This window comes from Pseudorasbora parva, chromosome 21 (genome assembly GCF_024679245.1).
Source record: "Pseudorasbora parva isolate DD20220531a chromosome 21, ASM2467924v1, whole genome shotgun sequence".
Taxonomy (NCBI): Eukaryota; Metazoa; Chordata; class Actinopteri; order Cypriniformes; family Gobionidae; genus Pseudorasbora; species Pseudorasbora parva.
In genome coordinates this window covers 37,063,693-37,196,288 of record NC_090192.1, presented here as the reverse complement: position 1 = coordinate 37,196,288, position 132,596 = coordinate 37,063,693, and the positions used below count along the sequence as shown (strand labels likewise).

The 132,596-nt window shown below is 37.3% G+C and overlaps 2 protein-coding genes and 1 long non-coding RNA gene across 6 annotated transcripts; 1 reads left to right on the top strand and 2 right to left on the bottom strand.

Annotated features, from left to right (window-relative positions):
- Positions 1 to 5,763: 5,763 nt before the first annotated feature.
- Positions 5,764 to 9,245, bottom strand: LOC137056528 (clarin-3). The gene is made up of 3 exons (XM_067430656.1): positions 8,943 to 9,245; positions 7,641 to 7,826; positions 5,764 to 6,144 (listed from the first exon to the last, which is right to left on the bottom strand). Exons 1-3 carry the CDS (start codon positions 9,175 to 9,177, stop codon positions 5,873 to 5,875), a joined length of 693 nt encoding a protein of 230 aa, XP_067286757.1. The 5' UTR covers positions 9,178 to 9,245; the 3' UTR covers positions 5,764 to 5,872.
- Positions 9,246 to 10,981: 1,736 nt separating this feature from the next.
- On the top strand, positions 10,982 to 112,900 carry ptprea (protein tyrosine phosphatase receptor type Ea). 4 transcript variants are annotated; one of them, XM_067430654.1, is made up of 22 exons: positions 10,982 to 11,129; positions 64,368 to 64,756; positions 83,080 to 83,148; positions 86,490 to 86,580; positions 86,929 to 87,002; positions 90,530 to 90,616; positions 92,141 to 92,277; positions 94,558 to 94,648; positions 96,220 to 96,296; positions 97,100 to 97,136; positions 97,233 to 97,330; positions 99,261 to 99,380; positions 99,625 to 99,788; positions 103,420 to 103,555; positions 103,711 to 103,860; positions 104,158 to 104,251; positions 106,551 to 106,627; positions 107,512 to 107,646; positions 107,754 to 107,879; positions 108,030 to 108,181; positions 110,502 to 110,637; positions 111,980 to 112,900. In XM_067430654.1, exons 3-22 carry the CDS (start codon positions 83,085 to 83,087, stop codon positions 112,052 to 112,054), a joined length of 2,121 nt encoding a protein of 706 aa, XP_067286755.1. In that variant the 5' UTR covers positions 10,982 to 11,129; positions 64,368 to 64,756; positions 83,080 to 83,084; the 3' UTR covers positions 112,055 to 112,900. The 4 variants fall into 4 exon arrangements, with proteins under 4 accessions (XP_067286755.1, XP_067286752.1, XP_067286753.1 ...); XM_067430651.1 differs by lacking the exon at positions 90,530 to 90,616 and having other exon boundaries at positions 10,983 to 11,129; XM_067430652.1 differs by lacking the exons at positions 10,982 to 11,129; positions 90,530 to 90,616 and adding an exon at positions 53,229 to 53,494.
- On the bottom strand, positions 53,691 to 56,146 carry LOC137055880 (uncharacterized). The gene is made up of 4 exons (XR_010900108.1): positions 56,051 to 56,146; positions 55,857 to 55,972; positions 55,627 to 55,721; positions 53,691 to 54,649 (listed from the first exon to the last, which is right to left on the bottom strand). It is a non-coding gene; the product is annotated as an uncharacterized lncRNA (long non-coding RNA).
- Positions 112,901 to 132,596: the final 19,696 nt, after the last annotated feature.

The window sequence follows — 132,596 nt, the reverse complement described above, 5'->3', positions numbered from 1 at the left end:
TAACATATGATAATCTAATATATATTATATATAATATAATGTATATGCATATAATATGTTTCTATTTGAGGTTAATATGACCACAGGAGAAGCATTTTGTATAAAAATACAAAAAAACAAAAACAAATTGGCAATAAAAATTCGCTATAGTCTTTACACCAAAGTGGAGAATTTTAACATGTGAATTTATTGCAATCCATTTTTAAATCTGAGCAAGTTTAGAACTCAATTAGTAAAAAATAGTAAAGTCATTTAGTATAATCTTCATGACTTCAATGTTAAATATGCTTTTTAAGCAATTAGATCACTAAAAAATGACAGAAAATAAAAATGATTTTGATAATGTCAGCCGATAGCTTCAGACTGTTTATGTCAAAAGGTCTAGTGTAGAGCAGGTGAAAACGTGTTGAATCAGGTCGAGTTCAGAGCGAGGTTGAGTTTGACTGTGCCTTCAGCTCAAATTTCTAATGATTTGGAGGAAGAGATTTAGTCAAAATTCCCTGAAAGGCTCTTTACATATCTGACACATGGAATAGCTGCACATGGAAGAAGGATTTTACTGTCTACGCACATATTTATATTCATTCATTCAGCAGAAGAAAATTATACAATAGTGCTATCACACCAAATTTCAGTTGAGCATTATAACAGAACAACACTGAAGTGCTGAACATTAGATATTAACACAAAAATATTAAGTGCAATATGGTTGGCTAGTTAAAATCACCCAGAAAAGAAGTTTTCAGCTGTTTTTTGAAAATGTCATTGGATTCCACTATTGGATGAAAGGTTAGACGTTAATTCTCACACAGGGAAAGTAAATGCATTTGTAGTAAGCAACCGTGTATCTCGTTGTCCCAGCTAACAAACGATCTCAGAAATTTAGCTATAATGAACAAACATTGATAGTTCGCCCAAAAATGTAATTCATTTCCTCCCCCTTAAGTTGTTCTCAACCTGCACAGTTCTTTCTTCTGTTGAACATAAAGGAAGATATTTTGAAGAGAGTTGGTAATCAAACAGTTGCTGGGCTCCATTGACTTCCATATAAACAATAAATAAATCAATGGGGACCAACTGTTAGACATTAATGCAGGTTTAGAACATGATGGTGACTAAATGATGACATATTACATTTTTTTATATTATTATTTTTAGTGAATTTATCTAAATTTGATAATTCTATTATACTATTGTCTGTTTAAATTAACCTGGTCTTTAATAGGTAATGTTATCAAAAGCTGAAGCACAAAATCGTTATTTATACATCGTTCATGGAGCATTTATTTCTGAAATATTTTAGTTTTTTACATTTTTTTACTTTTTTTAACATTCAAAACTAACATTCCCATAATGTTTGAAGAACAATAAAAGGGGATGTTTAAAGGTGCACTATGCAGCTTTTGTCCACTGGAGGGCGCCTATGCAAAACAAATGCGTAGTTTGATGACGCAAAGTGTGAGCGCAGCATCTTGGGAGATGTGGTCTTCTCATCACAGCCGGTGAAAAATAGGACTCGGGCAGAAATCACGTTCATGCATGCGGTTATTAACGTTACTGTAGTATGAAGCAGAGCAGGACCGAGTGTTGTGGACCTGAGCAAAGCTGCTGGAGCGATTGTTAAACAAATACCCGCCTTGCGAATACCGGGACTTTTATTATGACGGGACGGGACTCATTTGCCGGGCGCCTGCACAGATCCGCTCTTCCAGTTATGATTTTGAGGTAATGGAGCTCTGTTTATCATATTAGATACATTTAAGTGTGTTTAAGTTATGACGTTACTCCGTGCGTTCACTTGTTCACACTGCTAAGAGTAAAGCGCTCCTGCCAAATAAAAGCCGAAATTGAGGGTAACGCAGATATGACGCAATTGACAGGCGACTCTCTCAAATGCAATGCTGCAACGTCCCGGTCCTTAGTTAAAATAGCAATTTTCTCACAATTTACAAATAGTTGGAAACATCTGGGATATTGTAGGGTACTCAACTGAACAAAATATATAAAACTGGCCTAGTGGTTTTTGGATATTTTACTGCAAAAATACTACATAGTTCACCTTTAATGAATCTTCCCATAGTCATTTTCTTTAAAGCATTTTTTTTTTAACTGGAGGTTTTTAACATTAAGAGAACATTTAGAAATAAAGTTTTCATAACTTAATGGAAAGATTAGCAAAACATTGCTATTGTGTTAATATTGTATAATACAATTCTACTTGAGCACAATAACAATAGTTTGTCTGAGATGAAGTGTTCTACTGAAATCACGAGTTTCCACCTTACAGGGCGGGAGATTTTCTGGCTGACTGGCTGATTTTCAGCCGCAGGAAAAAAATGCTGAATGTGATTTCATAAGTACATGTTCCTGGATCAACATCTTTGTTGGTTTGAGGGACAAGTTTACAGTTTATGTGAAGTGTAGGCTTACAACACGGGTTAGGTGCTTCTACATCAGTGTTATTCACCTAACGTTTTAGAGATTTAAGACGGAAGTTATGAGTAGTGTTTGGTTTATTAGTAGGGATAGGGTTAGGACTACATTTTCGGACTGGAATGCTGGAATGATATAAACACACAGTCCTGCTGCCCCCTGCTGGCTGAAACCCAGCTCACACCCCTGCATGTCTTATCAAATAATGCACAAAGTCCAAGGGCCAAAGGTTCAGCTCATGCAATAATTATGGAGAATGACATCACAACATGACTCACAATGACCTGACATTCCTGTAAAAGGATATAATCTCTTATATCATAATTGGAGCCATTAGGTTTTATGAATCAGTTTTTGAATGCCATATACTTTTTAAAAGACAATTATTTTTTTAGAGAGCAGCACTTTTCCCCCCTGTTGTGGTCCTACTTGGTTATTGATTAGTAAAGCACACAGACATTATCACCTGGTTTCACAGACAAGCCTTAAACCTAGTCCCAGACTAAAATGCAAGTGTGTCAAACTAAAAGTCTTAAAATAACTCTTACCTTACCTTTACTTGTCTTAATATGCACATACTAATGTCTTTTTTTCTAAGGCATGTTAATAAAAGCTACTTAAGGGTGCAGTGTGTACATTTTAGCGGCATCTTGCAGTGAGATTGCAAACTGCAACCGGACACCGGTCACCACTTCCCTTTTCGAAGCACATAGAGAAGCTATGGTGGCTGACACAGGACAAAGATGTCGTCGTCTGAGACAGCAGACAGTAGCTAGTGCTCTGTAGAGAAGTTTGTCCGTTTAGGGCTACTGTAGAAACATGCTGCCGCAAAATAGCAACTTCATTTTAAGGAGACTTGCGGTGTGTGTAGATGGAAATGGCTCATTCTAAGGTAATACAAACATAACGGTTCATTATGTGATGTCTTTATGCACCACTGAAAACTTAGTTACGGATATTATATTGCATTTCTGTTTATAGATCCTCATAAATACTACACACTGTACCTTTGAATCAAATGCCTTAATTGAATTAAAGGCCTACTATACTGGCTTAATCTAAGCCCTGTCTGAATCCAGGCCTATGTGTTTTAGGTTAAGAACTGAACACAAAATTCAAACAAAATTCACTCTAAAAAGATTTATTATTGTAATATGATAATATTTACAGAATATTTGATTAATATATTATACAACAGAATTGTAGTATATTGGCAGTTTGAAGCCAATAGCTGATGCATAGTGTATGCACTAAATATATTCACATCTATAAAATATGGAAGACATTTTTTTTAAGGTTAAAGGAACTGATGTAAGTAAAATTTATCTTTGTTTTCTTAAGTTACACATCATGTAAAGGTGTTTAAGTTCATAGTAGAAAAGCTAGACGAGTAAATGACATTTAAAAATGTTTTTAAACATAAGTGCAATGAAATATATGCAGTGGCCTGTACAAATATTTAAACACTCAAGTCACACTTAAAGGTGGGATAGGTAGGACTGATCTAAAACACTTTTGTCCAAATTTGTTTAAACTTTCTTTATATGTCAATACATAATTAAAATGTAAGTACTCTGAAAAGTAGAGTATAAAAATCGAGTGACTCTAGACTTTTTAATCTGCAATAAACGCCGCTCATTATTTTCGTTCGGGACGAAACAAATGATTGGCTTGGGCGACTGTCACTCTCTCTCGCTACCATGGCGACCACCGCTTTCGCTACAGGATCCGCCCACATGCGCGCGCTCGTTTGATTTGAGCAGTTCAAGAGGCAAGAAACCTAGGCGAAATAATGGCAGAGAAAGAGCATTCAAACTTCACAGTGCAGGGTTTTACAGTCAGCGAAGGCAAACAATGCAAAAAAGGAAGACAGTACGAGAAAAGGCAATGCACAGAAAGTCTTTGGATAAACAAAGAAATCAAACGCGAGTAAATATCTGCGTGGCTTTTCAACAATGGTGAGAACTGAGGGACCTGAAAAACGACTCATTGCTGGCTGTATTTCTGCTGGACAGGTAATCTTTCATTTTGATTATACATTTTTTTGGTTTATGTTTTCATGAAGCATGTATCAAGAGCACATGAAGCTGCCTAATATAGCTAATAACATTACTTAGCATAAAGTTACAATGTTATGCACTTAGCCATTAGTAGATATGATAAATACTCATTATGCTTAGCTCAAGTTGATCGCTGTTGTGTTGAATTTCGCAAAATTTAACTTTAGATAACAAAATGCACGTGTAAAGGCTAGTACACCGCATCCAGGAACTTTTTTTAGAACTAAATTAGCTTTAGCTACTGCTAATCAACAATGCTTTCATCATGGAAACTCTTACATGCAAAACACAGTATATGTTATGAATCTTACACGAAATTCATCTTCATCACAGTATAACTGATGTTATTGGAAAAACATGATGCTACCCGTTTTCTTTGCCTTATAAATATAACTAGCTCGTTACCAAATCAAACAAAAATATATTTTAAACTCTACCAGTATCGGTATTCTAGCTTGATAGTGAGTACTAAAAGACATCTTATTTGTTTATATTCATACTGATAAAGTTCGATTTTTTATTACATGTGATTCTGATATTATGTGACTACATGCACACTGCTCTTCCGGCTGATTGGTCGCTGAGGCACGTTCATGTATTTTGGGGGCGTGGCTTTGGAAAGAGCCCAGAAGGGAGAAGGTGGAGTGAATGGAAATAATAAGCTGTCTTTAAAACAGTCGTGAGAGGTCTACAGACACTCCTTTTTTATACTTTCTTTTTCAGAGTACTTACATTTTAATTATGTATTGATATATAAAGAAAGTTTAAACAAATTTGGAAAAAAAGTTTTTTAACCAATTCATACCTATCCTACCTTTAAAACATGGATCAGATAAAACATGAAAACAAATGGCATTAAACACAAAAAGCACAGGCCTATGAAATGCTGTTATCTAATGCAAAGACAATTTTAGTGTGATTTAAGAATACAAACACTTTTAGGCCTTAGTGTATGTATAGCCTATAACTAATACAATATTGTGTCATGGCAAACACAGATAAGTTCAGAACTGCAATTCACTTCAACGTGATTCACCCCAAAATAATAGGCTCAATTCAGCTCAGGTCTGAAAATCATCACCCGTAAAGACCCATTCACACCAAGAATGATAACTATAACGACTATATTGCGATACAGTTCTGTTTATTATAAGCACAGGCTGCAGTTTTGTCATCTGCTGCTTTAAATGCTTGAGCTCTTCAACTTTGATTATTCATCGGCTGGAAGAAATATCGTTGTGAGTCCATTTCGTTGTTCCGTTATCGTTACAGTTGTGTCTGTTATTTAGGAGGATTTTTTTTAAACGGCATCTTAATGGTATAGTAATCCTTTTTGGTGTGAACGAGCCTTTAAACTGTTTTTTTTCTGTGTTTTCTCTTCAGTACATCATGATCTCTTTCGGCGCATCCTCCGTTGGCTTCTCCTGCTCTTTGCGGCGTGTGTATGCGGCGTGGACGTACAAATAGACCACGAGGATGGCGACCATATTGAGGCAGATGTACGGTATCAGAAGGAAAAAACCCACCTGTAGGCTAATTTTTACATCTTTCAACAACACGTTGGCCACATCAGCTTTCACCAGCGTCTCGAACATCTTGCCAAGGTAGGCGTTCGCCACATACAGAATCAGCGCCAAGCTGGCCGTACATACTGGAGATGAGACACATAAAACCACTTTTATTATCATTTAAACATATCGTTTTAGATATCTACACTTTAAAAAAATCTTGGGTTACTTTTACTTTTTCATTTTTGTGTAAACCAGATCCTGGGTCAGAAGTATCAACCCAGTGTTTGGGTAGTTTTTCTGTTACTCAGACCCTGGGGTCAGATGTAACATCCCAGTGTTTGGGTAATTTTTCTGTTACCCAGATCATGGGTCAGACGTAACAACTCAGTGTTTGGGTAGTTTTAGTGTAACCCAGACCCTGGGTCGGATGTAACAACCCAGTGTTATGGGTAGTTTTAGTCTTACCCAGACCCTGGGTCAGCCATAACAACCCAGTGAGTTATTTATCGCTGGCTTTTTGCAAGCTCTTTAGGTGAGAGCAGCAGTGCAGCTCTGTCTTCTGTAAAATACAGGTTTGTGTACATTTTATTTTACCTATACATACATTATTGTGCTGTATATCATTTAATTTTATGCAAAGCAACTTTAGGGGCAAGATGTGAGTGACCTAAACAAGTGTCTGTCTTGATGAATCAATGCCTTGCATAAAATTGTATGATTTTATAAATAAAAAAAAATACAGATTATAAATACTTCTCAGAACTGTACACTGATTGTTAATGGACTAGTTATGGAGCCAGTCGGGAGTATATTTCCCGAGCATATTTCGGGAGTGAAACGCAGGGTGGCGGTCTAAAGTTAGAAGTTCCCCGCTGAACACGATACAAGATCCAGCACCATTATAGTGGAAATGGGACAACAGAGACTGGTCGATTACACTTGAATTACTTCTAAATGTTTAATTTTTACTTCTTGTAATATTTGTTAAACAAGTTTTAAGGTCGGCAATATGAATTAAAAACTGTTAATATGCTACACTGTGATCAAAAATAAAGGAATTATCATGCAAGCCAACGGCTTTGTAAAGTATTTTGAAATAGTTTAGAGGATTTAAGTTATTCCATACATATTCATTCATGTATGAAGTGAAGAAAAAACCCAGAATATTACAGTAAAAATTTATCAACAATACTGGTTAAATTATGTTGAATTTAAAGGCTTAATATTATTTAAACAGATAACTTATAAAACAAATCACCGCATTCATGAAGGGCAAAATTAGCTGTATGGAACAAAACCATAATTTGTACCAGGCTGTAAAAATATATATTTTTTTCTGCTGTAAAACTGAGAATTTTTGTCACCTGTCTCTGGTGGCTAGTTGATGAATTGCAGTTTAAGCCACATTCGTGTTGGATTCTAGAGAGCGAATGAAAGGTTGCCACATGGTTCTGTCCTATATTTATCCAGCCCTGGGTTAAAAGCACCCCAAATTGGGTTGTTTTTAAGTGTAAACATCTAAACGTAAATTGAAGAGTAAATATGTGAGATTTTGCACTATTTCTAATTAACTGCAAGCAAAATAGTGTTAGAGATTCTGATTTCTTGGTTTGTGACATGGCGTATGTTTTCTCACCACTAAGTCCACTGCATGTGTATAGCCCTATTGGTCCCATGTAGGTCTGATATGGGTTACTGAAGCTGTTATAGAGTGACACCAGAATACTGCCTGCAGACCCCAGAAGAGCCAGGCCCAACATGATGACAACCAGAGCGTGCAGGATGATCGGAACTCCTGCTAATTTCCCCAGACGTTCAAAAACTGAGAAAGAAGAGAAAAAGACAGGAAAATGAGAATTTACCAAACATTGATCTTAAAGAAAGTTAAGGGGGTCGCACACCGGACGCGGCGCTCGGCGGCGCGCCACGTCTTTAAAATTCGAACACATTGTTTTCAATGAGTGTACGCACACCGGTGGCGGCATTCGGCGCCTGTCCGCGGCGACTCAGGAAGTTGTTCTAAATCCTGCCGCGCCACAGAGCGCCATTTCAAGGCTTTATATTAAAAGTATATTATCGTTAAGGTATACTGATTTCACCCTTTGCTACAAGACACATTTGTTTTACATTCTGAGTTCAACAGCTTGAATAAAGTCTAAACATATTTTGGGGAAATGTATAATAAACGTAGCCTTTTAAAATGTGCGCGTCCTGTGTGCGATACCTGAGATGCTGCGTGGCGCGCCGCCGAGCTCCGCGTCCGGTGTGCGACCCCCTTTACATAACATTTGATGAATTCCAGTAAGTATAAAATTCTCACACTGCAAAAAATGCTTTTCTTACTTAGTTTGTCTTGTTTCTAGTTAAAATATCAAAACATTCTTACATTAAGAAACATCTACTAGACAAGTAAAAGTAATTGTCTTGGGAAAAACAAATAACTCAATATAACTCAAATAAGCAAAATAATCTGCCAATAGGGCAAAAAAAATAATCTAGTTTTCTGTTTGAATTAAGATTATTTTGCTTAACCCATTGGCAGATTATTTTGCTTATTTAAAAGCAAAAACTCACTTAATTTTGAGTTATTTTTTCCAAAACAAGACAATTACTTTTACTTGTCTAGTAAATACTTGTTTTAAGAATTTGTAGATGTTCAGACTAGAAACAAGACAGAAATTCTAAGTAAGAAAAGCATTTTTTGCAGTGCATGTGATTTATATGGAATGGCGGTTCTAATTTCTGAAAATTCCAAAGGTCATTTTAGCCCATCATTTCAAATGTGCAAGACTTTTAGTTCACCCAAAAATGTAAATGTTTCCATCTTTTACTCAAGCGTAATTTGTCTATTGCGTTTATCTTATGTGATAGATTGACACTTAAAAATTGTGTGATTTTAGCATGCAGACATTCAATCGAAACCTTGTTTGAAGCTCACCAGGCACTTTTGCTCCTAGCTTGGAAATCCTAGGGCAGGAGATTTTGGTTTCCGTGCCGTTGAAAAGGCCGATTTTCAGATGGGAGGATCCATTGAACTGTTCACTGTCGATCGGTGCGCAGGCCATTTCTGCTTTGGCCCAATCCGTCGACATCCCATAACCCAATAAAACCACTCCTGCTGCACATATAAAAGAAGTTGACAAGAAATGCAGTAGTTTCTCCACGGACGGCATTGTAACTGTGGTCTTTTTCTAGGTCCTTGGCTGAGAAATGGTTTAGCTTGTCAAGCAGACCCTTTGATTCCTGATGCTTTGTGGCTGGAAAATGGGAGAACATGAGGTGAGGTGTTGGTGGGTAATAAATGGTGTTGTATAGCTTGCACTTTGTCACTGATCTGAAACCAGTAGCCAGGTGTTTCCTTGTAATGGCTAAAGGTTTGGACTGAGGTGGGGAGAGCTGATCACAGATAAGCTCATAATGAAGCTCATCACATGGAGGGCAATAAAGTCATAAAGTAATCGTCTGTCCAGTCACGGACCGGTGCTCGTGTTGTCATGGCATTTATATTGGAGCTCACAACATCATAAAGAGAGTGACGTGGGTTTGATCAGAAAGAAAAGATCAAGAAATCATACTCTGACAGTACAGAAGTCCTGCTTTACTGCTGTGGACCCTTGTGATTTTATCATGGCACATGAATGGGATGGACTTGGGTCTAACATTTATGATCCTTACAGTAATATTAAGTATGACAGTTATGCAGTAATATTCATATATCTAAGAGAGAACAATATTCTCATTGTTTTTAAACAAATGTTTCAAACAGTGTTTAAACAGTCATATCTAAATTAGTTACATAGCATACTCCTCGTCAGGTGAGAAAACATGTTTATATTATATAAATGTTGTGTCTATATTTAGATTTACTGCAATGCATTAAAAGATGTCCAAAGTCCGTTCTCCTGTGATACCATATCACCATCGATATTAAAACACACCCACATATAAAACACACACTCACACACACACACACACACATAGTAGGATCAGAAAGTGTGTGGAATATAGTATTTTATACACAACCTGTAAAATAAAATAAAATATAGAAAAAAAATCATTAATTTTACTCTTAAACCAGCAGATGGCGCCTGTTGTCTTTCATTCAATCTGAGGAAGCAGCGTTGTCAAGGTATAGATTAAAAATATTCATAAATAAGATTAGATAACCATTAGATTTATTTATAGCTTTAATTGTTTTTAATTATTTTGCATAATTAATTCTACAATTTTTCTTATAGCATGTTGATGGACTTTAGTAATAATTGTACTATTTCTGCCAGTTCTTCTATTCACTGTGTAGTTTCAGTTAATACAGTGCAATTATTCAAGTATTTGTCTAGACTCTGTTGAAGGAACGCCAGAGCTCTTTGCGCGGAGCAGAATGGACCAATCACAGTCGTTTGTGATTACTGGATGAGGTTACCCAATTAGTTTTTTTCATAGGCCTATGGAATTACGGATATTTCGAAATATCAGAAACACACCGACCGAAGGAGAGCTCAACTTTACATCAGATGTTAGAGATACTAAAATTAGATAGCCAAAGTATTAGAATCAGAGACTGGAGAATCATACCTTGAACTAGAGGCGGAACTTAAGTCAGAAACACAGGTAAAGGCGGAAATAAAATTATATTTAAATGATATATAATCATTTGTTTTCTCACACGAAAAGCGTTTTACTGAACTGACACCCGAGATTAAAGTAGCCTAGAGACAGAACTAAAACCAGAGCTTACTTTTTGACTAGTTATGCTACATACATTTTTATTGTGATATATAGGCTATATTAGAGCAGGGGTTCAATAAAGAACATTTTTGAGCCACTGCGCGCCCCCTAGAGGCAGAACCCACATGTGCCATATGAACACCAGCATGTCGGGCTGAGGATGCGCTTTGGACTCACGCTTGTTCGTACGATTTCAGAAATGGTCGCTAGGCGGCTCTGAGCACACGGAGAACTATTGAGAAACGGTTGAACCCCTGACAGAGGAGTAAATCTGCAGATCAACACAAATCCTCCTGTTTCCTCCAGCAGCCGCGGTCAGCTTTCACCCAGCCGCCCGGCGCGTTCTGCGCTCCCGACTCCCGGCGAGCTTGAAACTGCGTTCGTGTTGGACTTTACGGTAAGAAAACGACGAGGGGTATTTAATCTGAATCTGAAGGGTTTTAACTGCAATAGTAAATGTGGTACATGTGTAGGAATGTTGTTTTTTTCAGTACGCTGGAGCGCGTAAAGGAACTGTGCGCTCCGGTGCGTTTGATACACCCACAAATACTCGCATGCAGCCAACACTTGAGATCGGGTTGTTTTCTCTAACGTGTTTTGTTCATATTTATCCATGCATTTCCATGTCTGGTCCATGCTGCTCATGATCAACAGAGGATGATGGAGCGCGTTGGCTGTGTTGGGAACCCGAGTGATCTGTAGGTTATCCATAATGTGGGTTAGTGGAACGAGCTGTAGGCAGTGATGAGATAGGGAGTTTTAGGAAAGGCTCTTTAGGGGGACTCACTGCAGATCTGCAAAGTGAGCAAGCGGAGGAGAGGAATGGCATGCATGCGGTCCTCTGGAGCGTAGGTGTCTTATAGAGGCACAACCAGAGACATAATTAGAACCAAAGTATTAGTGAAAAGTGCTTCTCAGTCTGTTTGACATAACTCTAGTTGTTGTTGAGATGTTCACGTTTTAAGATAAGTATTAACTGACCCATTTACATTATGAGTGTGGTTTAGGGACAAGCACGTTGTCAGCTCTTTTAATGAATCACTTTAATTAATAGTCAGTCTGGTAACTGCAACCATGTTCGTCATGGCATATTGTTGTGAAAAGTATATAATAGAAAACAGAATATCAGATCAGTATAATTTAGTACAAGTCAAATCTCACATGCATGAGTGAAATGGCATGTTATGGCTGCAGTTTGGAATATTTTTTTTTCTCATGGAGGCAACAATCGCTGATGATAAACTTGAGTACTGTGCTTTAGAGTTGGTTAGAACAATGTTTCCCTTTGAAAAGAAGAAAATCATCTCAAGGATTATATTTGGATTCTTATCTAACATTCCTCAAGATAAAGGCACTTTCTGTCAACATGTGCCGTTTTTGTACAAAACAGAAGTCTCAACAGATGCTTGATTCCTCCTGAAGTAGTTCAGATCTGTTTATGTATTCCAATTGTTTAAAAGGATTATTTGGAGTTTAATACAATTCAGTATCTGGAAGTCACTTACAGCTGATGTCTATGAGACAAAAGTACAATAGAGATTTATGTGAAGGCATTTTTGTGACAGAAATTTTCTGTGGTCTTCTGCATACTACATATGATGTTCGTAGTTTTACTTTTTTCTAGTTTATATTCTAGTTTTTAACCTAGATAGAATATAAAAAGATGCACTATTGGTTCCCTTCTAAGAGAAATCACAGAATCTATTTTAACTGGCAAGTGATTAATTTAATAATGTAGTAGTTTAAAATGTGTATGGGATACAGAGCATCCCTGTTGTGTTTTGTGTTCTCATCTGTGTTATTTCTTTTAGTATTCTCTTTGAAGCCTTTTTTTTTTTTTTTGCTTGTGTGTAACAGTAGGAGCTAATTTGTCCAAAACCATTGCAGTTTAGTGGGAGAAGCGATTATTTGTTGTGCGCTCGTTAGATCTGTCAGGGTCAGAAGAAAGGCCTGCTGCTTTGTGTAAAGTGCAGAGCAAAACGATCAGGAAGAGCAGGAATAAAGGCTCATTAGCAGGACTGAAGTTTGTTTGCTTTTGTATTTGAGAGAATTAAGCTGTCTAAATAACGTAAATGGGAATCTCGTACTCCAACAGAATTTATGGCAATGCACTGTTTAGCTGTGTCTGTGTTTCTCTTTAAAATTCTTAGTGTACAAAGCTTGCACTTAGTGTTTAATTGTGTATTAATAAGAGAATGATATAAAATGCGTCTTGACTTTGTTGGCTCTGAGTTTGTCTCCTGACGCACAGGAGAGAGCAGACGGAAGATCCAGCACATTGTTTGGGCATGTATTCATTTACTGGAACGCTCGGCTATTCTCGTATGTTCAAATGCAGGAAAGTGAAGAAAGGCAGACAGGCAACTTCCTGTGAGGCAAACCCAAAACCTCTTCGTACTCTCTCTTTCTTCCTCGGCCTCTCTCTCTTGTCTGGTTCTGTCATTTGGCTTTATTTATGTAAAACAATACAAATGTCCATTTTGCACTCCTTTTGCAGTTCCTTTACAAGCATTTTGTTACAGTGAAACACTGCATTCTGAGTTTTACTGTTAAGTCATTAACCATTTTATCTTTAAAAATAAATTGGGATGCCACAGTTTGCAAATAGAAAACCCTTAAGCCTTTGTTCTTGAGAAATGTATACATGTTTGAGCAAAGCATGGGGCTTTGAAAAAATGTTTAAATGTTTTTCATTTAATACAGACTTTGATTTTGGACTCAAAAAATTGGTTATATTAATCATTGAAATTATGATATTCACTTTATTATTTATATAGCACAATAAAAAATGTAATTTGTTTGTTCATTATTAGGATACTAAAGCTAAAAGGCACCAGTTTGTACCTTAGGGTTCTGCTCCAGTGACAGCGATAAGTCTATGTAAAAGTAAATGTAAATAATTTGAGGTATTATTCATGTCTGTGGTTTAAATAGGGCAGGAATTGTCAAAGCTTTATCCTTAGTGTAAAGGGTTTGTTTAAATCCCTAACCTTAAAGGGATTTCTCATTCAAAATTCTGTCATCATCTACTCACATCGTTCCAAACCAGTAAGACTTTCGGGACACAAATAAAGATATTTTGAATAAAATCTGAGAGCTTTCTGTCCCTCCATTGACAGACTATGCAACTACCACTTTGACCCTTCAAAAAGTTCATAAAGAGATTGTAAAACTAATTCATATAATTTGAGCGGTTTAGTCCAAATTTTCTGGAGACTCGATCGATTTATATGATGAACAGATTTAATTTAAAGGTGTCATGAACTGGCGTCTTTTCTTTTTTTTTATACTGTTGTCTGAGGTCAACTAATGATGTTCACGCATTTTTTTGCATTCAAAAACATCATAACTAATAAGTAATAGGCTATTTTCTACACTGGTTATGAGGCTGTCTTCTTAATGCTGGGTTTTGATGGGCGTGCCGCATTGGAGGATTGGATAAGATTTGCATATTTAATGAGCTTCAGGTCCGCTGTCATATCTATGCCCCAGGGTCAGTTCACATGAAGGGAGAGATTATTTTGAAAGCGACAACTGCAAAGATTATCTCGACCGCAGGGCTTGTAAACATATTTATCAAGCAAACACAATGATTTATTTCTCATCCACCCTTGCTTGATTGGAATATTATATCTGTATTACATGGCCCGCAGGATCAGTCGATATAAGCGCGAATACTTGCGAACACACACACACACACGTGCACAACCAGATCAAGAAATCATTTCTGCCGACGGGCGTACGTTTTGGTAGCACGTCTGGAAAACACACAGCCCCTGGACTACTATTACTACATATAAAAAATATGTTTTACTCACGTAAGTTTGTTGCACCATTCCTGTCGGATCCAATATAGAAGGCACAACATTGTGTCTGCAAATCCAGCATTTGAGACTCGTTTACAAGCGATTCCGCAGTGAAATGAAGCAAACACACAAACGTTCTTCCCTACGTGAGCTGGAACTTCATTAAAAATAAATGAAGTTTCACACGTTCCTAATATTATGATCCAAAGGAAGCTTATGCAGCGACTGTGTTCTTCCACAATATCTTTATTGCTGCTGGCTAGTGATCCGAACAGCTCCATGAGTTGGTGGGCGGGGCAACCGGATTAGACACGCTGTGGAGTCGTGTTTCATTGCACGATGGCGTAAGGATGAAGTACACCATCGTTTTCTGGACCTGGTGTCAATAAAAGCTTTTCTTTTGACTAAAAAGGACGTTTTCAGCTCTGAAACTTACAGGATAATCTTATATTACCATGACTTTTTATATATAAAAAGCTCGAGGGAAAGTAGATTTCTCAATTCATCACCCCTTTAAACATTTGTTTACATATAAACATTGATCTCTTCATTTGTGTTCTGAAGATGAACGGAAGTCTTACAGGTTTGGAACGACATGAGGGTGAGTGATTATTGACAGATTTTTATAACTAACCCTTTAACTAATAAACTTGTGAACAGTAGTAATACCGCCAGCCAGTGAAATATGAAGTACGAAGACTCTTCTGATAGACGCATCTGGTGCCCATCCACTCCTGCGACACTAGAAAGAGCTTCAGGAAATGGTTTGAGTTGTAATGGGTTTATGGAGGAGGGCGAGGACTGTGTGTTTGACAGGGCGTGGCAGCATCTGCTGAGCAGTCCCTGGGTTGCGTTCAACACGTGCTTGCCTACGAGATTCCTGTTACTCAGCTGTGCAAACACGACCTCACGGCTCTACCTGCTGCTCGTGTGTGTATATTCTCCACACGTCCCTCGCACCGAGGCCTGTGCTATGAGCCTGTCCTGACTTGCAAGTGGATAAGATGCACGCGTCCTATGTACCCGAGGACACACTCAGATTCTTGGAATATTTGAGGTGTGGATTCAGCAGTGATTTAAGCGGTTAGTGGGTGACTATGTAAATCTATGAGGACTGGTTTGTCTTTGTACTGTTATGATGGGAATCTGTAACCTGTTTGTCTCAAGTCTTTGAGAAGAACCGGTGTGAACACACACGTCCCAGAGGACAAGTTTATTGCTCCGAGGTTGCTTTTTTATAGCTTTCATTCTGGTTCATTCATGAACTTTCAGTTTTGTTATTCAGTTATTCATTCATCTTTCAGCGTGGTCTCAAATGTTTCTACTTAAATGACTTATGAGAAGTTATTTAAATTAAAGTCATATGTGAATAAGACATTCACTGACGTAATGTGGGTCGCAGCTCAGATCATTTGGTATTTGGCCAATCGGAGTTTGAGAAATCCTTGATATCTTTTGATCCTCTGTAGGAGATGGATGAGAATGAGTGTGTTTACATGCACAATATTTGACAATGTTGCGATTAAACTTGCATAAAACTAATGCGTTTAAGCTCATAATTGTAGTAAGCTTAGTTGCTTTAAACAATGAGATTAATCTCAATAAATAGACATGTAAAAACCTTAATCGCATTACTGCTCCGACTAAAGTGCACATGTTTTCGGACGTTCATGCATAATGTGTGTTGTTCACACAACTTCATGAATAAACTCTGAAATTATTTTTTAGCTCTATTCTGAATTGCTGAAATCTGTCAACGCAACTTGCTGTGCAGTGTTTGCTTTTTTATCTTCATCCAAAGATGGTGTGAAGAGCACAACATTTCTATACTTATCACGAAGCAGGTTTGCATTTGACTTAAGTGGGTTAAAACAGTGGCTAGTAACAACTACTGTGTGTGAGTTCATCATTTGTGCTATGCATTGGGGTATACACAGAGTGGCGGTAAAAATAACCACAATTCTTAGCGAATAATGAAAGAATAATGAAAATTGCATGTGAATGGGAATGAAGTGCTTGTATCATGTAAACATACTGCGATTAAGTCCTTACTCTGATTATTTTAAGAATCACATTATTGGTGCACATGTAAACGTAGTCATTGCTTGTGTCTTTTTCTCAAGCAGAAGTCTCCATTTACTCTCCATGCACTCTCATGGAGAAACAACTGAGATTTTAAAGGTATCCCAGTTCTCTCCGATAGCTTTCAAAAATAGCATTGTGCAGAATTGAACAGGAACAGGCGTGTGCGATTCTCTTGGGTTGCGTCTGGTGGAGAGCTGAATGGACAGGAAGCAGATCTGGATTGAATTTGAGCTGTCAGGGGAAGAGCCAATGATGTCATATCATTGCCAGCTGCCCAGAAATATGAGGGGCAATATGCATTTCCCAGCACATATCTTCACCCTTTTACTGCTTAATCACCCCAGCAAAAAGGCTTGAGTTGGTTGTAGGGCTTTTAACAGTTAAGGCTAATTCATCCAACAATTCATCTACTCACCATTATGTCGTTTTAAAACTGTGAGACATTCGTTCTTCAAAACACAAATATTTTTATGAAATCTAGATTTCTGTCCCTTCATTGACAGTTTACACACCTACCACTTTGACACTTCAAGCAATCCAAACAATCCATATGAACTGACCGTTTTAGTCCAAACTTTCTGAAGAGACACGATCGCTTTATTTTGACTTTAGGCTCACATATTCACATATTCACCTCATTGGTTCTTGTGGAAGCACAACATGCTGCATAAAGGCAGAATGAACCTCATTGATTTTTGTGGAAACTCAAACGTTCTGCGTAACAGAAGAATGAACCTCTTTGGTTCTCGCACGTCAAGCAAACATGCTTTAGCTTCCGTTTACCACAACTGATGTGTCCACTGATGAATGTTTATGAATAAAAGCCTAAATTCAATCAGTTCGTCATATAAAGTGATCGTCTCTTCAGAAAATTCTGACTAAACTGTTCAATTCATATGGATTAGATTGTAGATTAAGCTCTGTTTCCACTTAAATTACCTGGAACAATTTGTCCCAGGAACTTTTTCCCCTCAGACCTTTTGCTGTTTGCGTTTTGATCACAGTCGACCTTGAAGATTAGTCCGGCGACGTAGGACTGCGCACGGCTTTCCAATTCCCGCTGGATTTCGTCCTCCACATATGTGCAATAAAGCCTAAACCTCGTCGTTGGTCCATCTGTCATATTTTTTAAACTTTATTGTTGATTCAAATAGTAAACAACTCTTAGACTTTTACAAATTGTGATTCAAATAAAATGCTGCTTGAAGTCAAACAATCAGTATGTTCAGCACCCAAGTCCCACCCCCGAATGTTCCTGAACTTTGAAAAAGTAATACCTTGCGAGCAGGGCCGCTTTGAGGGGGACATATTTACCCGAAACTTCATTTAGACGCTGTTCCTTGTGGTTGAAACACACTGTGTAGTGTACCACCCCAAAGTCCCTGGTTTCTAGGGAACGTTCCTGTTGTTGAAACATGGCTATTGTAGATCACTGCTTCAGAAGTCTGTATGAAATAATTTTCATGAAGTCCATTTGTGTGTAAACAGTCGTTGCCTGAAAGGGCAGCAAGGCAATTATTCAGCAGCCTAAGCTTTCAGAATCGGCCATTATCTCTTTTGATCAATTTAATGCATCCTTGCTGATTAAAACTATTAATTTCTCTCACAAAAATATCTTACTGACTCAAACTAACTTTCTGTTTAATGGATTTAGCAAAATCTGGTTGGCACATTTCTACCATCACGTCGTGGGCTATAGCATCACCAGGATTGATTTCCTGATGAATCCGAGCAGGAAACAGTTTCTCAGGCCTGAGACATGTAACGTCTGTTTGTGAGTAGACAGAGTCTCACTGTGAGGATCAACACAGCCTTGATGACCTCTCTCAGAAGCCAAAGAGAGAGACAGAGCTGCAGGCTAGTTCACTTTTGAAATGTGATCGTAGGATGATCTCACGGCTTTGATGAAACGTCTGCTTCATTTGTGTGTGTGTCTGACTGTACATATTTGCCCCAGTTCCTCTGAGAGTAGTATTTGGATGAGGGACCATGTGTGAGTGCATGCAGGGTGGAGTGCACTATGACATCTCTCTGGTAATGTTTTTGTATTGTGAGAACCTGAAAGCAAATGTCACACGCCCCTCCCAGAGAGACTGTTGTTTTGGTGTGAACCCCCACAGTTCACACTAGCCTGTATGCTCACACACTAGTTTGTATGAACGTGCATGAGATTCCAGCGCAATAGCACATTCTGTTGACACTGCAGTCAAGATGTGAAATGATATTTAAAGAAATAGACCTTATTCAGAGCAGCACCATGTCTGAAAGCGAGGCTGTGAGGGATAGACTTGCCGTGTTTTTAATGGCATCCGCTGTAAAAAAATGTCCACAGCTCATGTTGTCTGGAGTGTTTGGTCTATTGACATTTCTGGAAAATATATTTTTGCAGTGTTTTCGTCAACAGAGCAATTCACAAAGTACAAGCTACTGAAGAGATGAATGTTTGTCACTCAAGATGGCTCTGCTTTGAATAAGAGGTCTATAGTTCACCAATAAATATATAGTCAAAATTTGCTTGCATGTCGTTCTAAACCTGTACGACTCTGGTACAAAAATAGAGTTAATGTTTTGAAATATGTCCAAATTGCTCTTTTCCTGTACAGCGGACATTGACCAGAGGCTGTCAAGCTAGAAAAAAGGGCAATAAAGCTCCATAAAAGCACCATAAAATAATAAAAGTAATCTACATTTACACTAGTATCAGTCAAAAGTTTTGGAACATTTTCAATTTATTGCTGTTTTTGAAAGAAGTCACTTTATACTCACTAAGGCTGCACTTATTTGATTAAAAATACTTAAAACGCAGTAAAATTGTGAAATATTATTTCATTTTTAAATAACTTTTTTTCTATTGGATTATATTTTAAAATGTAATTTATTCCTGTGATCAAAGCTGAATTTTCATCATCATTACTCCAGTCTTCAGTGTCACATGATCCTTCAGAAATCATTCTAATATGGTGATTTGTTGCTCAAGAAACATTTATTTTTTATTATCAGTGCTGAAAAGTGTGGGATAAAAATGCTTTCTTTTAAATAAATGAATACCTTTATTCATCAAGGAAGCATTAAATTGAATTGATCAAAAGTGATCTAAATACATTTTATAATGTTACAAAAGATTTCCATTTAAAAAAATGCTGTTCTTTTCAACTTCCTATTCATCAAAGTATCCTGGAAAAACTGTGTGTGTGTGTGTGTGTGTGTGTGTGTGTGTGTGTGTGTGTGTGTGTGTGTGTGTGTGTGTGTGTGTGTGTGTTTATATATACAGTATAATCCACCAGAAAAGATTTCTTTGAAGGTGATCCATTTGCAGGCAGCGCTTTTGATTTGCTTCTGTCAGTAAATTCTGGATTAATCCGCTCATGTGCTGAAACTGTTAGACAAATCACCCGCCCTCTGCACATCCCAGCCATTAAGTGACAGTTCAGCGGTGCTAAACATAAAGATTTGATGTCTTAATATAAATCATTCACATGTGGAATGTTTCTATGCCATACTTTGATGTGATTTAATTGCACTTTAACATCTAGCCGTGCACTAATGCAGCATGTGCTGGATTTGAATGCTAGAGCCAAGCACGGTCACGGCCATGCTTTTCCCAGCAAGCAAGCCGTAACTTAAATTAGAGCATTCTTTGTCTTTTTGCAGATTAGTCATGTATGTCAAGGTACAGTCACAGACAACATGCTGTACGGAGTAAAGGTGCCTCTCCTGAGTGGTTTAATTCCAGTCTCCTGGGTCTGTTTTTTGGCTCTCAGAGGCAGCGGGTTAGACGTGCCGCCACTGCTTTCAGCGTGTTATCATACAAGCATTGAGCTTCTAAAGCGCTGTAGCTTTCAGAGCGATACAAAGAAGTTTTGTTCTAGAGCATTGAGCGATACACTCAACGAGGTCTTCGTGAAAACCCTTTTTGCATCTGACTGCATGTTCTCAGTGTGTTTAGTCTGGGGAGGGAGAAAGAGCCATGTATCCCTAATACTTGCCCTAAGGCGGTTTTAATGTGATGTATTACATATGACTGTGTTCATATCTACTCTAATAACTCACAGTTCAAAGGACAACTCTTTCAGTGTTTCACCCTGTCAAAACCGCTAAGAGCAAAAAGCCTCTGTACTGACCCCAGGGCAAGTAAAAAGCATCTTACTTTTAGCTCCTTTTTGAAGTTAACATATATCAAAATCGACCCTGCTTGCTTTCTAAAGTGCTTCTGGTCTTTTTGTGCATGGTCTTGTCTGTGCATGTTATTTTAAAGTGTAATTGTTTGTCTTTGAAAGCATTCATTAAATTGTGTACATGCGCCACCTTTGACAACTTCCTCAATAGTAGCGTGGCCTTGCTAATTCAGCAGAACAGGGCTGTTTAAAGGGAACCTATTTTGCAAAATTCACTTTTACATGGTGTTTGAACATAACTGTGTACAGAACTGCCCTATAATGGTAAAAATCCACCAACTCCTTTTTTTTGTATCCCAATAAATCATGAGGAGTGTCTCAATATAAACCATTTGCAGTTTCTGTTGCACAAGCCTTGCCCATGACTTCTGATGGACTCCTCCCTATTAGCATAGACCCTGCCCTCAGTTAGCTGTACACAGTCCGCCATGTTAATTCTGGCAGTCCGCCAGAGCATTTAACAGCAGCATTAAGTAAGAAATGTATACTTATGAAAGCCACTGAAGTTATTCAGTCAAGAGCAGTGAGTGATTTTCTGTTTTTCTTTTGTTGTTTGATTCATATTATCAGCACAGCAGTAGGTACTGTATATTACACTGATGTCACTTCTAGTATACGCAATTTGTTTACTTGCTGTTTACATTCACAGACCAACTGTGTTTATGTGAACTGTGTGTTTTTGACATTATATTTAATGTATCTGATAGTTTAAGTGCAGTAAGAAGTGAAAGAAGTTAGTTTAATTCTATGGGATGCTCCATCTGTGTGCGTGCTTCGGATGTGTCGGTGATACCCATATTAAGTTTAGACTGATATGGCTTTAAACTGCATGCAGATAATAAACTTTTATCATGATGATGAAGAACTGCAATGTCACGTGTGTGTGTGTGTGTGTGTGTGTGTGTGTGTGTGTGTGTGTGTGTGAGCCTGTTTATGTGGTTTATGAGGACACAAATTTGTATAACTACATGGGTATTACACTGGTATTACACTATAAATGTGGTTTATGAGGACTTATCAAATGTCCTCATAATTCAAATGGCCTTTAAAACATACTAAATTATGTTTTTTTGAGAAAGTAAAAATGCAGAATGTTTCCTGTGATGGGTAGGTTTAGGGGTAGAAAATACAGTTTGTACGGTATAAAAACCATTACGCCTATGGAGAGTCCCTGTAAACCACATAGACCAACGTGTGTGTGTGTGTGTGTGTGTGTGTGTGTGTGTGTGTGTGTGTGTGTGTGTGTGTGTGTGTGTGTGTGTGTGTGTGTGTGTGTGTGTTTGCGATAGAAATATTAATAAATGTTTTGTTTTTTGGCAGCGTATCAGAGGCGTGAGCTGTAAAGGCTCCACCTTCTTTTGAATAGGGGGCAGGGAGCAGCCGCTCATTTTCCATGACCACTTTCAGTGGATAACTAAGCAATTTAATGGATAAATCTTAATCTAGTCTTTCCCTAGATTTCATTCTTGTTATTCGTAAAATAAGTTGTGCATGCAGTTATATGTTGACTTAATATGCAGCATGTATCATAATTACAGAGTTCTCAGTAGATTGTCTTGTAATTCATTGTGTGTTCACAAAAAATTGTCGTACCTCCAAGAGTAATGCTCTGAGCCATAATGGACTGGCATTGACCCGATCAGCTTACTTTCTCCTTCTGTCTATGAAGTCAAGCTGTGTGGGCATTCAGCCTTTAAACGATTAGTCATTTACATAGTTGTCGGAATTAGCAACTCTTGTGTCCTCCCTGAAGTGCTGTTTGTCTTCTCTATTGTGCTAATCGTTATCATAGCGGTTCAGTTTCAGAAAAATAACTTGGCTTTAACTTGTAAAACTGAAGTTTTTGAATTGTGCTGTTAAATAGTGATCAGACCGTTATGTTAATCATTTTGGGTTCTGCTGAATAGTTTAGCAATTATTTTGGATGTAGTTAATGGCTTGTATTTTTATATGAGGCTTGTGGTACAAACTTAACAGATTTTTGATTGATTGTGCAGCTTCTCAAGCTTATTCAGCTCAGTCTATTAGCCTGACAGGCGATACAATGGTCAGACATATTGAGAGGGGGATCAAGCAAGATCTAGTGACCAAGAACATCCTAGAAATGACATTGAAACCACCCAGAACTCCTTGGCCATTTCCAAAACTCACATTTAGTCTGATTTACTGTCTTGAATTGTGGCAATCATCAGTGTATTCAAGTACTTATTGGTAGCTTTTTTATATTTATACTCACAGTGATCGGCCTTCCTGAGAAAAACTTGTAAATGAGGTCAGAAAATGTGTTGTGTTAGCCTGACAAGCCAGATCCACATCAAGATGTTCGGTCTGGAAACTGGCAGGGCTCAATCCGAGGGGCGGGATAAACGGTTGTCTTTCAAACTCCCTCTGCATGCGATAGGATAGCGCTACAACCAACCAGAGCAACGAAGGTGAAGCGGAGCTAGGTGACAGATTAAACATTCGCCGTATCCGGTCGGCAAAACTGCGAACACATCTTCCCTTTTTAAGAATGACTTCAGTGCCGTTCTTTGTTCTTTTCTCAGAGAAAAGCTTAACTCCAAGTCTTCGAGTGTTGCGGTCAAAGCTGATTCGAAAGACCGCCGTTCGCCAGTTTCTGTGTTTACTAGGAACACGCAAGCGCAACTCGGCCTTCCTTATGTTAAGCCCCACCCACCGACTCTATACATGATGTGATTGGTCTGACCAGAGTTTGGTTTTTACAGCTCAAGTGTATTGAGAGTTGCTAGACGATACTCGCGCGCAGATTAGATTTGCTGCCGCTAGGGTGCGTCTAGATTTCTAGGCTAGTGTTATGTTGTATGTGAGAAAAATATAGCATGCTAAACACGCGTTCACTAAAAAGACAATGAGCAGTGCAATAAAGAACAAATCCTTAAGGCTTCAGGCTCAGTTCTTCACATTTTTTTATAGGATATGAAAAATGTTTCTCTCAGTGATGTGCAAACTGAGTGCAAAAACAAGCCAATCCCTCATCGGCCCGTCCTGCACGAGCCTCGGTGTGCTATGGGGAAATATAATCATAAATAATAATGATAATGTATTCAGTCTCTCTGTATCTTGGATGGGAAGATTGGGGCCTGCAAGATAATATATATATATATATATATATATATATATATATATATATATATATATATATATATATATATATATATATATATATATATATATATATATATATATATATATATATATATATATATATATATATATATATATATACCAAACATTTGAACACTGAAGCTGTAGCTGTAAGATTCCTAAGCATTGGTAACAGTATGCTTCTGCTGCTCAGCCGATATCTCTAAACATCTAAATATAAACATTTGTACAGTAAACATGATCCCTCCCTTCGGTATGATAATGACATGTGATTTTTCTGTGGGGATGTTTTTCCTCTTTCAGTTCTGGTTTACACTGAGAGATGGTGTTTCAAGTTTCTAAACTAAGGAAGCTGTGGGCTGCATCTTTTTTACTAATATTTTCATAGCAATGTGACCTTGTGCTGATTAATCGCCTACTGGCAATGGCCAATCTGTTGTGCTGATCTAGCCAGATTTGCATCCACATTTTTATGGGGATACTTTTTGGTTTTAAATTAAAAATGGATGGAAAACGCCAAGATGCAGATGAATTTCTAAAATATGCATAAACAACTTTCATTTGCAAATATTTGCACCAGTTTTCGTGGAAGTTTTCGCTACTATTTTCTTCTCTTGAACAAGGAAATAATTTAATTTGCTTATAAAATATTTCAATAATTTTTGACTTACATGTATGAATTTGGCAGGAAATTTTATATGAAGTAAGCTTTCTTTTCAGTTCATGCAATTCCTGGGAATCAAACCCATGACCTTGGCATTTCTAGCAACATGCTCAACATGTTTGAGAGTTGCAGGAATGTGTTTGCTGGAATTTTCTATAGAAAATTGCATTTGTGCATTTATCAAGTTCATAGCTAAAAAATGCAATCAAATTAGCTGTATTAAAGTGATTCCAGACCACCTAAGAGTTGTTGTTTCTGAAGAGCATCTGACTCAACTGTGTTACTCATGATCATGTTGGATTTGAGTCTAGATTTAGTGTGGGTCTAGACACAACAGTGAGCTAGTCAGCAGTCTGCCCTGTCCAAGGCTCTCAGGAGGGGGTTACATACTTTTAGTTGTCACATTTCCACAAATCCACCTCATTACCATCACATTTAGCAGGGGTTCTGCTTACCACTTAGTCACATAGCCTTATGGAACAGTTCCTACTGTTTTTCTTGAGTCATTGTGTGGTAATTCTCCTATCAATACAAGGGCTTTTTTGTTGCTGTTGGCAGGATTTGCTATTAAACTTGACCCTGCTATGCCTGTCATTTCCTGAAGCAAGATGGCTAGGAAAACCATAGGGTGTGTCTGCTCGGGCCCCCCTAAAGCACCCACCGTTACTTTTAAAAACAGTATGGGCGTAATTTTCAGCTCGCTATGAGCCAAACTAAATGAGCCCACACAAGCAGAGCTAGTCTTGCTTATTGTTCCTCGTCTCAGAGTTGAACTGATTGAAGTCGTGGCTGCTGTTAATTTCAGCACAATCTTGTTCCCCGGCGATCCTCTGCGAGATGAAACGCGGGGACCCAAGGGTGCGGCTGGCAGATCTTATTCCCATTGGGATAAAGAGGAATTTTTAGAATGACTTTCATTTGAATGAGCTCGAAATGGCATGACTCTGAAGTCGCGTGTAGAAGACTCAGTAGGGCGGCCTAGGGTTTCAGGGTTGAGGTTAATTATTTGAAAATACCAAAACACAAGTATACAACTTATTTCTGTCTTTCTTATAGTCTTGGTTGCCATGTAAAGATTCCCAAAGCATTGATGCTATGTGTTTTGAATCTCTCCGCAGAGAAATATAAGCTCAAACTCACCACAGAAGAAAGTGAAACCTCTTATCAGATAGAAGAACTTTAGAAAAGGTCCAGTTTCAGAGGGATTTGTGAAAAATGGTCAAGACGTTTATTGTAGATAATATAGGTAGGTATATAGATTATTTGATATTATCACTTTTAATGTTTTGCACCTTTTAAAGGCTTTGGGATGCTAAAAGAAAAGTCAAATAACTGACCTAACAACTAAAAAAAAGACTCTTCACTCTCATGTTCTCACTATTGAGAGCTCTAATAGATTAACTCAAGGGAGGGATACTTGCAGTAACTAAACTTGCTTTTGTTCAAATGTTAGTAATCCTGTTCCAGGGTTGTTTCATCTGCATGAAGTTTAGTCAAGCATCTGTTTATGCAGCAGATATCGATCTGGTCTAGGATACACACTCGGCATCTTAACTGGCACACAAAGTTTGTGTGGAGGGAAAGAATCATATTTTATTTGTGTTCTTAAGAAAACACCCCAGTTGGTGGTTGTAGTGATATTTTGAAGAAATTCTTAGTGATTTCATTCCTCTGTGCTTCAGTGAGCCAGACAAGTTCAAGATCAGTGCTCCATCTAGACTGCGTTTGCACACACCCCAACCACAAAGCATGGTTTTGAGGCATTTGTGGCTTAATGGTTAGATACTCGGATTTGTAACCCAAAGGTCACGGGTTCAATTCTCGGTACAGGCAGAAAATGTAGGTGAGGGGAAGTGAATGAACAGCGCTCTCTTCCACTCTCATTACCCTTGAGCAAGGCATCTAACCCCCAATCGCTCCTTGTGTGCTGCTGGTAAAATACTCTCTGGAAGGCTAAAATGCAGAGCACAATTACAGGTCCTTCTAAAAAAATTGCATATTGGGATAAAAGTTAATTATTTTCCATAATGTAATGATAGATATTAAACTTTCATATATTTTAGTTTCATTGCACACCAACTGAAATATTTCAGGCCTTTTATTGTTTTAATACTGATGATTTTGGCATACAGCTCATGAAAACTCAAAATTCAAGAATCTCAAAAAATTAGCATATTTCATCCGACCAATAAAACAAAAGTGTTTTTAATACAAAAAAAGTCAACCTTCAAATAATTATGTTCAGTTATGCACTCAATACTTGGCGAATCCTTTTGCAGAAATGACTGCTTCAATGCGGCATGGCATGGAGGCGATCAGCCTGTGGCACTGCTGAGGTGTTATGGAGGCCCAAGATGCTTCGATAGTGGCCTTAAGCTCATCCAGAGTGTTGGGTCTTGCGTCTCTCAACTTTCTCTTCACAATATCCCACAGATTCTCAGGTCAGGAGAGTTGGCAGGCCAATTGAGCACAGTAATACCATGGTCAGTAAACCGTTTACCAGTGGTTTTGGCACTTTGAGCAGGTGCCAGGTCGTGCTGCATCTCCATAAAGCTTTTCAGCAGATGGAAGCATGAAGTGCTCCAAAATCTCCTGATAGCTAGCTGCATTGACCCTGCCCTTGATAAAACACAGTGGACCAACACCAGCAGCTGACATGGCACCCCAGACCATCACTGACTGTGGGTACTTGACACTGGATTTCAGGCATTTTGGCATTTCCTTCTCCCCAGTCTTCCTCCAGACTCTGGCACCTTGATTTCCAAATGACATGCAAAATTTGCTTTCATCCGAAAAAAGTACTTTGGACCACTGAGCAACGGTCCAGTGCTGCTTCTCTGTATCCCAGGTCAGGCGCTTCTGCCGCTGTTTCTGGTTCAAAAGTGGCTTGACCTGGGGAATGCGGCACCTGTAGCTCTGGATTTTTCTACTCCAGACTCAGTCCACTGCTTCCGCAGGTCCCCCAAGGTCTGGAATTGGTCCTTCTCCACAATCTTCCTCAGGTTCCGGTCACCTCTTCTCGTTGTGCAGTGTTTTTTGTCACACTTTTTCCTTCCCACAGACTTCCCACTGAGGTGCCTTGATAAAGCACTCTGGGAACAGCGTATTCGTTCAGAAATTTCTCTCTGTGTCTTACCCTCTCGCTTGAGGGTGTCAATGATGGCCTTCTGGACCGCAGTCAGGTCGGCAGTCTTACCCATGATTGCGGTTTTGAGTAATGAACCAGACTGGAAGTTTTTAAAAGCCTCAGGAATCCTTTGTAGGTGTTTAGAGTTAATTAGTTGATTGAGATGATTAGGTTAATAGCTCGTTTAGAAAACCTTTTCATGATATGCTAATTTTTTGAGAATTTTGGGTTTTCATGATCTGTTTGAATCAGTATTAAAACAATAAAAGACCTGAAATATTTCAGTTGGTGTGCAATGAATCTAAAATATATGAAAGTTTAATTTTTATCATTACATTATGGAAAATAATGAACTTTTATCACAATATGCACATTTTTTGAAAAGGACCTGTACACCATACTTGGATACATACATGTCACCTTGCTTACTTACTCACTTAAACATTTTTATAATTGTGGTTTCATGCAGGAAGTGTAATCCCCTTAGCAAGTGTGACTTAGACAACAGTCCTTGCCACACATCCCTGGAACATGCTACACATTTTCTTGCATGAAAAGTTAACTTTAAACATGTTTAGAAAACAAAACCTTTGAGGCCGAATGAACTAGGGATGTGCAATTTTTAATATATATAATATCACATAAGAAGGAGTGCATTATGGTTCTATATTAACATGGCTGTGATTACCTGTGACCTGCTGGGCTTGAAATTAAATTATTTTCTCACCAGCCACTGTGATAATGGTTGTCAGAAGTTAAATTTTGACATTAATACCCTGGGGATTGCCATATTACGGAGCCCCTAAAGGGACGTGGTGGAGGAATTTTTTTAGGTGGGGAGATATTTTTTTTCTCTAAACCTTTTGCGTTCCCTCGCAAAACTTTGCGTTCCCACGGTATATATACGGCAGCAGGTATATTAGGCTGCTGTCACTTTAAGACCTGACACACGGATCTATTAGACTGTTGCGCATACATTTTATTTCTCAACTGTTAATGTTCACTTAAAATATAACTGACTGTGTTTATGTGAATGCTCACCAAGACTGGCATTTTGACATCATTTTGTGTGTATTTGGCTGTTTAAGCACAATAAGCAGTGAAAAAGAACTCAATATATAGTTCTGAGAGGTGGCTTTATGGAATGAGTAAAATTATGCGCAATACGTGCAATCCCACGCAATTCAAGCCCTGTAACACCAAAATATTCACTTAAAGCAAATTAAACTGAGCGAGTGGAGGCGGGTTTGTGTGCTCGTGAATGGCAGCCCAAATTTTTAAGACCAAAAAAGTGCATCCATCATTATAAAAGTAATCCACATGGCTCAGGGGGGTTAATAAAGGCCTTGTGAAGTGAATCAATGGGTTTGCATATAAAAAATATCCTATTTAAAACTTTATAAAGTAAAAGGTCAAGCTTCTGGCGGACCACCTTTCATATTCAACTTAGAAGCGAGAAGCGTAACTGTTGCAACGATGATGTCGGACGTAGCGTAAGCGTTTTGAATTATGAGACGCGTTACACTTTCTTCGTAAGTTGAATATGGAAGGCGGTCTGACAGGTACTAGATATTTGCTGTTGCTGTCGAGTGTCCGTTCCTAAAATAAATTTACATAGAACATACTAAACGATCAGAGAATATGTTCCTTTTGATGAATACATGCAAACCTTTTGGTCTGCAGAATTGATCATTAGTCATTAGGAAGTGATGAACTGTACTTGCATGGGCATTTTTAAAACCTCTGCAAAATTGATGACGACCAATTGATGATTCATCACCTCGTCTTTTGGTTCTGCCATATGGTGTGTTAAATTAGACACAAATTCAGGTTTTCAGGTAACACTTGACCTTGATTTGCATTATATTTCATTACATATCCAATATCTCTGATGGATTCTGCTTTTAAGTATTAATATACACAGAGAGCTATATGTAAACCATTTATAGGTTATTTCTCCCAGAAAGTGCAAACACTAGCTGAATTATTAGAAGCTACACAAATATTAATAGTATGAAATGTCTCTTTTCATTAATGCAGAAATAATATTGCATCCAGTACATACCAACCAACTTTTAAAAATGGAACGATCCCTTTAATGTTTAATTTAGTCTATACTCATGAAATCTGAATGCAGCATTTACCAATCAATGCTGTTTGTGACTGGATGAGTATCCACGTTTTATGAACAATACAGACTCAATAGTGTAGTATCCATGTTTTATCTATGTTTTATTCCATTGACCCTGTAGATCTTAAATTGTGTGCAACTCCTCACAGACTCTGGATAGAGAGAATATTTTCCAGTTGCTGCTCTCAGAAGAATTCACTTACAGCAACATTCAACTTGTGACCTTTTGAAGCGCGATGGATTTGAAATGATTTTCTGTCATCTCGACACAGGCCGGTAGATCAGTCTGCCCTGGGGAGCGGAAGCGGTTGATGTCCTTTCGGCCCCTTCTTAAACGTATACACATTACACACACAAAATAACAGCTCTGCAGTGTGTGTCACTATTTGTTTATATCCGGAATATGAAGCAGGAAAAGAGTGCGGTCCAGAAAGGGTGGTTCCATGCTCACTATCACATTACATCAGAGTCTGTTTCTTATAACGAACGACCCAAAGGGCAAGAACTCAGATAAGAGCACCATCCGCCTCCTGCCCAGGTCATCGGAAGATAACTGTTTTCAAACATGATTGAGTGCTTTGTTGTTTTTGTGCAATATAATACTGTATGTCTTGTTTTTTTTCATATTGCTGGAGTCCTGTCGTGCCCTGCCTTGGTAAATGACTTGCAGATATTGCAATTAACCGAAATGGCATTTCACTGTTGTGTGCTAAATGGATTGCCTTTAACAGGCCGTAAAATGAATTTAAAGACGCTGATGTGAAACTACTTGAACTTCATTTTTAATTAATCATGACATGACTTTATTTCATTGTTGCACTGAAATATTTGTAGGTTACTGTGGCATTGATTACACAAAGCTTTAAAATGTATGAAATGCATACAATGTTGCAAAACCCAGTGAGCCCACGTAGGCATCTGCTTTGTAAGATAGTTGCTTAGGTGACTGATTGTAATCTAGTTGCATGTAGGAGATTGTAATGGTTTAGACCTTAAAAATACTATTTATATACATAACGCTTTATCTAGACTTTAGCCAGTCTTTCTGGAATTTGCCTCTGGCTCTTATACAGTGTTTAACATGAGATATAATTGGTATTGAGTATATCAAACTGGCAGTCTTTGCTCTTATTAATCTATTACTTGTTCCAGAGCGCGCTCTCAGAAAAAAAGGTACGGTTCTGTCACTGGGGCGGTATCCTAAGGTAAAATAAAAGTGAAAAGGTACATCTTTGTAGCTTACTCACCCCTATATGGTACATATTAGTACCTTAAAAGGTACATATCAGTACTTTAAGAGTGTGAATTAGTACCTTAAAGGTACATAGTTGTACCTTTTCGGTTTTGTAACTCCACACGGAGACGCGTTTAGCTGTATACGTATACATTTTGTACCGTATCAGCGTTTCGTCCACACGGATCTGGCGTTTTAGAAGCATGCATCCGATATATTTCTCAAAACCGGGTCCCAAAGCGGATAAATCTGAAAACGATCATCTTCCGTTTTCGTGTGTACAGCGAATCCGTATATTTTCTGAAACGGTGATGTCATCACACTACGTCCAGCACGGTGAAAGAGGTAAGGGATACAACTACGGGCACTGGGCATGCGCACATCAATATCGCGTAATTTAATTAAAGTATCTGCATACCTGTAAGGGTATGTTTTGGGTTGGGGTAGGTGTAGGCATTAATAAAACACATCTGTTAAGTTGCAAATTTATTTATTGTTATTTTATTGTGAGATTTTGCCTCACCTCCGACCACTGCTCATAGACACTGCTATACCCCTGCCTAGCCACAACTCTTCTTCTCCGTTTTTAGTGTATTTCTGTGGCAGAATTACAGCGCCACACACTGGCCTGGCATGCAAACTACATAGTTTTTAGTCCGTTTTTGTAATCTCGTGTGGACGCAGATATTTCTTGAAACGAGGAAAAAAAAGATCGGATTCGGAAAGCGCTGGCTTCGTGTGGACAGGGCCTTAGGGAGCAGCAATGTACCTTTTTTTCTGACAGTGCAATTTCATAACTTTCTATTTTATTTTAATTTAACTTAAATCCTGTACTAACTGCTGCTTTTGACTGAATTGTTTGCTATATCTGGTTTTGGAGTCACTGTTCAGTATGTTTACGGTACAGCTTTGTTTACTGAGCAAACTATGACTCTGTCTTTAAATACACACAGAAAAATAGGGTGTCAAAATTGTACCTTTAGCTTGTCGCTGGGGCAGTACCCTTAAAAGCACATCTTTGTACCTTTTTTACTCCTAAAAGGTGCATATTAGTACCTTTGAGTACAAATGTGTACCTTAAGGTACTACTATGAACCTTTTTGTGGTAAAAATGGTACAACGTTGTTCTTTTAAGGGTACTGCCCCAGCGACAAGCTGTTGTACCCCTAAAGGTACAATTTTGACACCCTATTTTTCTGTGTGTACAAAAGCCTGTGTCAATACCGCTGGAACACACCATTCAAGGGATGGTTCATCCAAAAATGAAAATTTTAGTTGAATGTTGGTTATCACACTGTTGACGGTAGCAATGACTTCTATAAGAAAATACTATGAAAGTCAATATGTGCCGTCAACAGTCTGGTTATCAACATTCTTTAAAATATGTTCTGTCATGTGTTCAACAGAAGAAAGAAACTCCTACAGGTTTGGAACAACTTGAGTTGAGTAAATGATGACAAAATGTTAATTTCTTGCTGAACTATCCCTTTCATTCTATTGTGCTCCGACCTTCAGTGAAGTCTGTGAAGTTTAATGGAGACTCGCTTGAGCATTTATGCAAAATAAAAAATAAAAACACATGAATTTCTATTTTCTAACATTTACAAGTAAGATGTAAGTTATGAACCAAGGAAAACCTCACCTGCAAGGAAAACCACACCTGCACCTAAACTGTACACTTATGAGTGAGATTGAAGCTATTAAAGGGGTACTTCAGCACTGGGAAGATGAATCAGTATTTAAACTGGGTCAATAATGTAGTAGATATGTGAAATTATATTTAAATTTGGTGCTTTCTAGACTGAGAAAAGACAAAGAAAATGTATTTTTGTCTCGTGGGGATGAAAGACAACAATTCCCAGAATGCTTCGCTGCCATACGAGGCCACTCCCAAAGCCGCCAGTACTGAATCACTTTCATTTTCCCACCGCAACCGCTGTCATTTTTATAAAATCAGTTCAGTTAGAGAACAGACACTACAATTAAAAACTGAACGTGTCTGTTCATTATAATGTGATTTAGCCGCTAAGGGAGGCTCACAGCACAAACGCTGAAGGAGTCAGATTATATTCATCGTGATGAATGAGCTGAATGAACTCTCATGATGAGAGCTGAGGTAAATGCGACCGCGCTCGCAGCAGTCATTCACAGCGTGTGTTCAGTGTGGCGCGTTTTCAGTTCATGCCTTTGGAAGCTTAACTTTCATAGGAATTAATTTGAGAAGTTGAAACACTTTGCTCCTCCGCACCGTTTACATGAACGCCTGCAGCTCCCCAAGCTGAGCTGTGAGTGTGATCTCCCACACCCCAAGCATGGGTTGAAAACATGCAGAAATAGCTTCCTCTGCTGGCTGTAGTCTTTAGCCTCTGGCCAAAAATTCCTCCGATGACTTAATTGAGGGGGCAAGCACGATCATTCGAATATACCCCAGGGTTTCTACTGATAGAAAGCCGTATGCTAATCGCTGAAGTAACCCTTTAATATAATAGGTACTGTACCCATTTTTTTCTCCAAACAAATGTGCACCATACACCCCTAATATATGTATGGATGGATGGATGACATTTTTTTCTCCGAATTGCGAGATATAAGTCATTGTCAGAATTGGGAGATATAAAGTCAGAACTGCTTGGTATAAAGTCACAATTGCATGACACAGTGTCAATTGTGTTTTAGAGAGTTATAAACTCCCAATTCAGACTTTTTATCTCACAATTGTGACTTTATATCATGCAATTCTGACATTTCTCAGAATTGCTGTAAAGTCAGAATTGTGAGATATAAACTCTCAAATCTGAAAAAGAAAAGAAAAGAATTGTGAGATAAAATGTCACAAATACCTTTTTTATTTTTTGTTCTGTGGTGGAAACAAGCTTCCGTAGTTTTCAGGTTAGAGTAGTAAGAGAAAAATTGTATTACTTCCTTTGTTGACATTTGCAATTTTACCAAAACATGTAGAAACAGATTATGGCATGGTTTGGCTTTTCTGAAAAAGACTTTTTTTTAAATGACTGTTACGAGTAAGAGGGACTTTTGAATGTCTTTTTTGTAACTGAGCAAAAACACTGAAGAGCTGAAACACCATTATTACACTGTTTTTGAATACCCAAGATTTCCAAAATCTACGGCAATCCCAGAGTTGCGTTTTTTTTCCTAATGAACAAATAATGATCAAATGACAGAGATGAGGAATTATGAAATCAGCATAGAGTTAATTGCATCTTGTGTTTCAGTGTGTGAGAGCAGAAAGGCTGATGGCTGTAAAAGTGTGTTCTATATAATGATCTGTTTCCTGCTCTCTGAGATGAATGCTGGGAGGAGAGAATGCAATTAAAATCCCCTACTAATGAAACTTGTTCTTGCAGCATTCAACAGATTTTAATTGGCTGTGCTCGTGCAGTTCTGATAAGAAATGTAGATTTTCCTCTCACAAAATAAGCTTGAAATGAAGGCTGCACATTGACAAGTTGTCCAATGAGATGATGGATAAGCAATGAGATAGAATGATAAACAGGAATATAGCAATATATCCATGTTTATTGATTTTTTATTTATTTATAGAAATGCCACACAGCACTGTGTGTATTTGTTTTATTCTGTCTCTGAGGATTATTTTGGCTGCTGGCAATGTGACACACTGTAACAATGGGTTAGTCAGCCTTAATTCAATAAAGATGAAGTTGTGGTTTGTAATGAAGAGAAATAGCATTAGACTGACTTTACCTGCCCCGGACCGAAACAATGTGTGTGGGCGTGTGTCACTGTTTTATACAGTTTGGGTTTTATTACTGTATAATTTCCCTCTTAAACATTGTAGTCATGTTTGCTCCTGAGGGAGATTTTACAATCACTTTATTCTAGCCGAGACATTACGGAAGAAGCTAGATAAATTGCACTATTTATTTTTATTTTTTTATTTTATTCTCGAATTTTCCCATAAATGGCTTGCTGTTATCACAATTAACCAAATGGCGTTGTTGTGTGCTGTTTGGATTCCCTTATATATTCTAAAATTGAATTAAAATATGCCCTTATTAAAGAAGTATTTAATTTTACATTAATTTCAGCATGCCTTTGGCTAAATGGCAGAATTAAAGACAAGGCATTGAGTCGTGCTTGTGTTTGCAGAACATTGGAATAAAGAGACAAATGCTTCACGTCCTTTGTTTACATTTGAACAGAACAGCTCCTGATTGGCTAATTGTTGATTGTGATGTCATAACTCACATAATTCTGTGTGATTTGGTAGGATTGGATGGATAAATGACCTCTGTGTTTAGCCTGCATCTCCTCTAATCTCTGTCGATTCTGTCAGGAATGAGAGCTCTATTGTTTCTGGCTGCTCCTGTCAGAGCAGAGCAACAAAAATCATCATTGTTTCTGCCACTTTCCCGTAGCTGTCATCAGAACAGGCTCTGAGTCTGGATTTCCATAATCCCACTGCTGAATTAATGAACGCCTAATCCATTTCTGCCCCACACACGAGAGAGAAGGAGACCTCTGTGTTTTTTCTTAGCATTGTTGATCAAGGAGAGCTGACAGTTCATTGGGAGTCAGTCACTGGGAATATAATCTGGTCTGATCTGACTTATTCCACTGGGAATCAGCCTTCCAGGCTTTCATTTTAATTTTTATGATGTTTACATCTGTAAATTCTGCAGGCATCAGAAACATGAATTTGCTGCGTTTAGTGCCCAGGGTTCAGGGAATGTCCTGTGGATCCTAGTGAGAGTTTTTCTGCTGCCGGAGCACGCCTCTGTTTGCTGTTATATGGCTGTTCTTTGCACAGCATGATAAACCATGATCTCTCACACGCACGCACACACACACGCGCGCGCTTTTATGTTGCAGCCATAAATGTATATGGCGTTGTTTTTTTTGTTGTTTTTGTTTTGCTTAGCTTAGCTGTCTGAGCATTGGATTTCATAAAGCATGTCAAAAATATGGGGTTTTCACCTGATTATCTGATTATAAAACAATTCAGTTGTGTTTTAAAATGAGGAGGCAAAGTCCTCACATTGATTTATAATAATAATAATAATAATAGTAAAAAAAAAAAAATATATATATATATATATATATATATATATATATATATATATATATATATATATATATATATATATATATATATATATATATATATATATATATAAAAGGGCCGGGACTTTAACGCGTTAATTATTTGCGCAAAAAAATTAATAACAAAATTTTAACCCTTTAACCACACTTATTTTTGCACCGCGGAACGTTTTTCAATGAATGAGTTTCGACGGACCGATTATACTGGAACACCAACTAGCGCTCCGGAGTCACGACAACAACAAACCATAGTGAACATAAACGAAGAAGCGGATGAGACCACTTTGCTTGGCGCCGTGGATGGGACATTTTGTTTTAAAAAACGAAAGGATGGAAGCATCGACAAGAGCACGGTTGTGTGCAAGCTATACAACAAGGAATTAGCGTATCTCCGCAGCACATCGAGCCTCAAATATCACAAATATGCTTTTGCTACACTTTATGGCAATCATTGCACTGGTCTGCTGGACTGAAATAAATAAACAATATTTTGTTGATTAAGCTTATGTATTCAGTCATTATTCAATGGTATGCTAAAAATCCATGTGAAAAATTACTTCTCATTGTTCTCAGGTCAAATATTTATATGCAATTAAAATGCGATTAATTTCGATTAATTAATTACAAAGCCTCTAATTAATTAGATTAATATTTTTAATCGAGTCCCAGCCCTAATATATATATATATATATATATATATATATATATATATATATATATATATATATATATATATATATATATATATATATATATATAAATGTTATTAATTTTTGTTATGCAAATGCAGCACCAAATCATTATTAATTAAAGCTGGAGTCCATAACTTGCGCTGTAGCAATTAATAAACAGAACTGCATGTGTCTTGTGGAAGAACATTGGAGCCTGAGCTACTTCTCTCTGTTTATGTCTATGGCGAGTCATGACTAGGTCACAGGGACTGTGCTCCTTCGCAGCGGTTCCTACCAGACAGGTCTGAAATAATCCCAATATAAATACTTATTATAAGTGTACCATAATGATTATATAATTATATATATTTTGTATTTCTTTCTTGAACACAAAAAATAGTTATGGACAGCAGCTTTAAGTGCTTTACACCACTGCATCCGATGCTTTGCATTGTACTTGGTGATGTAAGGCTTGGATGAGCTGCTCAGCCATGGAAACCCATTCCATGAGGCTTTCTACGCACTGATCTTGAGCTAATCTGAAGGCCACACGAAGTTTGGAGGTCTGTAGATGTTGACTTCTGCACTGTGACCCTTAGCATGCGCTGACCCCACTCTGTGACTTTACGCGGCCTACCACCTCATGGCAGAGTTGCTGTTGTTCCCAATTGCTTCCACTTTGTTATAATACCACTAAAAGTAGACTGTGGAATATTTAGTATTGAGATTTTTTTTTCACGGTCCCACGTTTGAGTTCACTGAGCTCCGGAGAGCGAACCCATTCTTTCACAAATGTTTGTAGAAGCGTCTGCAAGTCTGAGTAATACTGAATTCAGTGATTTGGAGGGGCGTCCCAAATACTTTTTGACCAAAAAAATCAATAAATCCATATTCATCTTTTAATATTTTTAAATGTGACAAGGACATTTGTTAAATTCACGCAAATAATATCAGTGTTTTTGCAATAATGTGTGTGTTTACAGCTTAAGTAAATCTAGTTGCATCAGTACTTCACTCATGAAGTCTAAACTAAAAGAGAGAGAGAGAGAGACTTCTGATCCCACATGCAAATTGCTTTTTTAGGATTATCCAGTGAAACATTCCCGCTCAAGAAATCTCAGTATTCAGTATGCTGCGTAGCTCTTAGGGTTTACTAGAGTTGATGTAAACGTGAAACGCAATGAAATCAGCCGAACACCTCGAGCATATAATAAACATGCAGACGAGCTGCTGAAGAAGCCAATTACCTCATGTTTCGATTCACTGCTTGCATTTGCATGCGGGGCTGCTTCACTGCACACAGGCTAGATTTCACATCGCTGCAGATGAGTGTTTGACTGAACGGCGCTTTATCAGCAAGATCAGACAAAGTTCTGCAGGATCCGATGGAGGAAGTGTATTTCCAGGATGAAGGAAATATGAACAAAACAAAAACAAACCCGCAGACTAAAGGAAAACCTTTCCCCACTTTAAGAATCGAAAATCAGGACAAATGTTTTGGATTAAATCATTCAAATATATTATATCCTGATCTTGTTGTTGTTTGCAAAAATGGGCCATCAGAAGTTTATTTTTCTTTGCTTTTTGTTTTAGTGATAATACATAATAATAATAATAATAATAGTAATAACAATAAATAATAGATTTTACTTATACTGTCAGATGATACAACAGGCAAAAAAACAAAACAAAAAACAATAGATGCATGGAAGGAGTACTGAAGTGGTTAAAAATAGGATATTAGAGGACAATAATTACGGTCTGACATTTGTGTTGCTATGCTGCGAGCGAACTCGTCTAGGTCAGGACCCGTGCAGAGAAGTGTGTACAGGTCTGTTCCCAGGGGAAACTGTCTCCATGCCAACCAGCTGACCACGAGATTACCGCTGAATAATCACAGACCCCAGATCAGATCAGACGAGGCGATCGAGAGGTGTGAGCAATCATGATGCAACCATGCACAAAGATGTAACGCTGATGGTTGTGATGAGGCATGTTTGTAGAGGCATGTGTGCACACGCATACTATGTCCTAGCGTACACCCCTGAGGAACACCTTTTTAAGGACATTTTCCAAGGGATATCTGAGAACTCCCACACTTAAAGGAACAGCTATTGTAAAAAATGAAAGTTGGCATTATTTAGGGATCCTCATGCTTTTCATATCCTTTCCTTTCTTTATCTACTGTGTTTTTGAAAAAAACAGTGTTAGTATTATTTATATAGTAATATCGTCTTTATTCATATTTTGAATCTGTTTTGTTATATTTCTGTGTATCTTTGTATTTTTATTTCAATTTGAATAATTTTAGTACTTGATCTTAAAAGCTTTTAAGTTTATCATCTAATTTAATTTCAGCTTTATTTCAATTTCTGAACGTGTTTTTAATAGTTGTAGTTTTGATTAACAATTACAACACTGCTTCAAACTTGCAATTCTTTATACCAAACAAGAACCAGTAGCACATCATCAAACCTGGCACTTTGACTATGCTGAAAAGTAATTTTTTTGGTGAACTGTTGCTTTAATAGACAGTTCATCTTTTTTTGCTGTGGTGAGCTTCAAGGCTGCATTGTCTCGTGTTTTTGGCAGGTTGGATTCACTTCTCTGCTGTCTTGCTTTTTTCTGGCAGCTAACACTTCCAGCTGCACCAGGAAAGACAGTTTTTTATATAAAGAAAAAGCAAAACTCAACAGAATAATTCAACTGGTTAATCACAGCACCTTCACATTGACTTTTTTTATGGACACATTGAGTTTTTTTATGGTGTGACTGGTGTAGATTTGCATAAATTTATATAATTTGCACACATTGACTTTGTTTATGGACACATTGAGTTTTTTTATGGTTTAACGGGTGTAGATTTGCATAAATGTATATAATTTGCACACATGCTCAAGTTTGTCATAATGTAGTAATTCTCTGTCTCTTCTTTTGAGTAGTTAACCCAAAAATATTCAATCACCCTTATTCCGAATCATTCCAAACCTGTATTATCCTGGATGCCAGCCGAATTTAGCCCCGCCCACAACATTTTTAGCTCGGGCAGTTCGGTCTGGCCTTGCTCCATAGAGGAGTAATTATCTCCGAACAGAAACTGTTCGGGCCAATGAAATCATCAGGGCGGCCTTTAGACGATGAGGGACAGATGAAAAACAGTAACTAATCATCACGTCATCAAAGGAGCTTGGATTATATTTTTTCGAATCCTAAACGGAGAGCTTGTTTGTATCTGCATTCACCTTCACAATTTCTCTCAGAAATGATGATCATGTTGGGTAAGTACTCTGTGAAATCCGTTAACATTGGGACGTATAACAGGCGATCTATTCGTGATCAAACTATTTGCGTTGCAGATCTAAGCAGTTCAGTCATTTGTTGGACTACTACACAATAATAGAAAGACGTGTTTTATTGCTATTATCTCATCACATTTGAAGCGCCGCTAATGTAAATTGGTAGAGGAACAATTTATATTTTATGCATTGGGAATTTGGGATACACATAGCTGCCTGCTGGGGTGGCAATGGTCTTTCTTTTAGGGTGGCAGTTGAAAACCCCCCTGCCACTGTCATATTTTCTTACATTTTTATTCCACATGTTGAGGTGACGCAGCCGGATCTCATGAAAAATCTGTATAAATAGTACGAGTGTGCAATGTCGTGGAATGTATACGCCAAAACTCATTTTGGCGTGCATATGATACGCTGTTTTATGCGTGCATATGATACGCATTTTATGGTGTATTATACATACGAACTCTAGTATTATACATGCTCAAAACACACTTTTACATAAAATAACATTTACTTGCTCTTGATTTAGCCTATATGCAAATCATGCTGGGAACTAACAAGCCCCACCCAGTTTCAGTTAATGCATGTAACATGTCATTCATGTAACACAACACAAACAGATTACGTTTGACTTCAATTCGACTTATATTTAAGTGGATTGAACACAATCAAATTAAGTTTGGACAAAATGTATAGCAATTGTGTTGATTTAGCTCATTTTAACTGCTACTTGAAAAAGCAGCACATCTTAAAGGGTTCATGACATGTTTTTTTTTTATTTTATGTTCCTTGTTGTTCACTTGTAATGTCATTTTTTTTTGCAGAATCCCCCCCAAAACAGTACTTTTAACCCTCATTCTGACCCTCTGTCTGTATTTAAAGGGTTACTTCAGCGATTAGCATATGGCTTTGTATCAGTAGAAACCCTGGAGTATATTCAAATGATTGTGCTTTCCCCCCTCATATCTCCCTAAGACAAGAGATTTATGCATTTTATTTCTGGAAAAATTCCTCCTATGATGCAAATTGACGATTTTTGCATCATAGGAGGAATGTTTGCCTAAAGGCTAAAGACTACAGCCAGCAGAGGGCGCCATTTCCGCATGTTTTGAATGCATGTTCATGCATGTTCTGCATGAATCTGCGCATGGGGGATGGGAGATTACACTCAGCTTGCAGGGAGAGCTCAGCTCAGCTACAGGCACTCATTTAAACGGAGCTATGGTGTGCATGCAATGTAAGTCTTTTAACTTCTCAAATTAATTTCTATGAAAGTTAAGCTTGTAAAGGCATGAACTGAAACGCGCCAGATCGAACTCACGTTGTGAATGTATGCCGCGAGTGTAGTCGCGATTACCTCAGCTCTCATCACTCCTGCAGTTAGTGCTCAGAGCTGTGATACTCGCGCGGTGACTCACTCATTATATTGAACAGACACGTTCAGTTTTTAATTGTAGTGTCTTCTCTAACTCAGTCACTGTAATCAAGTTGGTGGCTTTGGGAATGGCCTCACAGGGCAGCGAAGCATTCTGGGAATTGTAGTCTTTCATCCCCATGGGACAAAAATACATTTTCTGTCTTTTCTCAGTCTAGAAGACACCAAATTCAAAAATAATTTCACATTTCTACTGCATTGATGACCCAGTTTAAATACAGATTCATCTTCCCAGTGCTGAAGTACCCCTTTAAGGGGTGGCTCATATAAGGCTTGACACTAAACACCCTTTTTTATGATTGGCTAATGTCATTCATTGCACAGAAACACTATCAACACCCATCCACAGCACAGTGTTTTAAAAACACTGTCCACATGAAACCGTCCTTTTCTGACAGAACATTATGAAATAATTTACTTGTGGTTTGTGATGCAGTTGCTATCAGATCCAATACAGCTGCTGCTTCATCTTTTAACAAAAGTTTATTTGCATACTCTCCATTATACTGTGCCTTTTTTACAATATAAAATGCTCCGAACAAACATAATCCTCCGATGCGATCCGGGAAGCCATTCAAATAAAGCATCCACTTGTTTCCAATGCTGGGATCTTTCTGTAGTCTGTAACAAGCTTTTTAAACTGGCCAAGTCAAAGCAAACGCTCTTTCACTCTTCCATTTGTCCTGTTTTTGACAGACTTAAGTGCGTGGAGTATATAAGAAACTCAATGCGCATCTGTATACTGTATGCAGTGTAGACAGCGTGAGTTATTATAATAAGTTCTATTTGCTTTTGACACAGCGCTCACGTATAGGCAAGGTAATGCCTGTGGGCCGGGCCTGTGGTGTGATGATGAATAGTTATTCGTCAATGTCTTGCTCTGGAGGCAGTCATATGCAAATGTAGTTGCCTGTGTGACACCACAGATCCCGCAATATCAAAACGAGCTGTTTTTGGTGCTTGATTAAATAAATGCTTTGTTCATACCGAGGAGGACGTTTTAAGCCATGACATTTTTAGTTTTAATGATTCAAAGGCTTCTTATATGTCAAAAGATCAAGGCAAATTTGATTCCTCATGTCAAGACTTTTTTAAATAATGACTTTGCATTTACAGTTTGCTTACTGATTGTAGCTGTGGAAAATAATGTGTTGTTTTTGTGTTTTATAAATGCCTTGCAGTAAATCATCACATGGTCACAATCATCATAGGGTCCAGACGCAGCTGCGGCAACCGCACGGGTTCCATGTTGAGTCTTTGACATGTGATTATGTGTAAAGCATGGCTGGTATTATCTCTGAGAGCTTTAGATGACTCGCTCTCATTTGAGTGAACAGATTCTTGGATCAGGAAAAAGACCCACGTTCTAGTCCACCTTAGTTTTGTATCTTGACCAATGTGTTTAAACTGTCTGAAAGTTTAATTTCAAATTAGTAGTTTTTTCAAGCAACTCATTTTATATTCTCTTCTGTTTAACCACAAATGCTAGCTTGCTCACAGGAAGTGATGTCATGAGTCTCTTTTCCTTCCGTTTTTGAGCTTGGCGTATTCTGAGTCAGCTTTAAACAATGACTCAGTGTGAAAGATTAGGAACCAGAGGAAGTTCCTCTGGTCTGCTGATCTGAGAAAAGGCTTTCACTCCCCCCTGTAAGGGTTGTAGCGTCGAGGACTTTTCTCTAGTGTGTCCTGGCAGTTTTAACCCTCCGACTTTCTTTTCCAAAACCAAATGTCCAAAGTCTACATTGACAGCAGCCACCTTGTGAGGCAGCATCATAGAGCCTCAAGTAACTGATTTGAAGCGCACTGCATCACGTGAAGCCTCAAACACTCGCAGTGTCTGACAGCAGTGTTTTGCAGATGATGCTAAGTATCACAATACTCAAATGCTAATGTTTTAACCAGGAGCCCACAACAACAACAAAAAATGTTTGCAGTGCTGGGTTTGCTGTCACTGTGAAGGACACGTGATGCTGCTGTATTTTTGAATCCAGCATAAGGTACTGCCTTCTTTTCCGACCAGACTTTGCACCGCAAGTGTGCATTTTATGCCGCAAAATTGTTTCAAAAGGTCGCTCACAAAATTGTGTACGTTTTTATTCTGGGTCTGATTCTTGCCAGCTGATAAAAGGCTCACAGAGTTGCTCTGGATGTATATACAGTTAGACATTATAAAACCGTGATAAGGAAGTGTGCTGCTTCTGAGTGAAATCAACTTGTGGTTATGTGGTTTACAAACAGCAAGTGTTTCAGATAAGGTGTCTAAAAAAGCAGTTGTGGGTTCCTGCTTTTATCAGGCATCATTTCTTGTTGGTTCCTGTGCCAAAACAGTTCTTTTTTATCTACATACTATCTATAAGTTCTGCTATTTTTTTTTTTTTTCTGCACAACTTGAAATAATAATAATGCCTAATATCAAATATGCTGAGAGTCGGCATCGGCTGTTAACTCTCGCACGTGAAGCTTATTGGTAAATGAAGCATTCGACTGAACATTGCTAGTGGCACGCCGGCTTTTCAGTGTGTGTTTGTAATAATACGGTCCCCCAGGAGATCATGCAGCACTGCTCTAAATGCAGCAATTAAAACATCGGTTTGCTTTTAAAGCATCTTAGCGGCCCTTGGAAGGGGTTTGGAGGTGCCTTTGTGTCTCAGATCTGAGACCGTATCTGAAGATCTATGTGAAACTGTTTCAGGCACCTGTATTCCCTGCTTTCTTTTTAGTCCATCAGTCCTTTTTAAAGATGACTCAGTTTCCTTTATGCTATTCATTTTATTCATCATTGTTTTCGTCGCTGTCAAAACAAGATCTGATTGTGAAGTGGTGACCTGCAGGTCTACTCTCAAAGAAATGCAAGGATGAGAGAAATATAGTCTGTGTCCTGCTTATGATGGCGATATGCCAGTGATGGTAAGCAATTTTTGTGCTAGTAAAGAAACAGAAAGTGATTTAATGTGAATAGAGAGAGACTGTATGTCACAGAATCTGTCAGGTTTTGTGGATAATGTGGACAATAGTAGATAAATTGACTCCACTGCTACTTTATTTACCCCCGTTAAAATCATATATTACATTTATTATTTGACTATATGTATTATCAAAGTTCACTTTTTTTCTAAATGAAACTTTAATCAGGAAGTTATAAAATGTTCGAAAAAGTCTTAAATGAATATATTTGATAATTAATTTGAGCTATTTATTAGTTAAGATTAGTTTATTAGTTATTTATTAGTTAAGACATTTCTATAGGGAATATAACATTTTATTTTATTATTTTATTTTATTCTATTCTATTATTTATTATTTTAATCATGACTCTACCCTACTATTTTATTATATAATTTTATTTTATTTTAAAAAGTCAAACATAAATATATTAAATAATTAATTTTAGTCATTCAAAATATTTCTATAGGGAATATTAATTTTTGTAATGATGTTACTCTATTCTATTTTTTGTCTATTTTTACTTTTTTCTATTTATTTTATTCTATTTTTAATCTCTACTGTAGTCTTTTATTATTTTATTTAACTTTTTAATTGTATCATTTTATTTAATGCTTAGAAGGCAGACCAAAACATGGCGAGTCTAATGTTAATTTTATATTCACTTTGCCTGAGGTTGTTTACCATCTCGTAGTGTCTGACTGTCTCTTACAGAAAGTAAATTGAAGCATCTTATTATTACACCTGTGCTCTCCTTCATGTTTTCGTGTCTGTTTTTGCTCAGCCTGGTTTCCATGGCTGGTGAGTTTTAGGTTCCTAGTAAATACATTAATCAAAATGAAACCTGTCACAGTATTTTTTTTCACATCCACCTCCTTCTCCTTATCTTTTTGCACGTCACGTGTCAAGGTGAAAAGCTTCTGCTCACAACATTAAAATTCTGTGTAATTTAATGGAAGAAATATTAGAGAATATGTTGCAAATTCTAACTTGAAGCATGTACATTTCTGTGTGTATACTTTCAACACACTGGCCAAGCTCTAACTTTCACATTTTGCAGAGTTGCATAAAGTATATTTCTGGTCTATAAGTGTAAAACTTCAGCGTGAAAAAAAAAAGCCATCTCTAGCATTGTGGCCGCAACATTTGCATGGACAAGAACCTTTTTTTTTTTGTTGGAAACTATACAAATAATTTTTTTATCATTATTTTGCAACAGTATTCATGTGGAGCATCAGGGTTTTTCTCGAATACTAACAGTATCTGAAGTGTTCAGAGAAAAAAAATCATTTTTCATCTTCCTCACTTGATAACGGTAGATCTTCCATTTAAATGTGAGTTCTCGAGTCAGCAATAGTGTGTGTGCTGATAAAACCCTTCAGCTGGAGCATGTTTGACATGACTGAACAGGATTGACTGATAAAGGCAGAGAATCGAGAGGAGGAAGGAAAAAAGAAACCAGAGGGTTGTGTTGGTTTTTTGACTTTTCTTGTTCTGTGGTCTGTGACCAGAGCAAAAGCATTAGACTTGTATCATGTGCATGTGAAAGCAGCGTATGTTTATTTTGGCGCTTATACACTATTAACAGGTTACACTATTCACACCATCCGTGAGAGCGGAGCTGGACTGCATCACAGAAACGAATATGAAGCAATATAAAATAATGGACTGCACTTAATGTCAAGTACTTTTTATTGAATGAATGTGACTGTATCCAGATATACGCTTCAATTTGGGCTTTATATAAAGATTCATTGCATGTGGATGCAAATGTGGTTTCACTTCTCAAGTAAATTATATTATTCATAATTCCTTATGGTGCACTCCTGATAGCTGTTTTATAATTTGTAGCTGATATTAAAGGTAATGCTCAGTGTAGTAACCTTAAGTAAGCTCGTTGATAGATTAAACATTCGCCGTATCCGGCCGGCAAAACTGCGAACACATCTTCCCTTCTTAAGAATGACTTCAGTGCCGTTCTTTGTTCTTTTCTCAGAGAAAAGCTTAACTCCAAGTCTTCCAGAGTCGTGGTCAAAGCTGATTCGAAAGACCGCCGTTCGCCAGCTTCTGTGTTTACTAGAAGCACGCAAACGCAACTCGGTCGTCGTCATTATGACCCCACCCACTGACTCTATACACGATGTGATTGGCCCGACAAGAGTTTGGCGTTTACAGCTCAGAAGGGTATTGAGAGTTGCTAGACGACACTCGCGGGCAGATTAGATTTGCTGCCGCTAGGGTGCGTCTAGATTTCTAGGCTAACTGAACGCATCTCCAGAGAGGAATCCTTTTATTTATTTTATTTTATGTTTGTGTGTTGCCCATGTGTGTGTAACAAGCAGAGTGTGTGCATGTTTTGCACCCACCGATAGATGCATAGTACTAAAGCGCCCTTTAACCAGTTAACCCCCCACCGGATGTTTTACACAAACTATTCAATCAACTATCACAAACTATACATCACTTGAAAGCTAAAACGGGTTAAAGAGAAAAGGGTTAAATGAAATGCTAAAGCACTAAACATTAGCATAATAAACGCGGTACTTATGAAGCTAGAAATATGACAAAATTATCTGAATTTGAATTGTATAAATCTGAATTATTGACAAGTGTAATCTAACAAAATTAAATATGTTGCATTTTACATAGAACTGAATTAGAATATTTAAATGTTGAAAATAAAACATTTGAAATTGTACAGACATGTATTTTCAAACAGCAGATATTTTGTTGTGAATGAATAGACTGGAAAATTTAAAATACAGATTTAAGATTTCAGATGAAGAAGAAATTCAGATCTTACAGAAAGTAGTCCAGAGGTCATCATCAGGGAAGAGTAAAGGATGCCAGAAAAGATGAACGGAGCACCATCTGATCATTTCATTTCCTATTTGTAATGGAATAAAGAGAATATCGAACAGCCCTTTTATACTTTTTTGTTTAGTTTAAATTAATGCACGGAAAATTTTATATCGGCTAGATTTCTCATTTTTCATGCGTGGTTTTACAAAACGCTGATTAGTGAAGAAAATCTCCGCATTTGACGTCAATATTTATGACTATGACAGAATTTATGCACTAAAACCAAGGCATTGCAATTGCATAAATTAATATTAAAGTTTAAAATAATAATACATACTATATATATATATATATATATATATATATATATATATATATATATATATATATATATATTAGTGTTGTCAAAAATATCGATATTTCGATATATATCGATACTGGAATATCTGAAACGATACAATTCTCAGTTTTTACAGTATCGATACCAGCTGCGCTCTCCTCTCCGACCGAAAGCGAGTTGACACACACCGGCATATTCTCCCTCAGCCCGGTTAACCTCTGAGCACGACGAACACGCGTTCTGCTGGACTTTTTCCTCATTCCTCATGTGTGATCGGTTTGAATTTCGCGCGGGATTGCTCATAAATTAATTCTACTAATCCCCGCAGATTTCGTGCTCACATCTGAAGCGCACACACACAGCCTACCGTAATAAAGCCGCCTCTGACATGATACACGTGCAAACATTTGCTTCTTTTTCCAACTTATTATTGGTCAAATACACTCAAAGAATTATCAGTGCACACCTGGAAGAGTATTAACGTAACCACAGTTGCAAACAGTTCAGGAAGAACGAGTAACAGGAACAGTGTTTAGGATCCATGCGTCCGTTAGTCTTAAAGGGACCGCAGTCATTTGTTATTCAAACTTCAAAAAGACAAACGATCAACTGCTCTTGACTGATCAACTTGTGTAACTTTAATAGTTTCATCTGTACGCTATTGAATTTTTTTACAAAGAACATTATCCAATGTTGTTTTAAATGTAATTACTTTGCATTTTTTTTAATTCAGTTTCTTATCTGAATGTTAGACCTACCTGAAAAAATAAAGCAGTCTATTTAATTTGTATCTTCTATTCTATTGCATTTATTTGTGCTATTGTTTGTAATCTGTTTATTTGTTCTTATTTTATTACTGTTTACTCGTCTTTTAAAATTCAATTCACCATTCGAAATCAAGCTTCCTTGTGCTGTGTGTAAGCTATTGCAACACAATTATGTTACCCCATTGTAAAAAATAGCAAAAATTTGAGAATTTTAATAGTAATTGATCAATAATTGTTCAAATCAAAACGATGCCCAACCCTAAGGAACATGCTGGCCACATGAATTTTTAGTAAAAAATAACAATGAATAATAACAAGTTCTGTTGTCATATTAAGCATCTTATCTTTTTTTTCTTTTCTTTTCTTTTTTTTTCTTTTTCTTTTTTTACTGTGGTATCGATTTAGTATCGATATATCGATATTTTAGTCTGGTATCGTATCGAAGTCATAATTTTGGTATCGTGACAACACATATATATATATATATATATATATATAATATCAAACATCCTCCCTCACATCTCCCACTCCCTCTCTCATTTCCATCAATAGGGGTGAGGGGGAGATGTGAGGGAAGATGTTTCGGCCGGGACTTTTTACTGCACCAAGTCGAAGTACTCTCAGAAGTGCTATTCCACCATACATTATAGTTCTCCTTTTTAATCCGATTAGAAAAGCGCCACGTTTTATTTTATGCCACCAAACATCGTTCAGCTATTGGTGTAACTGTATTTAAATAGGGAACACGTGGAGGTGTTTGGTCGCTTCTAACTTGATCTCTGTTTGGTACCATAGTGAATGAACTGGGCTTAGTGGGCTAAGCTAAACGCTATCAGATCGTCACCGCGCGTCAGAGAGATTAAGTGCACACACTCATAGAGAGGTATGTATCAACTTGTTTTAGTTAAGGGAGTAACATAGTTTGATATAGAAAGCGGTGAAGTATCCCTTTAAATCATGTTAGTTTAAAAATCCTAAAAAAGCTGACCAGCTGGTTTCATTTACTCAAGCCAATTTTATTTACATTTGCTGTTTGCCAAGGCTCATTTTGGCCCCTATATGTTTGTGAAAAGGAGTGTGTGTGCATTTTTGTTTGAGTACTTACCTTCGTAAATGAATCACAGGTGACAGGTGTGTGTGTGTGTGTGTGTGTGTGTGTGTGTGTGTGTGTGTGTGTGTGTGTGTGTGTGTGTGTGTGTGTGTGTGTGTTTTCTCTCACAATTTTGCCAAGGCTCATTTTGGCCCCTATATGTTTGTGAAAAGGAGTGTGTGTGCATTTTTGTTTGTGTACTTACATTCGTAAATGAATCACAGGTGACAGGTGTGTGTGTTCTCTCACAATTTGCCAAGGATATCTATTTTTAGCTTCAGCCAAAATACAAAACTGCTCGGCAGAAGGCAGGAGGCAGAGCGCAGGTGATTAATGAGACCCTGCGGTTTTACCTCCCTCACCTCAGTTACACTCTCACACACTGCAGCAAAGCCTTTAAGAAATCATACGTATGCTAGGCAAGCACACTTTTAAAGGGACAGGCCACTTATAAATTAAAATAATCCTTTACCCACACTCATGTTATTCCAAACCTGCATGACAGTCTTTTTTTTCCTTTTTTTAAAATGAAAACTTGAAAGAACATCTCAAGCTATTTTTTTTATTTTTATTTTTATTTAATTTTTTTGTGCGTTCAACGGAGAAAAAGAAAGTTACACAGGTTTGGAACGACGACACAAGGGTAAGTAAAGGTTGACTGAATTCTAACGTTTGGCTGAACCTTTCTTTAAATCAGAAAACATCCTGGCTTTCAGAACAGATGTGGGATGCTCTCTCAAAGAGAATCGGCTCTGTGGCTCTGACTCAGAGATTGGACCGTAACCAGAGTCCAAAACCCCCACGCGGACCGGGCTAGCCCAGGTGCAGTGGACACAATGCAGGCCTTTCTTCCACTGGGGCTGTTTATGTGCAGCATCTGAGAGGAAGAAAGCAGAGGAAGAGAGAGCGATCGCAGGAAGTGAGCTGAAGGAGAAGTGTTCAGGGACTCTGGAGGGGATTGCAGTATTGACCAGCTATAGATGGACAAGGCTTAAGGTTTTTGCCAATGCCCTGCAATAGTGCACTGCATTATTTATTTAATAAAAATAAATTATATATATGGTTTATATTTAATATAGTATTCTTTAATATATATTATTTGAACTTCAGTCTTCAGTACTGAAGTTCGAGTTGGACTTTGATTGTTTGACTGTTTAGTTTAGTCTTAAAGGCTCATCTCGCATCAGATCCGCGTCTCTTTCCCAGCCATTGCCATAGATCGCATCGCTGTCACATAATATTCTCTAATACCCGTCTGCCTCCCGACGGCCGACGCAGAATCCTGGCTTTGTCTGTCCTGCTGTCTTCCATCTATGATACACGATGAGAACACAGCCGTATCATCAACGCACGCTGCGGCCCAGAGATATGCTTTTATAACCTAATACTGCGCTGACAGGAAACAGATGCCCGCTCAGAGAGGGAAGCGCACACCAGGAAAAGAAAATACAGTTAAGTGGAAAGAAAACAGAAGAGAGTGAGAGAAGACGGTTTTCTATTGGACATTTAGGTTATCTTGATTTGTGTGTCAGTGCGTTCATTCTGCTTGGTTTGTGGTAATTTGGTAATCAGATATGCATGTTATTTCGAAGTGGGAAATCAGGCTATTAATGATTAAAGTTTTGCCCTTATTTATGACAGACAGTTAAAATCAGGGCACTGAATCCAGGCCGTCCTTCGTTTCTTTTGGCTAGGAAAAAGACACGCGATTAGAAGCGATATTTCAAGCGCTACCAATGGGGAATTGATAAACCACGTGTTGGCAGCTTTCTGTGTGCTGAAGACAGTTTCAATCGCCACAGTGCCTCTTACTCGAGCTGTTTTATATGCTGTCCACAGACAATCATTTAACTCGTCGCTCGGTTTGAGAACATTTCATGTGTACAGTAATGCACAAACTATATTAAACGGGGCAAGCGTTCTGTAATAGCAAATAATTCCAAATAATATTCACTGAATGCATTTTTTTGCATTATTATTATTATTTTATGCATATTTAATTTTTATGCATATTTAATTTTATATAGCATTTATTTTATTTATTAATTAATGAATTATTATTATTTTAAAGCATTTTTATGTCTTTCTTTGTCCTCGCTGAAGTACTTACATTTAATTCTGCTGTACAAAAATGCGATGTAAAGTCCTTTAGATGAGGGTCTGCTTTTCGAGGCAGATGAACTATGTAGGAAACGCCCTTGTATTTTTTGTTTTTATCTGTAATGCTTTATGCTAGTTAAATTAAAGTAGTCTAAAGGTGATATTTTCATAAATGATGTCCTGAATTATAACATACATGTTGTGAAACGCATCTTATTATGAGGAAATTAGCCCTGATTTTCTTAGTTTGTGAGTGAACTTTTTTTCTTTGTAATTTATCTGATAAATAATCGCATTAATCACCCAAATAGTTGATTTAATAGACAGCAGTCATTTATTAAGAATAGCTAGTTTAGTTCTGCGAGGATTGATAAGATTAGATATAATTTCGCACGGGCAAGGTAAGTCGTAATAAGATGAGTCTCAACATGCAGGGGCTGTTTTCAGGAGGAACAACAACCAGGAATAATTGAATTAAAAACATTCATATGAAACAGCTCTTGTGAATATGAGTGAGTCACATAAGGAGCGGCTATTGATAAATCCATTCTGAATCACTGTTAAACCCAAATGCGCGGGTCACGCACATGTGCACGTTACATGACTAAACTTTCATTCAAAGAGGCTTTGTGGAGTATTTACAGGACCGTTCCTGTAATCCTGGTAAAATGTAGCCGCGTTTTGCTCGGATATCTCGCATGCTAATGGAGGTTTTAAATATAAACCCTGATCTCAGTGCTAGAAGACTGTCTGGCAGAACACACGCTGCTAATTAGTGCGATTTTTGCCCAGGGACTCACTCAGCGCCTTTAAAGCACACGGGTACAGATACAGTGGAAGTGAAACTGCCCTGGCTCATGGATTTGTCTGGAAAAAAAAGCAGCAGTAGTTCTTCTTTGATTCAGGGATGTGTAGCATCTCAGGAGAGGCTAAAGGTGATTGGATGAGACGGGTCACACAGAGCAGTGTGGGTCTCAGCAGTATTATGCATTCATGAAATAGCAGCGCAAATGGCCTTTGCACATTTAATAGCTCTTCAAATCTTTCTTTTCTGACTGTATAATGTATTAGTGGTGCTTGTGAAGACAGGAATCACTATTATTATTGCTCATATTTTGCATTGGTGATTTGAACAAACCCCTGACCCATCGACTCTGGTGTTTAATAACTCATGTGCTATTATCATTCAAAGCTTGTTTGTTTGGACGATACTCACCCGGCCATTTTTGAATGCTATTTTATTCGTTTATTTAAAACATTTATTTATTTATTTATTTTATTTTATTGATTTACATTTATGCAATTGGCAGATGCTTTTATCCAAAGCGACTTACATTGCATTCAAAGTACACATTTTACATCTTTGTCAATTCTTTTAATTTAATTTGCACTTATTTTTGTGGTATTTGTCATTTTTAAAGCTTCCCAGCCACACATTTATTTCACATCTCTTCTATTTCTTTTTTCTTTTTGCTGATGCACTTGCATTTAATTCCGCTCTGCAAAAACGTGAAATTTGAGCTGTAAAGTTGGCCTGTGAAGTGAGGTGCCACTTTTCTAGGCCGATAAACAGGGTTTACACCATAAAAAGGATGCGAACGAAGCTGACAACTTGCATCTGCCTTTACGAACGATCCGCTCCAGTGGTGTGCTCCACGCTCAGGACGTTAGACCTATTTTGCTGTCACATCTAGAGACCGAGAGTCTGTTATCATCCAGCTGAAGCTGAAATCGGTCCCGCGGAACCCCAGCACGAGAGACACTCACTGTGGAGAGCATCAGATGTGACCCGCTGGAGGAGATCAGATATTATTCTCTGCTCATCAAGGGAGTTCACGGGCAGGACATCGGCCGTCAGAGATCCCGTCCTTTCATCTGCTCTTTAAAGGTTACACAGACATTTTTCTGCTCACCAGGGACGACACAGACACACCGAGAGGCTCAGAGACGTGTGTTTATTGATGTTACGCCGATTTCCATGGAGTTTTTTGGAAGTATTATATTAGTGCTGCCTTTGAGTCATGATATGAAACACTGTAAAAAAAAAAAAGTTGAGTTAACTTAAAAAAATAAAGCAACCAGCTGCAAAGCATTTTTGAGTTTACTCAACTTCAGTGGTTGAAGTTATGCCAAATCATTTTTGAAAGTTCACTAAACTTATTTGATTAAGTTAATTATACTTTACTCAGTAAGTCCATCTAACTACCAGTCCAACTCAAAGAAACAAGTTAGCCCAACTTCAGAGGTCTTGAAGTTCAGTAAACTCAAAAATGCTTTGCAGCTGGTTGCTTTATTTTTTTAAGTTAACTCAACTTTGTACTTTTTGTAAGTTGGTTCAACTTTGAAACCAAAAAGTTGGTTCAACTTTTTCAACTTACCAGTCCAACTCAAAGAAACAAGTTAGCACAACTTCAGAGGTCTTGGAGTTCAGTAAACTCAAAAATGCTTTGCAGCTGGTTGCTTTATTTTTTTAAGTTAACTCAACGTTGTACTTTTTGTAAGTTGGTTCAACTTTCTTCAAATATCTAACCCAGATACTTGTGTACCCACCACATTAAGAATCCAAATACAGCCAGAACAAACCACACTGAAAATACAACACAATACAAAATACATTGCCATCATTACAGAAAAATTTTATTGACAATTCTGCAAAACAGCATTTTCTGTCTCCAATAGGTACATTAAAAGGTGATGAACTTCTACTCCACTCTTCAATATTTATAAACAAAAAAAGATTATGCACTAAATTAGAGTACAAACTGAAATAAATAAATAAATGCTCAACCTTATGATTATCCATAAAGACTGCAGCAATTTTTTTAAGGACCAGACTCTTGCTGAGCACTGGGGGTCAAGAACATTAAACACTTTTGAAAAAAATATTTAGTAACAATTGCAGCAAAGGTATTGCACATTACCTGGTCCAATCTGCTCTTAGTACTACAGAGGGGCACCTTATATTTGGGTTTGAGTGGATGGTGGCATCATTTTCAAAGATGGTTAAGATCCTCATCTTCTCCCTTTATCCTGGCTCTATGTCCTGCAATAGAAATAAGCATAAAATTAGGGATTTTCCAGTGGACCACAGTGTGTTCAGTGTGTTCCTAAACATGCTCATGTAACTTTATTTGAAAAGTAAAGGTGGCCCTGATTATAAAGGGTTAGTTCCTCACAAAAATGAAAATTAGACCATGATTTAATCACCCTCAAGCCATCCTAGGTGTATATAACTTTCTTTGTGTCAGAGTTATATCAGAGTTATATATTAAAAAGCGCATTTTTACCTACCCATCCATCAGCTATTCTATCCATCATATAACTGCCCCACACACAAGCGCATGTTGACTTGCATACCGTTGGAAGCTAGATATTTTAGTCTATACAGTTTTAAGTATGGATATTTTTCTTACACAAACACGCTACTTCGCTTGAATGAATGAATGATACACTTTTATGATGGATAGATGCACTTTTATGGACTTCAAAACAGAAACCACCATTCAATGCCATTATAAAGCTTTGAAGAGCCATGATATTTTTTATTTAACTCTGCGTATATGAAGAATGTCCAATACACCTGACTTCAGGGTGAACAAACCATGGGCTAATTTTCATTTTTAGTTGAACTAACCTTTTAAGCTTGTTCAAATTCAGCCATTGAACTAAAACTGATAAACATATTATATTTCCCAAGCCCAAACACTGCCACACCTGAACCTGTGCTGTTAGAAGCCATTTCAGCATTGATGTAATTACAATGCTGATTCAACAACAACTTGTTGAATTTGTGCTCTCAGATGAAATCAAACTGATCACTGAGAAAGATTCAAATATGATTTTTCAATTTAGTATTTTTTACCATGACTTTGTACCCTGCTTTCGTCTCTTTACTCTGCCTTTTGGCTGACAGAGAGCAAATGATAAGTTTGTATACCTAAAAGGACCTGATAAACAGGTGAACAGGTGAAGTATTTCAGGCATGAGTGTATATGCTGATGATGACACACATCATCTTACCAGGCAAGTCTTCAGGATGTTTCCAAACTTTTCTCTTATAAACAAAGGTCCCTCTGAAAGTTGTGGCCTTTCTTTGAGCAAGTACAATGGAGTGACTGAAAGACAGAAAAAACAAATATGGAACAAGTTATATCCAAGTTATATCCTAAGAGAGGCATGGGACTTAGCTTGACAGAGAGATGACACCATTCAACCTTTAATCAAACATATATCACATGCTAAACAATTACCTGATGTTCATGTTGGTCTAGTAAGAACTTCATCTCATCTCCATTCTCTGTACAACTAGATGTGTGTTCATCCAATGAAGGGAAAAGGTGCTCTCCTGTAATACTCAGCACAGACCCTGAAAAAAACAAAAACATTGTTATAACAGTAAAAATTAAGTGTACACTTCATTTAGATCTAAAAATAATAAACTCACCTGATCTTTCAAAAAGTCACATTTTTTGCACATCTGCCAGATTTTTGTCAATGCATCACTGATGTTTGATGTTGTTGCTTTTTTTTTCTTTTTTTCTAAACAGGACAAATACAAAAACAAACACAAAAGCAGTTACAGTGTGTTAATTTAACGCGTAGCATTACAGAAATGGAATAATACAATGTGAAAACAACCCAATGCATAGTCTTCACTGTATTAATTAAATATAAATGTATTTATAAAGATACAAAAGAGCATTAAGTGATTTTGTCTTGTTGTTTGAGTAACAACAAGACAGCAGGTACATAGATTGCTGTCCCCTTAAGAGCTAAGGCACATATCTAATACATCCTACTAAAAAACCTTGGATTCACTAAATTATTTATGTTCACTTAAGACATAACCTACTGTGTTTACGGTAATGCTACCCACTGTGAGCTTTTTGACAAAATAGACCTGATAAACAGGTGAACAGGTGAAGTATTTCAGGCATGAGTGTATATGCTGATGATGACACACATCATCTTACCAGGCAAGTCTTCAGGATGTTTCCAAACTTTTCTCTCATAAACAAAGGTCCCTCTGAAAGTTGTGGCCTTTCTTTGAGCAAGTACAATAGAGTGTATGTGACTGAAAGACAGAAAAAACAAATATGGAACAAGTTATATCCAAGTTATATCCAAAGAGAGGCATGGGACTTAGCTTGACAGAGCGATGACACCATTCAACCTTTAATCAAACATATATCACATGCTAAACAATTACCTGATGTTCAAGTTGTAAGAACTTCATCTCATCTCCATTCTCTGTACAACTAGATGTGTGTTCATCCAACGAAGGGAAAAGGTGCTCTCCTGTAATACTCAGCACAGACCCTGAAATCTGCACATCTGCCAGATTTTTGTCAATGCATCACTGATGTTTGATGTTGGTGCTTTTTCTTTTCTTTTCTAAACAGGACAAATACAAAAACAAACGCAAAAGCAGTTACAGTATGTTAATTTATCATGTAGCATTACAGAAATGGAATAATAAAAAGATATTACAACCCAATGCAGTCTTCACTGTATTAATTAAATATAAATGTATTTATAAAGATACAAAAGAGCATTAAGTGATGTTGTCTTGTTGTTTGAGTAACAATATATACACAAGACGGCAGGTACTTAGATTGCTTTCACTTTAAGAGCTAAAGCACATATCAAATACATCCTACTAAAACATCTTGGATTCACTAAATTATTTATGTTCAATTAAGACATAACCTACTGTGTTTAAGGTAATGCTACCCACTGTGAGCTTTTTGACAAAATTGGGTATATGTTTCACTATCAAATTGCAATAAACACAAAAGATTAGCACTTACATGCTGTCTTTAACATTTTTAACATCATGCACGTCCTTCTTATTCTTTTCTCGTTCAAGCATGTTTCCTCACACTTGTCTAAGTTGTCAATAACGTTGAAGCTGTAACTTTTGGCGCGCGTTAATCAAAACAAAACGGTGTGCATGCGTCTTGCGGAAGAACATTGTAGTCGGAGCTACTTCTCTCTGTTTATGTCTATGAGGACGAGTCACGCCGAAAGTATTGTGCTACTCCGCATCGACGCCGACTGAGCTAAAATAGTCCCAAAATAAACATGTATTATAGGTGTAGCGTAATGATTCAAAATAAGACAAAAACACGGTTTAAAAAATGGATTCATAAAGTACTTGCTCATTGTATCTATTTCGTAAATTTTGAACATAAAAAAAGTTTATTACAAAGTGAAGCTTTAAATAGACGTTACTGTGCTACGTGTACAATCTCTAGCAAAATAGGCCTACATTTTATATAGTCTCCATTAAAAATATAGTCCATCCAGCCATACTCTAGCTGTATATGTTGATATATACCTTCAAATGTTAACAGATTGCTAACAGGATCACCGAACATAACAGATAACAAACAAGATAACTAATCACCACATGCTTTAGTATGAGTTTAGTCTTTTAACATTTAACAAACAAGGTGTGCCATATATGTAGCTTAAATTATTCATAAAGCTTAAAGAAAACTTACCTCAACCAGATGAAATCCAGTCCCTTCCAAAGCGTGGTTGAAGGAGGAAACCCCGTGCAAGATACAGCGCTGACATTCTGCGCATGCGCGATGACGGGAAGTTATGAATAAATTAAAACATTACGTTTTCTCAACTTACTTGTTTGTGTTCAGTGGACGACATATTAGTAAACTTGCAGTGAAATCGTCCTTATAAGTAAACTCAACATTGTGGTCAAAAATTTGTCCACTCAACTTAAAATCTGAAACTGAGTCAACAATTTGCAAGTTGGATTTTTTACAGTGAAGAAAAGATGTTGATGCGTGTATAAATATAATATATAATATGTATCAAACTAAAAATATAAATGACAGATTTTGAGCTTTAAGCTTTTAAGATCTAATATTGATTTAGAATGATTTTACACTGGGAACTGTTGTAATCTGCTTGTTATCACGGTCATTCTTGGCAGTTTTTGAAATATAAATGCATGATGCATTCATTGTGAAGTTGCATGGAACGGAAATTGCTATTGTTTTGTGTTCTCTAGTGTAAGGTATATCCTAGTAAAGTGGCTTCTTGAACTAGAACAAATGTAGGATGGGACTTGAGTTTGTTGCCCTGCTGTCCTTGTGTTGGTGCACACTTCAGCAGAGATAAATGTCTTTGAGAGCGAGGACACGCTTATGTTTTTAATGAAAGATAATGAGATTATGAGAATTGTCACTTGCGATTCCATGGTAAATTTTAAGGCACTTCTAATGATATGTGGCCACATTACCCACTATTCCATGAATGTGTGAACTTGGTAACCCCACTCGGTTGCTAGACTAGAGGTTCACCAGCTTGAAGATTTTGTGTACTTTCCCAGGTAGACAAATTGTATTGCCACCCCTGCCTGACACCCCCTCCTCCTCCTCCTCCTCCTCCTCCTTGTGTCTATCAAGTGTCTTTCCTTTTTTTCGCTCTTTATCCAATCCGTCCTCCCACTCCATTCGATCTCTCCCTCTCATTTAAATTCATGTATGGCATCGTCTAGAGGGGCTGCTGGGATTACATTACACACAGAAGTCATCTCTGCGTTCAGGCTCCGGGCTTTGCGGTGTGTGGCGATGCCGAAAGCTGTTTAAATTTTAAAAAAGCCATCTGTATCTGATGGACTGTCAGGCGGCTGCTGAATTTGAACAAAATACTGGATGGCGTCTGTTGGTGAAATATCAGGAGCTGTTAAATGTATTCGCTGCCATTGGAAACAGCAACAATGAGCTCGAGAGAAACGAGGCGTGAAGTTGAATTCCTGTGTAAATTGTGCATTTGAAATGGTTGTGTTTAACAGGACTCGTTCTGAGAGAGCATTAAGTTAAGAGGAGACGTCATAGTGGCACTGGGTATTAGTGACGCTATTGCTCAAACTTCAACAAACCCGTGCTTTAGTGCATAACTCGCCCCGCGTTATTTGTGCTAAAAACATGAATGATTCCTCAAATCCTAAGCATACTGTATGTGACCCTTGGACCACAAAACCAGTGATCAGTCTCACGGGTATATTTGTGGCAATAGCCAACAATACACTGATAAAAACAACTTGTAAGATTTACTTGATAAAATCTTTGTAACAATTTGCACTCAGTTTTTCTAAGTAAAATTTACTGCTGCGATATCAAGTACAACTTACTTGCCAATATCAAGTAAAATGTACTTAACTATAAATGTAACATTTGCAAAGACATTAAGTAAATGTTACTTAATTATATTTAACTTAGCATGTTGTATTTATTAAAGGTAATCAAGTAAATTTTATAAATCTGTATTATTTACTCTTATGAAGTAATTAAGTAGATTTTATAATGTTTGTCCATTTGACATTTTGAATTACTTAGTTGAATTAATTTATATTACTCACTATTATTATGTAAATGTTGCTATTTTAAACCAAATAAATGTAATAATTTTCTCTGCATCAAATACATTTATCACAAATCACACATAAATACAATAAAGTTGAACAGTTTATTATGTCAAAATTTACAATTAACCATTAAATCAGTAATGTTCACATCAACTGATTAAGTAGTTAAGGTACATTCATTATAATTTACAATAACTGTAGAATTAACCATGTATGGTTCAACTAAACATCAGCAGCCAACAGTGGCATAACTAACATTAAAGGGTTAGTTCAGCCAAATATGAAATGTATCACATTTGAGTCCAAAAATAACAAAAACTACGACTTTATTCAGCATTGTCTTCTCTTCCGTGTTTGTGTTCAATCCTCAAATAAAGATTCAAACGGTGAAAAGAAGCCAATGCTGAATAAAGTCATAGTTTTTGTTATTTTTGGACCCAAATGTATTTTGGATGCTTCAAGAGACTCTAATTAACCCACTGATGTCTCATATGGACTACTTTGATGATGTTTTTATTCCCTTTCTGGACATGGACAGTATAGTGTGCATACACTTGCATACGCTCTCGGACTAAATATAAAATATCTTAAACTGTGTGTTAAGATGAACGGAGGTCTTACGGGTGTGGAGCGACATTAGGGAGAGGAGTTAATGACAGACATTTCATTTTAGGCTGAACTGAACTAACTTAACCCTTTAATGACGAGCACATGCATAGTCCAGCTGAAACAGAATGGTCACTTTTCCTTAATGCTCATTCATCGACTGGATCCTCTCGATCAGCTCCATGGACGACCATCTTAAGGATATGTTCAGCAGCAACACTGCGACTGTCCTCCTGCATACAGTTTGTAAGAAAGAAAGAACACAATTCCATTTAAGAAATAGAATTACATTTAACATTACATTTTATTTTCATTAAAAAGGTGACCGGACCTTCATGTCGTTAGCTCACTAAAATAGAATTGCTGACATTCATGCACTTGTTGCTAACGTTATACATCAATGCTTATTTGGTATCAGAGTTCACCTGCCATCCAAACTTTCCTTCTTTAGTGCAGAGTGCAGACTAACTTATGCTTTGATAAAATAATTGCTGTGAAATTTTCAGTGGATATAAAAACAACTTAGACACTTTAAAAAAATGCTAACATTAGCTAGAGGACACACACACAGGCAGCCAGCACTTAATCACGGCCAGCTAACATTAAATTATTTTGAAGTTAACCAGACAGGGTGACTTTTTCTACAAGAACGTGGCTAACTACATTTAATCCCCTCTATCTTTGACTAAACACCAGTCTCAACTTTATAGAAGTGGATAATGCTTTAGCTTTAGCTACCGTTATTGTGATTAAAACTCACTTTTAGTCAATTTTAAACCGTAACGTATATGCAATAATCAAACCATCAAAACGAAGTACATCGTTATCACAAATCTAAAATAGAAAAGTCAGAACTTACCGAGAATAAGTCAGCCATATAAAAGCGACATCCCAAACCGACCGTCTCTGCCTCTGAACCGGGATCTTTTTGAGCAACAACAAAAATGGGCGGGCAGATTCGATTCAAACACACTTTGCTTTTCAGATTAAAATTTACTTAGTATTTTTAGGTGAATGTGCTGTGACTATAAAACATTAAATACTATTTGTAAATATATGGTAAATGTACTCTTTCTTCTCAGTTAATTTATTACATTAATAAATTGTGTAAATTTTACATAAGATATATAGTTCCAACTTAATCCTGATTTTACAATGTATAAATTACATGAATTAATGTAATAGATTTTACAATACCACAAAGTCATTTTTTTCAGTGTACATTGTATGGGTCAAAATTATAGATTTTTCTTTTATGCCAAAAATCATTAGGATATTAAGTAAAGATCATGTTCCATTAAGTTCTTTAGTAAATGTCCTAACAATATATATATATATATATATATATATATATATATATATATATATATATATATATATATATATATATCAGAAATGTATTATTAGTAGTAATATGCATTAATAAGGACTTCATTTGGACAACTTTAAAGGCGATTTTCTCAATATTTAGATTTTTTTTGCACCCTCAGATTCCATATTTTTTATCTCAGCCAAATTGTCTTAAAACATATATCAATGGAAAGCTTATTTATTCAGCTTTCGAATGATATATGAATCTCAGTTTCAAAAAATATCCTCCTTAGACTGGTTTTGTGGTCCAGGGTCACATATCTGTTGAGGAGAAGTTGATTTTGGCATGTTGGACAATAAAATGCTTCTGTTGAGATCATAGAAACTTGCTGTTGTTTTTATCAAATGAGTTTGATCTTTGTCAGAAATGAATGAGATCTGTTAATGAAGTCTGACATTTCTTGGCTTAATATAGGGCGTGACTTGAATCAGATTAACAAATGGGTTGAAATGATGTTGGTTTATTTTTTATTATTTATATGCATGATTTACTCACAAAGTAGTAACTAATGAAATGTGATTTAGTTGACGATTAAACATTGTTTATTGCCATGAACAGTTCAGTGTGTTTTCCCCGTGTGTCAAGGCCAGGCCGCATACAAGTGGAAAATCACATCCTTAGACCCTCAGTTCATTATCCCCATTATTCTCATTGTGTTAAGGTGACCTTTATTGTACATATCTGTCTGAAATGTTTGATTCTGATTGGTCAGTCATGTCATTCTGCAGTCAAGTGTGTGTATATCATATCTCTAAACTGTCCTTGCAACCAATTTCCTATATAGGTTCTCATATCACTTTGTGATCTCTTTCTTCAAGCATAATTTAATTATTTAGCCAGTTTACTGTCTCTGTTCCAGTATTGGGACACTTGGCATGCTTTTTCATTGCCTGTTCCTCCTACTGTATATCCCATGTTTTTGTAATAAATCAAAAGCTTAAACAATCGAAATGCATCCTGTTGAAACCGTTTTGAAACTAGGCATCGTGTTAGCATGAGAACAGTCGAATCCTTTTGGCGGGCTGAATTTTTGTGATATGAACTTTAAATTTGGAACAAGACATTTGGCTTTCATTTTCTTCTTTAGACTCAAATGATATATTTTGTATAAAATTGTAGTTCAGTTTGTTTACTTTATAGAAACGTAATTTTGTAAGCTTAATAGGTAGCCAATACATTTATTTATTTGAAGCAGCAGATTTTTAGCACCCGCCCCCTTTTTTTAGCAGCGCTGGTTCCGAAATGATTATTTTCATACATTTTTCTCACAGGGATTTTACAATAGTCCTTGAGTTATAAGCAATGAACCAATCCAATCAGCTATGAGGTGATTCAAAACACTACAAACTCTGATTTGAAAATCAGACAAAAATACAAAAGTAGAAGACATAATGTGAGGGAAAGAACTACAACATATTGACACACACACACACACACACATATATATACACACAAGCAGAGTTTAGGGAGAAAGAGTGTGTTCCTTTTTTTGGCTCTCTAAAAAAAGAAAAGAAATTTTCTTTTTTTAAATTTCTACAGCATCATGGGCATTGTTAGCCTAGAAATCTAGACGCACCCTAGCGGCAGCAAATTTAATTTGCCCGCAAGTGTGGTCTAGCAACTCTCAATTCCTATCTGAGCTGTATTCCTCAGAATCTGGACGGCCCAATCACATCGTGTATAGAGTCGATGGGCGGGGCCATAATGACGACGGCCGAGTTGCGTTTGCGTGCTTCTAGTAAACACAGAAACTGGCGAACGGCGGTCTTTCGAATCAGCTTTGTCCGCGCCTCCGGAAGACTTGGAGTTAAGCTTTCCTCTGAGAAAAGAACAAAGAGCGGCACTGAAGTCATTCTTAAAAAGGGAAGATGTGTTCGGAGTTTTGCCGACCGGATACGGCGAATGTTTAATCAGTCAGCGAGCTCCCCTTCACCGTCGTTGCTCCGGTTGGTGTACCGCTATCCTATCGCGTGCAGAGGGAGTTTGAAAGACAACCGTTTATCCTGCCCCTCAGATTGAGCTGTCAATGGTGAGTTTCCAGACCAAACATCTTGATGTGGGTCTGGCTTGTCAGGCTAGGGCATTGTAGTTTTTCACCAGGAATTTTCCTGTTTAATACAATTACTTAAAAATAAGCTGAAAGCGGCTGGCAGCAAATACTATATACTAAAAACCTTGTGCCTTACAATAAGGCTGAAAGTTATCATTAAAAAAATACATTTCCTTATGGAAAAAAGGATTGGAGTTTTGACTTCCGTAACCCGACTGCTGCTCTCTGTAACAAGGGCCTGACCACCCTATCAGGGTTTATTTAGCGATAAGGACTGGCTTACATAATTACCTGAATAAACATCTAATCTAAGTCTCTGTCTCTCGTTTTCTTTCCAGGTGCCATTGTGCTGCTGCATTGAGCTCCTGGATTTCACCTGTTCATTCTGTGGATCTGCGGAAGGGATGGATAGATAGATAGATAGATAGATAGATAGATAGATAGATAGATAGATAGATAGATAGATAGATAGATAGATAGATAGATAGATAGATAGATAGATAGATAGATAGATAGATAGATAGATAGATAGATAGATAGATAGATAGATAGATAGATAGATAGATAGATTTTTCGGAAGAGATCTCAGAGAGCGAGACAGAGAGAGACAGAGAGAATATGAGGCAAAGTTTTAAGTCTGAAGGAGCGATGTGATGGTTGGATTCCTCCTTCAGCTCGCCGGCTACAATGGACCTCCAAATCATACACTGAAACATCACTGCTCAAGGTAGGGTCAAAACATTTCCTCAGTAAACACGGTTGAATGTCAATGTCAATATAGGTTTTCTTTTTTGCTGTTGCATGTTATTTTTTCTCTGAAGTCTAAGGTCGGTCAATGTCTTGTGCATTATACAGTTTAAACGACCCGTTTCCAAGCTCTCCCTCACATTTAGTATTAAACAGGCCGTTTTTGCTGCTGTACCATTAAGTCTCTTCCAGAGAGAGCAGAGTTGCTGAATACAGAATAGATGTTGATGTGTGAATATGGTTGGTCATATGGTAATAAGCTCATGATTTTGATGTCATTTAGGGGTGCGAATCGTCACTAGTGTCACGATTCAATTCGATTGTGATTATCGTGTCAACAATTCGATTGCATGCATTTTCAATATTACTGCACATTACTGGCTACATTTTTGTCAATCAGTACAAGCAGTCAGTTATATGAACGTCATTTTTATTTAATCTGCTGAAAGTACACTTCCTGAATGTAGCAAACATCAAACTCAACTTAAGTCTGAACACAGCAGACGACAGGAGCGTTAGGAACTAATAATCATCTGTAAATACTAAAAGCACATGAACCTGTCAAGTAGTTTACTTAAGTTACAATAACACACACGCATGCATGCAGCCTCGCACACACATGAATTTGGCCTTGCGCACACACACCTGCGTGCCTCGCACAAACACACACACTTTCATGCACACACATGCAGCCTCACACACACGGGTTGATTTCCAGACCGTATATGTATGATTCAGGCGATCCAACACCCTCCACATGTACAAGATGGAGAAACATTTTTTTTGGGGCTACTTTTGACTGGCCATTGGGCTAATTTTGTTGCACAGAGCTGGCTTTTTTATTATTCGCTTTTGTGTTTTGCCTTCCTCCGCCATTTTACGTTAGCCTGAGAAGCGCACGTGGAACCAATGAGGTCAGAGAAACGTCAGGCTATAATCGATTGTGGTCTATAACTTCAGAATCGTCCACATCCACATCGCCATGCAACGATTCATTTCAACACCTCTAATATCAATATGCAATGATTTCTGAGAAATATGTTTTAGCAGTTTCTGGATGGACTGAGGAGCGATTTTTGAGTTGTGTTGTTTGCCACCATTTAATGAGCTTAAATACACTCACCTCAATCTTTTTACGTTCACGACAACGCTCTAATGTTTTTAAGCTCCAGTTTCATTCACATAATCCAAGCGTAGAAAATCAGGCCTGTTGGGTTCATTTTCATTTCATCTTTCACACATTATTCTCTTGATTGTTCATCATGTTGCGTGCGGTTATAAAAGCTGCATGTTCAGCACAGTCACATTCTCTGATCCTCTCAGCGTCTGCAGGAATACTCAAAGAAAATGTTCTTGTTTGTATTGTTGTCTCATTGTTCCTGTTATTGTGGCTTCGCTGGCACAGCGTCTCATTATCAGCGCTGTTACCAAACGCTCCGTAGAGGCAAAAAACATGGAGATACTCTAGTGGGTTTTGTGCAAACACGCCTGTGGATAGACAATGCACGTGTGTGTGTGTTTGTGAGTTTGTGCATGTGTGTACTAGTGTCCAGGACTTGGAATGTGTGTATCTTATCCAAAGGTTGAGAACTGTGTGTCAGACTCGAGCAGGAAACCTGGCTGCACAGGAAAGGAAATAACCTATCAGTTGGCAGATGGGCGGGACAGCATGTGTCCTACACACACACACGTATGCACACACGCATGCACACGCACACACACACACAGACACACACACACACACACACAAACACACGTTTTTGTGAATTGTGGCGACTTTCCATAGGCGCAATGGATTTTATACTGTACAAACTGTACATTTTATCCCCCTACACTGCCACTGCCCCTAAACCTACCCATCACAGGAAACATTCTGCATTTGTACATTTTCAAAAAAACATAATTTAGTATGTTTATGAATCCATTTACATTGTGGGGACTGCTGGCTGGTCCCCACAATATAGGTGATCTCAGTTTTACTGACTGATTGATTGATATCTTTATTTTCGAACATGAGAGAATTAATAAAAATATAATAATGTTCAAACATTTTAAAAAGAAAAAGATAAAAAATAGAAGAAATAAAAATAAAATAAAAAACAGCAAAGTATCTTTCCTGTATAAACATGCTTCTGTCTCATGTATGAAAAAGGAGTAGGAAGAAGTAAAACTTATATACTCCTACCCCGTTAATTCTTAAATTTGGTTTTATTTAAAATTACATTGGTCCCCACAATGTAATATAAACAAGTACACACACATACACACAAATACACGCACACACGGGCACACTCTCTAATTTCTATGTTTTTGTACATAGTACATCCACTAAAATCAATGTCTCTTCCGCTCACCAGGGCTGTATTTATTTGATCAAAAATGCAGTAAAAACAATAATATTATACAATATTATTACAATTTTCAGCATCATTACTCCAGTCTTCAGTGTCACAATATGAATCTAATATGATGATTTGTTGCTCAAGAAATATTTATTAGTCAATTCTGCTTCATATATTTGTGAAAATATTTTTTTTCTTTGATTAATACAAAGATCAAATTAAGAGAATTGAAATATATATATATTGTAACATTATAAATGTCTTTATCACCTTTTAACAGTTTAAAGCAAAAAAAGTACTAAAAAAAACAAACAATAAAAACAAAAGTATGCCTTTAGAAATGTTTATATGATAGTTCCTATTAGATTTAGAAAAAGTAAAAAAAATAATAATAATAATAAAAAAAAAACGGTTAAATTGAGAATGAGAATAATCATGTTTTCGAGTTACTCAAAAACATTTGTGGTTAGTTTTGAATCTTCACAACAACAAACAGTGTGAACTGATTCAACTGTTCAGTAGGTTTGCTACAGAAGTTTAAATTACAGTTCATTGGCCAAATAAAAGCACAAAAGCACAAATCATTGCAATTATTCAAAATGTGCCTGATTTTATATTGTCAGCAAAATCAATGTGAATCAACCGTACATTCATGAACTCAACACACACACAAATGCTCATTATAAACCCTGTTTATGTGGCCCGGTCTGTCCAGTCCAAATGCCAAGCGGATTGTTCGTCTATCAGACTGGAGATTGGCACTCTGCTTGTTCTCATTCATTGCTTTTTGACATTTACACGAGCTTAGCTGCTCTTTTCTCTCACAGCATTTACATTTTTTTTTTAATTCATTCTCTCCATCATGTCTTTCGAATGTCTTTCCTCAGTGGAACATGAAAGGAGAGTATCCTGGCTGAATGGGGCCTGAAAGACTGGTGTGAATTTTTTTTCATTTGCATGCAGATTTTTTAAAGTAAATTTCACATATGAAGTTAAGTAAACTCTACTTAATTAAGTGAAGTAAAATTAACAAATAAAATATATATTTTTAATTTGGCATGTGAAAGGTTGGTGAGTAATTTCGACGTTTTACTCAAACAATCGAACACTGAATTAAATCACGCTTTTAAAGTGTAGGCTTTACTAAGAAACATATAAGTATTAGACAACAGATATTGTGTAGACACCAAATCTACATAATAGAAGGCAACTGAACACAGAGACCTCAATATGGTAACATTCGATGGATCGTTTTTGAGTATGAGTGTCATTTTGAGTTGAAAATGAATTCCAGATGCCACAAAATGGCAAGTTACTAAACCTAACAACAAAAGAAAGGAGGAAACGGTGTAAATACAGCTGAAAAACAGCAAGGCCCAGTGCATGATGGGAACACCTGTATCATAAGCTTTTTAGAAATTAAGTAACTCTATTTAGCTTCTTCCAAAGCTAAAGTGATATGATAGGTTTAAGTAAGGAACAGTTATACATTTCTCTTTTTATTTACTGCTCTGTTCTTTTGAACACACACACACACACACACACACACACACACACACACACACACACACACACACACACGTCGTGTGTTTCCATGTTTTACGGGGACTTTCCATAGGCGTAATGGATTTCATACTGTACAAACTGTACATCCTATCCCCCTACACTGCCCTGCCCCTAAACCTACCCATCACAGGAAACATTCTGCATTTTTACTTTCTCAAAAAAAAACTCCTTCTGTGTGATTTATAAGATGTTTTCCTCATGGGGAGCAAAAAATGTCCCCACAAGGACAAGGATTTCGGATATTGCCATCTTTGTGGGGACATTTTGTCGCCATAACGTAGGGATTACCAGGTCTCACACACACACACACACACACACAAATTTGAGATCTGTACAATAATTTTTTTTTTAAATGTTTTTGAAAGAAGTTTCTTTTGGTCACCAAGGCTGCATTTGTTTGATCTAAAATACATTAATATTGTGCAATAATATTTTAATTTAAAATAACTTTTCTATTTGAACACATTTTAAAATGTAATTTATTCCAGTGATCAAAGCTGAATTTTCATCATCATTACTCCAGTCTTCAGTGTCACATGATACTGTCACACTACTGTCACACTTTAATACTATTATGGATACTGGATTATTTGATGAATATAAGAACATTAATTTAAAATAGAAATATTTTGTATCATTATAATGTCTATATAAATATAATTGTAAAACATTCTTGGTGAATAAAATCATTAATTTGCTTCAAAGTAAAAAGATGGCGTGCACAAGATTTGATGTCCATGAAGTCAAGCATGATTGAATGTCATTGCTTATTCAAAGCTATCATGTGACTTTGAAAGGCTTGGAATATAGTGCACAAGAAGCATACACTACATTTGTAATACTTTTATGGTGCTTTTTTAATCATTTCTGCAGCTTAAGTGTCCTTATTCAGCATAAACATTCTGCGTCCCAATTTGTGTACTTATGCACTATTCTATGCCGATTTAAAATACTAATAATAAATCATTACATTTATATAGCGCTTTTCTCTAGACACCCAAAGCGCTTTTACATATAGAAGGTTCTCCTCAGCCACCACCAATATTTTGTATTTTGATTTGTATAAATTGTGTGTGTTCACAATGACAATTCCCAAAAAAAGCAGTGCCCTTAAGTGTGGCGTGCTGCACCCTTCTTGCACTCAACGATCACTGCTTTAATTACATAGTGGAAGGGGAGTGGCTATCAGTCTCTGATGCTGAATGACCAAATAACTTTATAAAACTCATACACTGCACTGTTGAGTACATAGTGCACACGTGCATTAATCTCAATCTCATTTATTTATAAAGCACTTTAAAAAATAACAACTATAGCCAAAGTGTTGTACATTGTCAATACATTAACATAACACACATTTATACTATTAAATTCAAAACGTAATTTTTTTTTTGTGCATAGTGCATCATTTGGGATGCAACTTCTGTGACTATCCCACATATGAAGGTTTGGAATGTGGATGAACTGTTCTGATAAACCTGATGATTCCAGCCAGACGGCGTCTCTGCATCTTTAACGATAGTAAAACACAAGAGGCGTCTCTCTCCCCCTCCGTCTGCTCAATCTCTCATTTCTCTCTATGATCGTTTCAGTCTTTTCATTTCCTGCGCCGTCTCGGCTCAGGACCAATCAAAGCTGGGATTGCCCTTCCCTGGTTTCCTGCATGGATTTCATGTCTCATTAATAAAATGCCAACACACACACACACACACACACACACACACACACACACACACACACACACACATAAACATGTGAGCACACACTCTTTCTCTCACAATGGGCCGTCTGATTCATCAGAGCGTGTTATAATGTCACGGCTCCACCTGGGTTACAGCTCTGTCCTGTGTAGGATCCTCAACTGAGACTGACATTCTTCTAATCTAATCAGTCTTGTGTGGGTGGAGTTTATGGTGAGAGCTGGACTCTGATTGGCTAGTTATTTCACTGCAATAGCTGTCCTGTCAGATGTGGCTTTATGTGCAGTCTTATGCAGGGCTGGACTGAGGCTCAAATTCGGCCCTGGCAAACCCAGCCCATCTGGCCCATAATGATATTATCGAATTTACTGCAAATGCAGATAAACTTAATGTTGCACTTTTGTCACACAGAAATGAACTTGACAGTAAAGCACTGATTTTGAGCTAGGATGTAGTAAATTTACTGCTTTTAAATGCTGTCATCATTTACTCACTCTCATGTCGTACCAAACCTTCTCTCTTCCGTGAAACACAAAAGAAGATACTTTGAAGAATGCTGGCAACCAAGCCAATTTGGTTAGGCTGCCATTGAATATTGAACGAACAACAACAACAACAAACAGACTCAAATGATTTTCTTTTATGTTACACAGAAATAAATTCATTCAGGTTTGGAATGACATTAGGGAGAGTAAATGGTCACATTTTTAGGTTGAGCTATACCCCTTTAAAAACAATCATATTTTTAAGAGTTAACACCTAATGTATGTAACACACTGATATCTATATTTCATGAGGTTCTCATTGAAACAACATTTAGTTCAATTTGATTAGATCTATTAAAAAGTTAATAAAACATTTAAAGAGAAAAAAACCCTTTGTTCTTAATTCATGGGATCCGAGCTTTAAAGCTGTTTTGTTGAATTATAAGGACATTTGAACTGAGTGTAACTCTAGGCCAGTTTCATTTAACTGTAAGATCATAGTAGTCACAGGTAAATAAATAAATAACCTTCTATCGGCCCCAAAGTGTGTCGGCCCACCAGGAAAATGCCCGGTATACCAGATTACCAGTCCATCCCTAGTCTTATGTTAGACTAATATGTTGAGACAAGTCATGTGTAGGTTGATTCCCCTGGTATTCGGGATCTATTTTTTCAATTACATTTTGGGATGTTAGTGGTGCAGAAATGACACACTTCACCTTTAATAAACCAAAGGCATGATGATAAAGTTACATTTGTCAACATGAATATTAAAATGAGTTTTTTATTTATCGTGTAAAATTCATTGTAAAATTTCATTCGGTTCTATCTTGCTTTGCAGTGTTATTTTAGTAGTTAGTATTTTAATAGTTTAGTATTAGTATTTACATTCTTTTGTATTTTATATTAATATTTGGAATTGGCTTTCATTTAATATTTTCTTTTAAAATACTTCTATTAAGCCTTAATTTTCTATTAATTTTAGTTTAAGTGATTTTAGTCTAAAAAAATAAATAGTCGTCTTCAATTTAAACATGTTTATTTCGATTTCGTTGCCAAGGCAACATTTCTTGTTTTCATTCAAATAAAATTAAGTTTAACATTTATACTTAATTTCAGCTTGATTTTTAATCAGGGATGCACTGATTTGAACATTTTGTCTGATACCGATAACAGATAATTCTTTATATTAGAATGCGATAACAAAATATATCGGCCGATAAATATAAATAAAAAATATATATTTTTCAACAATTCAACAAGATAAGATTAGAAATTAAACATGCAAAATCATTTAAATTAATTCTCAGTGTAATAATAATTGATTAATGTTTGTCTAAATTTTCTTATCAGATGATATCGATATGGTGGCCGATATATTGCGCATGCCTATTTTTAATAATAAAAAAATGCTTTGCAAATGCAGCTTCATGTTGACTTTAAACTCAAAGAATATTGCGATTCAGTCTTAGTAGATTTTGCCGCAGGTTGTTGCAGCTGTGGGTGTTTGAACGGTGCAGGAGTATCTTTACCATGTTTTAGCTCTTTATTTCCTCTGATCTGTCAGACTGGCACTGTTGCCAGTGGCCACGCCCCCTCTGTATGATGCCACCCCTCATGTGACCCAGCCTGCAGGGAAAGAGAGACACACTCAGCCTGAAGGGGCTTAGATCAGTGGTCTCTTGTTGTGTGTGATTGTGCAGGGATTGTTTATGTGTGTGTGTGATCAAGACAATAGCGCTCAGTGTAAATCCAGTGCGGCCCAGATTTTTAAAGTGCTTTCTCACAGGCCAATCCGAGCGAAAAACAGCCTTATGCAACCTTAATCAACAACATGGCACTGGCAATCTGCTCCCACACAGAACGGCATGCTGCTAGTCTGTCAGGTTGAGAGCCCGGCATCTGGAAAGAGTCTCTGAGGAATTCTGCTCACACGCTGTGATGAAGCAGGGTGAGAATGATCTGACTGAACCTGCTGTGTTACGTCAAAATAAAAGCTTGAGCATACTCTGAAAAGTTGGTTGAGATATGACATGGAATAAATGGTTTGTTAATCAAATAAATAAAAGGACATAAAGCATCATAAATAAAATTAAAAGTAGTTCATATGACTTGTGCTATATGTGCCAAGTCTTCTGATGCAACAAAATAGGCTTGTGATATCACTTGGTTCATGAATATTCATTAGCTTGCACTGAAGTTGTGTAGTGTTCTGTAGTCATGTTAGCTAATTAATATTCATGAGCCAAAATTCACTTTGGTTGTATTTACTAATTGATTGGATCTGTAAATGTGCATTGTTTTAAATCGTTTTGACTTTGTGTTCAGCAGCAAGGCAGTTTTACAATTGCTCAAATATTTTTTATATAAACATTTTTTGATTAAGAATCCAAACATCTAAAACTAAAATTGAAACAATTTAACAATAAGATTAGAAATAAAATATACAAAATTATGTAAATCTAAATACCGAAAAATATTTCTCAGCATAATTAATTTCTCAGCTAATTATCCCTTCACCCCCTGTTAGTGGGTGGGATATATTAGGCAGCAAGTGAACATTTTGTCCTCACAGTTGATGCTTTAGAAGCAGGAAAAATAGGGGAAGTGTACGGATTTGAGCGAGTTTGACAAGGGCCAAATTGTGATGGCTATAGATGACTGGGTCTAGATCACTCTTGTGGGGTGTTCCTGGTCTGCAGTGGTCAGTATCTGTCAAAAGTGCTCCCAGGAAAGAACAGTGGAGAACCGGCGACAGGGTCATGGGCGGCCAACGCTCATTGATGCACGTGGGAAGGGCGGGCCGGTGGTCTTATCAAATTTAATACTGGTCCTGATAGAAAGGTGTCAGAATACAGTGCATCGCAGTTTGTTGTGTATGGGGTTGCATGGCCACAAACCAGTCAGGGTGCCCATGCTGACCCCTGTCAACTGTCAAAGTGCCAACAGTGGGCACGTGAGCATCAGAACTGGACCACAGAGCAATGGAAGAAGGTGGCCTGGTCTGATGAATCATGTTTTCTTTTACATCACGTGGATGGCCCAGTGCGTGTGCGTCGCTTACCTGGGGAACACATGGCACCAGGATGCACTATGGGAAGAAGGCAAGCCGGCAGAGGCAGTGTGATGCTTTGGGCAATGTTCTGCTGGGAAACCTTGGGTCCTGCCAGCCATGTGGATGTTGCATTGACAGATAACACCTACCTAAGCATTTTTGCAGACCATGTACGTCCTTTCATGGAAACGGTATTCCCTAGTGGATGTGGCTTTTTTTTTGTATAATGTGCCCAGCCACAAATCAAAAATGGTTCAGAAATGGATTGAGGAGCATAACAAAAGAGGTTAAGATGTTGGCTTGTCCTTCAAATCCACCAGATCTCAATCCAATCGAGCATCTGTGGGATGTTCTGAAGAAAGTCCATTCCATGGAGGCTCCACCTCACAACCTATATGACTTAAAGGATCTGCTACTAACATCTGGGTGCCAGATACCACAGCACATCTTCAGGGGTCTAGTGGTGTCCATGCCTCGACGGGTCAGGGCTGTTTAGGCAGGGGCCAAAAGGAGGAGCAACACAATATATTAGGTCATAATGTTATGACAAATTTGTGTGTGTGTGTATCATTTTTTTTTTTTACAGCACAATTAAATAACTGTGTTACAGTTTACTCACCTGTAGGTTCTTGAGTGATTTTTATCCCGGCCAGTATCAATCTCTTAATAAATTTAGGTTATTAAGTGTTGATTTTACATAAAATGTGAATCACTCAACTAAAGTATAAACCCTAGAATTAATCTGCTAATGTTGATCTGTTCTGGATTAATTTGAGTTTTGGGAGCTGGCCTTTTGTTTCATGTAAAGTCACAGGTTACTTGGCTGTGAAGATCAGCTGTTGAATTTTATAATGTAAAAGCTCAACTGGCACGGCCTGGTGTGTCACATCTGTCAGCACACACTCTTCTTCAAAGAAAGCTCAGATAAAGTTTGCCAGATGTACATTTTAAAACTGTGGCTGGGTGTTTAACAGGGTGTCTGTTTGAAATGTACTTGTGGTCATGGAACAGTTAAATATTGTTCTATTTTATTGGCCTGGCCAGGTGTTGGGCCTCTTTCAGTAAACAGTGAGTGTTTTACTGGAAAATAAAGCGCTCTGGAAAACAACACGAGGACAGGGAAATATACATGTTTATGAAGCTTTGTGTGCTTCATAAGCAAATGTTTTGTTTTGTTCTTATGGTCATATCAGTGTTATTTTAGCATTATTAGTTACACTTTATTATAGTATTAATTCATAATTTATGCGAGACGGTTCTTTGACAAATGCAACATACTTGTTTAAAGCCATTACTGCATAACCAGCATTAGCTCTTCATTCAATCTGCGGACGGCTGTGGCACAATTGATTGCTGTGTCAGTTCGTGATTCTCCTGGGAATAGTTCAGCAAACACCAGATTGAAATGAGTGATGAGAAACGTTTCTGGACTAAAACTATACGTTGTCTAGCAGCAGAAATGAATTTTGTGGTCAATATGTTCGACGTAGTGTCAAATTATGATAAAATATAACAGACGCAAAAGTACTTTTGTTTTGGCGTTGACTCTTTTGTCTAGATTCTCCATATTTTGTGTGTGTGTGTGTGTTTTCATGCAGAGCCCAAGGCCGCAATCTTTGTTACTCAAACCACATCGGTTGTCACGTTTCCATGGCAACCCTCAGGAAGATGATGAGACTGCTGTCTGGCATCATTCAGCCCGCTGTATATCTGATGTGACCTCCCTGTGCAGGTCTGCATTAATGCAAGGTTGCTTTGCGCCGAAGGCAAACACACCGTTATTGTAAGTTGGGTGGAGAGTTACCTTGAAGGTCGAGACTCACTTTGAACGTCTAATGTGAAGTTGTTGTCTGGTGGTCACTGTGGGTTTGTGTATTGGGTGAGTCTCTTCCTCTTAAATGGGTCAGTGTGTAAAAACCCACATAGCAGATGGACCGTCCTCAGAAAGAGAGCGATAAAGAGCATAAAGACAGGATATTAATGAAAACTGAAAGAAGGAACAAGCAACTTAAACATAATCTAAAAGGATCATTAAAAGCTAGAGAATGTCTGAGAAAATGAAAAGGCTTTCGCTCTCTGGTGGTTTAGCTCGTTTTAATGGCATCCCCCAGGGTTGACTTTTCTTTGAGGTTTCTCTGAATTAGACGATCAGCCCCCGCCAGGACAAATGCGCCTCGCTTAGTTTCCTCCAGACCCGTCCGGCTGATTCACAGAGACAGCAGTATTGTAGCAAGCAGGGGAAAAACACTCAGGTCCAGAAAAGTTCAAAGTCTGTGGTAGATGATTTGGCTGAAACCCTGAACATGTCCGAGTCACATTTCTTACAGAAAACAAAAGCAACGTTTTTTATTTCGCCTAAAGAAAATGAGGCCTTTCAGGACCATTACGATTTTTGGCATTACAACAATTATTTGTCATAAAAAAGACAAATATATTAGTGCTGTCAAAATTGGCACGTTAACGCATGCGTTTAATATTTACATGGGTTTAACATGTTAATAATATTTAAAGGGTTAGTTCACCCAAAAATGAAATTGATGTCATTAATGACTCTCCCTAATGTCGTTCCACACCCGTAAGACCTCCGTTCATCTTCAGAACACAGTTTAAGATATTTTAGATTTAGTCTGAGAGCGTATCTAAGTGTATGCACACTATACTGTCCATGTCCAGAAAGGCAATAAAAACATCATCAAAGTAGTCCATATGAGACATCAGTGGGTTAATTCGAATCTCTTGAAGCATCGAAAATACATTTTGGTCCAAAAATAACAAAAACTACGACTTTATTCAGCATTGTCTTCTCTTCCGCGTTTGTGTTCTATTCTCAAATAAAGATTCAAACGGTTGTGAATCAGTGTATTGATTCATGATTCGGATCGCGTGCCAATCTGCTGAAATCACGTGACACAGGCTTTTCGAATCATTGATCGATTCACTGATTTACAACCGTTTGAATCTTTATTTGAGGACTGAATACAAATGCAGAAGAGAAGACAATGCTGAATAAAGTCGTAGTTTTTGTGATTTTTGGACCCAAATGTATTTTCGATGCTTCAAGAGATTCTAATGAACCAACTGATGTCACATATGGACTACTTTGATGATGTTTTTATTCCCTTTATGGACATGGACAGTATAGTGTGCATACACTTAGATATGCTCTCAGACTAAATATAAAATATCTTAAACTGTGTTCTGAAGATGAACGGAGGTCTTACGGGTGAGGAACGACATTAGGGTGAGTCATTAATGACATCAATTTCATTTTTGGGTGAACAAACCCTTTTAACGCAGCACCCGTTTTTCTATTATCCTCTGGCTAGCGTTACATTATATGATCACACACTTATTCATGCGAATGCTTTTAAACCATTCAAGTGCAACAAGTCAAAAGAGAACAAGTGGCAGAATTGAGTTCTCTTTTGCTCTTGAGTGAACTAAAACAGAATTATGCCAAAATGCGGGTTTTGTCGAGTATTCTCAAGAGTAGTCTTATGACTTTTGTTCTGCTTTCTTTGTGATATGTTCTTTAACACTTATCAGTTGTCTCTTCAATCAAACGAGCTCTTCGTGTGGCAGAATTGCTAATTTAGATGAAACGAGAACGACAGTGTTAAAATCACACTGTCATTCTGTGAAGTTCATGGTCAATTAAACTTTACAGATAGAACAGCATGAGATGAGGGAAGAAAAGTGCCAAAATCATCTTAAACAGCAGCAAGCAGCATCCTGAATGAACTCTGTCACATTTGCCAGTAATGAAGGGGAAAACAATTTAACAAAATGAAGAAACTGTATTTTACATGACATTTATATATATGAATCTGCTTGCTGCCTAGCTAAAACACACAAAAACTGATGATTAATTCACTGACACTTGTGGTGCAGAAATTGCTAACATCAGCTTTAACTTAACAATTGTGTAGTTGTTTTTTCTTCATTTTAAGTAAAGTAGGCCTTGGCTATCGCATATGTGGCGGCATGTGGAGGTGTGGTGTGTGCGGGCATTGAGTGGTTGAATCCAGACATTTTCTAATGCATTTATTTTCAGTGTTGTCTCTACTTTATATAGAAACAGCAAACTGAGCAGTTTTTAAGTTCACATGCAGTACAGGTGTGTGTTTTTAGGTATAGCTAAAGACATGCGTCACCTGATTATAAGCTTATGATGACAGACTTGAGCGATGCTGTGGGTTGGTAATGGTGATTTTCTGTAGTAAGCAGCTCCTGGAATCTGTAAAATTACTGTTTAGTCAACAATCTATATGAAAAGAGAGGGAGTAAATTATATTATACTTTAAAAATACTAAAAATACATCATTGTAAAAATGATTTATGAATCTGAACCAACTTTTATTTATTATCTGAATAACACTGATTATCTCTTGATCACGCCTCCTGTTAGTGGATGGGATATATTAAGCAGCAAGTTAACAAGTTGATGTGTTAGAAGCAGGAAAAATGGGCAAACATGAGGATTTGAGCGAGTTTGACAAGGGCCAAATTGTGATGACTAGACGACTGGGTCAGAGCATCTCCAAAACTGCAGCTCTTGTGGGCTGTTCCCGGTCTAAAGTGGTCAGTATCTATCAAAAGTGGAGAACTGGCTACAGGGTAATGGGCGGCCAAGGCTCATTGATGCACGTGGGGAGCGAAAGCTGGCCGTGTGGTCCGATCAAATAGACGAGATATTACTCAAGAAGTTAATGCTGGTTCTGATAAAAAGGTGTCAGAATACATAGTCAAGGTGTCAAATTACTCAAGAAGTTAATGCTGGGTCTGATAGAAAGGTGTCAGAATAACACCACTGTTTGTTGCGTGTGGAGCTGCATAGCCACAGACCTTGAGGCCTGATATTCATGTGGATGCTATTTGTTGCAGACCATGTAAACCCTTTCATGGAAACGGTATTCCCTGTTTGCTGTGGCACTTTTATAGAACAAAAATGGTTCAGGAATGGTTTGAGGAGCACAACAACAAGTTTAAGGGTTTGACCTGGCCTCCGAATTCCCCAGATCTCAATCCAATCGAGCATCTGTGGGATGTGCTGAACAAATAAGTCCAAACCATGGAGTCCTCACCTCACAACTTACAGGACTTAAAGGATCTGCTGCTAACATCACAGCACACCTTCAGGGGTCTAGTGGAGTCCATGCCTTGACGAGTCAGGGCTGTTATGGCAGCAGAAAGGGGAACCAACACAATATTAGGCCTGATAATGTTATGCCTGATTATATTTATGATATACTGTACATGGTGTGTGTGTGTGTGTGTGTGTGTGTGTTCTCCCTACATGTACAATATAGCAAGGCAGGTCAGTATTTTGGAACTATACTGTATGTAGATTGGTTTCAGGAGCGGTGCGATTCTGGCCGTTTACACACTTATACACAATACACTCATACTTTTGTTATTCTTGCTTTAGCTGATTGCATAAGTAAATGATATGTCTGTGTGAACAGAGGAGCGTTCCTCATTTATAGACAGAGTGGTCGATGGGAGTTTTCGTGTGGGCTAAAAACCCCCACGACAGAGAGTCATTAATTCATGCTTAGCAGCACAAACACACACACATAAACAGAGATAGTCTCACTTACCATTTTATACAGCGAGTGCATCCAGGGACGTTTCCGGGCACATGTTGGAGACTGGTTAAAGCCTTACCCAAGGCAATCTGCAAATGTCTTTCGTAAAAAAGAAGCCTGTCTGTTAGCTTTACCCCATGACCTATTTACCATAATGACTCTAAGAAGTGGCCTATATGCTGGGGGCAAAGACAGCAGATCACTCCTGACCATAGCAAACACATCACATGCTCGCTGAAAGACGGAAGTGTGGGACACAGAGACAGCCGAGGTTTCATAACTTTCATTGTAATTATGTAAAGGTAAAAAAAACTTGCATTAGTGTTGAGTTTGTTTAAAGACTCAAAATAACAACTGTCATCATTTTACCTTATGCACAATAAATATCTGAATTCTTATCTTTAAAGAAGCTTCCCACAGTCTATTAACACACTCATGCCTGAGAGACACAGGTTTGTCAGACCCATTTCCCTGCTGTAAAGTGTGGCTGCAGAAGATTTATGTGTGTCACTGATTTGCCCCACTTACTTTAACAGTTTCCTACTGTGTCCTAGCAAAAACACAGGTGTGTGTGTGTGTGTGTGTGTGTGTGTGTGTGTGTGTGTGTGTGTGTGTGTGTGTGTGTGTGTGTGTGTGTGTGTGTGTGTGTGTGACCACCGCCGTCTCTGAGGAAAACTTGTCCCCACTGTGCCCTTGAACAATACATCTAACCCCATGTATCTCCACTGAGACATGAAGTCCCTCTGGATAAAAAGCATATGCTAAATCACAAGACTGTTCATTTGCATGCATTCACTCGGGTGCAGTTGCATATGCATGCGATGGAATGTGTATATTCATGCTTACCTGTGCACTCGTTCCCCAGGCTTGGCGGTCGGCCCCATACCGCAGGAAACGGGGAGGGTCATTTCTTCTCATTAAAATTCTCCCATCAGTCTTTCTGCCACTGGCTGCAGGCAGCTCTCAGGTCTTTATTAATTGCCGTGGGATACTGTATCGACTCTGCTACTCCGCTGCTGTCCGGATTCCAGTGTGCGCTGGGATACTATCGAAAAATGCAGCATTTGATCACAGTTTATCACAGCGGCTAATGCAGAAAGCACTTTATTTCAAACCCCGCCTGATGAATGATGCAGTCTGTGAGGTTACCGGGGAGAAAGCCTGGTGTACGCTGATAATGCAACATAAAATTGTTGAGAAAAAATGTTTATCAACTTTTTTCCCCTTTCATATTTAAGATTTTAGATAAAGTTTATTTATGTATAAAGGAAAGTGTATATTTTAGGAGCAGTAACTCTCGATTATTTTTATTTATTTATTTTACTTTTAAATTTATGAAGATGTGGTTTGCTCTTCACATATAGTCATGTGGTGTGACACACTCATTTTTCTGGTGCTGTTTTGAGACCAGCCAAGACCAGCAGATCATTTTAGACTGGTTTAAAATGTCTTTTTCTTCTGGATTTAATATATTATACAGTACTGTTTAAAAGTTTGGGGTCAGTAAGATAATTTTTTTTACTAGAAATTAAATATATAGAAATGAATAAAATAAATAAATAGAATAATAAATGACATAAATAATGAAATGAATGATACTTATTATTATTAAATTCAAATTAAATTATTATTTAGAATAAATAATTAATTTATAGATTTGTTTTTACATACAATACACCTTGTGTGTGTATAATTATTATGTATATATAAATACACACACGTATATATAGTTTAGAAAAATGTGTTATATTTATATATACTATATTTGTATATAATAATTGTATATATAACATAAATATTTGTATATTATATAAATTATATAAATATATATACAGTATATACATACAAATAGTTCTTAAATATATACATGTATGTGTGTGTACTCAAATATGTATAATAACTATACATATTACACACATTATTTAAAAACAAACTTTTTTGGGATTCAAATTAATTTCGATTTAATCAATTTGACAGATTGAATAATTGAATAATTAATTATCAATAAATAAATCAATAAATAGAAATTAATAACTTTCACAGAAATAATAGCTTAAATTGATCAAAAGAGACAGTAAAGACATTTAAAATGTTTTGTAAATATTACAAAAAAAATAAATATTTTGATTTCAAATAAATGCTGTTTGAAGCAGCACAACTATTTTCAATTAGTTGAAAATAATAATTGTAAATGTTTCTTGAGCAGCAAATCCTCATATTAGTCTGCTTTCTGAAGGATCATGTGACACTGAAGACTGGAGTAAGGATGCTGAAAATTCAACTTTAATCACAGGAATTCATTACATTTTAAAGTATATGAAAATAGAAAACAGTTATTTTAAATTATTAAATAATATTGTCATATTTCACAATATTACTATTTTATATTTGGTCAAATAAGTCCAGCCTTGGTGAATATAAAGATATTTCTTTTAAAAACATTTAACAAATAGTTTAAACAGAATAGTGTATGTCTGTGGCATAACAAAGATGAATTATGTACGATAAGGGCAGAAATGAGTGAAGTCATTTTTTTCATTTAAAGTACAGATACTTTGCATTCAAATGTAAAATCCTGCAATGCTATAATTGTCTGAAATATTTCTGGATTGACACCGTTTGAACTTCTCATGAACCAGCCTACTTTTTGCTGATATGTTAGCAGTCTCGGAGTGTGAACACCTCCAGGATTCTCTGTAGTGTTGAGCGGTTTGCACTGAAGGACCGCAGGGCTTTGCCTGTTATATATGCATTGTGCTGGTTTACTGAATTAGCAGCATTACCCACTTGATTTTCTCAATGAAGAGCATTAGCGGCTGTGCGTGGGTGTCTTATCTCTCCCGAGCAGCGCTGATAGCAGAACTGAGGCTGAATCGATTCTCGTGGCTCTTCCCGTCCAGAAGTAGCCCACGACATCTGGCCTCCAGATAGAGAAGAAGATAGAGACCGGCCTACTTTCGCAAGAGCATCGCTTTTACTCTTACTATGGTTTATGGATTTTAAATATATACCCCTAACCAAAAGTATGATGCATAACTTTTGAGTTTGTGAGAGCAAATCACGAGGAGAGATCTGTCCTCTTCTGCCACTGCTAAATGTGTCAGTCACGTGATATGCAGATTAAGGGGAACGGCAGACACCGCTGATGGGGAACAGGAAATAATCTGCTTTTCCCAACAACAACAAAAATACACTTTCAGGTTTAATAATGAGTAGATTAAGTATCAGATGAGCCTTTTTACACCTCTAAATTCACAGATTATGATCTTATTTTAACCCGCTTGATATTTTGTGTAACATGCGTGCACCTTTAATCCCCCGAACATAAATAAATCATCATGTCTAATCTGTGAGAAAGTGGCGTTTAAAGTTAGTTGTAAATGTCAGTACAGAGCGCTCGGTTTTACGGGGTTCGTACTGGAGCTGTATTTAAATGACTCTAGTGACATCTAGTGGAAAAGTAGAAACAGTGCTGGATATTTCTGCTCTGTGTTTTTGAATAGACATACTGAAATGATCTTAATATTTCTGAATAATTCACTGACATGCTCTCTTCTTCTCTTGCAGACACAATGATCCTTGTTTTTTTTGTAACTGAAGGCACATCCAATTCTACCCAAGAACCCAATGGCAGTGGTAAGTGCTCATTATTTATAGTTGATGATAATACTAATAATAATAATAATAATACTGATAATACAAATTTTCTCTCTAAATCCTTCTCATTTTAAATGCAGAGTAGCATATTTATTATACACACAAAATCATTTAGCTTTATGTTACCTTCACTGAAATTCAATTCATAATGAAATATTATCTTTAGAATATCTAATATTGGCTATATGGTATCAGTTTGCATTCAAATCATCTATCCATCCATCCATCCATCCATCCAATTCCTCTATCGTAATATATTTCCATTTCAAGTAATTCAAAATAAAAAAAGAAATTAAGAAATAAACTAAATAACTTTATTAGCAGCTATATTTGTACAACCAAAATACAGGTTATCTGTCTGTCTATCTATCCATCCATCCATCCATCCGTCTGTCCGTCCATCCATCCCATGATCCATCCACCCACAAAACCACCTGTCCGTCCATCCATCCACCCATTCATTCATACATACATTTACATTTATGCATTTAGCAGACGCTTTTATCCAAAGCGACTTACAACTCAGGAGTACAGGAAGCGATCTTTGTAGAAGAGGCAAAGAAACGCAAAAAGTGCCCCAAATACCAAGATTTGTATACTACTCGGAGTAGCAAAAACCAGGAAAAGAGAAGAAGAAAAGAGAAATAGAGGGGGAAGAGTTTAGAGGTTTAAAAAAAAAAATGTATAAGATTAAGTGCTCATAGAAGAGATGAGTTTTTACCTGTCTTTTAAATGAGATACATACATAAACAAACAAAAAAGTTTATGTATGTACATACAGTCTTGTTCAAAATAATAGCAGTACAATGTGACTAACCAGAATAATCAAGGTTTTTATATTTTTTATTGCTACGTGGCAAACAAGTTACCAGTAGGTTCAGTAGATTCTCAGAAAACAAACAAGACCCAGCATTCATGATATGCACGCTCTTAAGGCTGTGCAATTGGGCAATTAGTTGAATTAGTTGAAAGGGGTGTGTTCAAAAAAATAGCAGTGTGGCATTCAATCACTGAGGTCATCAATTTTGTGAAGAAACAGGTGTGAATCAGGTGGCCCCTATTTAAGGATGAAGCCAACACTTGTTGAACATGCATTTGAAAGCTGAGGAAATGGGTCGTTTAAGACATTGTTCAGAAGAACAGCGTACTTTGATTAAAAAGTTGATTAGAGAGGGGAAAACCTATAAAGAGGTGCAAAAAATGATAGGCTGTTCAGCTAAAATGATCTCCAATGCCTTAAAATGATGAGCAAAACCAGAGAGACATGGAAGAAAACGGAAGACAACCATCAAAATGGATAGAAGAATAACCAGAATGGCAAAGGCTCAGCCAATGATCACCTCCAGGATGATCAAAGACAGTCTGGAGTTACCTGTAAGTACTGTGACAGTTAGAAGACGTCTGTGTGAAGCTAATCTATTTTCAAGAATCCCCCGCAAAGTCCCTCTGTTAAAAAAAAGGCATGTGCAGAAGAGGTTACAATTTGCCAAAGAACACATCAACTGGCCTAAAGAGAAATGGAGGAACATTTTGTGGACTGATGAGAGTAAAATTGTTCTTTTTGGGTCCAAGGGCCACAGGCAGTTTGTGAGACGACCCCCAAACTCTGAATTCAAGCCACAGTACACAGTGAAGACAGTGAAGCATGGAGGTGCAAGCATCATGATATGGGCATGTTTCTCCTACTATGGTGTTGGGCCTATTTATCGCATACCAGGGATCATGGATCAGTTTGCATATGTTAAAATACTTGAAGAGGTCATGTTGCCCTATGCTGAAGAGGACATGCCCTTGAAACGGTTGTTTCAACAAGACAATGACCCAAAACACACTAGTAAACGGGCAAAGTCTTGGTTCCAAACCAACAAAATGAATGTTATGGAGTGGCCAGCCCAATCTCCAGACCTTAATCCAATTGAGAACTTGTGGGGTGATATCAAAAATGCTGTTTCTGAAGCAAAACCAAGAAATGTGAATGAATTGTGGAATGTTGTTAAAGAATCATGGAGTGGAATAACAGCTGAGAGGTGTCACAAGTTGGTTGACTCCATGCCACACAGATGTCAAGCAGTTTTAAAAAACTGTGGTCATACAACTAAATATTAGTTTAGTGATTCACAGGATTGCTAAATCCCAGAAAAAAAAATGTTTGTACAAAATAGTTTTGAGTTTGTACAGTCAAAGGTAGACACTGCTATTTTTTTGAACACACCCCTTTCAACTGATTGCCCAATTGCACAGCCTTAAGAGCGTGCATATCATGAATGCTGGGTCTTGTTTGTTTTCTGAGAATCTACTGAACCTACTGGTAACTTGTTTGCCACGTAGCAATAAAAAATATACTAAAAACCTTGATTATTCTGGTTAGTCACATTGTACTGCTATTATTTTGAACAAGACTGTACATACATATTTATGTATTGTTTGTTGTTTGTGTACTGTTGGTACTGTTTATGTACAGTTTATCTAATGTTTATGTAACTTATGTACATAGGTTATGTATTGTTGTTTATGTGTGTATGTACATACATACATAAACAAAAAAGTAGCGCCTGAAGGAGGGCTCTTTTTTTTTTTTTTCAAATTAAATTTCTTTTAAGTGTAAATTTGTGTTAAATGTGTTCCTGTCACTCAAAAGAAATTCTACACACTTTTTTTCCACATAAGATTTATGTATTTCAATAAATAGAATAAGTCTATCAAATTGAATTGAATAATTCTTACATGTTTCATAATTGATTTTACTATTAATTTAAATATATAAATCTTAAAATAAGGCTTAATTTTTTTTTGCATGTATATTTTGGGATTGCAACTTTTATAAAACAACGACAAAATGTAGGTATTACTTACAAATAACTGGAAGAGTCATGTATACTCAGTGGTCAAAATGTGAACCCACCAATACTGTGCCCAGCGTTTGTAGTTGTATAACTTTTCCCAGCGAGATGACATCTGAATCCTCCCTGGTCACTGTCAGTGTATATGCATTACGTAACCATTAGCGTGGCCGCATGGATTTGTGTTAAATCTGCGGTAGATTATGCAGACTGTGATTTGGGCTGCAGTAAAGTGCTGATCGCAGGCTTTGGCGGGTGATTCATGTCAAACCTGCTGTTAAATGAATGAGCGATGCTTATCCTCGCAGTCAAAACAGCCCCAGTCTCTCTATTAAATCACTAATAATGCCTTGGCTTGACTGGCTGCCATACCTCACTTAAACGCTCAGCGCCGGAGCAGCTCCACGGGTCTCTGTTCGCGGGCCAGCTTCCTGTTCTTTTGTTCACTCTGGGTTTGACTGCCTCTCCTTCTTCCTTTAGAGAACTCGTACAACACACACATCCTGCCCATACTGCTGGTGCTGTCCGTCTTGTTGATTTTTCTTGGGTTGCTGACCTGGTTTTGCCTCAGGTATGGCACAAACGCACACACACCCACAAACACTGAGTAAAAAACTGTGAGTCTCTCATGCTCACAAGCTCCGCCCTTTCTGATTAAGGGCAGGGACAGGAACTGAGACATGCTGTCACACACAGACACACACACATATATTTATTCATACATAGAAGTAAACCCACAGATTTTTGCATGGTTCTAGCAGTAGAGAGCGTATTGTGTAACGTGTGTCTGCGGAGAAACAGAACCTCTGATGAAAAAGAGCTCAAGTTTCCGTTGGTGAGACAAAATTAAACTTAGGTTTGTGATGTATATTGTCTTTTTCTGGTATGTTTAACCCTCTTTTTCTTTTTCATCTTTCAGGTTGAAAAACCAGAGGAAAGCTGTCATCACAGCTGTCGACAAGAAGGTACCAAATGGCATCCTGGAAGAGCAAGGTAAAGGGTTTCTCTGTCTGCTCTGAATCGCTCGGCTGTTTAAGATTGGATGAAATGGGTGAACACTGTTGTAAAGTGAGATGTCTCGGAAAGTTTCACTTCATCAGACATTCTACCTTCAGCTTCCTGTTGCTTTAAGATTTTGTGCGCCGGGCAAAGAGAGCAGGATGTGAGCGTGTTCATGTGCTACACGTGTTATTCTGTACAGACTGTGCGATTGCCTAAAAAGGATAATTATGGACAATATTATGCTGATTTTTGAGGAATGTTGTCATCTGCATCCTGATCTTTATAATGGAAAACCAAACCATTAGTTGCAATACATTTTTCAGATGTTTTATGTTAGGTTTACAAAGATAACACATCGTTTTAACAACATTTTTAAAAGTTGCTTAGAGCAAAACATTTAGTTAAACTCAACGTTTAGGCTAGACTTTGTCAGCCAATTTTGTCTTGAAACACTTTTGCTTTTCTAGTTTAATGTTAGTGAGCGAATATTAAACGATGAGCGATGGCTAAACTCTGTGTATTGTTTTGTTCCATGAATACCAAGATGTAAGCATAAAAATTATGCTGTTTTAATTATCAATATTTCCTCAAAATTATTCAAACATGACTAAAACAATGTAAAAGAGGAAGAATGTTCTTTTTTTAACACACGTTCCTGTTTCACACAAAATCTGTGGCTCATGGTTAGCCATAGGAAAGACATCACTATAGGTCTCTGTAACGCTAGGCTTTTGTTTCTTAGACAGCAGTTAGTCAGATTAAACGGGCAGCAAACTTTGGATTCAGTCTCCAGAATCTCAGACTGCGATCCCTCACGATCTCCTTTAAGTGTTCAGAAGGTTATCTCAAACTGCGAGATTGTGTGTCTTGTCGAAGGTCTTGCAGATTTATGCAGATTTACTTCCTCTGAACTCTTTCTCCTGTTATCCTGACGGAAATCTCTCTCAAGGAATATTCCTTTAGCCAAGACGAGAGACGACACGCTCAGTACATGTGTTAAAGGACATTGACCGTGTTCAGTACAGTTAGCATGATATCAATATTTCACTCTGAGAGATTGTTTCAGTGTTCAGAAGGGAAAGTCACACCTGTGTGAAGGAAGTGGTTAACCGACGTTGTCCTGCTCTCTGCGCCACCATTTGTCTGTCTCTTTGATGTACACTACCATTCAGTAGTTTGATTAAAAAATGCATTAAAAAGAGTAATACGGTAGTGTGAAATATATTTTTTACAATTGAAAATAAGTGTTTTCTATGTGAATATATTGTAAAATGTAATTTATTTCTGTGATCAAAGCTGAATTTTCAGAATCGTTACTCCAGTCTTCAGTGTCACATGATCCTTCAGAAATCATTATAATATGATGATTTGCTGCTCAAGAAACATTCATACACAAAATTTAGTGTAATTAAAAACCTTTGAACGGTAGTGTTTAAGTCTGCAAACATGCTCTTCCTGTATGTAGAAAAACCATAGACTGTAAAAAATATGGACGTAATGTCCGTGACGTCACCCATAGGATTCACCCGTTCTGAAGCTTAAAGTAGGGGCGAGCTGGGCGTCGCCATCTTTCGAGCGAGTCAACGCGTGTCACTCCCGGATAACAATAAATGGGCAAAAAGGCGGGATGAGGGTGGAGCTGAGGTGACGCAATGACTATAGACGGCAGATAAATGGTCATCCACCTGTAACCATGTCCTTAATAATGCATAACTTTAAGGCTTTATATAACGTAAACGAATGAGTTATAAAAAAATTCACCCCCCTCACAGTTGTCATGAAGGTCAAAATTAGCCTTATAAGCCAAAACCACAATTTGGACCAGGCTGTAAACATGTTTTTTTCTGCTGTTTCACTAGTTCACACTTACATCAAATTAAATAGAGTAAAGATTATGCGTATTTGGCGTGCTGTCCAGGGGAGGGCTCCGGGCTCGAAATTAGGCCGGAACCCAGAGTACCCCCCCCATGATAGAGAGACTCTAGAACTGGACTGGAGTATATTATAGATTGTGTTGACATCTAATAAAAATTTGTTAGAATCAAGTGAGGAGATGGGGTGGTGGAGGGGTGCTAAAATGAAAAGGGTCAACGAAAGAAGGTAAATCTGCTGTATATATATATATATATATATGTATATATATATATATATATATATATATATATATATATATATATATATATATATATATATACACACTGTAAAAAATTAATAACCTGGTTGCCTTAAAATTTTGAGTTCATTGAAATTAAAATTTTGAGTTAATACAATGACAATTTTTTGAGATTCAACAGCATTTATTAAAATATTATTAAAAGATTTTGTAAGCATATTGGGTAATTGTGTGTGTTTTATTTCTGATAATGTAGTGAAACATGCCACTACATGATTTATCACATTTTTTATGTGGTTCAGATAGAAAAATATTTTGAGTTTCTATTTATTAAACAAATTTCCTTCATTGTATCAACTCAAATTTTTAATTTCAATAAACTCAAAATTTTATGGCAAACAGGTTACTTACTTTTTTAAGTTAAACCAACAAAAACCAACCAAATTTTTTTACAGTGTTCCCCTCTCTTATCGTTGATTAGCTAGCATGTGCTCCACTTGTGTTTAATTAGGTTTAATTATCTGAGCGTGCTGCACTTGTGTTTAGTTAGGTGTATCTGCACGTGCTCCTCCCGAAATTTTGTTAATAAAAACTTCACAAAGTTGGGTATTTTAACATGGGGCTCAATGAGATTCTGCTCCCTTCAGGAGCCCTAGTGGCCAGTTGATGAATTGCAGTTTACATTACTTCCGTATTGGCTTCAAGAGAGATCACGGGAGGTTGCCGCTTGAGAAAAACACTTGCTTGAAAAATGATTTAGAGAGTTTTGATTTGAGTCAGTATACTGTAAAAAAACGATTTAAAAATAAGTTACCTGGTTGCCTTAATTTCGAGTTCATTGAAATTAAAAATTTGAGTTAAAACAATGACACTTTTTGAGAATCGACAACCTTTATTCAAATATTATTATTTCGTAAGCATATTGGGTAGTTGTGTGTGTTTTATTTGTGATGACGCAGTGAAACATGCCAAATTGTGCTATTTTCATGATTTATCATATTTTATATGTGGTTCAGATACAGTAATATTTTGAGTTTATATTTATGAAACCGATTTCCTTCATTGTATCAACTAAAACATTTTATTTCAATATTTTAAGGCAACTGGGTTACTTACTTTTTTAAGTTAAACCACACACAAAAAAGGAAACCGCAAAGCAACTACCCAGATCTCCATAGCAACCCCATAGCAACACCCTAGCATTGTGACAGTGACATTTGCATGGCGAGCACCACTTAATTTAATTGTTGTAGTTTTATATATTTACTAACTTAATTAAATCTACTACTTCCAATGACTTTAAATGTTTTGTAGTACAATTCGATTTGGCATTATTTTTGTATTTATTTATTTTAAAGTTTTACAACCGAGTAACAGCGTGTGTCATTATGTGTGTGTTGTATAGAGGAATATATAGATGTGGATGTGGATAATGATGATGAGAAGGATGATGAGGATGAGGATGAGAATGATCTTGGCTGGCCATCAGAAGGTCAGGTATATGTTGTGTCTCATGAACAGGCATGGACGTCTAAACTAACATCTCACCCTCTCTAACCTCTAACCCAATGGTTGTGGGTTTCTTTTGGTGCTACAAGGGTCACTTGCGTTTACGAACCATATATGCATATATTGCTTTTACAAAGGCATGCTGATAGCTTTCCTGAAAAATTCAGTTATGGTGTTAGGGCCGGATCACACAGAACACTTTTTTTCCTGTTGAAATCGGTCGTTGGCCATTGGAAAAAAGGCAGAAGGTCTAGAGGCACGTTGAAGTTTTTGTAACCTGAGCACCACGTTTTAAGAATGTCGTGTCATGCGCAAGATGCTGCAGAAGACACGAGACGGGAGCGTCGAGTGCATGTTTGCATTAAAAATCGAATGGAAAAATAGTGCAGTTTAATGGAAAATTGTGTTCTGTGTAAACGGCCCCTTAGCATGTTTTCCTGGGTGACAAACTGCGAACGTAGGTTTGACATAATTTACATTCTTTGAAGAAAAATGTATTTAACAGTGTCCTGTTATATATTTAGGTAGGACTTTTTTTGTCTGAATTATGGAATTTTAAAATCGAGAGTCTACCCAAATATCTATAAGAGTCTATAAACTCACACACACACACACACACACACACACACACACACACACACACACACACACACACACACAGCGCGCGCGCAAACACACTCACATTTTATACTGTACAAACTGTACATTTTATCCCCCTACACTGCCCCTGCCCCTAAACCTACCCATCACAGGAAACATTCTGCCTTTTTACATTTTTAAAATATCATCATTTATTATCTTTATAAATCCATTTACATTGTGGGGATTGCTGGCTGATCCCCCACACTGTAGGTAATCTCAGGTTTTACTATCCTTATGGGGACATTTGGTCCCCACAATGTAATATAAACAAGGACACACACAGACACACACACACACACACAGTTTTTTTTTTTTTTTTTAGGACTTTCTACAGACATAATGCTATTCATATTTCCCTTACACTAAACCTGCCCTAAACCTAACCATCACAAAAAACATTCTGCATTTTTATATATTGAAAAAAACATTACTTAGTATGATTTATACAGTGTTTTCCTCATGCAGATCAAAAATGTCCTCACAAGGACAAGGATTTTGGATACTGCCACCTTTTGGGGAAAAGGTTTTCCCCCTTATGTAGGTTTACCAGGACCCCACACACACACACACACACACACTCACACACACACACACAAACACGAACAATGAAAGAGTCAGGAAATTTGCTGTCCTCAAATAGCAAGCAAAGTGTTAACGTTTCTATAGCAGTCCTATAAACAAAAAGATACAAGTGAGAGAGTTATTTTTGCACTAAACGTGACGGAATGAATCTTTCAATCAAATTGCATGTGTGGTGTATCTCATTTGGTGAGGTTTTGAATTCACATCAAATTTTGCATCTCCTGAAGATTGATCACTTTTCAAGTGATTGTCTATAACGTTCATTTACCGCGTTCCTCTACAGAGCAACAGACGGTGGTCTTACTGCCAAGGTCCCCTTCCACATCCAAAACGTATTTCCCCATCCCGGTAGACAACTTGGAAGAAGAGTATCGGATACGCTCGGCCGATGATGGGAAACTCTTCCGGGAAGAGTATAATGTGAGTTTTTATTCTGCATGTAAAGATTGTATTTTATGGGCTTTTGATTGTATTTTTAGATTGTATTTTCATGGTCCAAAAACAACAACAACAACAAAACTATAATATTGACAAGAAAAACACTCACGCCTTTAGCTTTTAAGTCCCTCAAAATCAAATATGACCACAAATTTATGCCAAAAAATATTATGTAATGATGCAATTAAGACGATCCTAGTTATTTATTAGAGATATCATTGAAGTGCCTTTACTTATGTAATATTTGATTTGATATATCTAATAATATGTTTCATAGCATATTCATTTACAGTGGTATCGGAATTTATTCACAAATTTAGTCAGCTAAGACAAAAACAGCCTATTTTGCAGGCCTGAATCTCAACAGCATCAGTCAGTTTTAATCATTTGCAAGACAATGCTAGTTAATGAATTGAGAAGTCATTGAAGGCCGAATGTCATTAATTGAATATTTTATGTAATATTTATTCATTTATTATACACTGAAAACAAAGTCTGTTGGATTTACATGATTTAATTGTGTACATCGGTCCCACATGAATCAATTAAGTTAAAAAAACATAATTTATGTAACTTCAACATCATAGAATGAATACATTTTAAGTGACCCGATTAAGTAGTTTCAAAGTGAATTGTATACGGGTCCCTGACATGATTCAGGCACTTAATTTCATATATTCAGTCACCTTTTCATTCAGTTTAATGTTACACAACTGAATTCTAATACTGCACTAGCTAGTTGATAACTTTTAGCTAGATATAGCACACATAAGCATATTAAATGCTAAAGATTAAAAGCTCCTTCAGCAAAGCCGTTATGACATAAGTAGTATCAGTCCACAGCCTAAGCAAATGCTCCCCTCTTCTCCACAATGGTAACCCACTTTAATTTAAACTCCAACATAATTAAATATTAAACACTTTTAAACACAATCAAGTATCACCCTTTCTCATCTTGCTCAAAAATGCATAAATAAACACTTTTACATATAAAATAACAACATGTACTCTCTCTTGATTTAGCCATATGCAAAGCATGTTGGGAACTAACAAGCCCTGCCCAGTTTCAGTTAATTCAACACAAATCAAGCATGTAATCTCAACACAAACGGATTAAGTAAACTTCAATTGGATTTATATGAAAGTGGATTGAACACAATCAAATTAGGTTAGGACAAAATGTGTAGCAATTATTTTGATTTTGCTCATTTTAACTAAGCAATTTGAACAAGCAGTAAAAATTATTATTTTCAGTGTATTAGCATGTTTCATAGCGTGTTAGTTTTCATATTATTGGTAATTCGGTGTCAGTTATTTCAACACCAGTCATAGTATTTATAAATATAAATACAGAACTAGATCCCGTCTGCAAACGCTGTAGCTCATTATTGTTTTTTACACTGATTACATCACTCACGTTGCTGGAAGTTCAGCAGTCGTTGTGTTTTTGTCTGCGTTTAGTGGCAACACTCGGTGAAGGGATTGTTATTTCGCTTGTGGCTCGTAAAGAAGCTGATGGTGCATTATCGTGCTGTTATTAACAGAAACACACCGCCGCATTCATGTGGATCAGCAAATATCATTCCACATTTGCTGATGGTTCAACTGCTCTCATTTCCCACTGAGAATTACTGGAATTAAGATGTTGAGGAGTCATCAGGCTTTGACTCATTCGAGAATGTCCCTCTCTGCTTTTAGACGTATGATTCAAGATTCACTCCTCTCACAGGCCCGTGATTCAGGAACACTGAATGAACCATGTGAATTTTCTGTCCCATGGAAACTATGTTTATGCTCAACAATCTTAATGGCCACTTAAACTATTTAAGTCGGAATGGAAGAGGCTCTGCTGGGTAAACAGTGGCCTATACATACAGGAACAAAGCGTCAGTAATATTCATTTTCAGCAATGGGAATTTGACCAGCATGATCAGTTTTGCTCAAATACACATTCTTTAAATGTGTTAGGTAACAATTCAAGTGCAATTCAGTTAAACGAAATCAAGTCTTTTTTTGTGTGTGTAAAGTTTAACGATAGCTGAATATCTCAGGTGCATGATCCACAACAATGCATTTGTGTAGAGACAAGAGAGTGCAATACACACGTAAAACACAATACACACAGTTGCTCAACATGTGCAAAGTACTTGGAGTGTCACAGTTATAATGCAGAAAGCATCTGCTCTTCTAAGCATTCTGTGCTTTGGGTGGAACGGCCATCGGTTTAGTGTTGATATCATGTTTCGTTTGTATTGTTGACAGTCATTGCCAGGAGGTTTGACCCAAGGAAAATGTGAAGAGGCCAATAAAGAAGAAAACAAGGAGAAGAACAGATATCCAAACATCTTGCCATGTAAGAAATCTCTCTTTGTTTTCTTGGCTTTTGTTTGTATTTTAAAGGTAGTATAATTTGCAGTAAAATATCCAAAAACCACTAGGCCAGTAGTTTGTTCAGTTGAGGACTTACGATATGCCAAATGTTTTTGTAAATTGTGAGAAAATTGCTATTTTAACCAATGACCGGGGTCGAGTCAGCATAGCGTTTGAGGAAGTCGCCTGTCAATTGCGTCATATCTGCGTTACCCTCGGTTTTATTCTGCAGAAGCGCTTTACTGAACATGTCACAGCAGCGCCGAGCAAACGCACAGTGTAACGTCATAACATCATTTTAAACACACTTAAATCTATCTAATATGATAAACAGAGCTGCTTTACCTTATAATCATGACCGGAAACGTGGAAATACTGCAGGCGCCCGGCGACTGTGTCCCGTCCCTTCATAATAAAAGTCCTGGTGTTTGCGAGCCGTGTGTTTGTATAACTATCGCTCCAGCAGCCGTGCTCAGCTCAACAACACTGTCCTTCTCTGCTTCACACTACAGTAACATTAATAACCGCATACATGAACATGATTTCTGCCCGAGTCCTATTTTCCACCGGCTGTGAGGTAAAGACCACATGTCCCAAGATGCTGTGCTCAAACTTGGCGTCATCAAACTACACATTTGTTTAGAATAGGCGCCCTCCAGTGGACGGAAAGTTGCATAGCGCACCTTTAAGTGATTTTTATTAATAGTATTAACCGGCTTTGTTATATTAATATATTAGACAATGTACATCCAAATAGTTTATTTATTTCTATTACAATATTTCCATGTATGAATGTTCAGTTATGTACTAATGAAAGCCAATATCAATAAAAAAGTAATCATTTTTATCTTAACTAAATTTCAAAACTTTAAAGCAGTATTAGCAGCTGTATTTATACTGCCATAAAAAAGCAGGTTATCTGTAAGAAATGTGTGTATATGTATTCATTCACCCATTCATCCATCCGTCTGTCCATCCATCCATCCAACCCATCTTATCCATCCAATCATCCATCCAGAAGTCTTTGTCATTTCATCTGTTCAAGTCAAGTCACCTTTATTTATACGGCACTTTATACAATAAAGATTGTTTCAAAGCAGCTTTACAATGATAATAGTAAAATGATTTAATGATGCAAACAGAGCATTATGAAAAGTCACAGGTGAACACACAATACAGTCTTGGAAGATTAGATGGTAAGCAACCAGTTCTCATAATCAACATTTTGGATGCAGGAGAAATGGCCAGGTATAAAGATCGGAGCGGCATTCACCCCTGTATATCAGCTCATCTCATTTTCTTGTGATCACACTGAAGTTTTGTCTCAATGCTTCTGCCACCCTCACACATATAATCTCACACTTCTCTAAATGCAGCATTGATCACTCTCAGTTCCTTGTGCCCACATCCATGTCATTTCACTCTTTTACTTTTATTTTTTCTTATACATTTTCTGTTTAGAAGTTATAATACAAACTCACTGTGAAGAAGCAATCGAATGTGTGTCTATTTGAAAATAATGAACAACCTTTTTTTGTCTGTCCTGTTATCCAGATGATCATTCCAGAGTGATTTTAACACCGATCGATGGAGTCCCATTTTCAGATTATGTCAATGCATCATTTATTGACGTAAGTCACTTGCCATGCCGTAAAATGCATCAATGTACTGTGATCAAGTCGACAAAGAAAGAGTGCTGCAGTCGCGACGTCAAAAGCCATAAGGCTAACCCGTCACTGGAGAAATTCCTTGGGGGTTTTATAGTGCCGTTTTTCGATTTATGAGTAATATATAGACCTTATTTTACTCTTAAAATTAAAAATGCCATTATAAAACCCGATCAAGTCTGCAGCACTCTATTGTCAGAATAGTACAGAATTTACTATTTTATTTTAAATAATAAAGAATTATAATGTTTAAACATGTTTAATGTTTAATGCATTTCTTGTTCAAAATACAATTTTTAGCATGAGAAGAAAAAAAAATGTTTTACATTTAATTGAATCATGATGCAAATTTTGTAAAGAATCATTATAAAAAAATATTTATCAGAGCAAAAAATTTTGGTAATACTTTACTTAAAGCCTTTATACAGTGCATTATAAAATCCATTAATTATGCCATGTAATGCACCTTATCTTATGAATAATTATAACCACATTTAGAATACATTATAATACTTATCTATTCATTTTTACACCTTTAGAAAGTGTAATGCATTAAAACATGTCAAACAACCAATTTCTGAATCTGCAAATATTATAATGCCTTTAACCTTTGGTTACAATTATTTCTGACATACATTTTGAATAAAATATATTGTATAATAAAGGCTTCTACTAAAGTTTTCCTAATATGTTCACTCAGTTTTGCCATAAAAGAGCTCATTATTCAGAAGTTAAAATAGTGTTAAAGTTATTTTCTGTTTTCTCAGGGTTATAAAGATAAGAATAAGTTCATTGCAGCACAAGGTGAGTGCATCTGAATTTAAAAATAAGACAAATGTGCGGTTTCAGAAGCTTCAATCAGATATAATTAAACTCGATGAGATGACCTCTGTGTTTCAGGTCCGAAACAGGAAACGGTCGCAGATTTCTGGAGAATGATATGGGAACAGAAATCAGCCACTATCGTGATGTTAACGAATCTGAAAGAGAGAAAAGAGGTGTGTATCCTTTTTTTGGATTTCTGGTACATTTCCTTGTTATCATCAGACCTGTTTAATACTGATGTCAGAAAGCTGCATGACATTCAATCTTCTGAATCCCAAGGATCCTTATTGCTTAATGAGCAATATATTAGCATTATATTATATATATACTGTATATATGTGTTTGGTTGATGCTTTTAGAAGAAGTTTTTTCCCTTCGAGTTGATGTGCACTTATGCCATATTACTTAAAAAATAATCATTCTTGGAATAAATCTATTTGATATAAATCCAGTTAGTTGATCATCATTGAGCGTCTCCATTTCGATGGCCTCTGATGTTCAGGTGTCACACGACTCCTTTCTCTTCTCTCCATCACGGCCGCGAGCGTCTCTGGAAAGACCAATCAATGAGACAGAGGAGAGGAGGAGATTAAAATCAGCTTTGAGTAGGACTTGGAATCGATGATTTTAATAATGGCTGATAAAGCTCTCTCTGGCTTTGACCTAATTAGTCCGCAAACTCTCATTAAGAGAGATTTATCCTCCGCTCTCGGGCTGGATAATGCTGATTGACAGACCGGCTGTTTTAAGAGCTCAGATTAGCATCATGGTGTCTTAAAAGTCACCTTTACTACTCTAATGCACTTCCAGCTGTTCAGGGCCAGTGTTGGACCGATTTACTCGACAGGATTGACATGTAATGCGTTTATGTTTATCTACAGAACCACACGTTTTGACCTTGTGTCGTGTGTCGGTTTTATATTGATTTGAAGAAAACTTCCTTATCACTGTTTTCTTGCCTTTTGTTTGTATTTTGAGTGACTTGAGACTTTAACGATATTAACATTGTTACATTACTGTATTAGTTAATGTACATTCAAATAGTTTATTATTTATTTCTGTTAAGATATCTTCATGTTTGAATGTTCAGTTATATATAAACAAAAGTCAATATCAATCAAAAGTAATTATTTAAATCACCCATCCACCCATTAAATCATCCAATCCATCCATCCATCCATCCATCCGTTCTTCCATCTGTCTGTTCTTCCATCCATCCATCCATCCATCCATCCATCCATCCATCCATCCATCCATCCATCCATCCATCCATCCATCCATCCATCTGTCCTTCATCCATCCATCCATCCATCCATCCATCCATCCATCTGTCCTTCATCCATCCATCCATCCATCCATCCATCCATCCATCCATCTGTCTGTTCTTCCATCCATCCATCCATCCATCCGTCCATCCGTCCATCCATCCATCCATCCATCCATCCATCCATCCATCCATCTGTCCGTTCATCCATCCATCCACCCATCCATCCATCCATCCATCCATTCATCCACCCATCCATCTGTCCGTTCATCCATCCATCCATCCACCCATCCATCCATGAAATCATCCAATTCCTCTATCGTAATATTTCCATTTCAAGTAATTCAACATAAAAAAAGAAATTAAGAAATAAACTAAATAACTATATTAGCAGCTATATTTGTACAACCAAAATGCAGGTTATCAGCATTTTTGTTTAATTTCCTTATTTATTTACACATTTCTTTATTATTAAAAGTAATTATTTAAAATTACATTTATTTAATACAAATACAAATATTTATTTTAATATTCCTAATATTTTACTATTATATCTTTTTGCATATAATTTATTTATTATTAAATTCATTTGTTTATACTTACATTAATTTAATACAAGTTAGAACAGTATTTATTCTAAATTTGAATTATCTTAAATAACGGTAACTATATTAGCAGCTTTTTTTTTTACTACAAAAACAGTGGAGGTGAGCAACATTTTATTAGCTGCATTGTTTATTTATAATAATGTTTTATACAAAAATAAATTACATTAAATAAACAAAAAAAGGTCATTATATGATTAGCTTATTGTAAATACACGTTGTTTTTCTCTGTAGGATAAGTGTTATCAGTATTGGCCTGATCAGGGATGCTGGACATACGGTAACGTGCGCGTTGCTGTGGAAGACTTCACAGTACTGGTGGACTACACGATACGCAAATTCTGTGTGCAATATGTAAGTCTGAATACGCTTGAAGTCCAGTCATCTTCATGCAAGCTAGATGAAATGTCTTTTGCTATGGTGGATAAATATTTCTGAAATAATTGTTCTTGCACCTTATTCTGTGAGCTTGCAGCCTCAGATATTAAACTGAATTATGCGTTAGTGGCTTATTAACAACTGGGTTTATTTAAGTGTGTGTATATGTGTTTTCCTTCCTGTGTCACCACACTCTCACCCTTCGCTCTGTCCACCACAGCAGGCCAGCGACGGCACCAAAACCCCCCGTCTTGTCACGCAGCTTCACTTCACCAGCTGGCCCGACTTTGGCGTTCCCTTCTCGCCCATCGGCATGCTCAAGTTCCTGAAGAAGGTGAAGCAGGTGAACCCCTCGTACGCCGGGCCCATCGTGGTGCACTGCAGGTGGGTCGTCTTCAAGCATGACTGATGTGAAACGAGAATATCAGGCGAGAACTAGAGCTCTACATTCACACGTCATTTAGGTGTGGAGCGTGACCAGTTTTGGTCTGTAAGATCATCATGAAATGAACATGTTTTGACGTGCTCCCTGATTTATAATGATTAACACTTTCGTGTGACTATTTTCTTGCCTTCACTTTTGAGTAAAGGGATACTCAATACATTTCTATGTATTATAATGCACTTCAAAATATATGATTTTCAGAAATGTCCATTTCAGTTTAAAGTACAATACTGTTTTTAAAGTTTTTTCAGTTTAAATGTACAATACTGATATGTTAATCAATATGTAATGTTTGTTAAAGAGTCAATATTAATCATTAATCTAATGAAAAGTGATATTATAGTACTGTATTTGTATTGAAAGAAATGGCAGGTTAGCTGCAGACAATGATTATAGAAAATAAATTAGAAATTATATAACTATTTATAATATAAACCGCAAAAAAATGCTTTTCTTATTTAGTATTTTTGACTTGTTTTCAGTCCAAATATCTAAAAATTCTTAAATCAAGATGCGTTTACTAAATAAGTAAATTAACATAGGATATATTTTCCTGTTTTCTGAAAAACGTTCTGGTGTTTTTTCTTAAAACAAGTAAAATGATCTGCCAATGGGGTAAAAAAAACTTGCGCTGCGTCACCGCTGTGGGAATGCCTCTGTCAGGGTTCCTGCAGGGTCTTAAAAAGTCTTACATTTCAAAATCAAAGTTTAAGGCCTTAAAAAGTCTTAAATTCACGGATGTATTGAGTTCTAGGTCTTAATTTGTTTTAAACAGGTCCTAATTTTCCTACGTCCATACCGCCATGCTCACTGAAATGCTCCCGCAGTGCGCACGTGTTTATTCCGGGGTGTTGTTGTTCTTTCTTAAAGATATCTCTTAAGATCGTTGTTAGGCAACGTGGGGGAGAGGACGCTGGCGTCGTCTGTTCGCCGCTTCTCCACCCACAAATCATGTTAATGTACTATTAGATTTAGATTTTATTTTATTTCCTTATGTTTGTGACTAGTCTAACAGTCAGAGCTACAATTGGGGCTGTTGCTGATTGCTGGCAGCCACTGAGAGGACGTTGTTCCTCGTTTCGCCGTTTTCCACCGCTTCTAATGTTTACGTTTGAATTGCTGCGGTTGGTTCTGGTTTGGAGGACATTTGATGTTTCTCGCCACGACTGCTCACTGGTGGTCTCCCTCGGGCTTAAGCTGCATGGTGGCTGAAGTTTGCACCGGGCTAGCGTCATCTGGGCCATCGTAATCGGCGTCCGGCATGATGTTGGGATGTTCCGCTTCTCGGCTGCGCCGCTGTTCCGTCCTGCATTGCGGCCGTGGAGCGGCTTGGACTTCTGCGCCGACCCCGGTGTGTCCACAGAAGTGCCCGGAAAAATGTTCTGCCTCCTGCATGGTGCTGCGGCGATCCCCATCGTTTGAAACGTCATGAAGACCCATCATCTGGTCTTCAGCTGTCCTGCCTCGGCGATGTCTTCAGGACACACTGCCGCTGGGAGAAATTAAAAACATGGTGGACCACAGTGTGCTGCGGAGCTAACAGAGACTTCCACCATCAGCTGTTTTCTGTTCACCATCAGCTCTGTTTCTGTTCACCATCAGCTCTGTTTCTGTTCTGTTTTCTGTGTTGGTTGATTGTTTGTAGTATTCTATATTTTTACTTGTTATTCATTGTTTTGTTTTGTTATTTTTCCCCCTTTGTTGCACTTTGAGATTCTTCGGAAGGAAAAGTGCATTATAAATAAAATCTATTATTATTATTATTATATAACCGGTGTGTACGTTTTGGACGTGTGTCAGTAAGTATTAGATCTATGCATTAGTAAGATCTCAAAGTGAAATCAATCTAAGCTTATACTGCTCCTGTGTGTGTGTGTTAATGTTAAACAAACAACAACACAAACGGGGAAAACACCACTTACAGTTAAACCACTGTTTGTATCTTGTATGTTTATGTTGTATTTATTGGTCCTATTGTCATTTGTTCATAACTATATATTTTATTACTGACCATTTACTTGAAAATTATTTAAACTTTTTACTTATATTAAGCAATTGCTTATTGCTGTAGTTTACTTTTTGGTCATATTTCCCACACTAAGTGATTATGTTATTAAAGATAGATAGCACACCAGCCGTTGCAATACCAAACAAGATTCATGCATTTAGCGTGTTTTATTGCCATTTGTGACTATTGTGCATCTAACATAATACTAGGCTATGGTTAATGTGGCATGGAAATGACTGTCACAAAATCTAAAAAAAAATATTGTCTAAACAAAATCTATAAAACACACACACACACACACACACACACACACACACACACACACACACACACACACACACACACACACACACACACACACACACACACACATATAAACAATATTTTTTTTGCATTGTAATATAATTCATTATTTTTCAATAATGTAGGAAAATTACATTAAATCACATTAAATTGTATTAATCACATTAACCTAATATTTTATATTTCAAATGCCATAAAAATCTAAACAATTATATCTAATCAAAAAGCTTTATTTTCAAGATTTGACATTTTAGTTTTATCAAGAGCCCAAACTTCCTGATCTCCATTGCCAAACTTCGAACTTTTAAAAGAAACAATAACTTGCAGAATGAAGGTGCACATTTGAATTTCAACTTTCGGAAAAAGGACAAATTTTACATAACTTCCACCCACAGTAATAATTTTTTGAGACACCGCAGACCCTTTTGCGTCAGCCATGCATGCATAATAAATTTGATGAGACAATGATTGACATTATTCAGAACGATTAGCATGTGATTTGAATTAGGTGAAGGAAGGTCCTTTCTCGCTGCTGATTGGTCCTATACATAAAGCGAATTCATGGAGGTCAGTGCCTGGGTTTCATGACACAATGTCCCGTCTGTCCACTAGTCATCAGTGTGTGTGTCATAGTATTGACCCTCAGCCCTCGCCCTGTGTCCTAAACAACCAAACGCAGCGTCAGCAATGCAGAGCACTTCAGTTCCTGTCAAAAGCCCTTTGGAGGGTTTGTCCATTCGGTTGGATGATCACTCATGCCCTCTAGTGTTCAGATTACAATAAGGCGAGGGAAAATATGTTTGCCATTGCGTTGGCAGATATTTCTTTACTTGCAGTCATTGTGAATTTATTTGAAGTGAAGACATTATGAAAGCTGTTTCATGGTGCCACAAATAAAATAAAAAAATATATATTTTACACGAAATTTGTCATATAGGTTTCACCCATTTTTGGTTGTTTGTCGTGTATTTTAATGCATTATACTTTTTAAAAGGTGTAATACTAATATAAGTAACTGTGGTTATAATCATTCATGAGATCATACAATGCATTATAAGGTGCATTACAAGGCACAATTATTGCAATAAAAATACTTTTATAATGCATCATCCATAAAGGCTTTACGTTTTAACGTTATTTTTTTTGTTGTTGTTTTGCTTGGAATATTGTGCACTAATGAATCATTCCCAATAAAACCTGCGTGTGAATGTATTCTTGTTGGTTTTGTGAATAATTGCATTTGTGTGTCTCTGTGTCAGTGCTGGCGTGGGCAGGACAGGAACGTTCATCGTCATTGATGCCATGATTGACATGATGGACACCGAGCAGAAGGTGGACGTCTCCGGTTTCGTGTCACGGATACGAGAGCAGAGATCGCAGCTCATTCAGACAGATGTGAGTTACGCATGACGTCGGTTTTTGCATAATTCTTCATCTACCTACTTCATTTTTTATTGTCATCATAGAAAATAACAGGTGGTGGAAGCTGTTATCTAGAAGTCATACATGTTTAAAGGTGTACTGAATGTGTGTGTGTGTGTGTGTTATAGTTGCAGTACTCATTCATCTATCAGGCTCTGCTGGAGTACTTCCTGTACGGGGACACAGAGCTGGACGTGTCTTCTCTGGAGGGTCACCTGCAGAAACTCCACAACACCAATGCTCCGCTTGACCGCGTGGGCCTGGAGGAGGAGTTTAAGGTGAGGATTTTTACTGACACTAGTGGTGTGTAGACAGAGACTGATATAAACAACCCGAACATGAAAATGTACATTCACTCTCTGACAGTAGATGGCTCTTATTGAACAGCAGAAATGTACCCAGTAAACAAAGCAGCTGCGCTGGTAACATACACACTGAACAGTTGCAGGAATGGCATCCGCACAATACGAGACTCATTCCTGAATTTGCGATGGACGGCATGGTAACCGCAGCAAAGCTCTGCCTAGTGTGTACTTGTTGATTGATCTGGATTTTATGGATTTCTGTTTTTTCAGAAACTGACAAACATGCGTATAATGAAGGAAAACATGAGGACGGGCAACCTGCCTGCCAACATGAAGAAAAACAGAGTCCTTCAGATCATTCCATGTGAGTTTAAGATCTTCAGCACTCGTGAACATCAAAAACCCTGAATGAATTATGCCAGTTAATCAAAAAAAACGATGTTAAATATTAGTTGAAGAAAGTTTTTAGGAACGTGTGTATATATATATATATATATATATATATATATATATATATATATATATATATATATATATATATATATATATATATATATACCAGGCAGGAGGTTAAGAGAAAGACCAAAGAGGAGGATTATGGATGAACTGAAGGAGGACATGAAGGTAGTCTGAGAGAAGAGGATAGGACTAGTGGAGGCAGATGATTCGCTGTGACGACCCCTGAAGGGAACAGCCGAAAGAAGAAGACGACACTATATTGCCAGAAGTATAGGGACACCCCTCCAAATTATTGAATTCAGGTGTTCCAATCACTTCCATGGCCACAGGTGTATAAAATCAAGCACTAGAATGGGTCGCTCTCAGGAGCTCAGTGAACTGAAGTGATTTTACCTGTGATTGGTTGCCACTGTGTAATAAGTCCATTTGTGAAATTCCCTTTATACTAAATATTTTACGGTCAACTGTAAGGGGTATTATAGTAAAGTGAGCGCAATTAGGAAAAACAGCAACTCAGCCACAAAGTGATTTCTATAAAATAACAGAGTGGGGTCAGCACATGCTGAGGGTCACGGTGTGCAGAAGTCAATATCTACAGACCTCCAAACTTCGTGTGGTCTTCAGATGAGCTCAAGAACAGTGAGTAGAGAGATTCATGGAATGGGTTTTTATGGCCAAGCAGCTCATCCAAGCCTTACATCACCAAGTGCAATGGAAACCGTGGGATACAGTGGTGTAAAGCATGCCGCCAATGAACTCTAGATTAGGGGAGTTGGTTCTCTGGAGTGACCAATCACGCTTCTGTTGCCATGAGAACGGGACTTGCCTGACTGCATTGTGCGAAGTGTAAAGTTTGGTGGAGGAGAGATTATGGTGTGAGGTTGTTTATCAGGGGCTGGGCTTGGCCTTTTAGTTCCAGTGAAATTAACTCTTATGCTTCAGCATACCAATACATTTTTATGCTCCCAACTTGGGGATGGTCCCTTCCCGTTACAAAATTACTGCGCACCAGTGCACAAAGCGTCGGTCCATAAAGACATGGATAAACGAGTTTGGTGTGGAGGAACTTGAGTGTCCTGCACAGAGTCCTGACCTCAACCTGATAAAACACCTTTGATTTAAGAGCTTAGATTGCAAGACAGGCTCGTCCAACATCAGTGCCTGACCTCACAAATGCGCTTCTAGAAGACCAGTCAAAAATTCCCATAAACACACTCCTAGACCTTGTGGAAAGACCCAGAAGAGTTGAAGCTGTTATAGCTGAGAAGGGTGGGCCAACTCCATATTAAACCCTACGGATTAAGAATGGGATGTTCTTAAAAGTTCATGTACATGTAAAGGCAGGCGTCCCAAAACTTTTGGCAATATAGTGTATTTAATGTCTAAAGCCCCTTTCACACTGCACATCGGACCCGCAATATTCCCGGAACATTGCCGGGTCGCCTTCTGTGTGAAAGCAACCACGTCCCGGAATTGATTACCGAATTGAACCCGGGTCAGGGACCTAGTAACATTGCGAGGTTCGACCCGGGACGAGCGCTGTGTGAACAAAAGCCAAAACTAATGCCGCAACGTGTACGTAGTTATCGTGCGACTCCTAGAGCTTGTTTTTTCAATAATACAACCCTGCAGTGCCAGAAGAGCTCGTCGGTGTTTTAAACGCAGAGAGTGTTCGTATACAAAAGAAGATAAAATTAAACAAGCAGAAACGTGCGCAAACTGGACACAAGTCGAGACCACGGAGCTCCTTACTATCCGCGCTGAAGCTGAGATCGCTCGCCATTATACGTCACATCAGGATGTCACGTGTCAACTCGATCCGGGACCGTTACGCGTTGTGTGTGAAAGCGCACATATTGCGGTATTTCGCTGGCAGTGTGAATGGACCAAATCTAGCGGCCCGGGAACAAATGCCGGGTCGCATTATCCGTGTATTTGCCGGAATCGCAGTGTGAAAGGGGCTTAAGTGTAAGATTTATAATCTGAATGGACTTTCTTTCCATCTGTCAAATGCATGTTATTGTGCTGCCCCGCTTTGTTTACAAGGAAGTTAATCAGAAATCTCTCTTCCTTCTCCTGTTCGTCTTGTGCCTTCAGTTGTAATCATAAGACATGCAGTTCAAAACACCCCAAACAAGCTTATGCTAGAGGTCAATAAGGTAATTTATGTTTTATTTGATGGCTTTTCTCATTCATTTGTTCAGATGATTTTAATCGAGTCATCCTATCAATGAGAAGAGGTCAGGAGTTCACAGATTATATCAACGCATCTTTCATTGATGTAAGTACTTAAGGACTCTTCAAGTTTTTTTTTTTCAGAGGCGTTTCATGATGAAACATTAAAGAAATATGCATTGTTTTCTTTCAACACAAGACCAGGGATACTTCTTAAGAAAGTAAATAGGATAGGAATTTTTAAAAATTCTGAAAGTTTTCTTAGGGCTTGAGTTATTATTTGGGTTAGTCTGTGACTGGTCCAAAAATGTCAGATTACCATCCACAAATATTTCTTACCTGGCAGCCATGGACCAGTATGTAACTTTTTGTTGTTGTTGTTGTTGTTTTTTGATTGGAAAACATCAAATGGTAAAAACTCTCCTAGATTAAACTTCTAATGTTAAAACTTTCACTGATATAAAAGCTGTTGAACAAAAGTGTGTTTAGTAGACATTTGAATTAAATGATTAATATTGCTGTAAGTAAAATTGTGAAATATTATTCCAAATTTAAAAAAATATATATATATTTGAAAATATTGTAAAGTGTAATTTATTTATGTGATCAAAGCTGAATTTTTAGCATCATAACTACAGTCTTCAGTGTCACATGATCCTTCAGAAATCATTCTAATAGGTGGATGAAAACAGTACATTTTTCAACAGTAAATATAGAGTTTAAAAGAACAGCATTTATTAGAAATTGAAGTCTTTTGTGACATTATAAATGTCTTTACTGTCACCTTTGATCAAATGAATGCATGCTTGCTGAATGAAAGTATTCATTTATTTTGTCTCTTACATTAGTTTGAGTCAGACTATTCTCTTGTATTACGTATTATGTGGCATTTCCCAATAAAATGTCAAATATTTTTGCTCCAAGTCCAGTTTTGTATTCTTATTTTTGATCTGTAGTATTCATATACATCTCATGTGTTATGTTTGTCAGGGGTACCGGCAGAAGGACTATTTCATCGCCACACAGGGTCCTCTGTCGCACACGGTGGATGATTTCTGGAGAATGGTTTGGGAATGGAAGTGTCACTCAATCGTGATGCTAACAGAACTGCAGGAGAGAGATCAGGTACAAACACACACGTTACAAATCCAGTTGTGCAGACACTTACAAAACTTCTAAGAATAAATCCTGTCAGCTTTGTCATTCGGAGTGTGTGTGTGTGTGTGTTGCAGGACAAGTGTTTTCAGTACTGGCCTACTGAGGATTCAGTGACTTACGGGGACTTCACGGTGGAGATTAAAGGAGACACGCTGTGTGACACGTTCAGTCTCAGAGATCTGGTGCTCACATACGGCCCGGTGAGAGTGCATTATGATCTTATTTGCATTACAATGGCTAATATTGCATACCGTTCCAATTGCATCAAGTCGCTTTGGTATACTTTTGGAGTTGATATGTGGAGGCCACACGAATGAATTGCAATGCATGTTGGTGTGTTTTTCTAACAGGAGAAGCAGACACGTTTGGTTCGGCACTTTCATTTCCACGGCTGGCCAGAGATCGGAATCCCAGCCGAAGGCAAAGGGATGATCGACATCATCGCATCGGTGCAGAAACAACAGCAGCAGTCGGGAAACCACCCCATCGTCGTGCACTGCAGGTAAAACTAACTGAACTCATTCCACAGGCCAGGGTTTCCCAAACTGGAGGACACCAGTTAGTAAAAATCAGCGTTGAAATGATATCACTCACCAGTTGCTCTTACATTTTTATGAACTTTGACAATGCATGACGTGACGCAAGTCAAGTCAATTCACCTTTATTTATATAGCGCTTTTACAATGCACATTGTTTCAAAGCAGCTTCACAGTTTTAACAGGAACATAATGCAACAGAATTTGATTCGGCTGTACAGCCGCTCTGGAGAAAACAGGGATGTCATCCAGCTCAGTTCAATTATCATATAGTGTCACTGGCCCTCATTTATCAATCTTGCGTAGAAACGGGCGTATATGTTGGCGTAAGATTATGCTTACACTCCTCTCACCGCCTGATTTATGAAACTGTGCGCACCTCTGCAATTCAGGTGTACGCAATACTTGCCCTTGATAAATCCCGCGGCTGAAAACGATCGTCATTAGAATAACACGCCCCTATATATTCAAGTCTCCCGCACGCCCTCATTTTACGCCATGGACAAACAGAAGACGGCAAAGAAGCGAAACTTCTCTGACGTGGAGATCGGGCGCGCTCAATCATCTCTTTAGTCCACTAGTCAGGGCACTGATTAGGACATAAGTCAACGGGCTGACTCCCTGATCAGTGCTCTGACTACTGAACTATTGAGATGATTGAGATGCGCCCATCGAGACCATCACCATGGAAAAAACCCGAAATTGTTTTATTTGGGAGTTTAAAGAGTGGGATTAAAGGCACCTACAAAAACAAAATATGGACCCAAATTACGAGTAGCTACTGTTAGTGTGGGGGTTGAGAAGCGCACTCCAGCAGTTTAAATAGCTGTTTGGATGATAAATTACCATCACAATGCATTATTTTACAGCACGTTTTGAAACAATTAGCATTTAATTTCGTATCACGGCACATGTATTGGGGTGTACAATAGTGATGATGATGTGATGTGGAGTAAGATTCATTCACATTAATAATTACATGACAATTTGTAAGATTCTTTTTCTTATTATTATGATTATTATTCTTAATGACGCTTGTTATTTAGAAGAAGAATGCCGTTTTTATTGATTTAATTATTATTTAAAAGAGGCCATTTTTATTATTTTGTCAGTCTGAATTATTTTAGTCCCAGTCCGTGCGCAGCTGCTGGGCCAGACGGGCCTGAAACGTCAGATAAAGCGCACAGGCTCGCGACTGGAGGAATACATATGCCTACAGATCAAACACTTTGGTAAAGTCACACAAATTAAACATTGACGTTCATGTTACACAAAAATAAACACTGAATGTTGTTGTTGTGGTTTTTAACAGTGGGTCATATAGCATATCTTGTCAGTGCGTTTTGTGGTGTTAGGAATTGTTTTTCTGCGCATTTTCCCACTAACTCAAACGTGCGTACACCACCTCCTGAGCTGGCGTAGGATTTGAGCGTGCCGTACGCCAACGTCCATATTGATAAATCTCAAAGTCACCTTGGGTTTGGGTGTACGCAAGGTGTACGCTGGAAATTTGGTGTACGCACTTTTGATAAATGAGGGCCATTGTGTGGAGGGCAGTAAAATAGTTTCAATTTAAGTGTTCCCAAATGAGCAAAAGCCAAAGGCGACCGTGGCAAGGAACCAAAACTCCTTCAGGGCCCGAATAGAGAAAAAAAACCTTGCCAACATCACAATGCACTTACACAGTCACAACGTTCCTCCTGTGAACGCTCGAACGACCAAATAAGGTTCCACTTTATTTTACACTTACCTAAGAAAATAGTGGGTAATATTAGGCAACTACATGTGTTAAGGTTAGGTTTAGGGATAAAGGATCAGAGTTACTTATTACTCAGTTATTGTAATTACTATAATAAGTACATCCGTTGGGAACAGGGCTGTAAAATAAAGTGCTATCAGACCAGAAGATCTGATTTATAGCTGAAAAATATTAGCATTTTTCTTAAACACATCATTTCTTTTTCTAAAAATCTGTAAAAAGTCATCAGGGATAGCATGAGGATGAATTTTCATTTTAGCAGTTTGCATTTAAACCTTGTTGAAATGGACAGGTACTTGTGCTCAACCAGCTCTTATGTGGTGTGTGTGTGTGTGTGTGTGTGTGTGTGTGTGTGTGTGTGTGTGTGTGTGTGTGTGTGTGTGTGTGTGTGTGTGTGTGTGTGTGTGTGTGTGTGTGTGTGTGTGTGTGTGTGTGTGTGTGTGTGTGTGTGTGTGTGTGCGTGTGTGTGTGTGTGCGCGCGCGTGTGTGCGCGTGTGCGTGTGCGTGTGCGTGTGCGTGTTCCGCAGTGCCGGAGCGGGTCGGACCGGTACGTTTATCGCTCTCAGTAATATTCTGGAGCGAGTGAAAGCCGAGGGTTTGCTGGATGTGTTTCAGACTGTGAAAAGTTTACGAATGCAGCGGCCACACATGGTGCAGACAGTGGTCAGTTCAACCCTTCACACACACTCATTCACATGCACAACGCAGTCCATCGCTTCTGCTAGAATACTACAATAAAAATGTGCTAACTTGCTATTACATCCATACATATTACAATATGTACAATAAAAGTGACAAAATGACAGAAGGATTCTGAAAGCATCTTACGTCTTTGAAAGCAGTTTTTATTAATTTTACGTTTAATTCAATTAATGAAATAATAATAATATAACCGAATTAGTAATATTGAAAAAATATTTTTAATGTCAAACTAATATGAAATTAATACATTTTAGTATGATTTAATACAAGTAATATAAATCAGTCAAATAATATAAATTAATAGTAATTCATTAATTAATTCATGTATTGTGACTTAATTGAAGTGTTAACCCCTAACAGTTTTGAACAGAAGTAATATAAATGAATGAAATCATAGTAGTATAAATTAATTTTAATTTAACATTGAATGTCTTAATATAAATTTTATATGAATTTAATAATTAATTGCATTAATATTTAATACAAGCAAATTAATACAATTTAATACAATAAATTAATTGGTAATTTTGATTAAATTAATATTTTTAATATCGCAACCATGATCAAAATAATAGTTTTAATGTCAATCCTGAATTAATTTAATATTAAATAATTTCATTGACTAAATTCAAGTAATACAAATTAATTAAATAATAATACTATAAATGAATCGGTAATATTGAAAACTATTTTATTGTCAATTTGATATGAGTTCACTTATTCATTGTATTATGATTTAATGCAACCAATATAAATCAGCTAAACATTATTAGGATAAATAAATTGGCAATATTATTAATATCACATCCATTAATTAAAATAATTGTTTTAATGTCAGTTCCCATTTATTATGGCGTAATTCAAGTAATATAAATGAAAGAAATAATAATATTAATAATATAAATATTTTAATTTCAGTTATATATGAATTTAATAATTAATTTCATTATGATTTGGATTTTTATGATGCAATTTTTATGTTTGGATTTTTATGATGCATTTTATGATGCAAGTAATAAAAATCAGCTTAATAATATACATTATAAGTATAACTGTAATGTCAATTCCGAATGAATTGTACTGACTTAATTCAAGTTATATAATAATATAAATTATGAATTTATCATTAGACAAATAAAGGATGATTCATATTAAAACATAAAAAATAAATAAACAATAAAACGTTAACAACAGCTGAAGTAACAGTCATATTTGATGGCTATCGAAGCAAGCATCTGTAATAAAGTTGTGTGTGTGTGTGTGTGTGTGTGTTCTTCTCACTGTTGTTTCTTTCGGCCCGCAGGAACAGTATGACTTCTGCTACAGAGTGGTACAGGACTTTGTCGACATTTTCTCAGACTATGCCAATTTCAAATGATCTGATCTGCCTTAAATGTTTGAGTTTGATGCTTTTTTACACACCAGTCGCTCAGGATTTTACACCGCGACCGGAAGATAATTACGCTCTATTTTGCTATGCACTTCTCCTCGATGTTACTAAAATACCATATCTATCTGTAATATACTAAGGCTACTAAAGTTTTAAAATCTGTACATTGTTTCGTCTCCTTTATAACATATTTAAATGGGTTATTTTATTTTTGATCATTCCAGTCGGGCTTCTGTTGTTACTGTAAAATAGTGTTTCGTCTGTCTGTTTGTTCAACTAATTTGTATTTTTTATTACGCGATTCATGTAGAATTTGTAAAGCTGTAGGTGGTATGTATTTATGCACTGTTGCAGACGGGACATCCTGCGAGATAAAGCATGTATGTGAATGTTCCATGCCATTTTATTTATTAGATAAAGAGTTATCGTCTTACATTTTATGAGAGATATCATTGTGTCAAAAAGTTGTTTTATTCCTGTCTTTAACATTGTGCTCATCAGCCAAGATTTTCAAGTTTGGTTTCAAAGCAGCAAATATACCCATCGCATAAAGAGAGCGAGAGAGATTATTTTGGTTTTACAGGATACGGCTAAAGTATTAAGAAAGGCACAAACACATTTCCATGGTTTAACATCAGCAAGAGTTTATATAAGATGTGATCTTGCACAGAAACAACAACTGTATAAGACTCTGACCTCTGACCTTAAACGCCCTGCCTCTGTTTCGCTGAGAATGATGCTGAGAAAAACTGCACAGGTTTTTAAAGCACACACACGTCACTGATTGTTTGCCTTGCAGAAGGCCAAGGATTTACAAATAAATGAACAAATGCATTATGAAATCGCATCGCTGTCTTATTTTTGTTGGGCTTATTTGCTAAATTGAGGTGTAGTCAGCTCCACAAATGAACAATCACAACAAAGTAAAAATAAATGCATATATAAAATAATAAAAATGGCTAAATGAAATTGAAAAAAGTATAATTAAAATTACAATTAAATATTAATTTGCTTTAAATGGGTTAATAATAATAATACAAATATGATTTAAAATATGAAACATAGTTAAAAAAAAGTTTAATTGTCTTAAAATATATATTATTTAAATTGTTTAAACATACACACATAATGCTAATGGCTAAATAAAGTGTAATATGCTTTTAAAATGCTAATAATAATAATGATAAAGAAATGACCAAAAATGTTTTGGTCAACTTTAAATAGCTTTTAAAATTTAAAAAGGTTTAATCAACACAAAACACACACACACACACACACACACACACACACACACACACACACACACACACACACACACACACACACACACACACAAACTGTTTATGACTGAAAACCTTGAAATATAACATTTTACTCAAAGAAATGATGCAACTATGTGAACAAGTTGCAGTGAAATTACCAAGCAAATATTACCAAGCAATGCGTCTGGGTATGAATGGGATCATAAGTTTAAAGAAAACAATTTACTCTTATGTATTCATTAACTTAATTCATTCAATCATTTTTTTTTTTAATTTCAATTAATTTAATACAGGATTGTGGGATATATAAGGCAGTAATGGATAACATCTCAGTAGACAGATAATATTATGGAAGCCCTTCCTCCACCTAATACTGCTTAATGAACGCTGAATGTCCCAATGTGCATTCTATCCACCCCATCTGCCCTAAATAGTGTTGAAAATGACTAATGTCACGTACTATTTAGGATGGATATTATGCACACTGGGACGGGTAGGTAGCACAGCAACTGCAGCCCATTAAACAGCTAGACTTGCCATCAGCAAACCTGCAGCTACTGCCCTCTGGTGGAGATGTTTGTTTGCGTTATTGCTACAGTCGTTTTTAAATGTGTTTATAAATATACAGTAATATATAGATATATAACCAGAATGAAAGAAGATGTAAATATAGCTATGCCCAAGGTATTTGACAAAACAAAAGGTATTTGAGCGCCAAAAGACTCCGCGCTTCCGTAGTTCAGTCAGTAGGTGTCACTGTTGTGTTTCTGTTTCTGAGGTGTAGGCCTAAAATCCTCCCTTGAAGAAATGGCTCCGATCTCTGGTAAATAATGTTACACTGGATTCATTTAGCAGAGTTTTATTTACACAAACCGTGTACCGATGCAAGAAAGTGCCATGATATTGGATGTATTTGTTGACATCCTGAAACATTTCTGGTAAGTAATGCTTTCTCGTTTGTTTTGGTGTTGAAGTGTAGGGGGGGAGCCTAACCTAACATTTTGTAAATCCACTTTGAGCTCAAATAATTTTTCCCCACACATCTACTAAACTACAATTATGTGGCCTTGTTTTTTTTTTTAAATACAGTGTGTACTTTTTCTTCTGTATTTACAGCGAAAGAAGTGAAATGTGATAACATGCCCCACAGGTTGAGCACGTTGTAACATGACCTCTTATCTCTTAATATGACAGTTTAAAATGTTATCTGGTCTAATCCAAACAATATAAAAAGCAAACTAAAATATTTTGTCAATAAAATACAATTATTACCTTAAATATAACACAATATAATATAAAACAAGGGCAATTATTTTAAGTTATTTAATAATTAGGGACAATGCAAAACAGCAACACACAAAACATAGCCTAAAGCAAAATTTATAATTTATGATTATTTATTTACCCTTTTCTCGTGGTTTCTCAATAAAAGTCATTGCTAATGCCATAGAATAGCATGGCGGTGCACATTGTAACCAAAAATTGGGTAATATGCTGATGTATTTTATATTTTATGATAAAATGTGAAAGTGTCTTGTGTTCATCACAGACCTTATTTCTGCCATTAACAAAAACCCCTTTTAAAAAATCCATTCACTTTGGGATAATGGAACTGGTGCTAAAATGCTAACTCGTTTGTCATCATCATAACGACGTCACTTTATAGGCCATCAGGCAGTTTATAATCACACTGCTTTTCCTATTTTTAACAGTTACCTGTTCCGCGTGATGGCGTTTACTCTCCTCGACAGCCTCTGTTTTCCCAGTAGCCACTTATAGCAATCGCCTTTATCAAGACATAACAGCTTTAAAAAAAATCTGTGGTATAATACTGATGCATTGTATGTCGCAGAATAAAACATGAAAGTGTCTTGAGCTTGTTCACCACATTTTATCTGAAGGGAACAGCCGAAAGGAAAAGAAGAAACAAAACTAGCACTCTAGGGGTAATCTAGCACTCGGAGAGCGTTCCACCCATAGGGGCGGCCATTGCTAACCAAGCCATCACCTGCTGTTAGCATCCCATTGACTCCCATTCATTTTTGAGTCACTTTGACAGTGAATAACTTTACATCTGAGGCGTTTAAAGACTCCATTTGTCCATTGTTTATTTATAAAGAAACACGACAATGCATAAAAGGCTCCGTTACCTTGTATCTTACACTATCGCCCCTTAGAAGCTGTTTTTGTAAAAATAGGCTAACGATTGCGTCATAACCAACGCGACTCTGTCGCACAGTTGAGAAATTACCGTATAGACCGGAGGAGACGCTCGCAGGCAATCGTTTACTTGGAGACATTAAGTCTGATAAAGTCAAGGGGAAAAATGGGGAGAAGCCGATAGTGAGCCAAAAGCAACGGGAGAGAAAATATTTAAACAACGTGATTCAGATTTTACTTTCCACAACTACTAGAAGACCTACAGCTGTCAGACAGGTTGCTTACGTCACATCTACGTCGTCGAGCTCAGTTTGAGCCTGCGCAGTTCGCTCAGCCATCAGGAAGTGAATGCCTCTTATTGACCTCATTTTCCGCCGTTGAAGTCAATGGGATCGCTCTGTCCATTTATTTTACTGTCTATGCAAAAAACCCATTGCCTTTGGGACGAGGGAACCGTAAGTGCTACAATGCTAACTCACGGCCACGTTTTGGCCTACAAATATACGTCATCCCTGCACCACTCTATTTACTCTTACTACTTAAGGTTAAATAAATATTCAGCAATATTTTTGGCACAATGTTTTCTTTATGTAGTGTAGCGTTTATAAGGCAACTAGTAGGCTAAATACACTAAGTTTGTCATGCTAGCATGTATGTATGTTACAACCATGTCCATTTTGTTTATTCATCTGCTCTTCTGGGTCTCGCTGTCCACTGCTTGTGCATGGGAACGTCATAAGTGTAGGGTTTAGACATTGTTATGCAGTGAAAACCTCAGACTGACTGTTAAAACGAAGACCTTTACAATGAGAATCACTCCGAAGCACTTCAGTCCCTCCAGAGGTGTGTGCTCTTCACTTCCAATCCGGCTAAAGATACCAACTTTGGCTCTTGCTTTTCTCAGCATGCCTTTGTCCGAAGTGCTTTAATAAATTCTAATTTCATACAAAAGAATAAGAAACTACAGGAGGTTAGAATGAAAATGTGGATTCGTTTCTGCCAAAGCCCAGTAGAGAGACTGTACCCTAATAGAGCTGGGCATTAGGGGCCGAGCTCTGCCAACACGCCTCACGTATGGGACCACGCTTCAGAGTCGGTGTGTTCAAATGCAGTTAAAAACAAATGAAGCCGTCTCTTAAGATGAGAGCAGATTTAATTTGCTAACAGAGCCAGGTAGTCTGGAGTTTGAACGCCTGGAATGAATTATAAGGAAGGATTCATTGTTCATGTGTGTGTGATTATGCATACATATTGTGTCTTAATACATGCAGTGTTGTTTCAAGATCTTAAAGATTTTAAAATATTGACCTAGTTGGCTCGTGCAAAACCTTTGAGACAAAACAATCAACAAACACATTTAAATCAATGTAATGAGTGGCAATCTAAAACACAAACTACATGTAAGACTTTATTGTAAGTAAGGAAATGCCAGCGAACAAATATGATTAATCATTCTGTATTATTTATGCAATACAAACAATCACAGATGTTATTAATCAGTACAGTTCCAGCTTATCATGAATGCTGTCATTACTCTCCTTTTATCAAAATTAATTCCAATATGAATTTTTACCTACATTTTTCAAGCCACCACAAAAATAAAAGTTCTGTCATCATTTTTTACTTTCATGTGGAGCATTTCTTGGAACACAAATGGAGTTACTATGCTGTTTTTTCCCCACACATGTGAATGGGGCTCCATAAAAGTACCATATATTTTTGTTTAAGTAGTTTATATGATTTTTGCAATATATTCTAATCTACAGGATAATATACAACATCCTCCGATGTCGTTTGGCCTCTGAAGAGTTGGAAATATAATACATGAATCAATGCAAGTTTTATGGTCATTTTCATCCTTTTTTAGAGAGCATGCCAGTATGGAAAATAAAGCAAAATATGTCACGTTATTTTCTTGTAAGATCCAATGGGAGTTCCATACTTCAATATTCTATAAAACAGGTCGTATTGCTTCCGGTGCAGGTCTTTTGTATGTGCTTTGTTAAATATAGAGTCATTTATATGGCGCTTTTTACAATTCAGATCGTTTCAAAGCAGCAGTGATTACAGGAAATGAATGCAACATTACTGTTTTGGCTGTAGAAGAAAGTCATTGTCCAGTTTAAGTAAATTCAGCATTGATTCATTTCAATGGTAAAAAACATTAGCTATTCATCTAGACGCCGTTTACACAACACCATTTCCACACAAAAAAATGATTCTGGCCATTCATTTACACGACAATGACATTTTGTTGGGCTTAGAATGCAAACTTTGAAACAGGTTCAACGTTTTACTCAAGACACCTTCAAAGGAGCGAGCAAAGACGAGGAAAACCATTGTCCGTCGCATACGCAGATTGATTTGATTTGACGCAGATAAAGCAGTTTTTTAATGTTTCTTCTTCTCACTAACATTGAGATATTTAAATAGAATAAGATGCCAACACTAAAAAAATCTAGCTAGGTTAGCTGATTACCTTTAAAGTCCATAGATATCGCCGTCAGTTTGTACTGCAGGTAACACTTTCTCTGACAAGTGTGCATGAGGCAGAGCCAACCCATTGAATCTGGTTAACTTGTGTAGTTTGTTTCCACACAAGTTAACAGGTTGCATGCATGCTTTAGTTATTGGATGGTTGACTGGTGTGTTTATCTAGTTTTGTTCTGTGTTTTGTTGTTGGTGAATTTAGAGAACTTCTTGTAGAGGTTTAGTTAAGTCTCCAGTCGACACTTTGATTCAGCGTGTTAACAGTCATTTTTTATGTTTCGTACAATGACGCAGCTCTTGTGGGCTGTTCCCGGTCTGCAGTGGTCAGTGTCTGTCAACAGTGGTCCAAGGAAGGATCAGTGGAGAACCGGCCACAGGGTCATGGGCGGCCAAGGCTCATTGATGCACGTGGGGAGCGAAGGCTGGCCCGTGTTGTCTGATCAAACAGACGAGCTACTGGAGCTCAAATTGCTCAAGAAGTTAATGCTGGTTCTGATAGAAAGGTGTCACAGCAGCAACTCACACTTAATTACCCAAAAAAGTGATCAAGGGCATTGCTAGGTTTCTGTCAGTAACGGGCACTTGTGCAACTTGACATGAACATGAAATGAGTGAAAAAGACGGAATTAATGGACTTAAACGGAGCCTATGTTTACCCACTTGATGTTTGTCAGGTGGACAGTGACCGTAAACATGCATAATAGATTATACAGATAAGTAGTCATTCAGACAACCCACCGACTAGTTGGCTTTAAACGTTTTGCACATCACTAGCATTCACGCATGTGTGTCTTTTCTTCCTCTCTGTGTGAAGTTCTTGCTCTAATGTGCTCCTCAGAAGTGTGACTGGTTGTAGGTCGTCTGAAGTCGGAACGGCTCCCCTGATGCCAGACCTTGCTTCATTAAACCGCTTCTATAATTGCTCGACTCCAACACAAAACGCCTTGTATCTGTACATTTGCAAATTTCATTTAACCTTAGCCTCTCCTTCCGTACCCCCGGTGGATAATCACTTTGTTTACCACAAATTAAACTCGGCCTGATTGTTTACCAGCCGCAAAGTCCCACCACATTTCTAGAAGCCTCGTTTATTTATTTCAATAATCGCAGAGCAGGGAGTCATGTATATGCCGTGCTCATCTACATGAAAATTGTACAATTAACTTTTGATTAACCAGCTTGTTCGTTTTTTCCGCAGTTTCTCCCCGCGCTCTGCCGTGTAATGGCTAGTCTGAATTTTAATAAACGCCTTTAAATTGGGAGCGGCCCTTCCTTTGAGTCGCATGAATGCGAGCGAGCCGCTGCAGCGTTGAATAAACGCTCGCTAGAACAATAGCACAGGCTGCCAGTTTGTGGTGTCATCTTTAAGTATGCAAGGATGAAAGCCTTGCGATTTGTCCATCAAAACAAATAAGAAAGGAAGCCGCTAATTCAGATGGCAGGAAGTCAAGTGCTTTTGAGTGCCCACGCCACACGCTCCCCCCGTGCACATTGCTAATGACGGCGTGTGCGTGTGTATGTGTGTGTGCGTGCTACTGCGGGAGGTGGGGGTCCTCTCTGAAATTCTCTGTCACGTAGTGTACTTATCTCAAGTCTTGAGAACAATTAGGGTGGACAATAACTATAGAATGACTTTTTGTTGTGCGGCGGCTGCCTGTGGCAGCAGCGGAGTGCGATAACGCTGTCGGGAGACCGCCGGAAAGTCTCTCCAGACTCCGGCCGGGGCTGCAGACCCTCGATTTCTCTCTCCTCGGCCTCCGGTGCAGCGTGCACGGAAAGGTTGCACTTTTATGCTTCTGAATGAACAGCATCTTGACACGTTTCTTCTGGGAAACCATAAATCCCTTCGAGGAGATGAACAATAGGACTTGATTTGGAATACTTTTGTAAACAGGGTGGTAAACAACTAATGCAAAATCATTATCAGGCTCTTAAAGAAAATCTAAAGGTCACAGATTACAAATGCTACAGTTAACAATTGAGCTAATGTCATTCAGCTATTAATGAACTCAGTCAGAATGACTCTTCTGTGATCTAAAGACTTGTTGCAAATGTCAACAATAATTTTGATGAATGGCTTTTTGTACCATTATATTGCACTTTGAATCATTTAAAATTGTCTTAACGTGGATTATACTTCTTCCTGTTCATCTGTCACACTTCCAGCACATTGCATGTGGGATCATACCATACTCCATTTAGTGCTCTCTTGCTGATCATTTTAGCTCATTAGGATCATCAGGATATTACAATATTGCGCCCTGTTGGCCTAGTTATTGCACAGCTGCAATGGTAGTATGCTTTTCCTGATATACCCAATGTTTTTTAATGAAATACTAGCAAATTGTTTACTACATACTGTTCAGTATTCACTGTTAAGTACTAATTTAATAATTTAATAAAGTATTTTTAATAATAATAATGCAATGAAACAACATTTTCAAAAAGTAGTATGTACCGTGACAGGGCTCTATGCTAACTTTTTTCTTGAGGAGCACTTGTGCTCCTAATTAAAAAAAATTAGGAGCACAGTCAAAAATTTAGGAGCACATTCTAATCCATCAAACACATTCCTATTATAACTTTCCCATTACAGGACAATATTTGTCTTTTAATGTCCAGGGTCATTTTTACCATTATAAGAGCAATGTTTTCTAATCTTATTAAATGTATGCATCATCTGTCAATTTCTTAAATTCAACATAATTCTGACATAATATTATCATTAACTTCTGAGAGTATAGCACAAATACACACACACACACACACACACACACACACACACACACACACACACACACACACACACACACACACACACACACACACACACACACACACACACACACACACACACACAAAAAGCAGAACTGGACTTCATACAATCAAACACCTTTGCATTTAATGCATTAATGCATGGGTTAATGTTGTATGAATGTTTTACATATACGTTTTTGAATTTAGAAATATGTACAAAATAAACTTTAAAAGTTTAATATTTTAAATAAAAAGCCCATGCAAAGTATAAATATGAAAATAAAACCGCCAGTAGGTGGTGGCAAGTCATTCAGTCAATAGTTCAAAGCACAGATTCATTTGAATCGAATTGCTTGGAGATGCGAATCAGTTCTGGGGTGGCTTTGATTTTCACAAATAGACAGTGTTGTGGTTAAAACGTTGTTGCTCAATATCAACTTGTCTATTAGATTTTTGTACGAGATCAGTATCACACATGCAATCATGCCAATACTCGGAGCTTTAGCAAGCCGTAACTTTTGGCGCTCTGGCGCTTCATAAACAGAACTGCATGCGCCTCGCGGAAGAACATTGCAGCCGGATCTACTTCTCTCTGTTGTGAGTCCATAGATCGTAAAAAAAAATACGAGTCACGCAGATATTGTGCTAATCCGCAGCGGGAATAACTTATTTTGTGTGTACAGTGATTCAGAATAAGACAAAAACCCGGTTTGGAAAAAATCTTCATGATATACTTGCTCATTTTATACATTTAGTATTTTTTTAAACAACATTAGTGATAAAGATTAACTCAAGGGCTTTTTAAATGTATTATTAATACATTATTGTTTGATGGCATTTATGTCCCAAGCATCCGCTAATTTCTGAGCTTGTTTATGATAATCCAAATGTGGTATTTCCAGTTCATTTTGATTTGGCTGTAAATAAACAGCGCGAGGCATCTGGTAAAGTGCGCATGGCTGCGTCGTCACACACGTTTCACTTTGTAAACAATCGTTGTTTGAAGTGTAGTCCGTCGCACATGTTTTTGCACTTCTTCTGCTGACTGAAGGCATGAAAAGCAGTTGATTGAAGTATTGATTGATGATCAGTTTCTCAGTGTTGATTCACTCAGTGTTGTAGTTTTTATTCCGATTGTATTACACATCCATTCATGAGAATAGATCGGGTCACTCGCACCGGTGCTCCTAAATATTTTTTCACAGTCGCACGCAGTAATATTTAGGCGTAAATGCGCCTAAAATGGAAGTTATGCAGAGCCCTGCGTGATATGACATTTATGTATAAATATGAAATAATGGTTGATTGGAATTTTTAATCCAACATTATCTGTAAATAATCCTGCTCGACATAAATTGAGTGCATTGGATTGTGGGATGCATTATTCTCTGCGGTGTGTGATGTTTTATACATTTTTTTCAATTTTAAGTTGTCTGGGTGTTCTAATATGTGCTATACACAGTAAATAGTATGGTCTAGTCTGAGTTTTGGACCAATTGATATGTTGTGATGACATCCAGTGATCATGTGCATGTTTAATACCTTCCAAACTGGATTTTTATTCTATATTAAAGATGGTGTAAATTCTGCTGATTTAAATATGTCACCAAATTTGGGAGAATGAAGATTAGACTGACTTTTCATTGTATTGCGTTTGCAACGGTTGCAATGATCAATGCATCATTATGGGCCGCAGCACAGTACGTGTCCGATTGCAGTGAAGTTGTGTTTCTGAATTTTCCACGAACAATGGAAATGGGTGTTTTTTTAAATGCAAAATATGTTGCTAAAAACAATTACTTCTGTCGTTTGTGGCAAGGCACATGCTAACATTACAAAAAAAATTCAACGCAAATATAAGATATTTTCTGTGAATGTGCAAGACTTCCGATTCAAAGCCCTGATGGTATAGTATACTGAATGTACTTTTTTGGTGGAAACTATAGTTAGGATTGTGCAGTCTTAATATAATTGTGTGTCTGAATATAATTTATATTTAAGCATTCATCATATTTTTTTTACAAACACCACAAGTGAGTGACGTGACAATGCGACAAATCAATATACAGACAGCTTGGTTGAGTATAATGTGAGCGATGCGGTTCTGTCGTGTCGTGTCGTCTTTGTGTGTCTCCAACGCAGCTGCTTTTGTACTGCTTCATGCAGTGTTTTCATTCGAGAGGAAAAGAAGGCAAAAAAAACTCAATAAAAACGAGAAGAATTGTGAGTTCTTAAGACATCGGCCCGGTCCATGGGGAAAAAAGCACAGAAAGAGAGCAAGTGGCGTAGAGAGTATGAGAGAGGAAAACAGAGCTGTGAACGGCAGCTGAGGCGAGATAAAACGAGCTTTGTGCCTTTTTTTCCACTTACTGATGGCTGGCAACAAGGCCGGAGTGCCAGCAGAAGCAGGAATATCTGATAGGTTATGTGTTGTATAATGAAAGAAACAGAGACAGGGGACATGTTAGAAAGCAAGGTGATTCGCGTCCTCCTGGGATGATATTTCAGGATCCAGACGGGCACGACAGAACCTATAGAAGAGCCACAGGGACGTTGGGGTTGATCTATAGTTTATAACTGACCAAAATAATTAGCATTCAAATGAGATTTGAGTAGAGCTTTTGACAGAGGAGGTGACGGCGCCGAATTCCCCCGACTGTCCCTCTGCATCACAGACACGCCGCTCTGATGCCCCGTTTGTCTTCTCTTACCTCTCTTTTACTGCTCCGAAAGAGAAAAAAGCACTCGGCTGACAACACAGAGCCGCAGTCTGACGCGGCGGAGTTGAAGAGGTGCTTTACAAGTTTTTAGGCGCATGAATAATTCGATATCTGAGCTTGTTGTTGCGCTATTGGATGTATTTTTCAGCTCTCTGTGTTTTAGACTCTCTCTGTTGCAGCTCTGCGTCTTCTGTTCTCGGGCCCACTTTGTTCCACCAAAATACACATTCAAGAGACTCAAATTAGGGGCCCACCAAGTCGGCGCTTCTCTAACTGAACGCAGCGCCGCCGTGGAACCAAAAGGGTCGCGCAGGCACGCCGCCACAAAGGGAAAAAGAGTCCGGGTGAGAGAGAGAGACGGTTGCGGAGTCGGGCGTCAGTCCAAGGCCTGCTAAGAGGCCATTGTTCGAACACAAGAGCCGCGGGCCTGGGAGGGAGATATGGGGGATTTAGCGACGTGACTTGAAGCGGGGCTGCCGGGAACGAGAGGATTGGGGGATGACCAGATTAACGTGTCGGCCTGGAAGCTTCGCGTCAACTTTATCTCCTTGCGCATGGCAGCCGCAACAAAGAGAACAACCTCAGTGCTTAAGGCCATGAAGCAAAACCTGTAGAGCCCTCAGCCTGAAGCACCCACTTCTCACTCTTTAACACACACACACACACACACGCACGCGGTGTCGCATGTAAGGCGTAGCGGCTGTCAGCGCAGACAGCTCCGCTGGGATCCAGCAGGGCAGGGATGCCGGGGAAGAGAGGAACTTTGATGTAAGCTTGTAATCGTGGCGCTACAGCCTCAAATGCAGAGTCGACAAACAGCAAACAAAGCTTGTCAGTCAGAGCGAGAAGCAAACAAAATAAAAACATCTGCGGGGCGACTTCAAAAAGAATGCTGTAAAAGTTGAGGCCGGCAAAACAAGAACAAAATAATTGTTTCTTTGTTCCTCGGATTTGGAGGAGAATTCAAACAAAGGGAAATTTAGTCGCTGGGACGCATTTGAATAAGTAGAACATGAGAGCGCAGAGACGCCACTCTGGTTATATAAGCGCTTGGAGTCTTTTAGAAAGGGATGAAGGAATGAATGCCAAGGTGCGTGGTTTGCAAAAAAGTATTTTGGACACTTAATGTCTGAATATCATTGCATTAAATATCAATCCTCTGGTGAACTCGGTTTTAAAAAAAAAAAATTATACATACCTTTTTTTCAGTAAGGATGCATTAAATTGATCAAAGGTACCAGGAAAATCCTACTTCAAATCAATGCTGTTCTTCTGAACTTTCTATTCATTAGAATCCTGAAAAAATGCATCACCATTTCTGTTCTCAAGTTTCCTGAGCAGCAAATCATCAGAATGATTTCTGAAGGATCACGTGACACTAAAGACTGGGAAAATGATGATGAAAATTAAGCTTTGCATTACAGGAATAAATTGCATATTTAAATATATACAAATTTAAAATAATTACTTTAAGTTGTAATAATATTTCACAATTTTTGATCAAATAAATGAGGGTTTTCTTTCAGAAACATTTACAAATCTTAACAAACTTTTGAATGGTTGTTTACTGTATGGCTAATACAGTATTTACTCACTAATACAGTAGTTTATCAATTCTTTTTAAAGCTTATAGGGGGTTTTGTCTTCATTTTATCCATATGAAAATGATTGGATTGTTAAATATGTCTATATGATATGTCACCTGTGAAGTAAATTCATTTAAAGACAAAGCAAGTTACTGCATTTTAATGAAAAATCTCAAAAACAAACTTTTTTTAAAATAAGTTGTTCACAATTAGACCTGGAAGATGTACTTAGAAATGAAATAGGGTCGCTGTTGAGTTCATGTTGACTTAAAAGTGTCTGGTTTCTGTGCTACTTGTTGTAATATTGTGTTATTATATCTATAGTTCAATGGCATTTAAACATGTATGTGGACAGCCCATCTAGTTGGGGACACTTTGTAAACATTATCTGTCTGAAAGATGGTGAGCTTCTAAATAAAGAGTGGAAAATACAGCACAATTTTAATCTTCTAACATTTAAATAACTTTGAACATGATGTCCTAGACATTCATCACATTTCAAATACTATCTGAGATATATGGTGCCACCGCCACTTGATTTATTTGAAAACTAGACAAATAAGTCTCAATCTGGAATGTCCTGTCTGACTGAATGTTTGCAAAAATAGATGAGATAAAGCATGCAATAAAAGCGTCACGATTTTATCTCCTCTCTCTTGCGGTTTTTGTTGTAGTTGGTTTTAAATCAGAAGTGCTAATAAACTGACCGGTGAATCGGAACCATTATCAAATTTCCGCGATGCTTGCTGTGTCTCATAAGTGGGTTTGTCAGTAGATGTATTTCATTGTCTGAGTTTTTCCTCCTCTGAGTGAGAGTTCAGCTCTGTACTTGAGCTTCGGGAAACTTGCATAGAGTCGAGAGGCCAGAGCGGAGTTTGACCCTCAGGAGGCCTGAAGTCCAGCTGCTGTAGAACTGACCATGGGTGAATCCTTTCAGAAGCGGCTCAGGTGCGGTTCACTGTCTGTCAGATGTTGATTGAGGGGCGAGTTGAACATTTCTTCTCCTCGTTTCATCTTTAATTAGAGTCAGAATGTGAAATGGCCCCGTCGCTCTGAACTCCACACTGATATGTGATTATTCTCAGAGCTGACAGTCACCGGGTCCCAGACAGTGTTTCTTTTTTACCCCCTCAGCCCTATGAATTAAAAATGAATCTCTGTAATGATTCATTATAGCCATGAAATAACTTTTAATTAGTCCAATAAAGTATGAAAGTAGTGGTGTGGAGGGAACTTGAAATTAAGTTTGTGTTCAAATTCCAAAAGAAGACAAACTCAAATTCAGCATATTTCAGAGTAAAATTTGATTTTATTGACTGAAATTGATTTTATTGTGAAAAGTTTAGATTAGCAGCATTGTCTAAAAGGGAAATTAGCTTCAGAGATGCGAGTTTTATAGTAAAGTATGTTTCTTTCAAAGACATGAACTGATGAATCGTGAACAATCAGAGCTTGACCGTGGATTTAGAATGAGGTATTTTTTTAATTCATGTCGATTTCTGTAAAAAAATATTTTTCAAAGTTGTAAAAGTAAGATTACTGGAGTTTGCTTTACAAGAAAATACCATTTCAGCTTCTGATTTCGTCTTTTATTACAAAATTATTTGTAAAATGATTAGAAATTTCAGTTACACGTCATTGTTTCAGTGTGATTGTATATATATAGCTAAGTAATATTCTATTGCAGGTACATTTGGTGTCCAAACTTATGTTTTACAGCTTTTTTCAAATGGCTTAATTTTTTTTATTATTTTAATTATTTGGTACTCATTGACATGGATCACAAGATGTTACAGGCCATACCATTATAATGTTTTTTGTAAAAAGTGTCTTTTATATAGCTGATAATCATGATTTCTTGTGCATATTTTTCATCATGTATATTGCGCAATCATTTATTTTACTTTTAGTATTATTTTATTTACCCTATAGTAATTTCCTGATTCTATAACATTAAATTGTTTAAAAATAACTTGTGTCCATAAATCTTGCATCAGTTCTGTTACCATTCCATTATTTGGCTTTAAATTGATGATATTATCTCCCACAACTAAGATACAGGAAATGATGTCACTTTTCCTTACTGATATAAGATCTGAAGCACTGAAAGGTGTGTGCTCGCTCTGAGAAAATCTTCTAATCTAAAAAAAATCTTATTTTGTAAAACGTAAGAAATTTTACCACAATATCAAAAGTAAAACAATGCATTGCTGATCACACAGTGGGTTGTTTAAAAGTTTGCAATCAGGATTTCATCAGTGCCATATGCTCGCCAATATTGCAAAAGAATTTGATTCGGCTCTACAGTCGTTCTGGAGAAAACGTTAAGTTATCAGCTCATTTCAATAGTAAGTACATAAGTGATCCCGTAATTGTAACAGAGTTGACAAACAATAATGTAAAGTAAAAGATTATTAAAATTGAATAGGTTTTCAATAAAAAACTGGAAAGAATTTCTGTTTTTTTTCCCTTAACTTTTTTAAATGCAAAATGCATCTCCAGTTACAGTATCATTCATGTACTTAATATAGATTAGGGTTTAGTCGAGGGTTAGTTGCTTGAAATTATGCTTAATTTACTGTTATTACGACACTAAATTAAAGTGTTACCGCAATTTCCGAGTGAAAATTGTTGCGGAGTAAATCCTACACGTGCCGTGTATCCAGACAGATTGGCGAAAAACAGTGACTCAGAATATCTGAAGAAGGAAAGCAGTAAGAGGTCAGAGCTCATGTCCGTCCAAGTCTTTGCTATCTCTTCTCAACCTTTTGTACAACAATCAATACTCTTTCACTCCCCTGATGTGAACGTGTGGAGAGACAGCAGTGTGTGTGTGTGTGTTAAAGTGAATAACAGGGCATCTAGAGATCGAGGAGTCTCGGAGCGAGAGAACGCTGGTGATGAAGATGTATTTATATGTATATCTGTCCCTGTGTCATTTGCATCAGGCATTAGCCTAAATGTATCAGAGGCGCAGAACATTGGGAGGAATTGCATTACCTCGGTATGAGTGATGGTAAAAGCAGCATGCTAGCTGGGTCCATGTCAAGCCCTTAAATGGCTTGCTGTTTCGACCTTCTTAAGTAGCCAAATCTTTATTGAGTGTTGGACCGCTGGGACATTTTAGCCTTTGAGAAGGTTGTTCTTGTTACTATTGCTTTAGTGGATAAAACCCACAAGGACGTTCTTTTAACTTGTTTGGACTCCAACTGTTGTGTTTTATTTGATTTGAGGCCACGAGGGGGAAAGGCTAATTTAAACAGGTCTGCTGTTGCTTTCATTTTGGACTTTTTAACTTGAGAAAGGCAGGCAGGTGATCTTTAGGTGCGGCGTGTTTCGCTCAGACACTTTAGATTTGACCCAAACAAGCTTTTGCTCAAGCCAACGTGTGACTTCAGACGCCGGTCTTCTCAGCCGGGCCTCCTGAGAGCGGGGCGGAGGAGAAAAACACAAAACGAATCTGGAGAGAAAACAATCGAAAGTGAGAATTCGGAACAATGCGGTGCTTGAACATTAGCCACCACAGAAACGCATATCAACACAATCTGATGAAAAATATTTCTTGAGCAACACCATACTTTTATACAGCAACCGAGAAGAGTAATACTTCATTGATAAACAAACTATGCAGTGGAGCATCTTTTTCAATATTAGCTTTTTTTTTTGGTCATCATGCACAGGTTATCGTGCTTTGATATTCATATGATCAAATTATAAGTGTTTTATATGAATTTGATTGTTGTGCTTTTTAACTCTTCAAACTCTTGTGAAAATGTATTTTTTTTAATCAAGTTTTTATTTAAAGTAAGTACAATAATTTATTTGCTATACCATCTAAATACATGATATGAATCATTTTACAGTGCTGCTAAATAATTATAATGGTAACACTTCAGTATGAGGAACACATTCACTATTAACTACGGATTTGCCTCAATAAACTCCTAATTTACTGCTTATTAATAGTTAGTAGGGAAGTTTTTGTAGCATTTAAGTTTAAATGTAAAATAAAGTCATGCAGAATAAGGCATTAATATGTGCTTTATACTTAAGTACTAATAAACAGCCAATATCCTAGTAATATGCATGCTAATAAGCAACTAGTTAATAACTGAACCTTAAAATAAGTTACCATAGCAGTAATAATCCTTATCATCCTTATGATTATACTAATAAAATAGTATTACAAAAATCTATTAATATAATACAATTCTAATAATCCTCTGCATCCTCAAATTGACTAATTGAATATTATTATTAAAAATATATTCAAATAATATAATTTAATAATCGTCAGCATTCTCAAATATAATATTATACAACTCTATTAAAACTAATATAATTATATTAATCCTCTTAATTATACTAATGAAATATTATAAAATTCTATTAATATTATATAATTCTAATAATCTTCATCCTCATAATTAAACAAATAGAATATTATTATATAAATATTTTATAATATAATTTTAATAATCCTCTTCATCATAATTATATTAATATAATATTATTTAAAAATGATATTGTAATAATACAATTATAATAATACATGCATGTACAAAAAAAAAAAAAAAAAAAAAAAAAACATTGTTAAACTTCTTTTTTTTTGGAGAGAAAAAAATGAGACGTTTGTGTGCCTGAAGATGATTTTGCATTGTGGTTGATGAAACTCTGATGACACTCAATCCATCTGGCAGTCTTTTATCATTTTAAGTGTTCATTAACGGCTGAACGATAAGCACAGACGAACAAACAAACGAAGAGAAGAGAAGAACAAACGTCATCTGATTCATTTAAAACGAGTCACAGAGCAGCGCCGTCCACAGGGTGGCACTCTTACGCTGTGAATTAGAAGGAAGTCTCTCTCTCTCTCTCTCTCTCTCTCTCTCTCTCTCTCTCTCTCTCTCTCTCTCTCTCATACACACACTCACTCACTCTCTTCAGAAAGCCAACACACAGGATTTGTTGAACAGCTTCACAATGATTATTGCCCTGAAAGTGGCCAAGAATAAATCTGGCACGTGTTAATACATAAATGCCATATGTTTGTATGAATTCCTGATAATGCTTTGACACTGTCACAGAGTGGCAGGACGGGTAGCAGGGCAAGCTCTTTCTGCTCTCATTAAGATCTGAAGCTCAGAAAAACCAACTTTGAAACTTGCGAGCATTTCTCCCGCTGAAATGCGAGAAAGCGGCTTGATTCGTCCTGGGAGGTGCAGCGAAAGACGTCGACCTTAAACTAAACCTGATCTAAAGTATTTGAAGAGGCACTGACGGGGTAAAAGCGGGTCTCGGGGTTTCGAGTGCTGTTGGATGGGGAAAATGGGAGTCAATAACATGTGCCAGATCTTCCAAACAGACAGAAGGTCAAGTACACTCACTTAAACACTGACAAAAACCATAAACTTCTCTCTTTCTCGTTATTTTGCTCTCTTATCAGTATATCTTTGAGTATGTTATTCTTACATCCTGTCACGTCTGTGTTTTAAGAGATATAGCAGATTCGGGGACTAAAATGAACCAAATTCAGTACTCATGATTGAATGGAAATTGCTTTGAGAAGGATTGATTTAGGAGATTTTTGCATGATAATGCTTTATATTTTGCACACGTTTTCTTTATTCTGATTAGTTAATTACATACCCAGCTTACAAATAAAAACTAGCTACCACAATTAATTTTACAGTATGGTAAGTCATTATTTGGTATGATGTGTAAGATTGTAGTTCATTAGTGTTACTGTGGGATGGAAAAAAAAGAAATATAAATACCTAGAAAAATCCCAATGTCACAACATAAGATAACAAATTACCAAACCAAGTTGAATTAATTTAGTACGATTTAAAAATAAATAAATGTATACTTTTATGCAATGAATAAAGGATCCATTAAATTGATCAAAAGTGTGAAAATTATGTTTCAAATAAATGCTTTTCCTTTGAACTGCATCAAAGATTTCTGAAGGGGAAAAAAAACGTGACGTTTTCCACAAAAATATCAAGCAGCACATTCTTGAGCAAATCATCATATTAGAATAATTTGTGAAGGATCATGTGACACTGACGCTTTGCATCATAGGAATAAACGTATTTCAAAATATTTCTGTTTTTACTGTGAGCATAATCTGTGAACAAATCTAACATTTGAACACTATATATAGGCAGTTCCCTTAAAGTAAATTTAGCTCTTGCATCAGTTATGCAGATACAATGATATTTTGTGTAACAGTGACATTCAGACATTTTAAGTGTCGTATCTGTTCAAAAACCATTTGGGTTGCTGTATGTAATCATTAAACTCTTTTTTTTTTCTAAGCTCCCATGGTATTCCAGTCCTACATAACTTAGGCATGTTATAAAACAAGGTTATGCGTGAGATGGACAGGGCGTTTAATCCAGACACGACTAAATTTGAGGTTAAAATTGTCCCTGCGAGGGTTTAAAGCCCCTCACGGTGAGCACACCTTAAACTGGTTGCACGGATATGATGACTTTTGTCTTTAGTGATCAAAGCTTTGCGCAAAAGTACTTGAAAGTACAAGTTAGCGTGAAATATGGATGAAGCCGGCCGGTTTGATGATGACTGTGCTAAGTGTGTGAGTCAGAGGCGTTTTCTCTCATTCGTCTTGTCTCTCTGGGAGTTTTTGCATATCCACATTGTTGCATGTTATATAACCATGTTTGAGAAGCAATTATATAAGCTCATATTCAGAAATGGGTCTTACCGAGGGTAGAAAGTAGTGCAGAGGTCTTGGACAAATTTGTGCATTGTCGTCATTCAGAAAAGGAGGACAGAGAAAACCAGTGTGGCGATCAGAGACACATCAATGGAAAGATGAAGAAACATGGGGAAAAACAGCAGGACAGAGGAGTATGAGAGACGAGGCTGTGCTAAAAGAGCCTAAATTATGCGTCTCTCAGGTGGTGGGCTGCTGGGCTCTGGGGGATCGGGCTGGATCTGCAGCGGGGCGGCTGGGGTCGTCTGATCACCTGCTGCAGAGCCCGACCGGGTGGCTTAAGATCCCGATTAAACTCATTATAGCTGCTGAGGCAAACGCAAAGGCCGTGTACCTGGGGCCCGAGCGGCATCCCTGGATCATGTCCGTCTCGGTGGAGTCGTCACCCTGGATCATCCTCCTCATCCTCCCACTGTGGCCTCACCTACAGGAGGCGACGCTGTAGTCTCGCACACAAGCCGACACACACCGTTCAACATTACCATAGGAGTCAACTGAACTTTGTGCATTTGCATTATTCTGCTATTTAAGAGCTTTTATTAAATTCTTGGGGCAAGATTTACTTAACAGGACAAATTAGCAGGAGAACGCAATCCCAAAAAAGCGCAGATGGGAGTGGAAACAAGCAATTTAAAGAGCACAGACACAGCCGGATCATTTTCATAATGACCAACTCAATCTAACGAGCAGGGGGGGGGGGGGGGGGGGTAAATAATGACACAAATATCAGTAAATGGAGTCATATAAACTTTATTAAATCACCTTGCGTGATTCATAAAAAAAATTATCTTCCCATAAATTTTGTGTCTGAAA

What these genes read in the sequence shown, in the direction of transcription:
- LOC137056528 (XM_067430656.1), bottom strand. Translation starts at nt 9,177, where the DNA reads ATGCCGTCCGTGGAGAAACTACTGCATTTCTTGTCAACTTCTTTTATA. An exon ending in GCTAGGAGCAAAAGTGCCTG is followed by an intron (nt 7,827 to 8,942) that starts GTGAGCTTCAAA and finishes CTTCTTTCTCAG; the next exon opens with TTTTTGAACGTCTGGGGAAA. An exon ending in CACATGCAGTGGACTTAGTG is followed by an intron (nt 6,145 to 7,640) that starts GTGAGAAAACAT and finishes TCTCATCTCCAG; the next exon opens with TATGTACGGCCAGCTTGGCG.
- ptprea (XM_067430654.1), top strand. Translation starts at nt 83,085, where the DNA reads ATGATCCTTGTTTTTTTTGTAACTGAAGGCACATCCAATTCTACCCAA. An exon ending in TCTTCCGGGAAGAGTATAAT is followed by an intron (nt 92,278 to 94,557) that starts GTGAGTTTTTAT and finishes TATTGTTGACAG; the next exon opens with TCATTGCCAGGAGGTTTGAC. An exon ending in CCCATCGTGGTGCACTGCAG is followed by an intron (nt 99,789 to 103,419) that starts GTGGGTCGTCTT and finishes TCTCTGTGTCAG; the next exon opens with TGCTGGCGTGGGCAGGACAG.